At 37.5% G+C, this 127,146-nt stretch overlaps 6 protein-coding genes across 10 annotated transcripts; 1 reads left to right on the forward strand and 5 right to left on the reverse strand.

The window, feature by feature from the left end:
- Positions 1-20,542: 20,542 nt before the first annotated feature.
- Positions 20,543-24,031, forward strand: LOC137745599 (uncharacterized). Its single transcript, XM_068485575.1, has 4 exons — positions 20,543-20,901; positions 21,480-22,104; positions 22,423-22,699; positions 23,753-24,031. The coding sequence occupies exons 1-4, from the start codon at positions 20,790-20,792 to the stop codon at positions 23,798-23,800; spliced, it is 1,062 nt and encodes a 353-aa protein (XP_068341676.1). The 5' UTR covers positions 20,543-20,789; the 3' UTR covers positions 23,801-24,031.
- A 6,535-nt stretch (positions 24,032-30,566) lies between these two features.
- LOC137745449 (transcription factor MYBC1-like) lies at positions 30,567-32,800 on the reverse strand. Its single transcript, XM_068485412.1, has one exon. The coding sequence runs from the start codon at positions 32,373-32,375 to the stop codon at positions 31,425-31,427; it is 951 nt and encodes a 316-aa protein (XP_068341513.1). The 5' UTR covers positions 32,376-32,800; the 3' UTR covers positions 30,567-31,424.
- A 16,831-nt stretch (positions 32,801-49,631) lies between these two features.
- Positions 49,632-52,106, reverse strand: LOC137745200 (transcription factor MYBC1-like). The gene has a single exon (XM_068485112.1). The coding sequence runs from the start codon at positions 51,861-51,863 to the stop codon at positions 50,913-50,915; it is 951 nt and encodes a 316-aa protein (XP_068341213.1). The 5' UTR covers positions 51,864-52,106; the 3' UTR covers positions 49,632-50,912.
- A 2,979-nt stretch (positions 52,107-55,085) lies between these two features.
- Positions 55,086-56,825, reverse strand: LOC137744448 (uncharacterized). The gene is made up of 4 exons (XM_068484257.1): positions 56,264-56,825; positions 55,765-55,901; positions 55,593-55,652; positions 55,086-55,487 (listed from the first exon to the last, which is right to left on the reverse strand). The coding sequence occupies exons 1-4, from the start codon at positions 56,823-56,825 to the stop codon at positions 55,086-55,088; spliced, it is 1,161 nt and encodes a 386-aa protein (XP_068340358.1).
- Positions 56,826-66,345: 9,520 nt separating this feature from the next.
- On the reverse strand, positions 66,346-69,133 carry LOC137745224 (G2/mitotic-specific cyclin S13-6-like). The gene is made up of 7 exons (XM_068485141.1): positions 69,043-69,133; positions 68,528-68,669; positions 68,367-68,427; positions 67,953-68,276; positions 67,297-67,836; positions 67,020-67,198; positions 66,346-66,919 (listed from the first exon to the last, which is right to left on the reverse strand). Exons 1-7 carry the CDS (start codon positions 69,080-69,082, stop codon positions 66,712-66,714), a joined length of 1,494 nt encoding a protein of 497 aa, XP_068341242.1. The 5' UTR covers positions 69,083-69,133; the 3' UTR covers positions 66,346-66,711.
- Positions 69,134-72,624: 3,491 nt separating this feature from the next.
- LOC137745064 (stomatal closure-related actin-binding protein 3-like) lies at positions 72,625-86,178 on the reverse strand. 5 transcript variants are annotated; one of them, XM_068484938.1, is made up of 13 exons: positions 86,120-86,178; positions 82,223-82,545; positions 81,971-82,099; positions 80,469-80,561; positions 79,617-79,757; positions 78,547-78,615; positions 77,678-77,761; positions 76,267-76,447; positions 74,709-74,825; positions 74,451-74,509; positions 73,954-74,088; positions 73,195-73,344; positions 72,625-73,086 (listed from the first exon to the last, which is right to left on the reverse strand). In XM_068484938.1, exons 2-13 carry the CDS (start codon positions 82,505-82,507, stop codon positions 73,054-73,056), a joined length of 1,476 nt encoding a protein of 491 aa, XP_068341039.1. In that variant the 5' UTR covers positions 82,508-82,545; positions 86,120-86,178; the 3' UTR covers positions 72,625-73,053. The 5 variants fall into 5 exon arrangements, with proteins under 5 accessions (XP_068341039.1, XP_068341036.1, XP_068341035.1 ...); XM_068484935.1 differs by lacking the exon at positions 86,120-86,178 and adding an exon at positions 83,684-83,990 and having other exon boundaries at positions 82,223-82,525; XM_068484934.1 differs by lacking the exon at positions 86,120-86,178 and adding an exon at positions 83,684-83,990.
- Between the last annotated feature and the right edge of the window lie 40,968 nt (positions 86,179-127,146).

The raw sequence follows: 127,146 nt of genomic DNA on the forward strand, positions 1-127,146 counted from the left end.
GAAGTAATCAAATCATAATGCAAGCATAAACATATATTTCGAATCCCCCCCCTAGCTGATGCGTTGATTATACGCACACAAATTAAACCCTCTTTTTGTCAAATTGTAGTATATGTATAAGTAGGGATCGTTCTGGACCGGGGATTAGGAGGGATTGTTAATCTCTTGGAAACTGACTTAAAAACGTAAAAACAATATAAAACACTAAACTAGACTCAAAGAATTCAAAAATACTTTAAAACATAAACTAAATTGATTTCTAATTAAATTGAACAATAAAATAAAAGGGGGGATTGTGTTTGGACGAGATTAAATTAAATGGACAAATTGTAATTAAAGGCAAAACGTAAATATGAATGTGATGAAAATATGGATGATGAAATAGCCAAGGGGTTCTTCTCCACACATGTTACACTTGCATACAAGATTGATTCTCAGTTGGTCTTTCGATAAATTATGAAACTCAACGCCCCGGGTTAATTAGGTCCGCTTAAATTAACCGTCAAGTTTTCCTTAAGTTAATGAATTGGATGGGTTAGCGCAACGCAATTCACCACATTCTCCAAAAGTCCTTTACGTGAAAAGCACAATAAAGATACAATCAAAGATCATTAAGCATTATGAAAACTATAAGTGTTGACGAGGCATTCATTACTATGATGAGCATGAAACTCGTGCCAAGAATTCATTTAACGCGATTGTTTATAAGCAACCTCCACTACTTGTGAATATAAGTTCATAACGATTAGGTGAAATTCACTTATATTCTAGCGTCATATTCATGCATGAAAATTAAGCGCGCATTCTTAATAAACATTCATAAATAAGTTATCAATCAAACGGTTAAACAAATTGAATCCACAACTTATGAAATTCCAACGAAAGTTAATCAATTCATATTGCAAATATAAACATAGTTTCGAATCACCCCCTAGCTAAAGGGGGTTTAGTTCCTCATAACTTTGAAATCAAAGAAACACCTAAACATTCCAACAACTCAAACTTGAATTGTATGAACGTTTAGGCACTCTTCTCTTCCATTCCTCATACGTACAAAACAAAGAGAATTAAATTTAAACTTTGAAATCAAAGAAACACCTAAACATTCCAACAACTCAAACTTGAATTGTATGAACGTTTATGCACTCTTTTCTTCCTCGTTGTTGTAGCACAAGGTCTAAGGTGAGGTTTGGGGGATTATGGAAATGGATGAGGAGTGGTTTGGAGGGTTGGGAAGTGGTGGAAATAGAAGGGAATGATGATGGAAATGAAGAGAACCCACGGCAACAAGGTTGTTGTTTTTGTGTTTGTTGATGTGTTGTGAATGGAATATGAGATGTCTTGAATGAATGAATACAAGGGTATTTATAGGAGTAGTGGAGGGAACATATGGCTGTTTGTTTAAGCATGCATGTGCTGGAAATGGTGTGTGTATGCATGTGTTTGGGAAGCTTTCTTGCTCGTTTTCTGGATGCAATGATGAAGAGTTTAATAATTAATGCATGTAGGTGGCTGAAATGATGAAGAATGAGTGGTAGAAATGAAAGGGAAAGCTAGAAAGACATGTGAAGATGCTGGAATTGTGAGTAGGCCACGGCATTGATTTTCAGGATGGGTCTTTGTGTTGTGTAGTGTGTTGGTGGTTATGTGGCTGAAATGATGAAGTAGGAAGTGGAAATGCAAAGTGTGTAGGTGCTGAAAATGCATGTGAATGAAGAGTGAATAATGATGAAGAAAAGCTGGAAATGTTAGGGAATGTGCACGGCATAGGGATGAAATGAATGATTAAATGTGCATGGTTGGAATGATGAAGAATAAAGGATGCATGTGGGTGCAAAGGGAAGCCACGACATTGAGTGAATGGGAGTGCATGTGGTTGTAATGTTTGTTGGTTAAAGATGCATGTGGATGTATTATACAATGGGAAAGTATATGATTGAATTAAAGGATGCAAAGTGAATGAATCATGAATCATTGTGGATGAAAGGTGGAAGTGCATGTGGGTGAATGTGAAGGGAATGCATGTGTTGATGACTAGGTTAGTGGGTGGAAATCTGAAAATGGCATAAGGGAATGGGAACTCACGGTTTTGGCTAGTGTTTGAATGTGTAAAGTGTGTGTGAATGCATGTGAAGATGCTAATAAATAATGCATGTAGGGTTAGGAAATAAAATCATAACTTAAAGGGGGATGATTAAAGGGTGTTGAAAGGTTTTGCATGGCTTTGAAGTGATTGTGGATTGGGCTAGAGTTTAAGTACATGAAATGGACCCAAATTGCTCCTCCTTGCATGGCAAGGAATGGTGTTTGTGTTAAGCCCATGGCAAGGTGTTATGTGATTGGGTTAGGGCCATTGTTTTGTGTCTTCAAGTGCATACAAGGCCTTCAATTTCATCCAACACTTGGGCTCCAAGTATAAGCTATCCATCCTTAGCCCAATAGTGCTCCAAAACACTCCACAATGCATCCTTTCGTCAAACACGTCTTATTATCCTGAAAACACACAAAAGAAGCATAAAGGACTAAAATAACTAAAGTAACACAACGTAAATGCACGAGAATAAGCAAAGTAAGTCGCCTAAATATGCTCCTATCACTAGCCAAGGGGGGTTTAGTTCCTCATACGTACAAAACAAAGAGAATTGAAATTAAACATTGAATTCAAAGGAAAAGAAACACCTAAACATTCCAACAACTCAAACTTGAATTGTATGAACGTTTAGGCCCGCTTCTCTTCCTCTTTGTTGCTGCACAAGGTCTAAGGATAGTGTGAATGGCTGAATTTGTGGAATGGTGGAGTGGCACGGCACAAGGGGGATGTTTTTTATGGTGTTTGGATTAGTAGGGAATGGTGCCTCAAGGCACGGCACCAAGGGCAGTTTTTGGTGAATTTCTGAATATGGAAGAATGAATGAATGTTGTGTGAAGTGTGTATGGTTTTTATAGGGAGATGAATGGATGGGAGAGGGAATATGACAGCTAGGAGAGAATGTGGCTGCCATCATGAAGAGTGAATGGATGTGCTGGAATTGAGTGGATGTGTTGCTGCCAGGATGGGGGAAAATATGGAAAATGGAAGTGTGATGCACGGCAAAGCTGGAAGTGTTTGTGTTTGGGGAGAGAATGGGAATGCATGTGAGAGAATGTGAGAATGATTATGGGTGCATGTGGCTTAAAGGGGGAATGCTAGGTTGGAAATGCATATGGCTGCAATGAAGGAAAGCTGGAATGGTCAATGGTTATGCACGGCAAAGGGGGGGAGAAATGGCAGCTAGGTTATGATGATGAATGCATGTGGATTAGGTTGGAAAGGTGTGTGGAATGGCTGAATGTGGTGCAATGATAATGTCTTGTGGCTGAATTGGTGGTGCAATGATGAAAGGCACGGCATAGAATGTGTTTGATTGAATGTGCATGTGGCTGAATGGATTAAAGAATGGGAGTGCATGTGATTAAAGAGTGGGAGTGCATGTGGTTAAAGAGTGGGAGTGCATGTGGCTTGGCTGAAATGAAAGGGAATGCACGGCAAAGATGGATTTGATTGTTGGAATGAAGTGTGTATGCATGTGAATTAAAGCTAGGGTGAATGTGAAGGAATATTTGTGAAAAACAAGTTCATTTGAGCAACATCAACAACATGCAATTAACAATTAAAAGGCGGAATCATGTTTATATGCACTCAAAAACAAATTTTTAACGCATGAACTTCAAAGCCTAGTAGATAGGTGAACCAAGACTCAACTCAAAACAAAGTGAGTTGAGAAATCAATACCTTTGTAGATTCCTCTTTGCATAAGCAAAGGCTAATCACCCAAAGAGAGGGCCTTCATTCCTTGCATCTTAGATCCATGGATTTGGATGGATGAAAAGGTTTCTCCAAGTTCCCAAAATTGAGAACCTCTAAGTCTCCACACCAAGGTAAGATTGGAGAAGAAATGAGTGACCTTGAGGAAGTAATATTGCTAGATGTTTTCCTCAAGAGTGGCCGGCCATTTTAGAGAGAAAGGAGAGTTTGTTCTCATCTTTACTCCTTAGAAAAACCCTAAGGATGAAATGGCTATAAAGATGTCTTTATACCACCTCACAATGGAGTGGCAAACTTGCAATTAAGCCAAGTTCACTACCCTCCTCTAAATGGCCGAATTTAAGGGGATTTATTGGGCTATTTGGGCCTTTGTGAATCATTATTCATTAAGTTGTCATACAACTTAAGTCAATGGACTTGACGTTCGAAGCCCATTGGGCCTTAAGGTCCAAAACTATCCCGAGGTCTTTAACGAACTTATTCGTTTGATTAATTAACATATTAATTAATCCTTGCCATAAATAATTAAACCATTTAATTATTCTTACTCATCTCCGTTGAATCTTCAATCTCTACCTTACACGGTGTACGATCCATTAGGTTCCTTTTAACGAGGCAGTGGGCGATTCAAACTCTTTCAAATCGATTGTGAATTGAAACTTACTTTCAATTCTCCCGTTAGTGATAATACACTTTTAGGGCTTCCACAAACCATGGTTGACGCCTAGCAGCATGTCATGGTTACCCAAGCTAATCAGAAGAGGTGGAGAACCTATTCAGTTTTAGGATTACAAATGCAATACGGTCTTTCTCTGATACAATACTCTTGACCACATTGTTTGGTCTGATAGTTTATTCATGTCTACTATCCAATGTGAATCTTGTGCTTATATGATTACCTTGAATGTGATCTGGAACGCATTCCAACATCTCATTCATACTCTGGCCAGAGATTCTAAATCATATCATAGAGTATTCTCCCTCAAACAGTTTGAAGGTTAGAGATCCCTTGTTGCGCATTCACTTGCCTCCATGGCTAAGTGGCTTAACCCCAACGATGCCGTGGACACCCTCCTGATGGAGTGACTTTGACATAATCAAAGATTAAGGACCTAACCACAAGACAACTGTGATGCCTCAGGTCAAAAGACTAATTTGCATTATCCCAACCATGAGTTCTCATGTGACATGAATATGAGAACTCTTCGTTGATCGTGTTCAGTGAACTCATTCTCTATTGAGCACCTACATGCTTGTCTTGATGTCACACACACCAATGACTCGAGACTAGTCACTCTCCCTGAGAGAAGACATAGCACGTACTGATCTTAACGGACTGTCAATGCCCAATTGACAATCCTATGATCAGGAACGTTTAGGATGTGTCTACGAAAGAATGGTCTCATGAATCTAACTTCTTTAGATCGCATTCTCCCAATCACATATTCCTTGGACTTATCGTTTAAGCATATAACATTTATATGAGATGGCTCAAACAATAATGTTTGCCCTTAATATTAAACTAGATTAGTTTAACATTGTGAAATGTCCGTAAAGTATCATCATATGATTGGTTTTAGGGCACATTTCCAACAATCTCCCACTTGCACTAGAGCCAATCAGCTTAGTCATCAGTGATGATACCTCTTCTGTAATTCATTTCATAAATGGCTGAGTAGTAGGCCTAAACAATGGATATCTATATGTTATCCATAGAAGCAACCTTGAGAATAACGACGTCACCATTATACATGATTCTCAATCATGTGGTTCAGTCTCTCATTTAAGTTCGGACCTTGATGAGACCTTGATTCCCTGGCTTGAGCTATCACCCCATTAGTGTCATACACTTTCTGGTTGGAACCGAATAGAGAGTTCATAAATGAACTTTCCCATCCAAACAACAATGTTGTAAGCTTCTATATGGCAATATATTTTGCATACATGATGGAACACATTAAAGTCATTACTTTTAACGTTTCCACCCAAATATCTCTTTAGTCATAATAAAGAGATATCTCATTATCACTTCATTCATAATGAAGAGATATTCTATGATGGATTAGATTCATAATCTAATACATTTACGCTTCCATTACGTTACTCTAATTCTTCCTCATTCTTGAGGAATCCATCCTTAGTATTTCTTAAATACCTAATGATTCACTTGACAGTTGCCATGGTTCTGATCCTGGGCTTGCACTGATATCATCTTGTACCGTTCTAGGTACAACTTATATTAATGTTTTCATACAATATGAAATACATAAATCACCTTTCTGCGTATGCATAAAGGATTCTATTTACGCATTATTTCTTTGGGAGTCAAAGGGTACATTCCCTTTGAGAAGAACAACTTCCTAGTCTCACTAGAATTGTCATTCTAATTGAAGTTTATCATCATATGAGAAACTTCCTAGCATCTCTTGTCTATTTTAGGGATTGATATAATCCAATTATATCTTGAAATATATCATTATAGATTTCCATCCCATAGACTATATCTCCCATATACATTCTATCATTATAGAATGTTTAAAGTCATAACTTTAACGATGAAGAATTCCTTTCATTTTCAAAATTAATATATATCATGTATATATATATTCAAATTTAGGAATATGATTAACTCCCACTAATCTTTTGTAAACCTAGTAAACAAAAGATTCATTTACATCTTTATGAGAAATCAAACGATTTGATCCTTTTTCTCATAAGATGCTTATAGCTCTCACTAACTTGCTGAGATTCATGATGGATGGATCTCTACAACTTATATGTCTTGAGACGATTTATAAATCCTTCTCGACTACCTTGGAGCTTGTGGTGTAGGAACTAGGTTGTTATATTTGTTGATCATATCAAACAAATATTGCTTATTAGCACACAACCCCAAATCTTAACATGTTTAAGATTTGTCTTTCTTTCCAACTACATCTTATGGAGTTATGAAAATTTTGGAAGATCTTCTAATTGACAATCATATTGTTTTAGAAGTATATATATCCTATATATGGGTAATAGATAACATCCAACGAACTAAATTTTATTCAAGTTCGTTCTTCTCCTAATGGAGAAATTCATTATCTTATGATGCCATTTTCCTTGATATCTTTCAAGGAAACTCATCTAAAGTGTTATCTTTCCTTGGATCAAATCTAAGGAGGTAAATACTTTAGACGTCTTACTCATCTAATTACATTTCTTGAATTCTTTGAAACCTTTTGCAAAGTATTCGGACTTGTGTTTATTCAAAATAAACTATAGTCCAACCGAGAGTGATCTTCGTTGAATGTCATACAGCATGAGTAGTATTATGTTGTGGACAAGTGCCACTAATATGTAAGTGAATTAACCTCAACAACTTTGTGATTCTTTCTTCTTTCCAAAAGAATAAAGATTCGAACATTTCGCCTCTATACAATTTTAACAAGAAGGTATTGGATCCGGATCTAAAGATCCAAAGCATCCATCTATGACCAACTCGTAACTTATGTTTTAGAGGTATCACAACTCAGTTGGGATTAGTCACTACCTTGCAACCTTTTGGGTTTTAAGCATCATCGTATTTTAAACAGTTAAACTACCACATCATCTCTACTATAGAGACAACCAATTAAATTACAATAATCTAATTATTGATTAATAAAGAACAATGTTTTGTCAAACAAAACATTTATCCATCTCTACTATAGTGACGGATTTAAGTTCCTTAAAATTGGAATGTAAAGACAATCTTTAGTATTTTCCAATTTCTTTAGTAGTTCATATGAGGAAGTAAGTACAATCCGCTTTCGCAGGGATCTATATTTTATTCACTTTCCGAATGTGAAGTACTTTCTCTTCTCTCATTAATCTTCTACTTTTTATTAGCACACTTTTACAACAATTGTAAAACATAGTTGCTAATATAGAATCATGTATTCAAGTAGAAGAACCAACTGTTTTGAATTATTCAAGAACATTTTACAACACCTTAGAAAGGTGTGTTCTTGACACTTGCAAGACATTTCTTGCAAATACCCCTTCCAATGTCCATCCTTTCATAAAGAAAGTTTGTTCCCTTGGAGTTATTTTGCCTTCTTCATTTGACTTCCCTTTTGACTACAATAGTCATGGTCCCTAAACTCCCACTATCTCTCTTGAAACTTATTTCAAATGTGTTATACACATCAAACGATTTGGAGAGCATGTGGTTATTGTTCACTATATAGTTTACAATAAACTTAGTGAACCATTAGGATAGGGACACAAAGGTGAAGTCCTTGCCTAGTTTCCGTCTCGTTAAGTGTTTTGACACTTCAACATTCAATGATTCAAAATCATCATAAGTCCATGTTGATGGACTATTTTTGTCAACCAACCATTATGTTCTCAACATAATTACAAACTTTCAAGAGTTGTTCAAGGCAACTCTCATTTCTTCATACAACAATTTGTAAGTGAAGAATCATGGCACATAAAGTGTCCATGCCCTTGTGCTTACTTCTCAAGTTCCTTGTTCGTGTAACAAAGAGACAAGCACTAGAGTTTGCATTGTCCTCTTCATGGTAGACTTATCTAACATGTTCTTCCATTGATACATTATCAATAGGAAGATTGTGAGGATGAGACTACTTAGGCACTTTTACAATCCATTCAAGACAATCTATGGGATTGTGGTACCAAGTTCGGAAATTAAAGCGTTCGGTTTTTCTTTGTCAAGTTTTGGATAGCGTTTTGCAAATATATTGGTAAACAAATACATAACGAATATAAATTGATTGATTTTAAGCTATTTGATCCGGGTCTTTAAATCAAAATAGCACCACCCACTATTTTTAGCAAATTCCATATCCCTCATCGGAATTCGAGAGTTTTGTTGAACTCTTAGCGGGGTATGGGAGACTCACCATTACCAAGCCCACCTCACGATGATACGATATCGGTTAGCAAAAATAATGATGAGAGAATAACACTTTACTCATTTACAACTCTTGTAATTACCCATCTAGTTTGGCCTCTAGAGAATGTGGCCTCACGATGATACGATATCGGCACCATTGCACTTAGTTAAGTTATTCCCACCATGCTTAGTTCATGAAGGGGTTCAAGAATAGCCTCACAATGATATGATATCGGCCATCCTCGTTGCCTACACTTACCTCATCATATGTTTATGGACTCCTCCTGAGTGTAAGCATGCACTTTGTACTCCCCCATGATAGGGTGAAGCCGGTGTACAAGTCACAAACAATTGGAGCCCACCACGGTGGAAGGCCACGAAGAGATATTCAAAGCATCTCTCGCTTATCAACTTAATAATGGTTTGTTGAGGGTTTTAGGTCTCATCACATATAAACATACATTTTAATCCAATTAAAACATTTTGGTCCTATTACAACTATTGGTCCATATGATTGATTTAGTAGTATATAATACTCCCACTATGCTTTTAAAATGGTTTTTAAAGCAAGACTATATGGTACTACTAACATAAGATTTGCATTCATTGATGGACTATATAGTTGCCTTAGGGCCTTAGGATGACTATGAACCTTTGATTCGATTCAACACGAGCCTAGTGTTGAATCTCGGTCTAGGGATGGTGATTGATTTTAGTTATGCGTTTAATCACATTAAGGCGTGTTGTCTTACTGGGCGTTGGACCCAACTACTCCAATTTCATGCATATCGAATAAAACAAGAAATGAGTACTTCAAAGTAAATAAGAGCTTATGCTCTTTTACAACAATTGATCAAATCAAATTACTTTAAAGTAAAGAAGAGCTTATGCTCTTTTACAACAATTGATCATATCAAATTACAACCAAAATTTAATCTACACATTCCCATGGTTCAAACAAATTTGAAACGGCCTTTCACATAGCTCAATTATCGTAGGCTAAGGTTCATAATCACCCTTTCTTTAATTAATTAACGCTTTAACTAATTAAACTTGAATGCAACATTTTCATTTGGTTTTTGTATCCATAGAATTGATTTAAATGGAGCTAAATGAAATGAAAATCCAATTCTCATTTAAAGAGACAAAACAAATTTGTTCTCTACCTAATTTGGGCCAAAATGCTATGACCTCAACTTTTGGGCCATTTTGCAAAACTTAAACTTTTGGGGTCACTTTGTAAAAACACAAAAGTCCACTACTTCATGTAATTACAACTAGAACCCAAAATTTCCATTAAAGCTAAAACTTCATTAAAGGAGCAAAACAATTTGTCCTTTTAGTGATTTTGGACCTTTACGTAAAAAGGTAAACTTATGGGTCAAAGTACAAATACACAAAAGTATCAAAACTTTATGTAATTGCATAAAAGCCCCACAAGGACCCTAATTGAGTAGGGTGGCCGGCCATTGAAGCAAAGTATCTATAAAAATTTCAAAGTTTTTGTAAGTGGGGTGTGTGAAATGGAATAAATCATTACACACCTACCCACTAAAATTTCTTTATATTTTTCAAAATAAATATCTAATATATTTAAACATAAGAAATATTTCAAAACAAAAACTTTATGAAATAAATCAAAACTTTGAATCAAAACACCAAACCTTTTGTTCTTGGCAAGAACATATCAAGAACAATGAAGAACATCCATGAAAACCCATAAGAGCTCCATGAACATTCTTCACCCAAAAACATACCAAAACCACTCAAACTTAAGGGAAATAACATACAACCATACTAGGGTACATAGGGGTTCCAAAAGTCACTTTAAAACACTTTTAACAAGTCAAACAAGAACCCAAAAATCCACCCTTTGGATTTGGCCGAATTTCCCCAAAAACATGGCACCAAATTTTAGCTCCAAAATTCATGCTCATATGAACTACATCTACAACATTTGAGATGGCAAATTTTCTAACAAAATTTACATTCAAAAAAGCAAGAATAAAGCTTGTAACAATTACAACATTCAAATCACAAACTATGAACTACAAAACCCAAAAGGATTCACCAACTACTAGACCTAGGCTCTTGATACCACTTGAAGGAATATTTGTGAAAAACAAGTTCATTTGAGCAACATCAACAACATGCAATTAACAATTAAAAGGCGGAATCATGTTTATATGCACTCAAAAACAAAACTTAACCCATGAACTTCAAAGCCTAGTAGATAGGTGAACCAAGACTCAACTCAAAACAAAGTGAGTTGAGAAATCAATACCTTTGTAGATTCCTCTTTGCATAAGCAAAGGCTAATCACCCAAAGAGAGGGCCTTCATTCCTTGCATCTTAGATCCATGGATTTGGATGGATGAAAAGGTTTCTCCAAGTTCCCAAAATTGAGAACCTCTAAGTCTCCACACCAAGGTAAGATTGGAGAAGAAATGAGTGACCTTGAGGAAGTAAGATTGCTAGATGTTTTCCTCAAGAGTGGCCGGCCATTTTAGAGAGAAAGGAGAGTTTGTTCTCATCTTTACTCCTTAGAAAAACCCTAAGGATGAAATGGCTATAAAGATGTCTTTATACCACCTCACAATGGAGTGGCAAACTTGCAATTAAGCCAAGTTCACTACCCTCCTCTAAATGGCCGAATTTAAGGGGATTTATTGGGCTATTTGGGCCTTTGTGAATCATTATTCATTAAGTTGTCATACAACTTAAGTCAATGGACTTGACGTTCGAAGCCCATTGGGCCTTAAGGTCCAAAACTATCCCGAGGTCTTTAACGAACTTATTCGTTTGATTAATTAACATATTAATTAATCCTTGCCATAAATAATTAAACCATTTAATTATTCTTACTCATCTCCGTTGAATCTTCAATCTCTACCTTACACGGTGTACGATCCATTAGGTTCCTTTTAGCGAGGCAGTGGGCGATTCAAACTCTTTCAAATCGATTGTGAATTGAAACTTACTTTCAATTCTCCCGTTAGTGATAATACACTTTTAGGGCTTCCACAAACCATGGTTGACGCCTAGCAGCATGTCATGGTTACCCAAGCTAATCAGAAGAGGTGGAGAACCTATTCAGTTTTAGGATTACAAATGCAATACGGTCTTTCTTTAATACAATACTCTTGACCACATTGTTTGGTCTGATAGTTTATTCATGTCTACTATCCAATGTGAATCTTGTGCTTATATGATTACCTTGAATGTGATCTGGAACGCATTCCAACATCTCATTCATACTCTGGCCAGAGATTCTAAATCATATCATAGAGTATTCTCCCTCAAACAGTTTGAAGGTTAGAGATCCCTTGTTGCGCATTCACTTGCCTCCATGGCTAAGTGGCTTAACCCCAACGATGCCGTGGACACCCTCCTGATGGAGTGACTTTGACATAATCAAAGATTAAGGACCTAACCACAAGACAACTGTGATGCCTCAGGTCAAAAGACTAATTTGCATTATCCCAACCATGAGTTCTCATGTGACATGAATATGAGAACTCTTCGTTGATCGTGTTCAGTGAACTCATTCTCTATTGAGCACCTACATGCTTGTCTTGATGTCACACACACCAATGACTCGAGACTAGTCACTCTCCCTGAGAGAAGACATAGCACGTACTGATCTTAACGGACTGTCAATGCCCAATTGACAATCCTATGATCAGGAACGTTTAGGATGTGTCTACGAAAGAATGGTCTCATGAATCTAACTTCTTTAGATCGCATTCTCCCAATCACATATTCCTTGGACTTATCGTTTAAGCATATAACATTTATATGAGACGGCTCAAACAATAATGTTTGCCCTTAATATTAAACTAGATTAGTTTAACATTGTGAAATGTCCGTAAAGTATCATCATATGATTGGTTTTAGGGCACATTTCCAACAGAATGATGATAAATGCATGTGGATTAAAGAATGAATGCATGTGTTGAATGATTTCTTGGTGAGGGGATGCACGGCATGGGTAGTGTTGTTGGTGTGTGAATGGGAATGCAATCTGAAATGGGAGAGCATGTGGGTGGAAATGCATGTGGGTGAATGCATGCTAGGGTGAATGATGATGAATGCATGTGCAATGACAGCTAGGTTGGTTGTGGATTAAATTGGAAAGGTGTGTGAGGTGTGGCTAAGATTGGGGTGAAAAGAAATGTGGTTTTATGTAGTTAGAAATAGGAAACAAAGCCCTTCCTTGCACGGCAAGGAAGGGAAACAAAAAGGGGACACACGGCATGGCTTAAGGTTGCATGTTTTGTGACCTAGAATAGGTAGGATCCTTTGATATTAGGTCTTCAATTTCGTCCATTCCTTTTGCTCCAAACATAAGCTATCCATTCCAAGTCCAATTTTGCTCCAAAATGCTCCAAAATGCATCTTTTTGCTTCCTTAGCCATATGAACCTAAAAACACACGAAAATGGCTTAAACTACTAAAACAACTATGAATTAACAATATAAATGCACGAAAACAAGCTAAGTAAGTCGCCTAAATATGCTCCTATCAGTATGCCTAACTATTCATATGCAATACTTGTAGTTCTCATTTGGAAGTTTTGTCAAACTCAGAAGGAGTATCCAGAAGTATACTCACTTGATCTTAATGTATTTTTTCCCTACGATTAGGAGCATTTTTCCTACTGGATTTTTGCTACCTAACTAGGTTTTGACGAGGCACCCATGCTAGGCTGATGATTTCCTTATGAGGTTTTCTACTTGAGTCTTGAAGACGTTTAGTTTTGACCTAATACAACTTCTCACTTTTCTACTTAGTCTACGGGTTTTTCTCCCACCTTGGGTTTTACCATAGTGAGATTTTGCGAGTTTTACCTTTTATGCATTCTTTCGTTGATTTGAGACTCACATTCACTCATTATGCCGACGACTTCATCAACTGTACTTACTTCATTGCTGAAGACCTGATGTGCCATTTACTTGAGTATTTACACACTCAAGGGGGAATGTTGCAGTCTTATTAGATTAGGAAGTGATCATATAAATCCTATCATATCTAGAATATCTCTTAGACTAGATATTATCCTATTACAGTTGTAATCCTATTATGGTAAGGACTTTTCCTTCCCTACTACTACTATAAATAAAGGTACAATAGGGTGAGATAACACACACCTCACAATGGCACATCTCTCTCTTTCTCTCTATGCCAACGTACACCCTCTCTCTTTATCCTTTATATTGTTTAGTAAATGAGGCCTATAATAAAAGAATCATATTTCTACACGTTAAACATTTGCCCATATTTATTTTGTCATCTCCTCTCATCTTTTCGAAATTTTGACAAGTTTTTGAATCCTTTATATGGTAGGAAATATGAGAAATTCATAACATATGATATGCCCATAATGCAATTAACAACAACTAGCATTTGGCAAGACATAAGAAGGTTGCTTTTTTTGCTTGGATTGAATAATAATAATAATTCAACCATGTGGGCTGCCTATACTCAAACAAAATTAATATCACATTTTCACTAATGTTTTATTTTGTGGGTTATTCAAATGGCAATGTTTGGAGGCTGTTATTGTAGGAGAGATTTTTTTAGTGTGTCAGGCACCAGCACAATAAGTGTAATCATAATATAATTAGTTGAAAACTTGAAAAAAAATTCAATTAATTATATTATGACACCTGGTATACTAGGCCGTGTTCTTGCATATTGAAAAATTTCTCCTATTTTAAAACGAGTAATTTTTGGTGTAGTTAGAACACGGTCATGTAATTTTACTGTTTCACTTAAATTATAACACATGAATTTGTTTTTCTATTAATATACTCTAGAAGTAGGACATATCAACATTATCATCTATTCTTCTTATAACATACTAGCCTACACGCTCGTGCAGAAGACATTGTTTGAATCATGGCGTGCTACGCACAACTTACATGTTTTAAATGTATTTATTGCGTAAATAGACAAAAGAAAAGTCAAATATTTGAACTAAATGAATAATCTTAGATCATGCTAGAAGAAATCCCTCATAAACCAATTAAAGCAGCTGTATTCACATAATAAAATCGGTCTCTATTGAATTTATATTAAGAATAGAGAAAATAATATTTAATAAATAACTGATTGAATCACATTATTGCTAGCCCATTGTGAGGCTAAGCCCACACCCTCCCCCTTAGTGTAGATAATATCGTTTGTTAAAAAAAAAAAAAAAACATTTGACAACTAATTTAATCATATTATTATTATCCGCGTGCAAAAAACCTTTTTAATAATCGGCATTACACACATCTTAAGATGTTGAACATGTTTAAAAATAGAGAAAATATTATTTAATGAACAACTGATTGAATCATATTATTGCTAGCCCATTGTGAGGTTAAACCCACCCCTTCCCCCTTAGTGTAGATAATATCGTTTGTTCAAAAAAAAAAAAAAACATTTGACAACTAATTTAATCATATTATTATCCGCGTGCAAAATTCCTTTTTAATAATCGGCATTACACACATCTTAAGATGTTTTGAACATGTTTAAAAATAGAGAAAATATTATTTAATGAATTGATTGAATCACATTATTAACTAACCTCTTGAGAGGTACTAATTATTAAAAACAAAAAACAAAAAAAAAATTGTACAAATAAAATTAATTATTAAAAAAATACTATTAAAATGACGAAAATACCTTTACCACATTTGATGCATTCTTTTGGGTTGCTTTTGAAGTTTTTGTTTGAGGGGCATTTTTGTCCAATTGTTTTTGGTAAACTTGTGACACAAAAAAACATTATTCATTTGGCCCTTGGCTTTATATATAAAGATGTAATAATATACTATATGACTTGTATTCTTAATACCCATAAAATGTTTATCTCCCAAAAAGTTAATACAACATTTCTCACTAAGATTTGAGCTTGTTTGGAGCTCGTTCGGTCTGTCTTCCCTTGGAGTGTATGAATCTCATCTTTTGCGAAAAATCTTCTTTTCATTATGCGATTTTTTTTCACTTCTCCAAAAACATTTTGAATTAGAAGACTCATCGTCGAGGCGTCAGGACATGATCTCATGATCCTTCTCCTCTTGCCTTTCTTGCATCTTTTCTCTCGCATTTACTTCATCTCTAGTCTCGTCTTACTCATATGTTAACCTGTCTCATTCCATATCTAGTGCATGTTGGCAAACTAATTCATCAACTATTTTCGAATAATCATTATTCGGAGAACTCCCTCTTATCGCTCTTTTCTTAGCAGTCTTCTTACCAATAGGCCTCGGGTCACTTGGGTTTCTTAGGTCTCCAATGTCACCTCTAACGGCAACACTTTAGTAGTTGACTCGTGCAATGGAGTCTTGTTCAACTCAACTTGTGGACCAATAGGCAGCATGTTGTACTTCAACATATGCTTCACAATGCTCCAACATCCGTGCCTTGTGAATGATTGCTTGTTATCAAGATTGAACCACATTTGTGTAACAAAAAAAAAAAAAAAAAACATTAATTACATTTGAATTTATTAATAATAATATAATAGTATCACATCGCCTGGATTAGTACCACTAGCATAAATTCCTTCCGCTTTTGCAATGGCTTCTTACCAAACTTTCAAATCTTTATGTAGACGTTTGTGCTTACTCGACAGAGATTGCTTGGTCCAGGATGTGCCTTGAATTACCTCGACAAATTGTGCATGAATGTTCTTCCACATATGTTTTAGTCTCATCTCATTTCCAATGATCGGATCATGAGTAAGACACACCCAACCCTGAAGCAAAGCAAGGTCTTCTACGATCAACCATATTGCCTTCTCACCCCTTTTTTCAGACAAAAAAAAAAAAAAAAAAAAAAAAAAAAAAAAAAAAAACAAATTTGGAATGTAGAAAACAAATATTGTAGATTGTAGTAGGATTGAATATTGAGTTGTGATGAAGAAATGAAGAAGATGGTTGGGTATTTATAGAACAACAATATATAAATAAAGAAAATATCATTTTTAATAAAAATAAGTTCTATTTTTTTTTAACCTTTGGATTAATCGTGGCCATTGATTTTTAAATTGATCTAAAATGCATACACCAGATTGTCCCGTGTGTGGCAACAGTAACATTTTAAATTTGTTTACCATCGGAAATCCTACGATCCAGATCATTTGACCGTTAGAAACCCATAAAACTACTAAAATACCCTCGACGTTTCAAAATTCGTAAAAATTTCATCTTAGCTCCGAATTCAATTCCGCTCATGCCCATGCATTCATAGCGATGAGTACTACACGAATATGCTAAAAGAATAATTCATATTTGTTAGACATGATAGCAATGCAAGTCAACCGTTTCTCCATTAGGGGTATTTTCATAATGTTACACCATTAATAATATAAAAACCAATAATTTTGGGATGGCTTATACAATTTGGGCTGGCAGTGGTGGGCCCACCACTTGCCTTTGGTTTATTGGACAACTGAAGATCATTTTTTGGTTTGGAGGGTAACATTGTTGTCATTGCCCTTACCTTCCACCAAGTGGTAGAGATGCTCTAAAAAAGCAATGAATCCTAAAAAGCATATACAAAGTACTCTCTACTTGTCATGTTCCAAATAGCATAATAACACTCCAACAGTACGCAATTAATGTACTTCAAAATTTTCAATATTACCATAGCCCCCGAAAGAAAAACTTCAATAAGGTAGTCTGACTATCGAGATGGTCATATAATCTCATTTATTTAGGTATTGTTTCAGCACACATAAGTCCAATTTTCTGAAAGCTACCTTATTGCCACAGTCATTAGCTCACTGCCAGAACTTTTACGAAAAGAAAAAGACAGTTATCCCGAGAGATATATTCCTCCCTTTCGATATATTACTAATTAGTAAAGATTTTATCGACTTTTGGCTAAATAACTTTATTTTTTAAATTCTTTAAAATAAATAAAATTTTGAACACACATGATTTTCATGGACTTTTTAAAAGTCATAAAGAGACTTTATTCATAGAAGTTGACTTTTATTGTCCTTTTAAAGACTATCAAGAAATGATAAGCAGACTTTTTTAAAATGATATTTTCTATGGACTTTCTGTCACATTAAAGTTTAACGTTAATTTTTGTACCAACATTACAAATATCATAAAACTATATCTGAATATACTTAGATTTGAAAGTCAAACAAAGCCATTAAACTCCATATACAATACAACTCCTAAGATTTTTTATTTTTTATTTTTGGTAAAAGAGAGGATTTTGTGACAAAAAAAAAGTATTATTATTCACACACACTGACACACCCCGACTGAAATCAAGTCGTGTTGGCCGTCATGTGAGGGTGACGTAGCCATGTGCACAGTGCGGAAGCAAAAGATAATAATAAAAGTACGAATAAATAAAAACCAAACTACTAAATAAACTAGTTAAGGTAACACACTAATGTAAGACTACGTGTGATAAACAATATTCAGAGCACAGAAAGCCTATTGCAGTCCAGAGGAACAACACTAACTAAACACACCTAGAGGTGGTCCTACACTAGAGATAATCTGTCAGATATGCCGTGGATTCCTTGTAAGCCACCAAAAGAGCAAACCAAACTAGAACTTGGAGGGGCGCAAAACAGAAAGTGTGAGTAGGCAAAAACAAAGTTTTTCAAAATCATTTCATTATCAAAGTTCTAACCCCCTCACCGTAAAACCTGTATAGCTCCCAGAAAATAGAATATACACATATATCGAAAACATGCTCAGAAATATGCCATGTTGAATGCCTCCACATAAAATGTAAGTAACCCAGGTAATGTCAATCAATGCAAGTAACATGTCAGCCAGAGTTACCTAACGTGACCTGTACGGCTAAATCTAGAGCTCAAATCCCCAACTCACTAACTATACCTGCACACAAGTCGAAACCACCTAAAGTGGTCTGTACGACAGGACTGGGTGTAAATAAATATGCTCAAGTGCTATAATCACGTGAAAAATGGGCGAATAATCGCGGGTCACCTACGAGTCGGAACCACCTATAGTGGTCTGTACAACAGGATTGTGCACCTAACTTGGATCCAAGATGAGCGTGTGGTGCGGGAGGTGAACATCACGTGAAAGACTGTGCCCTACTCTGGGCGGGAGCACTAACATCGAGGGTGCATCTTATGAGCTCTCTATTCATCTCACATAACCACTAATTCACAATCATAAACCATAAACTTACCTGGCACTAACCTGTGTGTCCGCAGCACTAAACATACATATATGCAACTACTAATGTATAAATAAATAGGCAAACGCAATGCCTGACATTTAAAACATATAAACATTCCATTTCATTTTCTGTGAAAAACCACAAGTATATAGGTATATACGGAAAACCAAAAGCCCACTCACTGATATGTGCAAGGGTCGTAACCCCTTTGCCTCGAGTGACTGCGCTCGTCCTCAGGATGGGTCTCACCTATATGCGAAACAACTATAAAAACGTCAATTTAAAGCACATAACCAAAATTAGGTAATAACTTCTCAAACAATGCTCAAATAGGGTGTTTGGATATACCAACGTGATCTACTTAACCTCACGAACATCCTCATATTTTTAAAATAATTTTCCGACCACCCACGCGCCGGCCACGTGCGAGCACGTGCCTGGCACACGTGTGGTAACCCTAACGGTGTTAGGGAATATTCCGTCCAAAAATAGAATATACCGTTAAAACTAACCTAACGTCGTTAACTGCCGTTATGAATATTCCGTTAATCTTAACGGAATATTCCCCTTTCTTCTCCGGCTAGTCGCCAGACTCCGTCACCTTCGCTGTCGCCGGAAACTGGGAAAAACTTCAATTCGTCAAATCTCACTCGTTTCTTAACCAAAATTCACGATTTTTGTATGAAAATGAAGCTTACGAAGAGTAGAACAAAACCTTACCAATTTGGGGACCCAAAACCAACGGAATCTCGCCGGAAAAACCCATGATATTCTGGCTAAACCTGCAACTCACTGAAACTAGGCTTCCCGACGTCCAAAACACTTCAACTTTCTTCCCCGAGCTTCGTGAGAGTGTTCTAAAGCTTCCTATGACCTTAAAAACTCCTAAAAACTTCACGATCATGTGTGCATGAACAGTGCATGAAATATGGGGCTAGGGTTCTCGAGGTTTTTTAAGGTTTCAAGTCTCACAAATGGTATAAATGAACTCAGGAACTTGCAAGGAGTTCGAATCTTACCTTCTAGACGTCGATCCGTGTGTGAAATGTTGGTTTTGAAGTTCGTTCGTACACTTGAGAAGGAGAGAGAGATAGTGTTCGAGACAGATGATGGTACACGAGAGAAGATGATGGGGATGAGGGTGTGTGTTTGGTCCAGATGCAACCAGCCAAACAATAAAATAACCACCCAAAATAACAAATAACTACCAAGGGCAAAATCATCATTTCACACCTGCGGTACAAATAATTCAGGGCAGGCTGTCACACACACATTTTTATTTCTCTTACACTCTTCTCAAAATTTGACTGTCGAATCAAATGAATTGGAGAAAATCAATAACCAAAAATTAATAAGTCTTTGCGTAATAAAATTTGGCAGGCAGATAACACTATAAAAAATAGTGTGGATAAAAATATAAAGAGTTAGGATCGATAAACCAAATTTCTAAACCATATTTGCTACCAAATGATGTGTTTTCAATAAGAAAAAAGCATGTTAATTAATATTAAATAATAATTCAATCATCAACGACCACACTATTTTGTTTATAAAATTTATTCTCCTTAACATTATCGTAATATATAAAACCGCGTATGAAAAAAAAATTAAAATAAAAAAAAAATCTAAAAAGCGATACCTCCCCCCTTATGTTCCCTGTTTAGTTTGTGGGTTGGGGTGGGATTAGAAGGTAGAAACCGAAAGGGTTTCTCATCTCCTCTTTCTCCTCGGTTTCCTTTGTAAATGCCTTCTGACCAATAACACCCGCAGTCCCTCTTCTTCCTCTTTGACCCGCCCAACACTGGACAAGAGAGAAGAAGCGAGGGCAATCCAATTAATCATTACAACCTTCTTTTCTCTTCTATTCTCTTCTTTTCTAGAGAGAGAAGGGAGAGAGAGAAACCAGCTCTTATCCTATCCATGGAATCCTCATCTTCTTCAGCTTTCAGCGATGGCCTTAACCTCAAAGAAGGGTCAATCGTTGACCCTTTCTTGGTCGAGGCTCTCCAGAATCCTCGCCACCGTCTCACCAGTGAGTTTTTTTTGTTTGTTTAATTTTCTCTAATTTTTTATAATCTCTTGTTCTAAACCCTAGTTTAGTGTTGGATTTGATTTTACGTTTGTGCGCTCCTTTTTTTTTTTTTTTTTTTTTTCTGTTTCCGATTTCGTAGTTTTTGGGTCTAAGGGCTTTTTTCTATTTAATTGTATGTGGTTTTGGTTGAATTTGTTGGATTTGAAACCGGGGTTTATTGTTATCTTAGATCTGGGTTTCTTATTGGTACCGCATGATATGACGTTGAATGTTTTCTATTCATGCTGAATTCTTTATTTGTGTAATTTCGGACAGACGATTCCTTTATCCTCCCAAAACATGTTTATGAATAAATATGAATTTGGCCAATTATCTCTTAATTGTTTCTTATCTTGTCAAACCTTGATATGATTAAATCAAATCCCAGAGTAAGCAACATTTAATCTTTATGATTAACCTAGTCGTCGATTGTCCCACTACGCGTGCTCTTTTATGCATTTTTATCCTAGTTTTTGGTAACGGTTTCTTTGAATAGTTTGTTATTTTACTTTTCTAAGCCGGATGTCATTGCTTTTCAGTTTTGCGAATGGAACTTGATATCCAGAGGTTTCTGAAAAGTCCTGATGAGCAGCTGTTTGAGTTCCAACATTTCCCTACATCCTACCTTCGACTTGCTGCACATCGTGTTTCTCAACACTATGGCTTGCAGACTATGGTTCAGGATTGGGGCCCAGATGGTCAAGGGAATAGGATTTTGGTGAGGAAAACAGCGGAAACCAAATACCCAGCAATTCAGTTATCCGAAATACCGGCTAAGCAGTCCGAAAACAATAGACATGAGCAGATTAAAATTGTCATCAAGCCCAGGTCTGATAAAAATAATATGAACGGAACTAATGGAGCTGGGATCAAACGAAGTCCTGTGCGAAGTGTGGAAGAGAGGAAGGAGGAGTACGATCGGGCACGGGCTCGCATCTTTAGCAGCACTAGCAGTTCTGATTCTGATGATACGCCTTTTCAGTCCCTTACAGATGCGAAAAATGCATCTTTTAGCAGGGATGAGAATGAAGGTTTTAGGAACTCTGTGGTTGATACAGAAAAGAATTTAAACGTGAAGGATCTTGGTTCTTCATCTCGAGTTGCCATTTTTAGAGATAGGGAAAAAGACCGTACTGACCCAGATTATGATCGAAGTTATGAAAGGTAGGCGTCTTTCTATTATATCAAAGTTGATGTGAGAACTTTGCAGATGGTTTCTCTCAACCTAATAAGGACACTACAGTCTTTGCACTGCTATATCACGTGTCCTTTCTGTTACCTTTCTATTTCTTGAAATGCTTGTAAACTTTGATCTGGTTACCGCCGGCTATCACGTTTTCATATCTTGTCATTGTGGAACTCTTTGTTTTATGACATACAAACATAATAGATTTTACATTCTTGGCAAAGTAATATATACAATTTTGTTTTGGAAATAAATAAATTATTAACTGAAAATGTTTAATTACACTACTGATACAGGTACGTCAGGAGTCTTCCTACCAATCAAGGATTTAACTTGGCACCTTACAATATGCAAAAGGGTCAACCTCAGTTTTTGCAGTACGATGCTGTTTTCTCTCAGAGGCCAAGACCTCAAGCTTCAATTGGTTACGGGCCTCGTTCGACCCCATCTATGAGCCCTTTTTGTGCTGTGGGATTCAATCAGACATCTAGCGATGCTACATACTTGCAGTGGCCAAGTGCTTCAATGATGTATGCGCATTCATATGATCAATTTAGGCAAGCTGTTATTCAGGTAACCAAACTTAATACAGAAAATGGTTTGTTTGGAATAAATTACAGACAGCTTTAATGTTAAGTTTTTGAAGTTTTGTTGTACTTTAAACTTGCATGTTTCCAAATAGCTCCTCTTTTCCATGGGTTTTTAATTATTTCAATTTTTTTTCTCGTCTTTCAGTTCAGTTGATACTAGAACATGATATCCCTTTAAGTGGTGTTACGTCTCTTTCAAATGTATTGTTAATTAGTGCACAAAACTGAACTGTTTTGAAGTTTCAAGAATCGGTAGGAATTTTGAGGGTGCACCACAGGAAAATCTGTGACAGAAATGCACGCCGTATGTGTGTTTGGTGGAAGTGTAAAGTGGCTTACACCTTTTTCCGTGGCTGTACACGTTTGGTGCAGAAAGGCACACCCTCTTGCCTTTGTCCCTGGTGTACATTTCATGGGTGTTGTATCATTGAATATTAATCTTTAAGCTAAAACGGCTGCGTCTTGGTTTACTCTTAAAGAAAAATTGAGACATTACCCTAATTCTTTAGCCATTTTCCCTTCTCGATGTCTATTGCACTGCTGGCAGCTTCCTAATGTCATAGTGCGGCTGGGGCTTCATCATACCTTTTGAAAGCCTTTTTTACACTTTCGTTTTGATTGTTGTTAGTTGCCAGAAGCAAAGGTGATTCATCCCTTTGTAGTTTTTAATTTTCATTTTTTGGCCTTGGAGAAATACATGGGATATATGGATATAGGGAAGTGAAGGAAGCATAGTGGGAGAGATGTAGAAGAAATGTATAAGGAAACGCACACTAAAAAAAAAAAATTTAAGTAGTTTTCTCACCCAAGATTTTGTTTCGTTCATTCATTCTTTATTTCTTTCCCCCTCTCCTGTCACCCTTTGTCATCCTGCATTTCTCCCATATGCATTCTTCATATCTCCAGCACAAAAAAAAGTGATTAATCAGGCCCTTAATTTGGGCTATGAGGCATTTAACGGAATACTACCTGTGTTTGTTTGTTTGCTGTGCATATCCTTTTTCTGCGATTGAATGTGCGTATGGTTTCTTTGCAGGCTCCATTCTGTCACCATCCCCTGAGCTTTCATTCACAAAACCATTAATCTACGTTTAGGCGGGGACTTTACAACGGAGGTGCAAGCAGAATTCTTTATTCTTCCAGGATTAAACAGAGTTAGGTCATTGTACTAAGACTTGGTGCCACACAAGCTTGTTCCCTCCCGTTGTAGTTTGTGGTGGTGTCTACTATTTTTGATCTTTTATATTAGCCGAGGACTCTATTGTAATGTAATGACTCCTTATTTGACGATTGCCGAGCAACATTATGATTTTCATTTGGTGAGCCCACCTCCTTGTGATAACTCTAAATTATGTGTTCTCATTTTATTTGCATTGAGTTGTTCAATTTTTTTACGAGCTCGGGTTGGTTCTTGTGATGCTTCTCGTACAAGTTGAGCTCGAGATTCAGGACATGCCGATTCTAAGCGTTTTCAGCGTGTTTGGTTCTTCAATTAAATTTGCAATTTGATGCTGATTTAGATGTAAACTAGCTATTAGTATCCGCGTGATGCTGCGGATTTATAAACAGGATCAAATAGTGTGTATGCAGAGCAGCAATTCGGAGAACAGAGATAAACATCACAGTTATTCATTGGACTGCGGCAGTTCCATCCATCTTTGGATCAGAAGGATCACATCCAGATACAAAAATTCAGCGGATGCTGTCATATGGAGTTAATAGTCCTATGCGCTCTGAAAGCTAAACCAGCATTTGCATACAAAAAATTAGGAAATGCTGGTCTATGGAGGTGCAAAAAATGTTGTCTAATTCTGAGCAGAAAAATATATTTGCAGGCCGTAAATCATTTTAACGAGTGTTTTACAGATGCTTTGCACAAAAACATATCATCCTGCAAAACATCTCATCTATACCACCAATTATAACGTGTGTCAAAACGTTTCACAGATGCTTTGCACAAAAACATAAAGGACAGGAACCTAATACAGTAAAATCACATAATGATAAAACAGTGGAGTATTTTATACCAAGTAATGTAAAAAGATAGAAAAAATGGGTTTCAATTAAATGAGCTACCCCGGTAACTTGACTTTTAAACTTGTAAACACAACAACAATCGGCAAAGACAACGTCTCTACCGATAAAGAACAAAAAGTTTATGCAACATCTACCCATAACGTAACACGCAACTCTTCTTTTCTATGCACAAAACAAATGAGAAACAAAGGTTGAAATTTTTTGCCACCCTAACAAAAGAAAGGCTGTGAACAATTTAGAACTGCATTGATGAAAACAAAGGAACAACCTGATATTCTCAATGTGTAGGTCACACTTGTGTGCTATTCTCTGATTAATCTATTGTGGTTCCAAATGCTGGACCGCAGTTATATGGCCAATCACATCTTACAATTTAATACGTTAACACAAAAAGCTTGTCAACATTCATTTCACAGAAAAAGAACATAAATGTTTTTAATTCATGCACACATGCGCGCGCGCACACACACATATGCAAAGACAGATATACACATATTAACATTACTTGTAAGAATTTCAACTCTCTTGAGACGGGGATAGAGCGTGTTAAAATCATGGAGAAAGAACTGGTGTCGAGGGATGGGTGGAAACACACTAGAGAGTTTTTTGAACATTGTTTTAGCAATGAATATAACCTGGTTATCGTGCGGCACACTTTATGCTACCCTCTGATTCTAATAATGCGAAAATTCATGATCTCGTCGCAACCGTCAGCCTCAATCTTTGAAGCCACAACTTCATAATCAATGTCCAACGTAGAGGCTTCAACTGCATTGTTCTTCACAATCGACCACGCCCGAAAAAAAAAAAAAAAAAAAAAAAAAAAAAGGGGAAAAAAAGAAAAAGAGAGTTAAAAAGGTAATCAACAAACAGACGATAAGAAATATTATATTTTGATATAGGCAGATTCAATTGCCACAACAGGCAAATACACTGACTGAAAAAATAGCTGAACTATGTGAACCAAGATTTATAAAACACATGACACGTGAAAAAATCGAACGCAAAAAATATAACAATCTAAATACAAATTAACAAACTAATAATTGGGAAAAAAAACCATGACACAACTATTACTGTTATAATCCCTAATTAAAATGATAAGACGATGACCACTCACGGTTTCATCAACCAAGATATAGTGCAGTGTCGCGTATTTCTGAACAGTTCCGATAATGCTAGATTTCCATACCCTACACGCACGCATCTTTATTTTGTCCGCTTTTAGTGTACAGATGCAATTGAGCAATAGAGGCCACCTCTACGCCTTCCATTTAACCTGCCCAAAGCGAATACAAATTTTACAAACTCATGAATCACCGTAATACAAATTCGAAAACAAATATGAGAGTAAGGAGTGATTTGTTCCATTCCTAATTCAGCAAATTGTTAAATAATTTCCAACATCACTGTTACAAAATTGACAGCCACAGTATAAACTGCCAACTCCCAAAACACAAAGGACTCCAAAAAGAAATAACCCAGCTAAAAGCAATTTAAGAACTAAATTTCACAAAAAAAAATGCACTCGACATTACGACAGCAACACAAGCCAACACATGTTAACAGATGAGAGATACAACGACTATTATCGAACTGTCAACATTTTACGAAAGCAACAAGGCAGTCGTTGCAAAACCCAAACTCCAAAAGACGCTAGATATTACAAAGACTAAAACATTAGTTACAAAAAGCAGGGTCAAGGAGATAATCAACAACTTTCCCACACTGCAAATGCAAGGCTCCAAGGCAAATGAGGGACCTTTCAGCTACAGTACAAACTAAGGAGAGACTTTTTAGATACAATACAAACCCTGAAGACTCAAATTTTCTGCATTGATCATCGCTCTCGAGAAGAGCCACAAAAGACGTACCAAAGTGCCAACTCCTTCACCGCCAAAATCAAACCTCACACTTTGTTGTTTTCATACACCTTTGGAGATCAAATTAAAAGATCAATTTTGTAAATAATTTACTCAAAAGATTGTAATCCTAAACATTCATTTAATAAAAATTTATTATTTTGCAGACGTATTATTGTTTCAATCAAACAAGAACGTTTGAATTTTCAACCAAATTTAAATAATAGAATATATAAAACATAAACAATAGAATGCAATTCTTGAAGACGGTCAAACATAAACATAAACGTCTCTTCTATCTTTCTTTGATGTTGGAACCCAATGTCTCAATTTTTTTTTCTATTGGTTTAAACAAAAGATATTATCTATACCAGAGAAGTGGAGGAATAGATTAATCCTCACAATGAGCTAGCAATAATATGGTTCAAATTTATCTTTGACGATAATCGAATTTAAAACCTCTCATATACAAGCAAAGAGGAATATCACTACACCGTAGTACTAAGTGGTCCTTAATTCTTTCTTTTAGTTTTATTGTTTCTTACTTTCTTCGTAAAAAGGAATAAACCATGGCCGAACAACATTCGCGACCAGATCCTAATTTCTTGTCCAAACTCGATATGTTTCACTTTTCTCCAACCCCAACATTACATAGTTCATCCAATCAGTTAATTTAGACACAAAATGTTAGATCCCACATTGCCCGGGGAAGAGGATCCTCTATGCCTTATATGTACATGCCCACCTTCATATAGCATGAGGCCTTTTGGGAGCTCACTGGCTTCGGATTTCATCGGAACTCTAAAGTTAAGCGAGTTCAGGCGAGAACATTCCCAGGATGGGTGACACACTGGGAAGTTCTCGTGTGAGTTTCCAAAAACAAAACCGTGAAGGCGTGGCCAGGGCCCAAAGCAGACAATATTGTGCTACGGCAGAGCCGAGACTAGGATGTGACAATTTAGTATCAGAGCAAATTTTTGGCCGAGTGTGCCGACGAGGACGTCGGGGCCCTAAGGGGGTGGATTGTAAGATCCCACATCGCCTAGGGATGTGGATCTTGTAAGCCTTATATGTATATTTTCATCTTTACCTAGCACGAGGCCTTTTGGGAGCTCATTGGCTTCGGGTTCCGTAGGAATTTCGAAGTTAAGCGAGTTCACGCGAGAGCAATCCTAGGATGGGTGACCCTCTGGGAAGTTGTTCGTGAGTTCCCAGAAACAAAACCGTGATGGCATGGTCAGGGCCCAAAGCTGACAATATCATGCTACGGTGGAGTCGAGCCCGAGATGTGGTGTGGGCCCGGGTCGGGATGTGACACAACACAAAGTAAAAACTTATGAATATGAGTTTGAATTACAAATTTAATGCAGGGAGCACTGTTTTAAAAATCCCCGCCTAGCGCCGCCTAGGCGCTAGACGGTTGGCAACCGTCCTGATTAATTTCTCAGCATTTGAAAATTAAGAAATGGTGCCTAGACTTGCTGGGGCGCCAGCCTAGACCACTTAGGCACCCGCCCAGACCCGCCTAGATTGCGACTCACTTAGGCAGAAAATAGATAACTTTCATTTTGCATTTATTTTTTTCACTAAATTGTAAGAGACTTGTTGAATACTTAAATGAGCACACATTATATGCTTGTTCCCCATTTTTTCATTATGTTCCAATACTTCATAATATATGTGTCATTCTATTTTGTAGTTTATGATGAAATTATATATATTTTAAGTATAAATAGACACTTATTTACATGAAATATAATGGATTTAGTTAAATCCGCCTAGTCCGCTTACGCGCTCGTCTAGACCCCACCTAGCCACCTAGGCACTAGACCCCAACTCGCCGCCTGACTAGCGCCTAGCGTCTTTTAGAACCTTGGCAGGGAGCAACATAGCGGGAAATAAAATGTTGGAATTAATATAAATTAAACAAGAGTAAGACACTTAAAATAAGTTTACAACTCAAATTTCAATATTACAATTCAAACAACTTCTACATCTCTTTTTTGTGTTATAAATACATATATTTATAGGCTTATAAATACATGTATTATATCTCAAAAAATGCATGCATTTCACGCTCTGATACCAACTAATTCAGGGAGCAACGTGGTGGGAAATAAAATTCTAGAACTAATGTGAATTAGAATGAATAGATATGAGAGATAGATATGATCCACTATCTTCAAGTGTGAGGGGAGACCTCAAAACCACAAACCATGTCTCTAGTACTAGCCTACAGCGTAGACAACTATAAATAAAGTAACAACTCTTAAACAAGAGCAAGGCATTTGTAATGAGCTTACAACTCAAGCTTCAATATTATAATTCAAACAACTTATATCTCTCTTATGCCTTAAAAATACATGTATTTTTAGGCTTACAACTTAAAGTGAGGAACATGAAAACACAAATGAAATAAAAGGAAATTTAGATTAAATATCAATTTTAATATAGGTTTTAAAGGAAAATATAACTTTAAGGAAAACTACCACAAATGAGGATCCTCTCCGGATCTTCTTTGTGAGGATCCCGAGGATTTCCACATCGTGTCCATTTATCGTATATCATGCGGCCAATTTTCGTCAAGTACTATTCATGTTTAATTTTAAATAAAAATATTTAAAATGATTTCTGACCGCACAATGTACAATAAACGAACACAATTTGAGAATTCCTAAGAACCTCACAAAGAGCATCTGGATAGGATCCTCATTCAACCACCACTCCCTTCCCATTCTATTTGGATAAAGCACAAAGACATTTCTATTTTTGTCCAAATTGCACATGACCGACATTCTACCAAGGTGGTAGTGCCATAAATTGTCGTCAACCACCATCATTGTGGCCGAAATTCTTTTCCGGTCATCGAAAAATTTGAAGTCCCTAAACAACATGTACAACTTTTTCATCTTCAATTATGTTTTGTTGTGTGAGTTTATTGTTTTTTATTTTATTTAATGTATACACAATTAAATTAGGCCAAGCAGCCCAAAAGTCTTCCACAATTCTGATTCCACGTAGATCTAGTGAACTTCCATAACCATCCACATCACAAACCACTCAGCAAGCTCTATTAAGTGACTTCAGCTCATTTAAGCGTGGCGTATGCATGGCGTGACTTGTGATAAATATTTGTGATTTGTACGACCTTGGCGTTCAATAAGGTATTGTTTATTGGCAGGCATGTTTATAAATTTGCATACTCTTCATTTCGTACTTTATGCATAGATAAAAGCTTGGCTTGTGACGCTTTCACAACGATTGAGCTTTTGGTCATGCTTGGGTTTGTAGGTGATATTTTTAGGCTCCAACATTAGTCGAAAAATCGTGTTACGATTGTGCAACAATCATGTAATTATTGTGAATTATATTTAGTATTTATAGAATTATTTTGGTTGACTTTTCCATAGGTAGCTAAACTATAAACATGATGGTTTCAAGGCGGTTTCACTCAATGGCCAAGACCTTTCTTTCTTTCTTTAATTAAGCACTCTGAAATATATATAGCATCAAACTGTGTGAAAAAGAATCCACACATAAACGAGCAGCGGATCAACAAGCCCAGCCACGGAAGTTTTTCTGAAGGAATACATGCATTCAAGGAAGTTGCAGCATACCAAGGGGAGTAAAGAAGCACCAGTTAATAATTCAAGCTTCTCAGAGGTTCACCGTCACATTCGGTTTTAACAATCTAATAAATCATACGAGGAAGGCAAGATGGAACTCCGAAATATCATCGCATTGATGTACCTGTCTAAGTTAGAGTTATGGGGTGTAAAGGAGAGTTTCAGATGTGAATTTACCTCCATTCAACACCTGTAATTTCTTCCTTATCTCATGAAAGAAGCTTGCACTCATAAAACACCTTCCATCCACCACCCCGATTACAACAGAGACGGAAAGAAATTACAGACCCCTAATAAAGCACCAACGAAAGATGTAGAGCCAGAATTAAGATAACCTTGTAATAAAATCAGAATTGTTTCAACAGACCCCTAGCATCAGGGGGTTTAAGTTGTCCACAAACATACACATTAAGTAAAACTTACCTCTATATGATACTAAACTCAGAGATACAAGGCATAACTCCCAAAAGCCAAGAAAAGCGGTGCCAAATGTGTTCAAACACAGTTACCAACTGCATCTTTAGATATCTAGAGAACCTAAGGAGCACTTGCTAGCATTATTTATCCTCGTTTGCAAAGCTCAAAATTAATCAACTGTTGCTTCTCCCACTCCTACCAGGCTACCAGCCATACCAATAAGAAAGCCTTGCCAGCAAGAAAACTCTGAGTTGAAAGAAAACCCAGTTGATACCTTATATAACAAGGTAGAAACGAACGTCTAAGAAAGCTGGATTCATCGACCATCATCATACCACTACAATTTTTACCAAAGAAGAGCTTGAATTAATGTCGCTCGAATGATATCACAATCATTATCCCCCCAGATATAGATTAGAGACTGCAACCAGCAACATACTTACACAAGTAGCACTCCAGAGAAAACCTAACACTACTGAACTCGTAAGGATAGCGAAACAAACCCCCGAGGCAACAAATGAATAATAACCTGAAATTTTGGATCTGCAAAAAGGATTCCCAGATCTCATCTGAAGCCCAAACGACCCGCTAACACAACAAGGGAATCTAGTGTATCAAAGCTCTAACAAATACAACCAGACACCAATTTTCACATGACCCAGAAATTAAAATGAACTTAGCGGTAGAAAGATGGAATGACAAGGTAAAAAAAAAAGAAAAAAGAAAAAATGAAAAAAGGAACAAAGTGATGACATTTACCCAAAATTCAATCATCCCCAGTTGGAAATAGAGTAAGAACTTTCCTGCCACCAGTTGCATTTGCTGATTCCAAGTCCTCTACATAGCCTGGCACTGAATTGTGCAGCGGTGCCCCCATCCTATGAACCGGCTGTGACGACTGCCTCGCCAAGAATGGGTGCTCAAGTTGCCCGTTTGGTGGCGACCCAAAATGCCCTACCTGCCTGTGGTACTGCGGATGGGCTGCCACTGCCGCTGCAATCTGCTGCTGCTGCTGCTGGTGATGGTGGTGCTGCTGCAGAGCCACCGGCACAAACGGCAAGAAATGCTCGGAATTGGGCCGGCCCCCAGGGTGCGGGTGCAGGAAATGAGCCGGAACTGGGGAGCTGGCGAACAAATGATCGGTGGCGGGGTCGGCAGAGGCGGCCAAGCCAGCGGCACCCCCGCCGGCACCACCTGCAGAACCTCCAGACAAGCCCTGCATCCGCTTGAGATAAAGACGATACTTCTGCAGATGGCTGGCAACATTCTCGCGGGTGAGGCCGTCGACACTCATGAGCTGCATTATGGTCTTGGGGACGGCGTTCTTGATGCCGAGGTGGGCGACGGCGTCAACGAAGCGCTTGTGGAGCTGGGGGGTCCAGACGAGGCGAGGGCGCTTGAGGGTACGGGCGGGCTCATCGCCGGCGGCACCGGAGCCCAAGTCAGCGGAGTCGGCGAAGTCGGCGGAGGAGTTGGGGTGGGTGGGCGTAGCGGGAGGGAGGGAATTGGGAGGAGGAGGAGGGGGAGGGGGTGTGTGGGGGGGTTGAGGTTGGGGTTGCGATTGGGAATGGGGAGGAGGAGGGTGTTGGTGGGAGATGTCAAAGGCGAGGGCAAGATCAGGAGTGATAAGGGTTTGGGATAAGGGCATGAGTTCCTCAGCAGAAGGCAGCTCTTCTTCCCACCTTGAGAACCAATTCGACTCATCATCTTCCCTCATTATTAAATTCAATACAATTCAATGGGAAATCAGTCACGCAGTCAGTGAGTGGGTGAGGCCTCGGATGATTGATCCGATCGCCTCCTCCTTGGATCTCTAAGAGACAGACTCACAGCAGCTCACTTTCGCTACTTTGCTAGTGCCTACTGTATGGTAGAGGAGAGAGAGAAGTTGAGGGATTTGGATTTGGGATTGATTGATGATCGATGATTGATGATTGATGAGGTTAGGAGGAGGACGGAGGAGAGAGGAAAGAGGAGAGAGGTTCGAGGTGGATCCTGTTTTCTCTTTGTTTCTTGTTCCTGATTTTTATTTTTTTTTATTTTTTATTTTTATTTCTATTTTCCGGATTTGGAGGAGAGATAGTGAGTGTTACAAGAAGCCAAAGATCTAGACTTGACATTATTTCTTATTTATACTCTTGATACTACGGTCAAATAATATTATTTTTTATTTATAAATAAGAGTTTTTAAGTTTGATTCTTATTAAAAACGAATTTAAATCATATTATTGTTAGAGCTTAATATACATTGCTACCTTACCTTAGTTTATAGTGCGCAAGATTGTCGAGATGGACGCTCTCCTGTCATTCCACAGCCAGCCAGAGCAAGTGGTAGTAGTACTTAATTACCCGCTCTTTATGGTGAGTTACACAATTTACTCGCATCCTTAGGACAAGAGAAAATTGTAGAAATTGTCTTTCAACTTCAACCCAATTGAAGCAATGGTTCTTCACTAAAATTTCATGAACATTGCTCCCTTAACTCATCAAAACATGCAGTTATGATCCTTTTCACAACTCCGTCAAAATGAGTCATGTCGGATTGCTATAATTTGGTTAAAGTTAAGAGACCATTTCTCCAATTGTGTTAAAGTTGACTTACCTTTTTTTCTCTTTTGGTTTTCCATATTTGTCTCTTGATTCAGCTTTTCGTGCGCAGCATGTGACTTGTTTTTACAGAAGTTCTACCAAAGTTGACAAAAATGACCATAGTTGCATGTTGTGATGAGTTAAGGAACTAATGGTCATGAATTTTCATTTGAGAGACCATTACTCCAATTGGATTAAGATTGAAGAACCATTTCTACAAGTTCTCTTAGGACAAGGGCACATTGCATTTGCGATTTCGAGCATAGTTAGATCATCTCCTTTGTAGGCAAATAAAATAGGTAAAATTATATTATAATGGTTAACGCGACAAGTTACTTACTCAACTATCTCGTAAAAAAAAGTATCACTCTAATGATAGTCAAACAAACTAGGCAAAATTTTATTTTATTACACTTTCACTTTAGAAATTTAAATTTCACCACTTCACGCCCTAAAATTCAAATTTTACTCCCCCTTGAATTATATTTATTGCAACTAGCATTAGCCCACACACTTTGAATGTGAAGCATTTTTTTTTTTCAAAAATATATATGGGAGAGAAATGTGAAAAAAAAATTGTGGAAGTGGAGAGAATTTATATTTGTATTTTATAAAATCGGAGATTTGCTATGATACATTTGAGTGAAGGAAGAAAAACAACAATAAAACTTTATTTTTGTAAAATTTACATTACTGTCTATGATTTTATTTTGTTAAAAAAAAACCAAATTATATTTTCCTGATAATGTTTTTTATTAATCTGTAGCTTATGTGTTCTAAAAGAAAGAGTATTGTAGCTAAAATATTGAAATTAGTCATTAAATAAAAGAATCGCAAATTTCAATCCCCTCCCCTCTCCCCACTGTCCCTACCATCTCATATGCATGAGGGCGTTACTAAATTCATAACTGCAATCTATCCAACTTCATGAATGATGAATAATGGTACAAGAATTATTGAAAAATATGGTATGCAATAATTCTTCCCATCTTTGTGGAGATTACTTATAACTTCATTTTTTCATTTGATAGGAGCATATTTAGGCAACTTAGTTGGCTTGTTCTTGTGCATTTACGTTGTTATTTCTTAGTTCTTTAAGTCTTTTAAGTTATTTTCGTATGTTTTCAGGTTCTAAGGGCTAAAGGAGCAAAGAAGTGCATTTTGGGTCTTTTGGAGCACTATTGGGCTAAGGATGGATAGCTTATGCTTGGAGCCAAAGTGTTGGATGAAATTGAAGGCCTTGTATGCACTTGAGGACACAAAACAATGGCCCTAACCCAATTACACAACCTTGCCATGGGCTTAAACCATATTTCCCTTCCCTTGCCATGCAAACCGCCCTATTTTAGGCCTATTCTATGTACTTAAACCCTAGCGCTTTAACCTTGCAGCCCTATTCTAATTTATTCACTTCCATATTCTTCTTTAATCCACATGCATTCATCATCATTCACCCTACCTTGCAATTCCACAAAACACATCCCATTGTCGTGGCTTTCCATCTAATTTCAGCCATCCCACTTCATCATTGCAGCCACCATTCCCCCTAGTTGTCAATCACATGCTTTCCCATTCTATAATTCATCCACATGCATCTTAAATCATTCACTCACAAGCTTTCCCAACAAACAATTCAGCCACATGCATCACAAACACACCTTGTCGTGCATCCCTTGCATTTCTAGCATTCCCATTTGCATTTTCAGCTTTCCACCAACCAACCTAGTTGTCATTCCACATGCATTCCCTTCTTTAATCATTCCTAGCTGCCATTCACATGCTCTCCCATCCATTCTCTCCCTATAAAACCATGCAATGCATTCATACAAACCATTTTTCCATTCACCACAAAACAATCACACAACACACCAACACAAAATCCCCCATTCTTGCCGTGCATATCCCTTCCATTTTCTGCATATTTTCTCTTCATTGCAGCCACTCCAACCACTCCTCATCCCCCCAAAACCTATCCTTAGACCTTGTGCCGCAACGAAGAGGAAGAGAAGAGGGCCTAAACGTTCATACAATTCAAGTTTGAGTTGTTGGAATGTTTAGGTGTTTCTTTGATTTCAATGTTTAATTTCAATTCTCTTTGTCTTGTACGTATGAGGAACTAAACCCCCTTTAGGTAGGGAGTGATTCGAAACCATGTTTATGCTTACAATATGAATTGATTACCTTTGGTTGGAATTTCATAAGTTGTGGATTCAATTTGTTTAACCGTTTGATTGATAACTTATTTATGTATGTTTATTGAGAGTGCACGCTTAATTTTCATGCATGAATATGACGCTAGAATATAAGTGAGTTTCACCTAATAGTTATGAACTTATATTCACAAGTAGTGGAGGTTGCTTATAAACAATCGCGTTAAATGAATTCTTGGCACTAGTTTCATGCTCATCATAGTAACGAAGGCCTCGTCAACACTTATAGTTTTCATAATGCTTAATGATTTTTGATTGTATCTTTATTGTGCTTTTCACGTAAAGGACTTTTGGAGAATGTTGTGAATTGCGTTGCGCAAACCCATCCAATTCATTAACTTAAGGAGAACTTGACGGTTAATTTAAGCGGACCTAATTAACCCGGGGTGTTGAGTTTCATAATTTATCGAAAGACCAACTGAAAATCAATCTTGTATGCAAGTGTAACATGTGTGGAGAAGAACCCCTTGGCTATTCCATCATCCATTAATTCATCACAATTTGTTTTACAATATGTTTTAATTATAATCTGTCCATTTAATTTAATCTCGTCCAAACACATTCCCCCCATATTCTGTTGAGTCGTAATAATTCGTATTTGTTTTTATTTTTGTGTCTTTAAGCATTTGGAGTCATAAACACTTTTAATTTCGTCCAAATCAAGTTCTAGTTTCTCTTTGAGTCAATTTGATTGTTTTAGGCAGTTTGAGTGTTTCAAAGCTGTTCTGAGTCATAGTAGTCTTGTTAAGAGTCTTTACGTTTAGTTTTTATGTTTTTAAGTCAATTCAAAGTAGATTAGCACCCCTAGTTAATCCCCGGTTAGAACGATCCCTACTTACATCATTACTATAATTGTCACAAATAGGGTTTAATTTGTGTGCGTATAAATCTCGCATCAAATTTTGGCGCCGTTACCGGGGATTAGCAAATTTGCTAATCCCTTGGATTGTTCGTTTCTATTATGTATTTTAGTTTTAGTTTTTGATTTGTGTTTTGTTTGTTGATTTTAAGTACTAGAGAAGCACAACATGACACTTGATAATGCTTCTCTTTTGTCACAGCTCATGGAAAGGTCCCAAATGCAAAGCGTTGGTACATTTGATCTTCAATCAAGGAATAACGTGTTTTCCAATACTTACAATTCGGATTGGAGTGATCATTCAAACTCTATATGGTGGGAACCTCAAAATGTTCAACAAGAAGGATATTGGCATCCATATGAGGAGTTTTATTCAAGACCTATGCACCCACCACAACCTCATATTCAATATGCCCAACCAAACTCAAGTTCGTCAATAGATTATAATCAAAAGCTTAATGAATTAATTTGTTTGGTGCCGGGCTCACAAAATCAAGACAATGAGGCTCAACAAGGAGGATATTGGCCGCCATATGAGGAGTTCTATTCAACGCCTATGCAGCCACCACAACCTGCCCAAAGCAATGTAGGTAATTCAAGTGATAATGATAAGATTTTTCAATTACTTACTACTTTGACGCAGGGAGTCCAAACTCAAAACAAAGAGAGCCAAAATCAAGACAAAAGGTTGGACCACTTGGAAAAGCAAATTGGGCAGATCGCGGAGTTCGTAGGACAGTTTCGAGACCAAGGCGAACTCCCTAGTTCAACCATTGCAAATCCGAAGGGAGGATTTGAAACACCTTTGCCGGAAGCACCTATTGCTCCTACGCTATCTAATTCAAGTAAGGTTGTTCCAAATTTAATTAGTTCTAACCCCATTCCACCTAATGTCCCTATTTCTTGCAGGTTCATGAATTCCAAGGAAGAAGAAAGTGAAAAAGACATCTTGGAAGCCCTTCCAAAGGTGAAAAGTAGGGAATTTCATGAATTCATCAAAGAGGACGTTCTTGAGATAAACAACCCCAAAGAAGTTGAATTTTATGACACAAGACAAGGACCAATCCTCACATCAAATCTGACCAAGTGCAAAGTCCCTGAAACGTTCAAAGAAGGGGTGTTTATTCTTGAGTTCTTATTGGATCACATAAGTAAGCCACCTCCTCCAATTTCAATTTTCTTTTATACTAACATGTTGTTAATGATTCAGGCATCCAATCTTGAATTTAAACCATTACCGGATCATTTCAAGTATCACCTTCCATTCAAAGATCAATTCCATGCCGTTTGATTCAAAAAAAAAAAAAAAAAAAAAAAAAAAGAAAAATAAAAGAATGTAACTTTCACAAAGGTTGTTTGCTTGAAGCCCCACTACTTGGCAAAACTCTCGGAGCGGGAGGCATCGAAGCGGGAGGCATCGAAGCAGGAGACATCGGAGCTAGATCATTCGAGGCCACAATACTTGGTGGAACACTGGATGACCCAGGAAAAAGGTGCCTCTGGAGATAAGCCGCAAGCCTTTGACGGTCACTTTGAATCCGACCTTCAGATTCTTGCAGCTCATCAAGCTTCCTCTTCATGCCTGTCGAATAATTGTTGGCAAGCACGTGCAAACTTCTATTCTCGTGCTTAAGTTGTTTGATCTCCTGCTTAAGACTTTCCACCTCTGCCATCAACGATTCAACCTGACTAGAGCGAGCAAGGAGGCGGTGGCCCATGTTGGACACAGAGCCTGCACACTGAACACTGAGAGCGAGGGACTCTTGAACGGCCAACTCATCGGACCGTCCTGAAAGCAGCCTACTATCCTTAGGAGTGAGGAGGTTCCTAGCTACTATTGTAGCTGTTGTTGCATCCGTCATCATGGAGTCTTCACCTGAAAGAGGACCATTAGAAGATAAAAAAGAAGGGTGCCATACATTACCTTGACGGGGTGCAACCGGATCGCTGCTGAGACTCAAATCTAAGCAAAGGTTCGATGGGTTAGTCATTTTCCAAAGGTGTTCAAAGATAAGGGTTGGATGGAGTTAAATCTCAAAAGGCCAGAGTCGATTTTCAAGAATGGGCAATCTTCAGAGTGTGTATGTTGGTGGTGATCGATAGCTCTATAAAAAGCCAAGGCAACACGAACACTGATTCAAAAAGCCGGAATTTCCTGCGTAAAGTTCGGCGACGCTCTCTCGGCTTTTCAGAAGACGCGTTCAACTTTGTCAAAAGATCTCTGACAAAGTTGAAAACACGTGGAGGTCATCATCGCAACGACACACTTTTGCCGACAAGCGTAAAGTTCGGCGACGCTTTCTCTGTTTTTCAGAAAACGCGTGCAACTTTGTCAAAAGATCTCTGACAGAGCCGCATCCGCACTACTCCTTGCCGTTCAGAAATTGAAGAGGCGTTTGTTCAGAAATCGAAGAGGCGCTAGCTCAAAAATCAAAGAGGCGTTCGTTCAGAAATCGAAGAGTCAGCACTCTTTTTCAAAAAGCCGGATTTGCTGGATCAAAATTTTTGTCGACAATGGTAAAAGAACAGTACCACCACTTGCTATTGGGAAAGCCCTATATATGTCGACCTTCATCTTTTATGGCAAGGCAGACCTGAAGAAAATGCCTAACTCTTCCTCACCTCTGAGGGCGCACTCCCAGCAAAGCCTCTCGAAATACTCAATTTTTTCTTCTTCCCCAAAGAAGATACCAGATGCCTGGAGTACAGATGACCCAGGAGGAAATGGTAGATCAAAGCATGTGGAGACAAGCACAACAAATACATGTGCTGATTCATTCACCGCTTCTTCAAAAGCAAAGGTATCTCATATCATCAAGGTCAAAAGCAAAAGTATCTCATATCATGCTCTTTCCCTGTCTTTTTCTTTGTCCTTGTTCTTACTCGCATGGCAAAGTGAAAGAAGCAATCAGCCGGCACTTGGAGTCAGTCTTCCAATCTGGAACCGACTGCCTGGAATCTATTCCCTGGTTGCTTACCTAGCGTTGCTCTCGAGTAGTCATCTTCAACGGTTGATACACTTCCCGAGAAGGGACCACTTCTGCAAAGGGGAGCAAGTAAGGCAAGTGAAAATGATACATTGAAGCATGTGGAGACAAGCAACAACTGCATATGCTGAGCTATCCTCTAACCCTCTTCAATACGAATTGGAGAGATTGAACAAAGAAACAGAAAAAAGGAGTAAGCTCAGACCTTCGGGGGAGACCAAAAGATTCCTGCTACCCAGTTCAAGAGTAGCACAAAGGAAAATCAACGAGTGGAGGAGACCAAAAGAATCCTCCAGCCCAGTTCAAAAGTAGCCTGTGGAAAATCAACGATAGGAGAAAACCAGTTCAAGATTAAGCCTGTGGAATCACCAAGATCAACCCATGCATTCAACAAAGGAAGACCGAGAAAGCACTCCAATTCCAGATTTGCGTCTCTTAACTCTTCTCTTTGTTAGTTACATTCTGCCATGTTTAGTATGTTTAAGTGTTTTTTTTTGTGTATTTACTTATGCTTTGTGTGAATCTATGCTTAAAACATTGAGGACAATGTTTGATTTAAGTGTGGGGGGGGGGGGGGGGTAACTAAGTATATTTGATGCAAATTCGTGGGATTTTATCACCCATAACTTCAAATGTTGTTCCTTGCTGTTTTAAGGTGTTTTTAAGTTGTTTTAGAGTGTTTTAGTATGTTTTGTTTTTATAACTACGAAAATCACATAAAAATTTGAAAAACATGTTTTGAAAAGCCTAAAAAGAGTGTTTTGAGTCGTTTTTGTGTGTTTGTGTCTTAGGGTACCTTCCAACACAATGATAAGGATTTGGTTTGTAATTGCATGACTGTTAAAAAGAGTTATGAACATAGAGAAAAGTTTGATTTACTCTTGGTATACGCTTGGTTATGGTTATAATGTATGACTTCACATGCAATCATAAAAGAAAAATTCGTTTTTGTAACATGTTTGAAGGAAGGAACTCAAACAAACGCTACAACCCTGTGAGACTCGAGCCATTACCTTCTTTGGAGAGTTATAATCTGTGATTCTTTGTTTTCTAAAGTTGTTGCATGATCTCATTATTCCTTGCTTGGTTGCTACTTAGAATGCATTTCATTATAGTTCCAAATACTAGAACTCATGCCCAATTCATTCAAAGCATGATATTGATTGCATAACATACAATAAGATGAAGTTGTTAGTCAAGCCAAAGCCAAAAAGCCTATCCCTTTTCACATGTATTGTAGGATTACCCCTTTTGAGCCTTTTCAAGCTTATTTTCTTTGTTAAACCACATTATTCTCACCCAGCCTAGATTAGGACTTTCCATACCCTTGTTCTTAAAGGATAGTGAAACATGACTTAGAATGAACTCCTTTTGATCACTATATTGCAGAAAATAAGTGTGGGGGAAGATAATAGGGCACGGCCAAAGAATGAAATAAAGAAAAAAAAAATTCGTGGAAAAATAGAAAAGTGTTGAAAAGAAAGAAAAAGAGTTGAAAAATAAGTGAGAATGATCTCACAAGTATTGGTTATTGAAGGAAGGGTCCAAAAGAGTGAATTTGACCCTAGTTGTTGCATGAATCTTCCCTTGTGTTTAAATGTGGATTTCTGCCATTGAAAGTGAGTTTAAGTGTCAATTTCATTACTTCGCTTCCTATTACTTTAAGAACCTTTGTTTTACTTTACCTTTCTTTGTTAAACCATTACCCTTCGCCTCGTTACAACCTTCAACTTCTATCTTGAGTGTTATGTGTTTCAATTTGTGGAGTTTGAACTTGGTATGAGCTTATGGTGTCACTGGTTCTCGCATCTAAGTAGTAGCATTCCATTCATGAGATCATACCTAAACATGCTTATTAACTCCAGAAATTGCTTCCTTTGGGATACATATATGTGAGTGTTCGTTTTCATGCTTACATCAATCTTCTCACATATAACTAGATTAGGGTGTGTAGTCAGAAAATTTGAGTGAAAATTGAGTGCATATCTTGTAAGGAATTGAGCAAATTCTCTAAGGCATGTTACTACATTCAAAACATGGTTTTAAATGCTTAATTGTGAACTAATATGTGGTGACTATGATTAAGTATGTACTTAAGTGTAAGGATGATTAAAATCTATGTGAGTAATGTTCTTGAACATGCCATGTGCATATTGAATCCCTGAAACCATTGTTGGAAGGTTTAGGATTTGTTTTGTTTTTCTGTTTTGCTCGGGGACTAGCAAAAGCTAAGTGTGGGGGAGTTTGATAGGAGCATATTTAGGCAACTTAGTTGGCTTGTTCTTGTGCATTTACGTTGTTATTTCTTAGTTCTTTAAGTCTTTTAAGTTATTTTCGTATGTTTTCAGGTTCTAAGGGCTAAAGGAGCAAAGAAGTGCATTTTGGGTCTTTTGGAGCACTATTGGGCTAAGGATGGATATCTTATGCTTGGAGCCAAAGTGTTGGATGAAATTGAAGGCCTTGTATGCACTTGAGGACACAAAACAATGGCTCCAACCCAATTTCCCTTCCCTTGCCATGGGCTTAAACCATATTTCCCTTCCCTTGCCATGCAAACCACCCTATTTTAGGCCCATTCTATGTACTTAAACCCTAGCCCTTTAACCTTGCAGCCCTATTCTAATTTATTCACTTCCATATTCTTCTTTAATCCACATGCATTCATCATCATTCACCCTACCTTGCAATTCCACAAAACACATCCCATTGTCGTGGCTTTCCATCTAATTTCAGCCATCCCACTTCATCATTGCAGCCACCATTCCCCCTAGTTGTCAATCACATGTTTTCCCATTCTATAATTCATCCACATGCATCTTTAATCATTCACTCACAAGTTTTCCCAACAAACAATTGAGCCACATGCATCACAAACACACCTTGCCGTGCATCCCTTGCATTTCCAGCATTCCCATTTGTATTTTCAGCTTTCCACCAACCAACCTAGTTGTCATTCCACATGCATTCCCTTCTTTAATCATTCCTAGCTGCCATTTACATGCTCTCCCATCCATTCTCTCCCTATAAAACCATGCAATGCATTCATACAAACCATTTTTCCATTCACCACAAAACAATCACACAACACACCAACACAAAATCCCCCATTCTTGCCGTGCATATCCCTTCCATTTTCTGCATATTTTCTCTTCATTGCAGCCACTCCAACCACTCCTCATCCCCCCAAAACCTATCCTTAGACCTTGTGCCGCAACGAAGAGGAAGAGAAGAGGGCCTAAACGTTCATACAATTCAAGTTTGAGTTGTTGGAATGTTTAGGTGTTTCTTTGATTTCAATGTTTAATTTCAATTCTCTTTGTCTTGTACGTATGAGGAACTAAACCCCCTTTAGGTAGGGGGTGATTCGAAACCATGTTTATGCTTGCAATATGAATTGATTACCTTTGGTTGGAATTTCATAAGTTGTGGATTCAATTTGTTTAACCATTTGATTGATAACTTATTTATGTATGTTTATTGAGAGTGCACGCTTAATTTTCATGCATGAATATGACGCTAGAATATAAGTGAGTTTCACCTAATAGTTATGAACTTATATTCACAAGTAGTGGAGGTTGCTTATAAACAATCGCGTTAAATGAATTCTTGGCACTAGTTTCATGCTCATCATAGTAACGAAGGCCTCGTCAACACTTATAGTTTTCATAATGCTTAATGATTTTTTATTGTATCTTTATTGTGCTTTTCACGTAAAGGACTTTTGGAGAATGTTGTGAATTGCGTTGCGCAAACCCATCCAATTCATTAACTTAAGGAGAACTTGACGGTTAATTTAAGCGGACCTAATTAACCCGGGGTGTTGAGTTTCATAATTTATCGAAAGACCAACTGAAAATCAATCTTGTATGCAAGTGTAACATGTGTGGAGAAGAACCCCTTGGCTATTCCATCATCCATTAATTCATCACAATTTGTTTTACAATCTGTTTTAATTATAATATGTCCAATTAATTTAATCTCGTCCAAACACATTCCCCCCATATTCTGTTGAGTCGTAATAATTCGTATTTGTTTTTATTTTTGTGTCTTTAAGCATTTGGAGTCATAAACACTTTTAAATTCGTCCAAATCAAGTTCTAGTTTCTCTTTGAGTCAATTTGATTGTTTTAGGCAGTTTGAGTGTTTCAAAGCTGTTCTGAGTCATAGTAGTCTTGTTAAGAGTCTTTACGTTTAGTTTTTATGTTTTTGAGTCAATTCAAAATAGATTAGCACCCCTAGTTAATCCCCGGTTAGAACGATCCCTACTTACATCATTACTACAATTGTCACAAATAGGGTTTAATTTGTGTGCGTATAAATCTCGCATCATCATTACACAAAGATTTTTTTTCTTTCTTTTATATAAAGAAAATGGATATTGAATTATTGAGATAATTAGAGCAATAGTTTCGTAATGTAGGGAGCAGCGTGGTGGTAAATAAAAAAAGAAATGAATAGGATAAGTACAAAAAATAAATAAATAAATAAATAAATGATAAATAGGCAGGATCCACTATCTCCTAATGCAAAAAGAGACTTGAAAACCCTAAGAATTTCGTTTGTAGTGCCTACGACGTTGACAACTAGAAAAAAAAAGTAACAAACTCTTAAACAAGAGCAAGGCACTTAAAAACGGAAAAGGATCCTCGCCGGATCCATGTCCTAGGGATCCCGTGATCTCATTCGTTCATCATATATCGTGCGGTCAAAAATTATTTTAAAAATTAAAATTTAAAATTTGATATGAATAGTACCTAACAAAAAACTGACCGCACGATATACGATGAACGTGTGAGATCACGGGATCCCTAGGAAAAGGATCCGGCGAGGATCATTTTCCCTTAAAAACGAGTTTACAACTCAAGTTTCAATATTATATTTCAAATAACTCGTCCCTTTCTGCCTTACAAATATGAGTATATATAGGCTTACTGTGACAGCCCGTTCCTAAAACTTTAAAATGTACGCGTGAAAAGACGATTTTGCCCCTAGTGTGATTTTTACGTTGTGTGGTTGTTTTGAGTTGGTGTGGCTGGTTGTGGACCACACACACACTCTCCCATATTTTCCCTCACCCTTTCCCCTATCCCTGCACCTATCTCGTGCAATTTCCCTTCCCATTTTCATATCCATGTGTACAGACACACTCCAAAACCCTTGTAATCTTCACAGATCGAAGAAACAAAGTACATATCCATGCTCGTGAGGTCCGTAGGAGTTCAACCATACCCATTTCAGGTAAGGATACCTTCGTTTTCACGTCGAACTCGGGATACCCGATTTTTGGTACTGTTCATGCACACGTAAATTCTTATGTTTTTGGGAATTTCAAGCTTGTAGGAAGCTTGGTGAGGTCCTTAGGAGGCTCGGGGTGGTTCATTTGAAGGTTTTGCGCGTGGCTGGCGCGTGCGGCGGTGAAAATTTTTTCTAAAAATATGGGGATGTTCCTGAGGTTGAGTAGATCACGTTGGTGTATTCATACACCCCATTTGAGCATTGTATGAGAAGTTATTTCTTAAGGTTGGTTATGTGCTTTAAAATTAACGTTTTTATAGTTGTTTCGCATATAGGTAATACCTATCCCGAGGACGAGCGTGGTCACTCGAGGCAGGGGGGTTACGACCCTTCCACATACCAGTGAGTGGGCTTTTGGTTTTCCGTATATACCTATATACTTATACTTTTCCCAGAAATTGATTTAGAACATTTATTCGTTTATATGTCATACCTATAGTTGCCGTTTGTTTATGCATTGTTAATTGTGTGTATATATATATATATATATGTATGTATGTATGTATGTTGGGTGCTGCGGACGCACAGGTAAGTGCCAGGTGAGTTGTGATTTATGTTTATGTCTAGTAGTGTTTTGAGATGCATATAGAGAGCTCATAACCTGCACCCCCGGTGTTAGTGCTCCCGCCCAGAGTTGGGCACAGTCCTTCACGTGATGTTCACCTCCCGCATCACACGCTCAACTTGGATCCAAATTAGGTGCACAGTCCTGTCGTACAGACCACTTTAGGTGATTCCGACTCGTAGGTGACTCGCGATTATTCGCCCAGCCTTCACGTGATCGTAGCACTTGAGCGTATATATATATATATATATATATATTACACCCAGTCCTGTCGTACAGACCACTTTAGGTGGTTCCGACTCGTGTGCAGGTCTAGTTAGTGAGACGGAGATTTGAGCTCTAGATTCAGCCATACATGTCACATTAGGTGACTCCAGCCGACAGATTATGTGATATTGATGCGATATTACCTGAGCACTTGCATTTTTCTTTGAGGTTTTGGCATAGCATATTCCTAAGCATGAATTATATATATATACTATTTTCTGGGAAGTATACAGGTTTTACAGCGAGGGGTTAGAACTTATTTATTAAATGGTTTTCGAAAAGCTTTGTTTTTGCCCACTCACGCTTTTGTTTTGCGCCCCTCCAGGTTCTAGTTGGCTAGCACGTTTGGTGGCTTCCCTGAGGATTTCCCCGGCATATCTGACAGACCACCACCAGTGTAGGACCACCTGCGGGTGTGCTTTTGTTGTGTCGTTTTCTTCTGGACTGCATTAGGCTTTCATGCTCTGAACCCAGCGTTCACACTTACGCTTGCACTTGTTTATTTTTACCTTGTGTAAAGCTAGTTTTTATTTATTCGTACTATTTATATTATTATTTTATTAGATTCCGCAATGTGCACATGGTTACGTCACTTCCACGTAACGACCAGCATGCCCTGATCTCGATCGAGCTGTGTCACTTACAACTTAAAATGAGAAATATAAAAATACAAGAAAACCAAAAGATTTCAAATATCATAAACCACAAACTTAAAGAGGGATACATGCATTATAGCTCCAAAATGCATGTATTTTATTATAATACTTAAATCTCAACTGCCACTTATTAATATAATAATGTCTTTGGCCCATACCTAAGTCATTCTCCCCTTCTCACAAAAAACTTGTTCTCGAGTTTTGTTTGGTCTTACTCAATCTTTTGGATGTCCAACCATTTTCCACAATAGCCATGAAAAGTCTTGACATAAAATGCTAGAATTAATATAAATTAAACAAGATCAAGACACTTAAAATAAGTTTACAACTCAAATTTCATTATTACCATTCAAACAACTTCTACATCTCTTTTCTGTGTTACAAATACATATATTTATAGGCTTACAAATACATATATTAAATATCTAAAAAAATGCATGTATTTCATGCTCTGATACCAACTAATTCAAGGAGCAACGTGGTGAGAAATACAATTCTTGAATTAATATGAATTAGAATGAATACATATGATAGATAGGTATGGTCCACCATCTTCAAGTGTAAGGAGAGACTAAAAAAACCTCAAGCCACGTCTCTAGTACCAACCTACAGCGTAGACAACTAGAAACAAAGTAACAACTCTTAAATAAGAGCAAGGCACTTTAAATGAGCTTACAACTCAAGTTTCAATATTATAATTCAAACAACTTACATCTCTTTTATGCCTTACAAATACATGTATTTTTAGGCTTACAACTTAAAAATGAGAAACATGAAAAGACAAATGAAATAAAGGCGAATAAATATCAATTTTAATATAGGTTTTAAAGAAAAATACCAACTTCAAGGAAATCTACCATTCCCTTTCCCATTCTATTTGGATAAAGCACAAAAACAATTCTATTTTTGTCCAAATTGCACGTGACCGACACGCTACTGGTGTTAGTGCCATAAATTGTCGTCGACCACCGTCATTGTGGCCAAAATTTTTTTTCCGGTCGCCGGAGAATTTCAAGTCACTAAACAATATGTACAACATTTTCATCTTAAATAGTGTTTTGTTGTGTGAGTTTATTGTTTTTTATATGTATACACAAAAAAATTAGGGATTTTGTTACAATACTTACATGCATTTAATACAATTACATACCCATTGTCAAATTGTGATTGTATTAAATACATATATTCACATGAATATATATTAGATGATGAATGTATTGAGTAAATGTAAGCATTATAGTCAATTCTTGAAATTAGAGAACTTATGAGAAAATTCATTACTTAACATGCTTTTTTTTTATGGTCACTGTTGGACAGTGACACTAAGACCTGAAATCTGATTGGCTGATCGCCGAATAAATTGATCAACCTGTCGCAAAAAAAAAGTTAGATAGTCGAAAAAATGTGTTACAATTGTGCAACAATCATGTAATTATTGTGAATTATATTAGTATTTATAGAATTATTTTGGTTGACTTTTGCATAGGTACCTAAACTATAAACATAAACATGATAGTTTAGCTCAAGTCAATGCGGTTCACTCTGCATACAAGTTTCCAATGCAAAATTAAAACTTAAAACTCAATGGCCAAGACCTTTCTTCCCTTGTTTGGATTGGACCAGCCTCAAAGGGAATCTTTACTTGAGTAAATATTAACTATAATGTCGATCTAATAATGGAAGGGATCCTTTCGATAAAAAAATGGAAGGGATATCCATTTTTTTTCAAAAAATGAGCTTACTTGGAAGACCAACCCCACTTCGAACTTTAACAATTCGAATCATCTGTTTTGTAAGTCTCAATTCATAAATCATTCTAGCAAAATTCAATTCAATTTGAAACCATTTGCCTGTTTAATTTCTTTGAACTAAATTAGATGCCTCAAATATTTCCTATTTGGCTAATATTTTGTAAGAATGATCTATGAAGTGCATCTTGGTTAATGTAGGTTTCACAATTAAAGCTCATTTTTATAAAATAATGAAATCCCTTCTTTAAAGGCTCTCTCTCTCTCTCTCTCTCTCTCTCTCTCTCTCTCTCTAAAATTCGATGTAATGTAGGTCTCACAATTAATCCCATTTTTATAAAATAATGGAATCCCTTCTTTAAACACAATATATATATATATATATATATATATATATATATATATATATATATATATTGTGAGATCTGGCGTGCTTTCCACCCGCCTGTAGCTCAACATGTCTCTTGGTTGGCATCTGCTAAAATCTCAATGTAAGGCTGTCAAAGGTAATAAGATAGTATACTTGCTAGCTAGGAAAATCTTGAGAAACTTCATACGATTGCAAAGCAAAGAGAAAAGTTTAAAGCACCGCACCAATAATATCCGTCTACGGTCATTAAAATAACATCCACCAGTTAAAAGTCCATCATCATCATCAAACTGTGTAAAAAAAAAAAATCCACACATAAAGCAGCACCGGATCAACAAGCCAAGCCACCCAAGTTTTTCTAAAGGAACACATGCATTCAGCGAAATTGCAGCATACCAAGGGTAGTAAAGAAGCACCAATTAAGAAGAAGAAGGAAAAGAAAAGGAGGATGGGATATGTAATCGCTATTCCAACACTAATATAACATTGTAGGTGTTCGAATCCAGAGATTCCAGAAGCTTCAAGCAAGTTTCAAATCAGCTTCTTCTTTGTATGCAGTTGCCAGGTTAAAGAAAACAAAAGGCTCTAGTGACGTGGAGTACATGAGATAATTCAAACTGAATAGATCAAACTTAATAATTCAAGCTTCTGAGAGGTTCACCGTCACATTTGGTTTAACAATCTAATGAATCGTAAGAGGAAAACACGATGGAAGTCTGAAACATCATCGCATTACTGTACCTGTCCAAGAGATATGAGCTATAAAAGAGAGTTTCAGATGTGAATTTACCTCTACAATTAGAATCACATACAACTTCAACAGCAGTAATTTCTTCCTGATGGCCCTCTCATGAAAGAAGCGTGCACTCATAAAAAATAATAATAATAACCCTTCTATCCACCACCCAGATTAAGACACAGACGGAAAGAATGTAGCATACAATAATTACAAGATTATGTAGATTTCTCTTCATTCTAGGCTTAACTACAATATCAGGTTGCAAGCTGGACAGGTAAGCCAAAACGGGTGGTAAGTAAGACGGATGTAATAAGATGCACAGTTCAAACTTTTGCCTAACTAAAAGTAATCTCATGGAATTAGAAACTAAAAACGTAATCCAAACCTCAAATCTTACTAGGATAACTAGTGTCCATCTTCTTTCACTATGCCGTTACAAGAACTCGGACAGAATATCATCACTGAAATTTTATAACAACCCACTGAAATTCTATAGTTTGAACCTTGAAGTTTTTGAACTTTCATTTTTAAGCTGATAAATTATGCGATAAAGAAGTAACTCTACTAATAATTATCATCAAGCTTAATGTTTAAACGGGGATCTAATACTATAATATTTTAGTGTAAATGCCATTCCCAATCCATTTGCATAACATCTAAATTTGGTCACTTGCATTACAAATTTACAGGCAGTAACTCAATGGGACTCTCACATATTTGTCATTTCAAGGATGCCGCTCACTCAACTAATCCATTCATAAAAATAAAAATTCTATTCACTTTTGTCTAAACTGTTACGATGTTAACCAAAAAGAATTGAAACTCTATTCACTTTTGTCTAAACTGTTACGATGTTAACCAAAAAGAATTGAAACTGAGTGATCTCGGTTTGCCAATCCTTCTTATGTGTTTACGTTTCAATACTGAGCAAGAAAGAATAGAGGACCTCGTAGCAAAACCTATATCCCAGTCCATACGCAAGGGAACCCTCAAACAATAAAAAAGGTCTGAATGACTTATATGATGCAAACATGAAAGAAGATATGAGCAATAAAGCGATCAAAGCACCAACGAAAGATATAGAGCAAGATCAAAATATAAGATCAAGAAGCATTAAGATAACCTTCTAATAAAATCAGAAATGTTTCAACAGACCCCTAGCATCAGGGGGTTTAAGTTGTCCACAAATTTACACAATGTACAACAAGTAAAACTTACCCCTATATGATACTAAACTAAGAGATACACGGCACAACTCCCAAAAGCCAAGAAAAGCGGTGCCAAATGCGTCCAAACACAATTACCAACTGCATCTTTAGATATCTAGAGAACCTAAGGAGCACTTTTGCTAGCATTATTTATCCTCATTGCAAGCTCAAAATTAGTTAACTGTTGCTTCTTCCTACCAGGCTACCAGCCATACCAATGAGAAAAACTCGCCAGCACAAAAACTCTGTCTTGAAAGAAACCCCAGTTGATTCCTTACATAACAAGGTAGAAATGAACGTCTAAGAAAGCCGGATTGATCGACCATCATCATACCACTATGATTTTTACCAAAGAAGAGCTTCAATTAATGTCGCTTGAATGACATCACAATCATTATCCCCAGATATAGATTATAGACTGCAACCAGCAATATAATTACACAAGTAGCAGTCCAGAGAAAAGGACACATGGATACAGCCCTCCTAACACTACTGAACTCATAAGGACAGCGAAACAAACCCCGATGGCAACAAATGAATAATAACCAGAAATTTTGGATCGCAATAAGGATTCACAGATCCCATCTGAAGCCCAAACCACCCGCTAACACAACAAGGAAATCTAGTGTATTTTCTAACAAATACAACCAGACACCAATTTTCACATGACCCAGAAATTAAAATGAACTTAACAGTAGAAAGATGGAATGAGAAGAAAAAGAAAAAAGAAAAAGGAACAAAGTGATGACGTTTACCCAAATTCAATCATCCCCAGTTGGAAATAGAGTAAGAACTTTCCTGCCTTCAGTTGCATTCGCTGATTCCAAGTCCTCTACATAGCCTGGCACTGAATTGTGCAGCGGTGCCCCCATCCTATGAACCGGCTGTGACGACTGCCTCGCCAAGAATGGGTGCTCGAATTGCCCATTTGGTGGCGACCCAAAATGCCCCACCTGCCTGTGATAATGCGGATGGGCTGCCACTGCCGCTGCAATCTGCTGCTGCTGCTGCTGGTGATGGTGGTGCTGCTGCAGAGCCACCGGCACAAACGGCAAGAAATGCTCGGAATTGGGCCGGCCCCCAGGGTGCGGGTGCAGGAAATGAGCCGGAACTGGGGAGCTGGCGAACAAATGGTCAGTGGCGGGATCGGCAGAGGCGGCCAAGCCAGCAGCACCCGCGCCGGCAGCCCCGGCAGAACCTCCAGACAAGCCCTGCATCCGCTTGAGATAAAGACGGTACTTCTGCAGATGGCTGGCAACATTCTCGCGGGTGAGGCCGTCGACACTCATGAGCTGCATTATGGTCTTGGGGACGGCGTTCTTGATACCGAGGTGGGCGACAGCGTCGACGAAGCGCTTGTGGAGCTGGGGGGTCCAGACGAGGCGGGGGCGCTTGAGGGTGCGGGCGGGCTCATCGCCGGCGGCACCGGAGCCCAAGTCAGCGGAATCGGCGAAGTCGGCGGAGGAGTTGGGGTGGGTGGGGGTAGCGGGAGGGAGGGAATTGGGAGGAGGAGGAGGGGGAGGGGGTGTGTGGGGGGGTTGAGGTTGGGGTTGAGATTGGGAATGGGGAGGAGGGGGGTGCTGGTGGGAGATGTCAAAGGCGAGGGCAAGATCAGGAGTGATTAGGGTTTGGGATAAGGGCATGAGTTCGTCGGGAGTAGGCAGCTCTTCCTCCCATCTGGAGAACCAATTGGACTCATCATCTTCCCTCATTATTCAATTCAGATGATTGATCCGATCCCGACAAATCAAAACACAGAGACAGAGTCAGATGTCATGTAAGAGATTCATCCTCCTCCTTGGACCTAGAAGAGACGGACTCACAGCAGCTCGGTTTTGCTACTTTGCTAGTGTCTTCTGGAGGAGACTAAAGGTGATAGAATTGTTGTAAGCTGATTGAGAGAGTGAGGGATTGATTGATGATTCATGCGGTTTGGAGGAGGACGGAGGAGGAGTGAGGAGTGAGGAGTACAGAGAGGTTCGACGTGGATCTTCTTGTCTCTTTGTTTCTTGTTCCTCATTTTTATTATTATTTTTATTTTTATTTCTATTTTCCGGATTTGGAGGAGCACAATTGGGTGTTACAATTTGAACGTGCTTTTAAAATGATTTTAAATGTTTTTGGCTAAAAAAGAAAATGTTTTTTAAATCAATCCTTATTAAAAATTCAAGTAGATTTTGAAAAAGCACTTTAAATGTTTCCTGCAAAAAACACTTAAACTCCTACTTGCAAAAAACACATATCTTATGCTTCTTCCAAAGAGCTTTTGAAACTCAAAATCAATTCATCAAAAATACTTTATGTTATTTTAAAAGCATTTTCAAACTAAACATGTTACTCTCGCAATAATTTGTAGCCACAGAATGCACGCTCTCCTGTCATTCTACAGCCGGAGCCAGCCAAAATTAGTGGTAATAGTACCATCATCAAGCAATCACTCGCTTAATTACACGATCTCAAGAGCATAACTTTGGCAGCTACGAAGGTAGGTTACAAGTATCAGATGCGCGTTCGTTACACGATTTACTCGCATCCTTAGGACAAAGGCACATTGGGTTTGTTAGATCATCTCCGTTGTAGACAAATAAAATAAGTAAAATTATATTATAATAGTTAATGTGACAATTTATGTACTCAATTTTCTCGTAGAAAGGCAAACAAATTTGGCAAATTTTTATTTTGTTACACTTTCGCACTAGAAATTCAAATATAACCCCTTAAAATTCAAATTTTGTTCCCCTTTGAATTATATATTTGTTGCAACTAGCCCTAGCCCACACACTTTGTGACACACCCTGACCGAAATCAGGGCGTGTTGGCCATCACGCCCTGATTTCAGTCGGGGTGTGTCAGTTTGGTATCAGAGCATAGAAAGCCTAGTGCAGTCCAGAGGAACAACACTAACTAAACACACCCATAAGTGGTCCTACACTGGTGATAATCTGTCAGATATGCCATGGATTCCTCGTAAGCTACCAAAAGAGCAACTCAAACTAGAACCTGGAGAGGCGCAAAATAGAAAGTGTGAGTGGGCAAAAACAAAGCTTTTCAAAATCATTTCATTATCAAAAGTTCTAACCCCTAGCCGTAAAACCTGTATAGTTTCCTAGAAAATAGAATATACACATATATCGAAAACATGCTCAGAAATGTGCCATGTCGAATGCCTCCACATAAAATGTAAGTAACCCAGGTAATGTCAATCAATGCAAGTAACATGTCAGCCGGAGTCACCTAATGTGACCTGTACGGCTAAATCTAGAGCTCAAATCCCCAACACACTAACTATGCCTGCACACGAGTCAGAACCACCTAAAGTGGTCCGTATGACATAACTGGGTGTAAATAAATACGCTCAAGTGCTACGATCACGTGAAGACTGGGCGAATAATCGTGGGTCACCTAGTCGGAACCACCTATAGTGGTCTGTACGACAAGACTGTGCACCTAACTTGGATCCAGGATGAGCGTGTGGTGTGGGAGGTGAACATCACGTGAAGGATTGTGCCCTACTCTGGGCAGGAGCACTAACACCGGGGGTGCAGGTTATGAGCTCTCTATGCATATCACGTAACTACTACGTCACAACTATAAACTATAACTTACCTAGCAATTACCTGTACGTTTGCAGCACCAAACATACATATATGCAACTACTAATGCATAAATAAATAGGCAAACACTATGCATGACATTTAAAATGTATAAACACTCCATATCATTTTCTGGGAAAAACCACAAGTATATAGGTATATACGGAATACCAAAAGCCCACTCACTGGTATGTGGAAAGGTCGTAACCCCCTTGCCTCGAGTGACTGTGCTCGTCCTCGGGATATGTATCACCTATATACGAAACAACTATAAAAACGTCAATTTAAAGCACATAACCAAAACTAGGTAATAACTTCTCATACAATGCTCAAATGAGGTGTGTGAATACACCTATGTGATCTACTCAACCTCACGAACATCCCCATATTTTTAAAATAATTTTCCAAGATTTCACGTGCCGCCACGCGCCAGCCAAGGCACAGCCAGACTCGCCGGCCACACAGACAGAACCCCTGACGGTGTTAGGGAATATTTCGTCCAAAAGCAAGCATATTCCGTTAAAACTAGCCTGACGCCGTTAACTGCCATTAGGAATATTCGGTCAGAGTTGACAGAATATTCGCCGTCTTCTCCGGTGAGTCTCGCCGGCCGCCGCCGTTTGCAACTCGAATTCTCGTCGGAAACTGGAAAATTTTCAAAACTTCATATCTTCTTCATTTCTCAACCAAATTCCATGAAATTGGTACCAAATTAAAGCTTACAAAGAGTAGAACAAAACCTTACCACTTTGAAGCCCTAAAACCAACGGAATCTAGCTGGAAAATCCCACGATATTTTGGCCAAACCTACAACTCACTAAAACTGGGCTTCCCGACGTCCAAAACGCTTCAACTTTCTTCTCCGAGCTTCGTGAGGACCTCCTAAAGCTCCCTATGACCTTAAAAACTCCTAAAAACTTCACGATCACGTGTGCATGAACAGTGCATGAAAACTGGGGTTAGGGTTCTCGAGGTTTTCGAAGGCTTCAATTCTCACAAATAGTATGGATGAAATCAGGAGCTTACAAGGAGTTCGAATCTTACCTTCTAGACATTGTTCCGTGCGTGCGAGATTGGTTTTGAAGTTCGTCTGTACAATTGCAAAGGAAATGGGATGAAGTCTGAGAGAGAAGAGAGAGAGAGAGAGTCACGGGAATAGTATGGGTGTGTGTGTGTGTCATGTAAAGTCAACCACCAAAAACAACAAAACAACACCCCACAACACCCATTAACATTTTAGTCTTTTCGCACCTACGGTACAAATAATCCGGGACGGGCTGTCACAACCTACCCCTTTCAGAAAATTTCATCCTGAAATTCACAACAACTACAACCCAAACACTAGTAACCAAAGAATAACCGAGGATACAAATCTCTCATCCGGTCCTCCGTCTCCCAAGTAACCTCCTCCGCTGAGTGATTCCTCCACAAAACTTTCACTAAACTTACAATCTTGTTCCTCAAAACCTTTTCCTTCCAATCCAGGATCGTTAATGGTTCCTCGTCATATGTCAAATCCGGATTAATTTCCAATGGTTGAGGTGGTATCACATGCGACGGATCCGCAATGTAATGACGAAGCATGGACACATGAAAAACATTATGCACTTTAGCTAGCTCAGAAGGCAACTCAAGCCTGTAAGCCACTTCACCAACTCGCTCGGTGATCATATACGGTCCGATATACCTGGGACTTAACTTACCTTTCTTCCTGAACCGTACAACACCTATCCACGGTGAAAGCTTCAAAAACACCCAATCACCAACTTTATACACTCTGTCAGTGGCATGCCGGTCCGCTAAGCTCTTTTGTCAATCCTCGGCCACTTTCAGGTTAGACTTAATTACCTGAACATTTTGAGTAGTCTCCTCTACAATCTCGGGGCCCACCAAAACTCTTTCTCCGACCTCTGACCAACACAAGGGTGTACGACAAGATTTACCATACAGTGCCTCAAATGGTGACATGCCGATACTCGAATGAAAGTTGTTGTTGTAGGCAAATTCCATTAAATCCAACCGCTTGTGCCAAGCATCGCCAAACTGCAACACCAAAGATCTCAACATATCCTCCAACGTCTGAATGGTCCTCTCTGATTGTCCGTCTGTCTGAGGATGTTATGTCGTACTGTAAAGTAATCTTGTACCCAAAGCTTCCTGAAAAGCCACCCAAAATTTAGAAGTAAATCTTGGGTCGCGATCCTAGACAATACTCACTGGAACACCATGGTACTTCACGATCTTCGATATGAATAATTTAGCTAATCGGCCCAAATAATACATTTTCCTCACTAGAATAAAATGCGTTGACTTAGTAAGCCGATCAACTATCACCCAAATGCCGTCAGAACCATTATGTGTACGTGGAAGCTTGTACACAAAATCCATAGTAATATTTTCCCATTTCCACTCTGGAACGGGAAGCAGCTATAACAACCCAAACGGCTTCTTCCTTTTTGCTTTAACTTGTTGGCAAATGGCACACCTACTCAGATACTCAGCTATCTCTCTTTTCATACCCGGCCAATAATAAAATGGTCGAATGGTATGATACATTTTAGTAGCTCCTGGATGCATCGCATAAGCTGAAATATGCGCTTCATCAAGAATTGCTTTCTTTAATTCCAAATTATTCAGCACAAACATTCTACTCTCCTGCACAAGCATGCCATTCAATTCTCGAACTCTGAAGTCTTTCATTTTCCCCTGGTTCCTTGCTTGAATTATTTCCTGGGTCTCTTCATCACCCATCTGGGCTTCAAGTACACGATCAATTAAAATCGGCCTAACTTGAAAATTAGCAAGTAAAGCTACCTCCTGATCTTCTACCTCTAACCTCACTCCAGTTGATCTCAAGTTTGCCAGAAGAGGAACACGACTAGCGTACAATGCATTAATACGGCCCTGAGATTTTCTGCTAAGTGCATCAGCTACCACATTCGCACGACCAGGGTGATAATCAATCGTGCAATCATAATCACTAAGCAGTTCCAACCATCTCCGCTGACTAAGATTAAGATCCCTCTGCGTGAAAAGATATTGAAGACTTATGATCCGTAAAGATCTTGCATTTTTGTCCATATAGATAATGTCTCCACATCTTCAAAGCAAAGATAATGGCCACTAACTCCAAATCATGTGTAGGGTAATTCAACTCATGAGGATTTAATTGTCGTGAAGCGTAAGCAATCACCCTACCATGCTGCATCAGCACACATCCCAGACCATTTAAGGAAGAATCACTGTAGACTTTGAAACTACCACTGTCATCCGGGAGTGCCAAAACAGGTGCATGAGTGAGACAATAGTTCAATTGCTGGAAACTCTGCTCACAATTATCATCCCACTCAAATTTAACATCCTTCCTCGTTAACCTCGTCAGTGGTAAAGCAATCACGGAAAAATCCTTAACAAACCGCTGGTAATACCTTGCTAAGCCAAGAAAGCTCCTCACCTCAATGACGGTCCGTGGTTGCTCCCACTTCTCCACTACTGCTACCTTTTGAGGATCCACCAAAAACAACAAAACAACACCCCACAACACCTATTAACGTCCAAGGGCATTTTAGTCTTTTCGCACCTACGATACAAATAATCCGGGACGGGCTATCACACTTTGAATGTGAAGGCCTTTTTTTTTTTAAAAATTTTTTTTTTTTAATTTTTAATTTTATTTTAGTTTTCTTTTGGGAAAATATATCCGGGAGAGATGTTGGAGAAAAATGTGAAAGAGGGGAGGGGAGTGAAAGAGAAAAAAACGTGGAAATGGCGAGAGGTTATGTTTATATTTTTAAAATAGAGATATGCTATGATACATGTGAGTGTGGAAAGAAAAACAACATCAAAATTTCATTACTGTCTATAATTTTATTTTGTAATAGAAGACCAAATTATATTTTCTTGATAATTTTTTATTTATTAATCTGTAGTTTATGCGTTCTAAAAGAAAGAATATTGTAGTCAAAATTTCAATACTTATTCATTAAATAAAAAGAATCCCAAATTTCAATTTGCTCCCCTCTCCCCACTGTCTCCACCGTCTTATATGCATCAGAGCCTCATTAATTTCATAACTACAATCAATCCAACTTCGTGAATGATGAATAATGATTCAAGAATTATTGAGCAATATGGTCTACAACAATCCTTCCCATCTTTGCGGACAACACTTTATAATTTCATTTTTTTCATCATACAAATAAAATTTCTTTTTCTTTTTCTTTTTCCTTTGCTTTATTTAAAGAAAATGGATATTTAATTATTAAAATAATTAGAACAATAGTTCCTAAACTTAGCTCAATTGGAGCTTTGATCCCTAATGCAGGGAGCGTGGTGGTAAATAAAAAATGAAAATGAAATGAATAGGATACGATAGGTATAAAAAAAAATTGATAGATAGGTAGGGTCTACTATCTCTTAGTGTAATGAGAGACTTGAAAACTCTAAGAAGTTTATTTCTAGTACCAGCCTACGACGTTGACAACTAGAAGAACAAAGTAGCAAGAGAAATGCACTTAAAAACGAGTTTACAACTCAAACTTCAATATTATATTTCAAACAACTTTTCCCTTTCTGCCTTACAAATACAACTATATGCAAGCTTACAACTTAAAATGAGAAATATTATAATACTTAAATTTCAGCTGCCACTTATTAAATATAATAATGCCTTTGGTCTATGGCCTACATCATTGTCCCATTCTTGAAGAAAACTCATTCTCGAGTTTTGTTTAGTCTTTCTTGATCTTTTGGATGTCCGACCAATCATTTTCCACAATAGCCATGTAAAAGCACAAATTTTCCAAGGACTCCAGATTGTAGAGCAGTTGAAATATTTTTTTTTTTTTTTTTCCGTATGCCACCTTCTCATGTTCCATGTAGATTTTAATCTTTTCTTGATGAGAGCAGTTGTATTAGAAAGCACATAAAATTTCCAACAAATATCTTTATTTTATGACTTGAAAAACTGTAGAGATAATTTGAATAATATGAAAAAGTTCTTTGCTCCAAATAAAATCTTGTAACATGACAAGCAACGAATGATTCCCAAACATAATCATAAAAGTAAGGGAAATCAATAAGGGGTTTTACCACCAGGTTTAGCTTCTCAAAATTTGTTCAGCCATTGAACCTAAAACTTCATCACCATTTACTCCATCAAGTATAGGGCAAAATTATAATCCTTACAACGATTAACTTCATGATCACCCAAATATCGATTAGGGCTCTGGTAATCAACTGATGCAAGGAGCAGCGTGTTAGTAAATAAAAAAGAAAAAAAAAAGGATAGATAGGTAGGGTCCGTTATCTTTTAGTGCAAAGAGAGATTTGAAAATTCTAAGAACTTCGCTTCTAATGCCAACCTACGATGAACAAAGTAACAAACTGTTAAACAAGACAAAGACAATAAAATGATGGAGTGAAATACTCTGAATCTTCCATTAATCAAAACAAGGATAATTTCAGGTCTCCTATCGCACTAGGAGATAGTTGACCTTTCCTGTCTATCCAATCCTATCTTTTTATTTTATTTTTATTTTTATTTACCACCACGATGCGCCCTACATCAGCTAGTAATCAGAGTTAGGAAACATCCAAAAGAACGTTACCAAGCTCTGATAACCAACTAATGCAGGGCACAACGTAGTGGTAAATAAAAATGAAAATAAAACAAAGAAATAGGATAGATAGGTAGGGTCTACTATGTCCTAATGCAAGGAGACCTGGAACCATATACACTTTGGTTCTAATACCAACCTACAACGTAGACAACTAGAAGAACAAAGCTTCAAACTCTTTAACAAGAGAAAGGCACAAAAACCAGGTTCCAACTCAAATTTTAATATGATAATTCAAACAACTTATCTTCCTTCAACCTTACAAATACTTGTATTTATATGCTTACAACTTAAATGAGAAATATGAAAAGACAAATGAAATGAATACTTACAGGATAACTCCCAAAAAGCTAAAAGATTCAGATAAACATAAGCCACAAACTTAAAGCAGGGATACATGCATTATAGCTCCCAAAAAAATGCATGTATTTTATTACAACATTAAGGTCATCTCCAACCTAGTAGGCTAAAGGGTCATAAGCCAAAGGTTAGCCCGTTTTGACACAAAATCCATTTCCTATGGAGATCTGGGCCAAAAATCTTGGGACCCACAGGGCCAAAATCCAACCAAATGGACAACGGGATAGCCATGCAGCTAGCCCGTTCAATTGGGTCTAACTGTACTGCTAGCTGACGTCAGCTAACGTTTCTTTTAAGACAAAATTTAAAAAATAAAATAAAAAATTATATTTTTTCCTATAAATACCTGAGTCATTTCTACACAATTTCTCACATCATTTTCACCATTCTATACTATCTTAACTCATTTTAATGTCTAAGTTGTTAACATGCAAGTAAAATTAAAATATTTAATAACATGAATCTTAAACAACATGAAACTTAAAACAACATTTAACAAATAACAACACAATCTCCACTTTAGTGACACGTGTCACTCGAAATCCTATCTGAAAAATTATTAAGATTATATCAAGATAAGAAATGCAGAGCCTTATTCATTTAGCGACAAGTGAAAATGAAACCCTAGCCAAATGAAAATGAAACCCTAGATGAAGCTTTTATAGTAGGCTTTGTTTCAGACAAGAAAGGAGACAAGAAGAGACACATGTCATGTGCATGCACAATCTGAAAAGATCTACAGTTGAAAAACACTCTCGTAGAAAAGGCCGTCAAAAAGCTCATGTGGGTTACCTTAAAGTGTATGCCCAGCTTGCGTGAAAGCAGCGAGAAGTTTTGACAAGATAGAATGAACTGGAAATAATGGCATGAAATGCATATGTATGAACAAACCTTTGATGAGAGAAATTAAGCTCTTAAGATGAATATTTCCAACAGCATGATCCCAATCAAGTATTTTAACCCTAAAACTAATTAGAGCATGTGTGGTACAGTTTACAACATTTGACAAGAGAAGCCAAACAATAAAGCTATACCTCACATGGTAATTTAATTCAATTAACCAATAAAATTAAAGATCAAACTTAAAATAACAAATTACTGAAGGGGCTAAAAAATAACTCCCTTTGGTTGGAGATCGTATATAAATATGGTCTGACACTGTTTATTAAAAAAATAATTTCCTGTGGGTCTATAATCTGGGCGGGGGCTAAACATAGCCTCTTCAATTAGAGATGGCCTAAGTCATTCACTCATTTGGGACAATGACTCTCAAGTGCTATAGTAATGGTTTAAACTTATTAATAGGGATGTACTAGTTGGATTGATGTTTTGACTAGTACAAAAGTAACGTTGAACTACACTATAGTTGGAATCAAGGTAGGGGGTTTTGGGGACATCTATAATGATTGAATGTTTGGACTTATTAAGGTTTGTCAAACTTGTTCTTGTTAATATGTGAGAATTGATATGTTTATGTTTGTTTGGTTGGTAATTAGAATGACTGGTTTGACCACTTACTCTTCTTGGAAATAATATGATTGAGATGATATGGAATTATTGTTGATATTATTCAAATAATTATGCCATGCATATAAATGACGACATTCATATCATGCATTTCAATGATGAGAGACATGAGTCATGGGAGTTACATGGGCTTGTGCCGTGAGAATTGGAATGGTATTATGTATTGGAAAAATGGATCTGACTCTCCTAGAGACCAAGGTTTCCGATGAGAATAATTGAGCGATGATAAAGACGATCTTTAATTAAAGGATAACTTGGCGACCGAGAGATGGACAATGTGGTTGGAAAGATCAATGGAAAGTGAACGGTTGTGTTTGCACCTAAAATATGCACAATGTTACTTATTTGGGCCTAAAGCCAAATTTTGGCAATTTGTGGGGTTTTTGTGCAATTAGGCTAACTTGCAAGATATTTGGCTACATCAAGTGGAATGGTTTTGCATTAAAATAATGTTTCTCCACATGGTTTGAAGCGATGGCTTTATTGCGGTAAGGATGTTGGCAAACTTAGGAGATGGACATGTCGTGGAAAACCAACTTGTTTCTTTTAAATATTAATTAATTGCAAGTGAGATTAATGGACATGTGGTGGAAATCTAGATGGCTTCTTTTAATATTAATTCATTGCAAGTGGGCGGTGAAGTTCTCTGCACAGGTTCAAAGTCTCTCTTAGTTCTCCATATAAAGAAGCAAAGGTAGAAGGTTTAGAGACACTCAAGCAATCAATCAAACAACTCGAGTCAATTCAACTCCTCAATTTACAATGCCTTGAATCAACTTCAATTTCCTTATAAATATTTACTTTTAGCCAAGCACCCTTTACTTTCTTTGTGTTTAGCTCTGCTACTCTTTCGACAATATCAATTTCCTTTATATTTTCATTTCAACCCTTCCCTAAACCACCAGAAATTGCCCACAAGACTAGAGCAACTTGCTCGATTCCTTGGGAACAAGCTCCAACCTTGTATTTGACATCCCTTTGTACTTCTTATGCTTTGTAATATAAATAATTACATTTATGTACATCTACATTTCCAATCATTTAAATTACAAGCAATTTACATTACTAGTCATTCACTTTCCCTTGTCATTTATACTTCCAACAAACTTGCCATTTTCATATCGTTACAATTCTCCACATAAGTAAAGTCCTTATCATCAAGGCAAAGTAAGACCCTTGATTTGAGCTACTCCCACTCAATGGTGCAATCTCTTGGTTAGAAGTCAAACTCAGGCCCAATCTCAATCATTTAAATCCCGTCTACTAGCAGCAAGTAGTAGTGGAACGCTCACAACCACCAATTTCTTGTTCGAGTAAATTTCTAGCATGCTCTTGAGGCCCATGGTGAATTTAGAGGGCAAACAAGTTTTGTTTAATGGGTGTCAATTTATATAACAAGACACTCGAGTCCAAACCACGATATGGAACGTGTGAGGCCTTATGTGCTTTGGAGTATGGATTAATGAGAATAGAGGTGAAATTATTGTTTATAATCTCTCAAGATTGAAATCTATGGTTGTGTGTCATGTTGTTTCGTCTGATCAATTATTCAAGATGAGCTTTATTTTCCTATTGAGTTGTGGTTTCGCTCACCCCTTCATAGATCTTATAGGTATTGAACCGGAAACCTAAAGTGTAAAGAGTTGGAAACTAGCTAGAAGTTATCATCAGAGTTTTCATATGTAATAATCAAGTTTTAAACAAGAGAATAAGGAACCTTTATTGTATAGCTTGTGAGTTGTAACTTCTTATGTAAATTATTAGTATCATTAGGCTCTCGTTCAAAATTTTAGGCCATCTCTAACAAACCCGGCCAAAGGGCCATAGGGCTAAAAATAGCCCGAACTGACATAAAAATCATCTCCAACTGAAGGTTAGGACAAAGGGATTGTGGGCCCCATCGAGCCATAATTGTACAATCGGGCTAACCGGTTGGCCCGAACCAACCAACCAACTAACCCCGGGCTAGTCCAGAAATTCAAGCCCAATGGCTACCTAGCGACATGATGCTTGGTAACCATTGGATTTGTTTTTTTTTTTTTTTTACAAAATTAAAAATTCTAATTTTTTTCCCTATAACTCCCTAAGCCGTTAAAGAACTTTAAATAACATTAAACAATATTAAACAATATTAAACAACATTAAATAATATTTAACTTAAACAACATTAAAGAACACAATCTCAACCCTAGTACTAGTTGGGGAAGTTATTCAAACTTAAACAACATTAAAAAAAAAAAAAAAAACATTTAACAACATAAAACTTAAATGCATACTCCATGCTTCTTTTAGCCCAAAGATGTGCAACAAGATCCTGTTGTAGGTACTTATTTGTGGCACGCGAACGTATCATCTTATGACACCTCATGTACTCATTTAAAGAGATTAAGTTCTTGGATCCAAAGGCAAATTAGGCCCATCATATATTTTTGCACGAGCCCTCCTTGACCTATTTGGATCATCTTAGTCGGCATCAGACTCTCCATCAATATAGCCATCTCGCTTATCCTCCAGAATCATGTTGTGTAATATGATGCATGACATCATGATGGAGTTCAATTTACCTTGACTCCACCCTCTTGCCGGTTCCTTGATGATCTTCCATCTTGCTTGTAGAATACCGAAAGCTTTCTCAACATCTTTCCGGTATGCCTCTTGGTGTAAGGTAAACCACCTTTGGGTGTCATCCATAGGGTTTGCAATTGCTTGGATAAGTGTCGCCCACTTTGGGTAAATGTCATATGCCAAGTAATACCCCATATTGTACTGATGCCCGTTGATGTAGTACTCAAGTTAAGGTGATTTACCCTCCGTTAGGTTATTGAAGAGGGGTGAACACCCAAGAACTGTAATGGCATTTTGGCATCTTGGGATTCCAAAGAAAGCATGCTAGATCCATGTGTCAAACGAGGCAACCGCCTCTAACACAATAGTTGGCTTTCTCAATCTTCCGCTATAATATTTGCCATCATCCGGTGGGACAATTCTTCCATTGCCAATGCATGCAATCTAATGACCCTATCATGCCTGGAAAGCCACAGTCTTTAACTTTGCGAAGGAACTGATCCAAATCTGCTTAATTTGGTTCACAGAGGTGCTTCTCTTTGTAAAACTGAACAATTGTGTGACAGAATTCAGTAAATTATCAAGGCATGCAGACTCAAACATACCATATGTCCATCACATCAGCTGGGGAGGCATAGGCCAGCATTCTGAGTGCAATAGTAACCTTTTGATGAAGTGAGAAACCAGGGCAACCTGCTCTGTCCAGTTTCTATCAAAAGTATGGATTGATATGTTGGACATCATGAAGTAAATGCTCGAAAACATGGAGCCTCATCCGGAAGCGACGTCTGAAATCCTCTTCTATGTACAATTAGTTAGGGTTGAAGTAGTTGTTCATTAGAGTTTCATGCGCCATCTCTCTATTTCGTGGTTTGTAAGAGCGACCAGCAGCAGAGCCACCTCATTAAGGTTGTTCTTTAGTTGGCTCACACGCCATGACCCCAGCCATGGTTGCCATATATGATGTGTTGCGTCATGCTTCATCTTCTTCATTGAACTCCTCATCTTCTCGTCTTATCTACGCCCATTTATCTTCCAATTCGGAATTGGATGAGGACCCCTAGTTGGAATCTGAAGAAGATCCAAAGTTGGAATTCATTACAAACTTGAGTTGAAAGAGATATTGGAGAGGGCAAAGCTAAAGGTGTGTGAATTATAGCCCAATATCCACCCTATTTATATGGACTTTGGAAGTTGAAGATAAAAAAAAGTGCCACGCAAATGAAAATCCTATCTAAAATTTTCACAACTAATTACATCTCGACACGTGGCACTTGAAATCCTATTCGAAAAATTGTTGAGATTACATATCGACAAGAAATATGGAGAGTTACTCATATATCGACACGTGACACTTGAAATCCGAGACGTAAAATTATTGAGATTGCATATTGACAAGAAGTCTGCAAAGTTACTCACTTTAGCGACACATGTCAGTCGAAATTCTATCTGAAAAATTATTGAGATTCCATCTCGAAAAATTATTGAGGTAGTTTAATTTAAGTAACCATATTAATTCAATTAAAATAATAAATTACATTTGGCCTATGGCCTTTTGGCCCCCTCGGTTGGAGATGATTTTTGTCACAGGGCTATGTTTAGCCTATGACTCTTTGGCCCCTTTGTTGGAGATGGTAAGAAATATGGTCTGGCACTATTTATTAAAATATTAATTTCTTGGAGGGCTATAGGGCTAAAGGGAGCCTCTGACCCTCTTTCGGTTGGAGATGGCCTTAGTGTTCAAGGAATGCTCTGGTTTTATTTATATTTTATTCACTTATTTTTATTTCATCTTGATTATAGAAGTTCATAATTCTATAATTGGAATGTGATTCGCGCCTTAAGAAGAAGAAGAAAAATTTATTATCCTGGAAGCACTATGTCGACTACTTTGTTTCTCAATCTAGAGAGATGTCCTCCAATGTAATGTGCCCCAATTGGTCCTTGGTCTTGTCCAAGCCATTTCGTGCAAGATTGTAAAAATTCAGCACGAATGTAAATATTTCGTCATCTTTTCCCATGTTTCACTCTTTCCCTTCGCCATTCGAATCCGAGAGGCCTTAACTTGTTGTCACCAATCTTTTTGTCTTCGGGAACTTCCTTAAAATCAAGGATGTGTCATCTACCGCTGTCAGCCAATCTAAGAGATCCTCCGGTTGCATCCACCATGAAACTTAGGGATTTTGGTTTTGAATCCGGAAACTGTCTTGGTTTGTTGATTCCCAGGGTGATGAGATGATCTCATCACCCCTGGGAATGAACATTTTGCCTTGCACTAAAAATTCTGAACTTATTTTATGTGGAGTAATAGTCATTTTGACTAATTCCGATAGAATTTTCATCATTTTTCCCCATTTAACACTTTATTTTAGATGGAATTTTCAAGGACTCAAAATGATCATATTAGACTCAAAGATCATTTCCTTGCAACAAAATGAAATTGAAGGATGTCTCCTAAAATACATATATCCAATCCGTTCATGAAGGGTTACTGCTGGGATCGGATTTCTGTCCCTAGCCTCAACAATTTTGTTGTTGTTGAATTTAACCACCAAGTTACGATGAACGGACTTGATATGTTACTGGCAGTCTACACATTTGCTTGCTTGCTGGCTCTGCTTTCCTTGCATTGCGCATAGCGTTTTGCATTTCAAGCAGTCAGCCCGAGCATGGTATTATTCGTCACATAAGATTTTCTGTGTTTCAACTTGATTTTGTTGCAGGGAAAAAGGTCAAGTGTGTGAGTTAGAATTAATGAATGAATGAAGCGAATAGTACATCACTTGTTCTGATTGACCATACTAGCTTGACAAGATATAAAAAACACATAAAATTGCACCCGGCCATGCGGCACCATGACCTCACGTTCACATAAAGCAGTGTCAATGTGATGATGATTAAACTACTCTGGCCTTGGCAGCAGCAGCACCAATACTAGTGATGGACGTGGATGTGGACGGAGTTCCGGCTCGAGCCAAGAGAGCTTTGGCCGGTGGAAGCAGTGCAACAGCTCCGTGCTCTGAATTTGAGTACTTGCTGTACACACCTTGAAGTTTACTTTTTGTTGCCATTGCGTGCAAGCTCGCCAATAGTTTGGAACAATCTCTGTTGGTGAGCCCAGAACACTTACGTTAGTTCCAGATATACTAGTAACATTACATTGCACAAAAAGAAAGGAAACAGAAAGAGGAGAGAATTGAGTTACCTGAGCTGAGGTTCTGAGAAACCAGTGTGAAGCTTGAGTGTCTCGGACCAAACGGGAATCTTGTTTAAAGTGCATTTGGCAACATAGACTGCTGAGGCTGCAATCATGGAGGGGCAGTACATAGTCGTGGTGTAGTGCATCGTAGCTAACTCCGCCAGAAAATAAACCATGTTTTCCATCTGCATATTCAATTTCAAATTATTAATTTATTCAAATTCAGACGAACAAGCCAGAACACAGAGAGAAGACACGAATTAGAGAAGAAAAGACTACTGACTTGGTGATCTGGAATTGACGCTTTGATGAAACGAACGAGGAACACATAAAGTGTAGGCACAGTCAAGGTCCATTCGAGTTTTCCAAGTATCTTCTTCTCCATGATGAGTATCTGAGAATGAGTGTAAGCCCTGTCTGAAAGGCAAACAAAGTCATTGACTTCAGGGGCCCAGATTTCTTCATACTTGGAGGCAATCAGCATAGCACTGATGCCGACTAACTGTAACTCCTTCCTGGGCACAATCTTAACCGCAAGGAAGCGATCAATTATATTGATGGCCAGGTAGAATGTCTCAGGAGAGAGTTCAAACTTGGTATGCACATCAACCAGCCAATCCACCAGAATTGCTCTCATGTTTTCATTAATCTCGGGTTGTGAGTCCATGTAGTCATGGGGGCGGTTCTCATTCTCAACAAGCTTATAAAACTTGTACATGTCCTCAATGTATTCAACAGCAGCCAATTCATTGCCGGCGTCATTTGCATCAATATCAACAATATTATTATGGCTCTTTGGTTTATCAGTCACACCACAAGCAGCCTGCCAATTGAAACAACAACATTAATAATCATATATAATTTATACACACACACACACACTTTACAACTTACAACAGAAAAAACGTCAAAATTAACTTTCAAACAACAATTTCTTACCTTGCTTCGAGCAGTAAGGACTGAAGTATAAGTTGGTGCTTTCTTCCTTGAGGTTCCCTCTGCCTCCTTTTTCTTGTTAACCGGCTTAGTGGTCATGCTCTCTTCCTCTGTTGCCTTGACTTCCCTGGCCTTGGCCTGGTTAACATTCACCTTCTTCTGAGCCGCCGCTGCCACCTCCTTTGGTACCTCAGCTCTTTTAACACCATCAACAACAGCATTCACCTTCTGCTGAGCCACTGCTGCCACCTCCTTTGGTACCTCAGCTCTTTTAACCCCATCAACAACAACAGGAGCATCTCTTTTCACATTTAGACCAATTTGTTTCTGTACATCGATTACTAATTTTTAGAGAACAAGAGATAACAATAACGATAATAAATAATAAGTAATAAAGTAGAATGGGGAAGGACGAACCTTATTGTTTTGGGCAGCTGCTGCAGCCTGCGCATTAGCGAGTAATTGAGCGCAAAAGCTCCTAAAACAAGAAGAGAGTAATAAGTAAGCAAGAAAAACAAAGAAAGGACAAATGAGAGGAATCACGAAAGAAACAAAGTAAAAAGCAGCATCAAGCAAACCTTGTTACTGGCCGATTAGGCTTGGCGTCTATTACCACATTTCCAATATCGCCTAGCGCTGTTCGCCTTCTGCCATCGCCAGCGGCAACAACATTCTTTTTCAGCGGCCTACCTCCTCCTCTCTCCGCAACTGCTGCCTCACCTGTAAGTTACAACAAATAGACTCTAGAATCAATGTACGAAACAAGTCAAAGAAAACTATTTTCGCTTTGGTTGCGGGGACAAAATCAAGACAGCGAAATGAACCCGAAAACCCATCATGTACTGGGAAGCCCAATCCAAGAAAAACAACAAGTCTTGAATCGGTTTAGTAGGTGAAGTTTTCTGAAATATAAACCCTAAATCCTAAATCCAATCAAGATTAATCCAATCCTTAACAAATAATAAACTCTAAATTCTTAAACCCAAGAGACAAACCAGAAAATCTTTGATCCAATTCTTTAATTAATCAAATCAAACAAACAATAATTTTGGAGCAAAAGAAACCCATCATCGAATCAGCGTAAAAGGAATACCTCTCGCTTGTTGTGGAACAACTACTGCTCTGGAAGCCATTCCGAATCGTTTCGTTCTCTGTCTCTCTCTCTCTCTCTCTTTTGCAGGGAAGGGAAGCGAAGAGAAGCCTAGGATTATCAGAGGCCGTGTTCCGTATTTGAAGAAGGTAGCCGACGCGTCGCTCCAACGGTCGAATTTTACTTTTAGTTTCGATCCGTTGGATGACTACTTCATCCTACGGCGTAGGTTCGTCTTGGAGCCGTTGGAGGCCGAACTAAAAAGTTACCGTTGGTGTTGGGTTATTATTACAAATTAATTATTATATTAGGGAATATAGTCGGCTGAAGGTGTCAGGGAAGGCGCGGTCACCCACTAACATAGCTGTAGTGGAACACGTGGATGAAGCCAAACTAGCGGCCTTTGATTTTGTTTACTGCTCGATTAATGTATGAATATTTGCTTTCTTTCGAGATTTGTGTATATTCATTATATAAATTTTAAAATTTAATTTTATTTAATGATAATAAATAGGATATAAAGTATCATTAACACTTAAGAGTGATCAGCAGAAATATTTTCTCCCCGTATAATCAGGCTAACTTTTGTAAATCGTTAATTCTAATTTTAATTTTATTTAAATATCATTTAGAAATTACATACGAAAAAAAAATTCCTTAAATTTTATCACAGGAGGTCCAATATACTTAGAATACGAGTTGAAGCACGTTTCATAATACAAGTAGAGAAATACAAAAATATTTTCTCTCTACATATATTATAATACATAATATACCGGCTTTTGTTCTAAATACATGAACCTCTCCTACTTAGGGGTGGTTCGGTATGGGATACCATACCGAAACTAGTATCCCGAATCCCAAACCAAAATTTTTCGGGGCGGGAATTTGAAGACCAATCCCAAACCAAATTTTCGGGAATCCCAAATTTCGGGAATTCCGAAATATTTTCTGGATTTTGGGACAAATCGGGAATCCCAAATTGAAATATGAAATTATGAATTGTTCTTCAAATATATAATTCAAGAACACATTCATGAACTAGGAATTTCATTTCATTCACACTACCATTTAATTGAACACTGGCATGCCTGATTGTTTTTATCATAGTCAAAATTCAAATTAATTAAACCCTTTTTGCAATATGTTGAGAGACAAAAGAATCAAGTCTTCTAAAATCATCAGCCATGGCAGCAACAATAATAAAATCCACATGAATATCAAACAAAACATGAAAAATATGCAAGGTGTAGGGCATTCCAGGTTGCAGAGCATGAATTAGAAAGTACTAGCATCAATTATAAAAGAATAATATATATATAATAATTAATATTATATATTTTCGGTTCGGTATGGGATTCCCGAAATATCGAGAAGCCAATCCCGAATCCCATACCGAAATTTTGGGATCGATTCGGGATAGTATCCCGAAAACTTCGGGAATTTCGGTTTGGGAAATTTTTGGTTTGGGATCGGGATTTTTTCGGTTCGGTTCGGAATTTTTGGGAATTTTTTCCACCCCTACTCCTACTCCCACTATTTCCCTCAAACAGGCAAATTTGCGTTGTAAACAAGTTGACATTCTTCCCATAAACCTAAGCTCTCACTGCCACTGCCGTTGCCACAACACCCCAGGCATAAGCCCAAGAGGAAAGAAATCTAAAACAAACTAAACTCACTGTTATGCCATGACATATCATGTTTTAGTTTTTATTTTTTACTTTTTGTGTGTGGCAAATAATGATGTTTACCATGCCAAATTGCAATTAAAAATTTTTAGAAAACTTTTAGAAGTTCATATTTTTTCTATTTTATTTTTTATTTTGGGGTAAGAATATTTAAGCATTGTATTAACCTGAACTGAAACCATCTTATTTATGGGATTAACTACAATACTTACATGTATTTAATATAATCATCTGAACGTCAGTTATATTCATGTAAATATATGTATTTAACACAATCACAATTTAACTATTGAGATGATGGTTGTACTAAATACATAAGTATTGTAGCCAAATCTCTCATCCATTTATCAAATTAAAATTTAAAGGGGATCATTATATGGAGTTTGGTAGACTTTCATATGGTTTTGATGGATTCTCATATTTAGGTGTATTCAATATATACTTTTAAGGAGTTAATGTCATCCTGTATGAATAGATACTTTTTATGACTTCTAAAAAGTCTATGAAAATCTTGTAAAATGTCACATCCCGGCTCCGGGGGGGGGGGGGGGGGGGGACCACTTCCCGAGCCTGCTCCACCACCGTAGCACGATATTGCGCTACTCGCTTAACTTCGAAGTTCCCACGGAACTCGAAGCCAATGAGTTCCCAAAAGGCCTCGTGCTAGGTAGGGATGGGAATATACATATAAGGATCACTCCCCTGGGCGATGTGGGATGTTACAATCCACCCCCCTTAGGGGCCCGACGTCCTCGTTGACACACACGCGATCAGGGTTAGGCTCTGATACCAATTTGTCACATCCCGGCCCGGGGCGGATCACTTCCCAAGCCCGCTCCACCACCGTAACACGATATTGTCTGCTTTGGGCACCCAGCACACCTTCACGGTTTTGTTTCTGGGAACTCACATGAGAACTTCCCAATGGGTCACCCATCCTGGGAGTGCTCTCGCGCTCTACTCGCTTAACTTTGGAGTTCTTACGGAATCCGAAGCCAGTGAACTCCCAAAAGGCCTCGCACTAGGTGGGGATGAGAATATACATATAAGGATCACTCCCCTGGGTGATGTGGGATGTCACATAAAAAGTCATAGATGTTGATGGATTGTAAGTGCTTTTATAGTAAGATTTTTTGTTATTGCAAATTCTACTTCTCCCTGTAAATTTGATGTATTTCATTGTCCCACTTTTAATGATGTTACTCCACCACCCACTTCCACCACCATGAGTATCCCTACTACCCACCGCCATCACTGTCTCCATCACTGCCACCACCGTCATTTCCATAAGCATCTTCACCACTCCATACCCGCCACTCCCACCACCACTACCACCATATTACCTCGACTACTACCATCTTGTTGTGACCATCACCACGAGCCCATCATCACCACCAATACCTTGTCATGGCCATCACCATTGTACCACAACCTCTTGAGATCACTTTTCTATCGTCGTCACCATCACCACTACCGCTACCTCTATTACTAACATCTTATATACCTTGCTCATCACCACTATCCTCGTGGCCAGCACCACCACCAAAGGGGGCGTTGGGGGTGTGCAAAAGGTACAATGGCATAGGGTCCCGAGACATTAGATTTTGTTTTTGGTCAGACTACATAATTACATTAAAATTACTGACAGAAGTCTCACAAACGCTTCAGATTTTATGTACAATTCAATCAAAGCCTACGTGAATTTATAGAGGTAGACGAAAATCCCCAAATCCATGTATTTATAACTCTGAAAATCCATCAAACGCTATATACAAATACTACGCCCCAACTCTCACGTTTTTTGGTTCCTTCCCGGCCCAGAAGTTCGCTTTTGGCGACTAGCTTCTATTCCACCAGGTTTTCGAGCTCAGGGGAAGGGAAGGGAAAGTTTTCGTCTAGTTAAGCTAATCCACTTTTTGAATCACATAAAGAGGTTCCTATCGGTCAACGAATTGGTTGTAAAATACACATCAAATTTAAAATTTAAAAGACTTTATTTTGGAAACGTCATTATGGTTATGATTTTCTTCCATCAGACATCCACAATTCTACATGTTTACAGAAGTAACAAAATCTTACAGTAAGTAAATCGAAATCAGTGACAAATGAACCAATTAATAATAAAACAAAAACTCGTTACAACAAATGATTAGGCAAACAAAAACACTGCCTAAAATGATGCAACCAAATTAGTGGAAGAACACCCCAATTACCATAACATACATTTTACTCTATCATCACACATACACACACACAATACATATTAATCACACTACACAACGCCATCGTACTCACATTTGCAAATCCTCACGTCAGCAGTCGTTTTCTACACTCTATCATCTGGTCCGGCAAGCATGATCTGCGTCCAAAAAACATCGTAACTGGAAAGAAAACGAAAAGCAGCATGCCGGGATATATCTAAAGGCACGGTATGACAGAATATGCAAACAAGTACAATGCTACGTACATTGCAATCAAGAGCATATTTCCTGGCAAGTATAATGGCTGCATTTCTTTCCCTCTCTGTTTCAAATGTCAGTACAAATGAGAGGCCCTTCCTTGCTTGCCAGAACAATGCCTTCGCCGCATTAGTAATATCACCTCTAACGCCACATAGCTATATAACAGGAAATATTAAAGTGTAAGAATGACTTATTTTGGGGCACCATAATAATTAACTCTGTTTTCCAAGAAATAATAGTATCGGGATTCAAAAGAATAGCTCAAGGACTCAGGTTGAAAGGGCAATAACTATTTCTTATAATTTGGAAGGGTGGTAAATGCTTCATAGGTTAGAGGGACATAAAAGCACAAGGGAATCAGAATTTTGTTTTGGGTATACAAGATGTTATACGAGGGACAATTCTGCAGAACTAGTATGCCGCTTCTTCGCTAATAGGAGGGATTTATCCAAGAAAGATAATGCTGGAATGGCTAACAATCCAGAAAGGAATCTATAACAGAATAATTACAGCCTAAAAACAAATTTTGTTTTGGGAAAGAAAAAATAAATAAATGCCCTTATTCCAACACCGACACCAAATTATTGATTACTCGAAGAAAAAAAAATGCTAGGTCCGCTTCTTTAAATAAGACGATGTTTTTATCTTTCATTAGGCTAATCTTCCCTTTTTTGGTTGCTTCGTGATAAATGAAAAGAAGGTTAAGGTTCCCTGTATCAGATTATGTTTAATTAGAACATAGATTCAAGTAGCTGCAAATGAACCTGCATTGAAGAGGAATAGTTTTCTCTCGACTTTGTAATCCATCCTCTACTGAGCTTCATCCTCATCTTCCCAACATGGAATGCATGAACAGAATGCGATGTATGGTCTTGTCCATTCATTTTTGAAATAACTACCTACAAACATCCAACATTAAACTAACTAAGAACTAAAGGTATTTCTGCAGACCGGTGTCCAGTTAAAATACCGCATGTTTCATTTCTTTCTGTTGTTTAAAATCAGTTGCAGTGAGAATTAAAGGTCAGCCACAACTATATAGTTGAAAGTCTATTCACAATTATTATAGTATGATCTTGTTTTTTCTTGAGGAGGCATACTGATTCGAGTATTATAATCACTGCCTAACACCTCTCCGAAGCAACAAGAATCATCAAGCAGATAAATTTGGTAGAAGGTGATAATCAAGCAATTTATCGCAACACGTAAAAATCATCAAGCACGTAAAATTGGGAGTTACAACAAAGAAGTAGGATCTTACATTAAATTCAGTGTTAGATTTTCGCAAAAGTGTGTCTACATAGCTTCCGATTCCTGCAGCTGTTAAAACTTAACTTAATCAAAATTTTATTCTCTCCTCTAAGATCAATCTAAGATAAACCATGGATAAGACACTATAAAGAGGAACATAACTCTGGAAATTTACTTTGATTACATGAAAGAAAAAATAAATAACACATCTAAAAGTTATATCAGCGGTAAGAAAGAAAATCATGGAGCATTTTATGGAAATACGAACCAGGATCAATAGGACCAGCAGTCATCAATATGACTCTTTGGTCATTGGAAATAATGTCTGCTTGTAGGATTCGTCCAACATCAAAGGGTTCTGGAGCATAAATAGACTTGTTGGCACCTGATGAGGTAGAAATTTGACCCGTATAAACATACGTAAAGGATTTTGGAGGACAAATTGATGATATAAAAGCCAATGTAGTAAGAAATGATAAAATAGGATTCATAGCACTTGATCAAATCCTTAAATTACACCACGTGTCTTGTTGTCACAAGCCATACCTGTGATATTTGGAATTGTCAGACTAAAATATCAGTTCATGTACTTATCTTAGTATGTATGCGTGCATGCACATACTTAGGCAGATGATCGTACATATTGAGCGTCAGGACAATGACATCAAAAGATATGTATAACAATATTTGGTGGAAGGAAATAAATCAATTATGATCTATATAATGAAAAAAATAATGGTAAAACACAACTAATAAACCAAATGCATGCTATAGCTGAAGAAAGTTGAGGTTCCACCGTAAAACCAATTGACAATAAGGGAGTAGCCCAATTTACTTATAAGCCCATGAAAGGTCTCATTCTCAACAATAGCTATGACTTTGCACGTCGGATCAGACAACTCCAGAAAACAATGATCACTGCACATGCAGGTCACCCAAAAATAAATATATCAAAGGGTAATGATTCAACAGGCCGCCACATTTGCTCATTCCTCTTCAGTTAGGTTTTATATGTGGTTTCATTCTATGGCTTTGACTTTGTCCGGCCCTTGTTCTTTTATCTTTTGTTTGTTTTTTTTTTGTTTGGTGAATCTTTTGTTTGTTTTTTGCTTCTTGATAATATGTTTTTATTTATTTTTAATAAATTTTACATGCGGCTAACTTGTATATATGACTCAAATACCTATAATAGTTTAAAAGAGAAACCATGTTTTTGGTGAACCAACCAACACCAAAACATCTAGCAAGGAAGTTACAATCTTTATCAACAAGTGTACTTACAACAGCATAAGCGTGTACAAATGAAAGCTGTTTAAGTTTCAATAATAGAGTGTGTGATACATCATACTAGTGGGAGTTGCGCAACCCCTTTCAATTTACAATTCCAAGAGAGCCTAAAGCAAAGGTTAAAGTGAAAAGTGAACAACAAAAACACATTGTGGAAGGTAAATATGTGAACTGGACATGGTGCATGTGTGCCGAATCAGTGACAATAATTACCCATTTTCTTGTTAGACTATCACTATACCCCCAAAGTGCTGTTAGGAAATGGACCAACAGTGTATATCAAGCTGATACCCTCCCTTCCCATGCAGTGTCATCGGAAGAAGGGCAGAGATGTGTGCAACATTGTCCTGCTCTGTTGACCCAGGACCTCCCACAATTAAAGCTCTAATAGACATATACCATGTTAGATCACCATTGTACCCCAAAGGTTTTTACTACAAGGGAATGGGCAAACGATGTATATTTAAGGCAAACAGGTATATCATTTCACTGAATCAAACAATATAGATGGAATTTGATGACATTGATTGAATGAATACCTGAAATAGCTTCATTCCTGCTACCATCCGATGAAACGCGGTACCATTGAATTGCACAGTTTGAAAGTTGTGGAGCATTTTCTGAGACAGGTTGGATTCGCAGATATGCACCTAGAGTTTCTGAACCATCTATAAGATATAAGCTAGATTTGTTTTCCTCCGCCCTCTTGTTCATTGCCAGCTGGTAAGAATAAGGAAATCAGGAGGGCAAGGAGTTATAAATTCTCACTTTCTGGAAGTTATATTAACAAAAGAAAGACTGTCCCAATGAAAATGAATCTCAAGTACAAAAAACAAATGAAAAGTTTAGCAATAAAACCCTTGATCTCAAAAGTAATGACAAAAAGAAAATAACCACTTGGAGATTTTTTTTTTTCCCCGCCATTCTTTCAAAGATCCAAGGCTCAAGACCAATCCTAGATTTAGAGAATTCTCCTACAAGGCTCATGAAGAGCAAAAGTTTACAGAAGCAGCTTGACTTCCATTGAATTTCTTGAAGGGTTCTTGCGATTTATACATCAAGCTCAAACAGCAATTAGGGTCACCCATTATGTGCAGGCAGCATAACGTTGGAATCTCCTCTAAGAGTCAGGATTCAATACCTATTTACGGAGTTCAATTTGGAGTTTTTTAATGATCAATTTAGTGAAGGTAGTTCAGGCTGTCTACTGTTATGCCAAACATCGCTCTTCCAACTTGAATTGCATGTGTTTTCTAAGAGCCCTTTGTCTTTTACCAAAGTGTCTTAGTAATTGTTCTTAGTTAATATTGTCTTGGGATGTCAAAGGTCATCTTTGCTTCGAAAAAACACTTATGAATGGATTTCAGTGTGGTGAGTTCCTTTAACTCTGTATCCCTCGATAATTTTGAGTGCTAAATATCTTTATCCCTAGTGAGCTTCTAGGGTGTTGAGTTTTGTGTTTGTTGTTTCCTCTACAAATTTTGCTATCAGTATGTGATGTAGTACAGAGTTGGGCAGCGGAATATAGATAGCTTAGTCGAAGCGAAAACACATAAAACTGACAATAAGATAAATCACTCCAAAGTTTGGTTTCGCATGAAAGAACTCCTTTCTCAAGAAAGGGGAAACATGAAATAAAACTAGGAAACTAATAATAAAACCCTGCTCCAAAATTTTAACCGAGTCCTAAAGGGATTTGGATTGTCTTCTTTCTCTTTTTAACTCTTCCAGCAATAAAACCAAAAAACTTGATATCCTCATCAGTGTGTTATTTGCAGCACATAATAGTGTGTCATTCAAGTTTCTTAAGATATAACTTTTAGAAATTTATTAAAACAAGGAACAAATGAACATGTCGTGCACACAAGAGCATTCGATTTATGGAGAAATAAAACTTAATTTAATTTAACTTCAAGAGAGGAAAGGTATATTTGAATACAATTTACTTACCTCTTTCTGAAGCTTCACTGAAACTATGCATTTCTCTCGTATCTGAGTTCGTAGTGCACGAAGCTCATGCTCCATGTCCATTACCTAAATGTGAAAGCTACCAAGAGTCAATGGCTACAAATTAATCTAATAATCCAACTGCTGGCATGACAAGAATAATATCACCTATCTTCATTAAAACTAGAATCGAAAGTTGAAAAAGTGAACCCTTACTATAGATGTTATAGAATGAATTAAAACTCCATCAATGGCACATAATATTAGAAACACAATTCACTTGAAATAATCAAATGTGCCAATTGAAAATTAAATGCTATTGATGTTGCGATGCGCACTGTTTAGTGAAGAGACATGTCCACCAGTTTAAATGGAGGAGAAAGACAGTTCAAATAATTAGTACAATATAGAAAAGTTGTAACACAATTTGATGATGAATGGAATTTTGAGCAGAACCTGAAAGAAATTTTAGTGGATGAGTTTGTCTTGCCTAATACTCCAAACATAAAGACATTTAGAAATTCAAAAGATATGACTGAATAGAGAAACGCATCATAGACTTCAAACATGACATAATTATCCAGACTCTCATTCTCTGACAAATCAAAGGTGCACTCCAAGTTCCATGATACCGAAAATTATTTAAAAAAAGAAGATTCTGTATGAAAGTTTCAACTTCAAAACGGTTGAATGAACTTCTTTTTGGTTTTTATTTTGTATTATATATTCCGTATCACAAAGATAGATTTTGGGCAATTAAATAAATAATCATTTGATACAGACCCCAAGTAAGGGTTTTCACACTCTACAAAGTCATTAGAAAACCATAAAACATGTATTAATAGATATCCAAGTTGAGAAAAACACAAAACCTTGCTTGGCTGATGCATTAACTTAATTCTCCTAGCTTCCTGAACCACCTCAACTAGTTCCTCCACATCCTAACATTAAAGAACCAAGAACATAAGTTACTTCCATGAACAATTTAAAAGGAAAAGAAATTGATTATTACGGTTCCATGATGAAACTCGCCATATGTATTCCAATCACTATGAGAAATCTAATGATAATATAATTATACAACAATAGAATACTGAAAAGATACATCACATGGTGAACTAGATAACAGATGCAGCGATTGAAGATGACCGTTTTGACTTGCTGATCAGAGATGAAACTAATTTAATTTCATCTAGCTCTATAAGTTTTATGAATAGTTAAATTCTGGGTCCCCAACACTTCAAATTCTGGCTCCATCCCTGAAAGCAGGAGTGCCTCAACGGTAGGTTGGGTTTGTTCTCTTACCTGGCATGGAAGGGGAGAAATGAGCAACCCCAAGCCTCAGGTTGAGGGTGAGTGCTAGCAATGTCTCACATAGCATGGGTACCTTGGGATGTGAGGTCTGTAAACATAATACTTACTTGTAAACCGATTCTCCATGAAGGTTTCTATGCATGGGAAGCTTAAGATGCATCTCACTGATTCTCGCCCCAATCTTAGTCATTCATATGATATAACAGCTAAACTGCTAGTCCTCGAGTGAAGTCCTCATTAGAGTGTGTTATATGTGTGTGCTTGCCTGTGCTTGTTCCTGTGTGCTTGTCCACCTAATTATAACCCCACTAAGCACCTTATTTGATCAAACAGCTAAGATGCAAGTATTCAAGTGAAGTTGAGCACATACACATCCTACAACATATGTTACAGATCTACAAAAGAATGATGATTCAAGATAAGAGAATCTAAGAATCCTGTGCTGCAAAAGCGAGAAAGTTCTTCGTTACTGTCCTCTCAGTCTCAAAAATGAAGTGGGACTGATCAAGTTAACATTTCACTCATAATTCTTCTGAAGCCAACTATCCTTGCAAAGCTTGACCATCATGTAAGAGGCAACAATTCTTTCCGGAACATAAAAGACTATGGTAAGAGAATTCACAGGAACCTGTTTTTTAGAAGCTTCGAAAGTTATGTCTTGTTCTTCAAGAGCCTCTCCAATTCTCTGTACTACTGCCCTCGCACTTTCAATTTCAGCACAAGCAAAAGATTTCTCTTGGTTAACCAACTTTTTAGCATCTTCAGATGCCTGCACATAATGCAAATAAAATAAGAATCAATTTTGTTCGTGCAAGATAACAAACTATACATAAGCTGCATCAGCAAGAAATATACCCCCAACCAAAAATCAGAAACATGCAGAAGGTGAATGGTTAATGAATCTGGCTAATTAGATACCATTTTATGGAGGCCATAAAATAACAATCCGTGAAAAGGAGTACCATCGGTGGTTATTTTTTAAATAAAGGAAAAATATCCAAGCATGCAGCCTCAGTATGGACCTCATTTGGTATAATCAGTTCTTCAGAAATCAGATATCATCTTATGTTAAAGTTTAGTGGCTATGATTCTTTAATATTTAGGCATTTTTTTCCAGAATTTTCTCAAGGCTCCGGCATTGTTTCAACTCTTATTAATTCGGGTTTTACTAATTTCCATTTTACATCAATTGGTACCAAAGTCATATGTTACTTGTGGATGATTTGTTCTTGATTGATAGTGGAGGTCAACCGAGATTTCCTGGTCCATCTCAACCTGCATCGGTATTATCTTTATTCATTTGAGCTTATCCAATACTAAGTACATAGTTGCATCTGAATGTCTGATTGTTGAATTTTAAGATGTAAAATTCAAACGCAAATTCGTGATGATGCTTCTGTTATCTGGAGTTGTTAAAAAGAATTCTTATATAAAGTATTTCCGCTAAAAGCCACATTCAAATCTAAAAAGGAATAACAACCTGTTTAAGAAAACTAGCCAGCTTTTTCACTTCAAACTTCTCCTGAATCAGTTCTCCTTCCTTTTGAGTCAACTTAACAGCTAAAGCTTCCACCTGCATGAAAGGATAGAGTTGGAGATATATTGGACATATTTGCATACACAATAAGAGGGCTTCTGAATTGCATACATTTAAATAATAAATAATATGAAAAGGTACCATGATAACAAAGAGGGCGGAATCACGAATAATTGCAGTGTTGCAAAATGTAAGATATCCATGAAAAAATAATGTAAAATGCCCTGGAAAGGCAGTGTCGCTAAATGTAATAATAAATAATATGAAAAGGTAACATGATAACAAAGAGGGCGGAATCACGAATAATTGCAGTATCACAAAATGTAAGATATCCATGAAAAATTAATGTAAAATGCCCTGGAAAGTCAGTGTCTCCATCAGGAATTATTGATAAATATAAACAGTCCACATAAGCAATTTTAATTTTGATAGTCAGTATGTACCATTACTCAATTAGGCATAATTTCATTAGTCCAATTTCTTTTTCGTTTAGGGGTTGGCATGGTTTTTAAGTTTTAGTACCCCTGCCATTCTGGTAAACAATAACATACACTTTAAAATCGAGAGAACGTCAGGATCTTTTAATATCTAACCCACAAACACGGTACGAATGAAAATCATGTGATTTTGAAGGATTACACAATGTATTTTAAGATGCCTTAATAACAAAGCCCTGAACAAGGATCTTGTCATACATTTTTTACGATTTCTGTGGGATACTTCTGCACTCGGTTAAATAATATTTACTACCAAGCAGGTTAAGTATTCGCATGGATCCTTACTGCCTATATTGTCATCCATGTGTTCTGAGATTTGAACAACGAAGTACTGTATAACCTGGGCATTAAAAAACAAGTTGACAATGCACACATCCAGGTCCACCCATAAGTATTTTAGGCATAAAATCATAATACCATTCATCACTTAATCCCCGTACGGAATTCTATGTGTTCCGCATACATTAAGAACCCAATTACTTGATATAAAGTAATTGTCAAGGACGATAGCCAAGAAATAATTTTTGTTGCAGTTGAACAACATGGTTTATGTAATTATCAGAAGGATATGTCAGATCAAAAAGGACATAAGAATGGCAATTGCAAATGAGAAGTGGCCTGGGCTCAGGGAAATATTATATTGAACGCTAGATTGAGCTGTTCAGACTCCAGAGGACAGAAAAACTACATGATCTATGGATCATTTTTCACGAATGTGTTTTTCTGATAGTGCTTTTAGAGAAAAACATTAACATTTCTAAGGATCATTTTTCATATTTTAGGAATGAAAAACCTGTGACTAGACTATACTATTTTAGGATCTTCATTCCATATATAAACTACTTTTCCTAGTTAAATTGATGCTACATGCGAGCCCAACTATTTATTTAAGCTGAGAAATTCAATCAAAAACTGAAACTAATGAGGAGATAGCCGTAGAAAACTAACCATAGAAATAGCTTTCTCCACATCCTCCTTATTTCGCCCTGCCAAGCGCCCTCTCAAATGTTCCAATGCATCTCTAAGCTTCTTCAAAAGAACATGTCCCTCCAAAGAAGCCACTTCTCTAAGCTTTGCCTGAATTCCCAAAAGAGTGCCATTCATTCGTTATGTACTCTCCTAAATGTTAAGGCTCTTCCTAGAAAAGAAGTAATAAGATAACAAAGTCTTGTAAATAACATAAATGAAGGAGTTGGAAACCTCTTCAGATAATTTAGCGGCAGCAACCAAGTTCTTGTCAAATTTACTGGCAAGGTCACGAACTGAAAGACGTTTATGCTGTTCTAACAAATGGGTAGTTTCCTGTTCAACTACCTCTTTCACAGTCGGACCGTCACTATTCTCCTTGGGCTCTTCCAGTATCTGATTATCAGGTCCTAATTTATACTTAGGAAAACCATCAGAGATGAAGCTCACATCAGCTGAAACTGACAGAACTCCCTCAGTTGGGATCTCCTCTTCAAATGCAGGACTTATCTTTGTCATTGGTTCAGATTTGAATCTCTGCGGAAGCAAAAACAAGACTGATCAAGCATTAGACCATTATCCCATTGTTTTCAAGAATCCAGGTCACAAAAAGGTCAATACAACAACAACAACAACAACAACAACGCCTTATCCCACTAAGTGGGGTCAACTATATGAATCCTAGAACGTCACTGCACTTAGATTTGTGCCATGTCTTTCCCAATAAGGTTAACACTAAAAAAACAACAGTAAATTAAAAGTTTTCTCGCAATTTAATGAAACCCGAATTTTTCTTTAATAAAATCAACATTACTCCAGGCGCATACAGAAGAGTTGACCATGTGTTAAGAAGAACAAAAAGGAAACATAAGTACATAATTCATGTCACTAAAGGGTTGATTTACAGATTTTGAACTGAGTTCTGAAGAAGCAACTACTTTTTCCTTTTTCTTAATCTGTTTACTGTAAATCAAACCACACAGATCACTCCGAATGTTATGAGAAGGAAACAAACCGAAAACTCTGAGACGACATGGAATTTTTACCCAGCATTTATCTCAGATACACCTGTTCTTCTTAGTTATTCACTAACTAGAAGTAAAAATAAAAAAATATAAATTAAATCCTCAAATGAGTAGGACATGGATTAGCATCTGAAATGACAAAACCCAGAATCATTTGATCCTTCCCAGTACCACCAACTTGTAATTTCCACTAGATAAATCCCAAACAAGGAAATTAAAGAGAAATAATTAAAATAAAAAATAATGTTAATTAAATTTTGCAACAATCCCTCCCATATATAATAAAGCTCAGTCCAGAAATGGGATCAGAAACTCCAGAACAACATGGGATCAGAAGCTCCAGAACAAGCAAGTATTCCTTTACCAAGGTGGTGAAAATGAGTTGAGCCTTGCAAGACGGTGGGTTTGATTAATCTAACATCCAATCTTATAAAATCTACGACAAAAGAAAAAAACAAAACTCCAGAACAAGTAAAAAACAAAGCCACAATATATAACTGATGATAATGATACATTTACATTCCCTCCCACCTAATTAAATTAATTAGCAGAAACTTCTTCAAACTTTGAATGAATCAGCCCAGAAAAACAACAGAAAACAAGGAAAATAAAGTAAATAAATGCAGAGACTAATTAATTAATAAAAAAAGAGTAAATTAAACGTACTTACAGATGATTTTAAGACCAAAAAACAAAGAAATATGCAAATGCTGTGCCTGTGATGCTCGACTTTTTAACTTCCCTACGATTTGTGTAATGTAGTATTGTGTGGGAGGAGCGGAGGGGACACGAACAGAAGCGAGCGACCGATTGAGAAACAACAACAGCAGCAGCAGCAGCTAAAGGAAGATGAAGAAGAAGAATCTAACAAGTGATCATCATCATGTGCTTTACTTTTGAAAAAGCAAAAACTGGAAAAGAAAAGAAAAGAAAAGCAAAGCTTTGCTATGTTTACTGACAGCGTGTCTGTCCTTTAACTCTCTCTCCTCACTCCAACATGCCAAACATGACACAGGTTTGCCGAATACTAAGTAGATTGAATTTTGTGTAGTGTTATTGACACTTCAAAAATCTCATTTTATTCTTCTTATAAGTGTATTTTTCTTTCCCAATATAGAAAGTTTAGAGTGTAGAATGAGATTTTTAAAGTGCTAATAACAATTCCATAATTTTTTTAAAATTAAATGATATGTTATCAATAAGAAATCAGCATATTAATCAATATTTAATTAATAATTCAATCATCTACAGCTAAATCATTTAATTTGTAAATTTAATTTAAAAATTTTAATTTCTTTAGCATTACTCTTATATATGACTTATCGTGTTAATAATAAAAAAAAAATGAAATCCTACCATAAAAGTTGTTGTCTAACAAGGCAACAACTACCTGATGAATGATAATCATTTGTTTTGTTATATTTCTTTTTCTTTTACCCCCTCTTCATCATTCTAATTTCTCACTCTGTCAAAAAGCGACCCCTTTTTGCATGCCCCATCTTCACGCGCTGCCCCCACCCACTGACTCAGGTCCCACCCCATCGCAGGCCTATCTACTTACACTCCTGTCTCTCAACTGTAGGGAGCGCGTCATACTTTGCGCGTGGGAGTCGTCGAATTCCTCCGTATGGAAAGTATTTGGCAGGGTGGGGTGGTGTGGTGTGGGGCGGCACGTGCTCACTGGTTGGTTAGCTGATGGGATGGTCTCTCTTTAGATGGAACCCACCAACTTAAACGTCCACGATGATCCATCCATCCATGTCTATTTATACACTAAGATCACGGCATACATACTGCTTAGTTGAGGGGATTGGTTGGTCTCATCGATCAAACCGTTAGGTTCCAATAAAATAAAATAATGAATCATCACGAAGTGACTCAGTGATTAAAAGCAGCAGACAATCATCACTCAATTAAGATCAAAATAATCAAAATAGGTATTTATTCAAAACTCATTTAATTCATCCTCATCAAATCTTTCCCACAAGGTAACCTCTAAATATTCATTCATTAATTACTTAAATTAACTAATTGATTTTCTAATTAATTTCCTATTTGATTGCAATATTATCTTGCACTTACTCCCTAAAACCACCAAATCTAGCCTGTTCCCACCTCTTCAAAGGGGGCGGCCACACCCCTATAAATATCATTCCATTTCTCTAAAAATCTAAGTTCAACACTTGCAAAATTCTTCAAATTCTCTAAATATTTTTCCCTCAAATTCTAACTTTGGTATCGGAGGTTCTTCTGCCAAAGCCCCCCCTAATTCATCGTGGGCGCGAGAAACTCTTGGTCTTGACCAAAGGTGTTAATTGTTTTGTAGGTGCAATTTTGTACAAGAAGAAGGTGGAAATTTGCATCCACAAATTGGTGTTTTCATTAAGAGTCTTGATCAAACGCTTATAGAAGACTCTCGCATTCAAGATTTTTCGTTTTCTTGTTAATTTGTTAGATTTTTCATACGTTTTTATTCTTGAAATTTTTTGTAAAAAATTCTTTGATAAAACATAAAAAAAAAAGTACAATGACAAGAGATTTGGAAACCTCAACGAATGGAAATTCCAATGTTCAAGGATTAGGACCCAGAATCATTTGATCCTTCCCAGTACCACCAACTTGTAATTTCTACTAGATAAATCCCAAACAAGGAAATTAAAAGAAATAATTAAAATAAAAAATAATGCTAATTAAATTTTATAACAATCCCTCCCATATATAATAAAGCTCAGTCCAGAAATGGGATCAGAAACTCCAGAACAACATGGGATCAGAAACTCCAGAACAAGCAAGTATTCCTTTACCAAGGTGATGAAAATGAGTTGAGCTTTGCAAGACGGTGGGTTTGATTAATCTAACATCCAATCTTATAAAATCTATGACGAGAAAAAAAAAACTCCAGAACAAGTAAAAAACAAAGCCATAATATATAACTGATGATAATGATACATTTACATTCCCTCCCACCTAATTAAATTAATTAGCAGAAACTTCTTCAAACTTTGAATGAATCAGCCCAGAAAAACAATAGAAAACAAGGAAAATAAAGTAAATAAATGCAGAGACTAATTAATTAATAAAAAAAGAGTAAATTAAACGTACTTACAGATGATTTTAAGACCAAAAAACAAAGAAATATGCAAATGATGTGCCTGTGATGCTCGACTTTTTAACTTCCCTATGATTTGTGTAATGTAGTAATGTGTGGAAGGAGAGGAGGGGACACGAACAGAAGCGAGCGACCGATTGAGAAACAACAACAGCAGCAGCAGCAGCTAAAAGAAGATGAAGAAGAAGAATCTAGCAAGTGATCATCATCAACTAAAACAAAACACACGAAAAAGAAACAAAAAGAAACAACGGGGGATTAGCAAAGTTGCTAATCCCCGGCAACGGCGCTAAAAATTTGATGTGATAAATAATAGCACTCAAATTAAACCTTCTTATTGACAATTGTAGTAAAGATGTAAGTAGGGATCGTTCTAGGCCGGAGATTAGAAGGGATTGCTAATCTACTAAAAACTGACTCAAAGATACAAAACTAGGCTTGAAAATACTTAAATAAACTCAGACTCTTAACTAGACTTATATGACTCAAAACAAACTAAAAAGACTCAAAACAGCACAAAACAATCAAATAGACTCAAAACAGACTATAGGACTTACTTTGGACGAAAATTGAATTGATTTTGACTTAAAACACTTAAAAACACACAATATGACAGATTCTCGCTAATTTGTCAGTTACAAACTTCTTCTAGAAAAATGATATTAGCAATTCGTGAAATGCTCCAGAAAATAGACATCCGTAGATTTCCAAGCATATAAGGCTCATTCTCTAATTCATTGTGAGTTGTTCGCAACTTGCTTCCAAAGTCAGCTAATCTGCACAGGTAATTTTGACGAATTTGTTACTTAAAATCCCACTTGTGCTATTTTTCTTTTCTTTGCTTGACAAATCCCACAAAACACAAAAACATAGTAAATAGCTCAAAAATATAAGAAACTAACTAAGAAAAGACAAGTGAATTTGATGTCAAATATATATAAATATGAGCTTATCATTTTTGCAGGTACTAAAAATTCTTTCAAATACCATGAATGATGTCTAGAGGTTCCTCATACCAAACTAGTTTTAGAACCAATACTCAAAGCACAGTTGGCTAATCTATGCCCAACGCCAATGTAATTAAAACTATGAAACGACTAGTCCTCACCCTTGATCGTACATTGTGGGTAGTTTCTCGTTTTATGAACTAAGAGCATCTCTAAAGGAGATGTCAAAACTACTACATAGACATACAACAACAAACTCTCTCCAACCGAACATTCAATTTCTTACATAGCGTTAAGTCAATTGAAGGCAAAATCTTATGCTGTCAAATTCATTTAATAAATTTTTAATAGATGTGATGCAATATATAATAAATGTTGTTGTGTGTTCCAAGTATTTAATTAGTTGTTCTAGTAATTGATGCCACAACGAGATGAAAAACTATAAATTGACATTATTATTTAACATATCGGGTGGAGCAAAAAATTGTACAAAATGTAAAATTGCCATATAAGCCATCAAATATCATTTTGATGTTTTAAATTTTACATCTCCTTGGAGATGCTTTAACAATTCTATGTATTTGTTCGACCAAGTAAAATTTATGAGTCTATTCATTTTTTTTTTTAAAAATAGATTATACATTGTTCAATTAATATTTTGACTTGTAAGTAAGAAGTTTTAGATTCAAATCTTGTATAAATATATCATTGTGTAAAAAATATTAAACATTAAAACTTGAGTAAAGTACAAAAAACTATTTCAACTATTGGTGTCACGACACTTTTATACCTCATCTTATAAAATTGACAAAGTCATATCTCATCTTTAGAATTTGATTCAATGTTATACTTTCTGTTACTTGGCCGTTTACTTTTCAGTTAAATGCTGACGTGGCTTGATTCGGGGCCCATTTTCTATTAAAAAATCATTAAAAAATTATTAAAAACTAAAAAAAAATTATTTAATATTATTTAAATATTAAAATAATAATAAAAAGTAAAAAAAAAATGAAAATGAAAATAACCCTCAATTCGTCCCTCCCCTCCCCCCCCTCTCTTCTCCCCATCTTCATCTTCTTCCCCCACCTGCAAACACCCCCCACCCCCCAAAAAAAAAAAAAAAAAATTTGAAAACCCATCAACCCCCCCTGCGGAAGAAGAAGGAGAAGGAGGAAGAAGAAGGAGAAGAGGAAAAAAAGGAGAAGGAAGAAGAAAAAAACAATTTTTTTTTTTTTTGAAAACCCACCAACACCCCCCTCCCCCCCTGGCGAGCCCCATGGAAGAAGAAGAAGGAGAAGGAGAAGGAGGAAGAAAAAAAAAATTCTGAAAACCCATCAACCCCCTTGCGGAAGAAGAAGAAGGAAGGAGAAGGAGGAAGAAGAAGAAAAAGAAGAAGAAGAGGAAAAAAAGGAGAATGAAGGAAAAAAAAATTGTTTTTTTTTAAACCATCAATCCCCCCCTGAGGAAGAAGAAGAAGGAGAAGGAGAAGGAGAAGGAGGAAGAAGAAGAAGAGGAAGAAAAATTAAAAAATTAAAAATTAAAAAAAATTAAAAAACCAACCCAACCCAGTTCCCCTCCTCCTCCCAACCATCTACAACCCAAAAAGAAGAAGAAGAGGAAGAAAAAGAGGAAGAAGAAGAAGAAAAAAAAAAAAAAAAAAAAAAAAAACTCAACCCAACCTAATTCGTGTACCCCCTGCAACCCAGAAAGAAGAAGAAGGAGGAGAAAAAAAAAAAAAAAAATCCAAAGTGAACCCATTTCATCCCCCTGCCAACCCCAAATCCACCACTCTCATCCATTCTCCACATCCTCTTCTGCACCCATTATCCACCTTCTCCGACGGGATCTGGATTCTTTTTTTTTCTTCTGGGTTGCAGGAGGGAGAAGAGGGGGTGGGGGAGGGGGAAAATTGAGTGTGGGTGCAGGGGAAGACAAATTGGAATTTTTTTTTTTGGGGGGGTGGGGGGGGGGGGGGGTGGGGTTTGTTTGCAGGTGGAGGGAAGAAGATGAAGATGAGAAGAGAGAGTATGGGGGGAGGGGGAGGGGAGGAACGAATTGAGGGTTTTTTTTTTATTTTTAAATTTTTATTATTATTTTAATATTTAAAAAATATTTTTTTTAGTTTTTAATAATATTTTTATGATTTTTTAATAGAAAGTGGGCCCTGTATCAAGCTACGTCAGTATTTAACTGAAAAGTAAACGGTCAAGTAACGGAAAGTATAACATTGAACCAAATTCTAAAGATGAGGTATGACATTGTTAATTTTAAAAGATAAGGTATGAAAGTGTCGTGACATTAATAATTGAGGTAGTTTTTTGTACTTTACCTTTAAAACTTTGGCAGCAAAGTGAACCCCAACAAATGCTAACCCAAGCCCACGTTTAAGAGGAATTTCGTGCCCAAAAGAAACCTGTTTTGAAATTCTTGCACAATTCCATCCCAGGACCAAGCCCAAATTTGATTGGAAATCCATGCCAACTAAGTTAGAGACCAGTTAAAGCTAGGAATTGCTAATCCAAATCCATGTTTAGTAGGAAATATCTGTTAACTGTTAAGCCATGTAGAATCTTCCAATTTTGACTTAATTTGTCGTACAATCAGTGGATTGTCCTGATAGTTAGTGTTTTACTCTTCAACCCACTATGTTTTGGCTTCAAACCCTTCCTCTCTCCTTAATGTAGATTTGTGTAGAATATCATTTGAACTAAAAAAATACATATCCAAATGGTTCTCCTAAAGGGCAACCTTTAGTGTCTAGTATCCAGATCATGTTGCTATTTAAAATGCAGCGGTGGCCTATATAGCATTGAGAGTAGCTTCCACCAAAACGTCTGTGATGCCCTTGTATAGACGATCGTCTCCTTTTTCAAAAGAGTGACGTTTGAGTAAACCAAATTGCGATACATTATTTTCAAAACCTCAAATCTTTAAAAATGCATAAACCATAAGAGGTGATTGGAGGACACTCATTTTTTGACACTTATTTTATAGGGCTTGTTGACACACCCCGACCCATAAAGTCCACTTGGACCCTGAATCGAGCTGTGCTGGCCGACACCTGGAAGGTGACGAAGCCATTAAAATGTGATACTGCATAAAAAGTGAATAAATTTGAATCTAAAAGTGTCTAAGTACCAGAGTGCGCTACGAGTGGGAGCGAACCCATTTCACACGCGATGTCAGAGCATAAGTAAGGTACAGTAGTGTGGGTAAGAATCATACCCTTAAAAGTAGCCACCAATACTAAGATTAGCTATATATCCTCGTCGATACGAACCCAGCAGTTAAAACCTGAAGGGGTACAAAACAGAAAGTGTGAGTAAGCAGTAAAACCAAGCTTCCCAAAACTATTACCTTTCTAACAGTAATAACCCCTCACTGTAATTCCCTTATCGTTTTCTATAGGACAGTACAACATATATACATATATCCAAACCATACTCAGAAATGACCAAAACCACGGTTTGCCATCAACTCTATCATACATTAATAAGTAGGCCAAATGAATTTAATCAATACAAAGTGATATATTAGTCAGAGTCATCTAAAATGACATGTACAACTTATCCATATCTCATCAATCATGGCTAGCATATAAGTCGGAGTCACCTATAGTGACCTGTACGACTTATCCATATCTCATCAATCCTAGCTAGCATATAAGTCGGAGTCACCTATAGTGACCTGTACGACTTATCCATATCTCATCAATCCTGGCTAGCATATAGCTCGATAAGTATACCTGCACACGAGTCGGAACCACCTAAAGTGGTTTGTACGACAGGACTGGGTGTAAATAAATACGCTCAAGTGCTACGATCACATGAAGATTGTACGAATAATCGCGGGTCACCTACGAGTCGGAACCACCTAAAGTGGTCTGTACGACAGGACTGTGCACCTACCTTGGACCCAAGGTGAGCGTAAGGTGCGGGAGGTGAATATCACGTGAAAGACTGTGCCCTGGCCACGGGCGGGAGCACTAACACCAGGGTGCAGGTTTATGAGCTCTCAATGCATCTCAATATAACATGTGGAACTCATGGCAACCAGTACGACAGTATCGAAGTTGCCTAACACATAACTGTAGTCATGCTATAACTCAATCGATTCAACTAATACCATAAACTCACCTGAACTTACCTGGGTGTCCTGAGTTCACCTTTGCACTTGAAAACATTCCCAATAATTATATACAAGTAATATACATATGGATATACCATCATGCAATCTAATACTCAATCATGTCGTAGCATTTTCAATTATAAACAATACGGTGAGAAGTGTACAATCAATAACGCCCTACTCCCAAACTACTTATTTTCAGGGATAATTATCCATGACAACCCAATTAACACTAATTTAACTAACTAATTCATAAAACTAAAACTTGCCTTTACCAATTTCCTTCGCATTACTCAATTTCCCAAGCAAGGCTTTTGTCTCAAATATTTTATGGTTGCATCTAACGTCTCGTTAGACTGCCTACGTACCCTAAACAGGGATCAAGCCATTTGTAGTTCATATAGTACTTCAAGCATTCACAATAATTATATATGAAAGTAATATGCCTAATCAATTTAAAAGTGTCGATAGAACTCTCAATAATATGTACTATAAAAAGGAAAAGATGCACTCACCTGGAGTCCACGCTATGATTCTCTAGCGCACGCATCGAGGCGTCCTGAATGATTGGTCCCTATGACCAATTATCAAATCACATCTCAGAACTCTTATCCGTAGAATATGTAATTCACGTAAAACACAACCTCAATGACATTCTAAAATAGTCTGAGACCCATTGACCACAAATCAACAGTCGATCAAAGATCGATGGTGGGGTTTACAACCCTGTATAACTTGACCTGGAAGATCCGCATATCAGATTTCCAATCTGCAACTCCCAACAATACACAATATGCTTCTAGAATAACATATTAAAATTTCATTACGATCCAACGGTTGGATCTCCGCCATTTGCCCAAAACCAAGTGGACGTGAACATTTATTTTACTAACTTACAAATTCAATTCGGGAAGATCCGTACATTGGATTCCCGATCCATAAATTCCTATGATCTTTAAATATTACGTATTATAATGTACCCAAGTTTGGTGACGATCCAACGGTCAGATCATCGATTCACATTTTTATCAAGTAACGTATCGTAACGATTTAGGTTCCAACTATCAACCTACGTCATTCAAATGACAAAACTCAATTCAAGACATTTAACATAGCCTAAAAATAGCATTGGCGGCCCATTGGCCACGCGCCGCCGCACGCGCCGCCACGGGTGGCGGTCGGCCGCCCCGACTCACCGGAAAATCCAACTATTTCCAAAAATTCTCAAACTTCACAGAAATGAAGATCTCAGTGAGTGGAGCAACTTTCATACCTGCCACGAAGTCCAAAAGTGGACAGAAGATGGTCAATTTTGCCCACAAAGCAGGCGGGTGCCTAAAACTTCCCGACGTCGATTCGTCGTCTACGGTGGTCCAACGGGGTCAAGGTTGGTTGGGTTTTGCTCTTGGGATGATGGGCTACAAAGCCCAAGTGGTGGCATCGGCCATCGCTTTGCCGATTTGCCCAAAAATCGAAAAGGGTGGCCGGAGCACCATTGATTTTCGTCAACTTTCGTGGCCTCAAACCGCCACATACCATGGTTAATCAAGGTGGTTCTTGGGTGAGTTTTGTAGAGGGGAATAAGAGCTTCAAGATGGTGGTGGTGGCATCGAAAAACTCCACCGGAGTTGGCCGGAATCGGCCTTGGGAAATGGACCCGCGGTGGGTGCGGGTGGATGGGAACCACTTCCTTTTCTTCTTCTTTTTTTTTTTTTTTTCTTTCCTCCCTCCATTTCTGATTGGGCTTCCCCCACAAAGTGGGGATTTAATTTAAATAAACACTAAACCTTGAATAACCAATTTCGAACGTCCGTAACTATACAGTTATAATTCGGACTCGCAAACGGCTTTCGCCTATGCGTTCACATCCACGAGTATTACGAGAATATGTTAAAAGAATAAGTCATACGTCTCTCTAGACGATGGTCAACAGAAGTCAAAGTCCTTGCCTCTAGGGCAATTTCATAAATTCACGCTTTTAAAATAAAATAAAAACGTAAAATTTGGAACGGGTTGTCACATTGTGGAGCAAAAAATAATCAAGAAAATTATGTAGATGACATGTGGACTTTTGGATAAAAAAGATAAAATTACCCTTGAGGCACACCGGGATCCCCATGTGCATACAACGGAGAATAACGGCTCAATCGGGGTCAAAGGTGATCAAAATGATATTCTTTTAAACCATCTCATCAATCCTCATCAAATCCACACCCACAAGGTAACTCCCAATTATTCTTTTCAAATTAGGATTAATTACCAAAATTAATTGATTAATTTCCTAATTAATTGATTAATTTTCTAATTGATTGCAAGATATTATTTGGCATAATAACTTGCAATTAGAGCCAAAAAACCACCATAAGTGGTGGGTCCCCATTTCTCCAAATAAGGCCAGCCACATCCATATATATAGCCTATCATTTCTCCAAAAACCTAAGTCTAATTCTCTCCCAAAAATTCTCTAAACACTATCTCTCAAATTCTTACTTTGACGTTGGAGATTCTTTGGCCAAAGCCCCCCTCCCAAATTCAACGTGGGCGCGTGAGGCTCTTGGGCTTGATCTTAGGTGTTGATTGTTTTGCAGGTGCATTTTCGTCCAAGAAAAAGAAGGCGGAAATTTGCATCCACAAATTGATGCTTTCATTAAGAGTTTAATTCACATCCTCGAAGAAGACTCTTGCATTCAACATTTCTAATTTTCTGCATTCATTCGTAGATTTTTCCACACGTTCCTGCTCCTAGAATTTTTATATAAATTTTTTGAATAGCCCTGGAAAAGAAATACGATGACGAAAAAATTATGAAACAACAACAAAAAGCGCTCCTTACAATTTGGGTTTTCACCCCCTGCCATTCTCGTAACTGCAAGTCCACGGAGCAGCAGTTGCAACAGCTCCAGCAATGAGGGAGGCCCATACACCATTGCAGCAGGCATGGCGTCAGGAGAAGGCCCTGCCCTTCCAAAATCCAACCCAGCCTGCACCAGTGTCACATGTAGCCCAAAATCAGCGCAGGACCAGATGGCCCACACGCTGATAGATGCGGCCTAGCACGCATAGGCATGCATAGCGCCTCCAGCGCAGATTGCAGCAGCAACGGGCCCGTGCCCTAATCCGCTCAGGCCCAGATTAGGACTTAGGACCAGACGGCTCATCCATGCAAAAGGTCAGTGCATGTAGCCCACACTAGCGGCCCGACCCACTTTAGTAATCCGACCCCCTGCGTGGTCCAATTCGAGATCCAGCCCACTCATGTGGCCCTCCAAGCAATCTAAGGCCGGTTCAACCATCTTGACTTCAGATTTCTGGACAGACGATTGAACCAGGGGTATTTTCATCCTATTTCTCCACAGATTTGACGTATCCCAACTCAAATCTCGCACCCGGAGCCTGTTACACTTCCGTTACTCAAGGAAACGCATATGGTCCAAGCTCTTCCAACTCAAATAGAGAACAACACTTGTCTCGATAGGTCATAGAGTTAACAAGCACCCTCGCACAACAGACAACCTTGGTGAATCAGCTCTTGCAACACACCAAGTTGCAGTGCCCCAAACGAGGTGTCCTGAAGTAGGACAAGGTCAAACAACAAACCTCTCTAACAGCATCCCGACAAGCAGCCCCTCAACCAACCACGAACCGAGCGTTCGGGCAGTGTGCACTCCCGACTGGGCCCCCAAGATAGCGTATACTCTCGTCTTAGCGTGTGGAGGAGCTTGCACTGATAGGAGCATATTTATGCGACTTAGTTGCTTGTTTTCGTGCATTTAGGTTATTAGTTCTTAGTTATTTTAGTTAAGTAGTACCTCCTGCTGTGCCTCACACGGCCCCAACTCACCCTTACTCCATAATTCAGCTCTAGAGTGGCCCAATACCGGTAGTTGAGCATCTCATGTTGCGTGTAACATAGCCCCAGCTCCACGGCTCCCTGCCGCACCTTCATCCCTAGCCTAGGTGACGCAACAGAGCAACCTAATAATACCTCGGAGGTAACCGAGCAAGCCCTAGCCACGCCTGCCTCACCCGATGAAGACTTCTGGCATTTGCACGTTGATGGCGTATCCAACTACAAGGGCTCGGAAGCAGGCGTGGTCCTTGTTACCCCAGATAGTTTGATGCTCGAGCAGGCAATCACTCTAGGCTTCAAAGTATCTAACAACAAAGTAGAGTACGAAGCCTTACTAGCAGGCCTCCTAATGGCAAAAGACTTGGCGGTGAAAAAAACTTGCAATTCATTCTGATTCTCAGCTAATCACCAGCTAGACTACTGGGAAGTACACGGTAAAACATTCGAAGATGGTGTATTACCTAGAGGATGTACGAAAGCAACTAGAAGAGTTTCAGACTTACACCCTCACTTAAGTTCCATGGGTAGACAATGCCCACACAGATGTGCTAGCCGGCTTAGGCTCCACCCTTGACCACCAACTTAAATGCTCTATTTCGATGAAGTATCTAGATAAGCTACGCATATAGGTAGATCCAGCAGCCGAGGTGTCACAGATTGTAGTCTAGAAAGCTCCAAACAAAGGCAACACGCTACTACATATGGAACGACATTCTCGTCCGATGATCCTACACTATACCACATGTCCGCTGCCTAACGCTTCTTAATGACCTAAAGGTTCTAAGCTCAATTCATGAAGGCGTTTGTGGAAATCAATCCGGAGGTCGATCTTTAGCACAGAAGGCTCTTAATCCAGGTTACTGCTAGCCTATTATGCATCAAGACGTTAAAGAGATTAGTACAAAAGTACAACCGCTGCCAACCCTACAAGCCGACACCAGTATTGCCTGTCAGTGAACTACACCCGCAAACCTTGGTCGTTCATGTAGTGGGCAATCGACTTGGCAGGGTCAATGTCGCTCGTAATTGGAAGTAGACGCATGATGATCGTGGCAACTGACTACTTCACCAAATAGGTAAAAGCATAACCCATAATAACCACAACTTAGACAGATATACAACGCTTCATATAGAGGAACATCATTTGTCGATTTGGCATTCCTCAATCCATCGTCACAGACAACGGCCCGTAATTCGTAGGCAAAGATTTGGCAAAGTTCTTCTAGAAATATGGCATTAAGCAGTACATGTCCACACCGAGGTATCTCCAAGGCAATGGACAAGACGAAGCATCCAACAAGATGATTCTCAACCACCTAAAAAAATCCCTCTCCGAAAAGAAGGGAAAATGGCCAGATGAACTTCCCGGATGTTTATGGGCATATCGTATAACTAAACGACGAGCAACCAGTGAGACTCATTTCTCTTTGGCATTTGGTTCAAAAGCAATCATTCATCCTAATGTCATCGTGCCAAGTATCAGCACTTTACTGCCAAACATCAAGTGAAACAGAAAGGAGATGGCCACAAACTTAGATCTGGCAGAGGAGAAACGCGAGAAAGTTATCACCCGCATCGCATCCTACCAGTAGTAGCTCATCTTCAACTATAACAAAAAAGCCAAGATCCGGCAGTTCCAGCTTAGAGATCTGGTCCTAAGAAAAGCCTTCATCACTGCCCGTAAAGAAGGCTTCAAAAAGATAGATTCCATTTGGGAAGGTTTATACAATATCAGCAGAGTAGGCGGCAATGGTAGTTACACCCTCGCCACTATGAATGAAAAAGAGATAAAAAAATAGTGGAACGTCTACAATCTGAGGAAGTACCATGCGTGACCTTCCACTACATCAAAATCCGAAAACTCAAGTAGCTCGACAGGCACCACCTCACAAATCGAGGACTATCCAGTTGTTATGCAGTTTTTACTTCACAACTAAGTTTTCGTTCGTTTCACTCGTTTTTCAATGAGGAATTCAGAAGTAATCTATAACTTGGCTCGGTTGATCACTCCTGCACTTCAAAAGAAGACTGCGCTTTCTTAGAAACTTGTCGTTGGAATTACACCCCCGTGGGGACCAACCATGCTCTCTAGTGAAGAAAGGTAAACCAATTCCCCAACACCTATCTGGGTCTGCTCTCCAGTGCGAAAGGATAAACTAATTGCTCTCCAGTGCGAGAGGGTAAATCAATTCCCCAACATCCACATGGTTTGCTTTCCAATGCGGGAAGATAAACTTTACGCTCTAAATATCCAGACGTGGATGAGTCGGGCTACCCTGGTATAACTAGGTGCACGATGGCATACGCCAGGATTCCTAGAAGTAGCCACAATGGTCTTTTTCAAAGCTTAGCTAACTGAAGGATTTTGGGTCTCTTGGTCTAATCCGTGAGGAACTGGGCCTTAGAGACGGATGAGGCACATTATGCAGTACACCTTATGAACAACTGCCCTGGAACCCTAAACCTGCTACCAATTGCACTAAGGTAGCCTATGGTTTCCAGAAGATTGCATACGGCTTGCCCTTCGAGCAATAAGTTGCCCTAAACTTATATAACCGCACATTTTTGTGAAAGGTTAAACAAGTTAGCGTGCATATACGAAGCTCTATCCATTGCCGACATGTTACGCAGTCGATAAGCTTCACTTTTACCAAGCGCGGAATGATTGTTTAGATCTAAACTAATTCCTAAAATGTTGTGATACTTGCTATGCAACCCACATAATTGGTTATATAAAAAGTAAGGAGTTCTCTCGGGCCTTTGCTTACAAAATTCCATACAACCGCGTACTTATGATACGAAAGGTTAGCGAATTTTATGACCCAAAAATCTTTACTATGTTGTGATGCAGGCCACAAACAACTCAAATGATTGAAGAAAGCCAAGGTTAACAGTCAAGTGGTCACGCGAACTCATCTGCTTCTGTAAGTAAGGCATCTGGCTGCCGACCCTATGGCTAACAACTTTGCAAAAGTTCTACACCAACACACATGGCTACATAGGCTACGCGGGCTTGTTTGCTTATAGAAAAGTAGCACGTTTGTCGCTGGTCTAAAGGTTAAAAGTTGGGCGTGAACAAAAGAAGAGCGAATGAAGCAAGTTTATTAGATTTTCTAGTAAAATTGATAAACAACTAGCAAAGGCCGAAGAAGTTCAAGCAAAGCAAAAAACAACAAGAAAAACAAAAAAAAATCCTAAAGGCTACTTAGAAGACTACTCTTTAGCAGCTTGGACATCTCACGACTACTCGGTCACCATACCTTCAGCAACCGCGACGCTCTTAGCAGCGGCATCATCCGACGCTTTACCCTCAGCTGCCCCAGCTTGGGCACCAAATTCTCTGACTACTTCACCAATGGAAGCCTCAAAAGTAAAGGCAATCAAGTCTTACAGAGAAATAGAAAAGGTATCGAAGTCTTTCCCAGTAAACTCAAGGTCAGATAGCCTACCAAAGAGATGATCTACATAACCCAGCTTGTAGAAATTGACCTGACTCTGAACAAGCGAAACCTGGAGCCCAGCCTTCTCACCCTTCAACTGCTTGTTTTTTTCGAGCAGACCAACACAGACACGTTACAGCTCATCCACTTCTTCAAACTTTCGTTGATCTTCAGTGCACCTTGAAATACCAACACTTGGGGTTCAAGCTCATCGGCAATCTATTTAAAGTGAATCAGTTTATTATAAGCAGTAATCAGTTATTTATCCTTTGCGTAAGCAGCATAACGAAGCTCAAAAACGGCACGGTCAAGATCTTGATAAGGTATGTAACATCCAATCTCCTTCTCTGCACTTTCATACTTAACTTGGATTGTGTCAAGCCTATTCTTCAAGTCAATGGTCTTTTAGCGAGCGACTCAAACTACAAAGAAGTGGGGGTAGAGATATTAGACCCCTTCAAAGCAACGAGGTCAAAATCCGACCTCTTGATCTCCTTAGTAGAGGAATAAGCTTCAACTGCCATAATCTTCGCCACCTCCTTGATAGCCTTGCTAGATCTGCATTATAGCAAGCAGAGCAGTCATTCGATATTAGGTCGTATGCTTCGCAAATGGACTTGGGCAAATAATCCTTCTAACACCATCAATAAGCTTAGCACGCATGTCCATGTCTTTAAGTAGATCCGTCTTCAAAAGTGCACAAATCTCAGCAGCCTCTCTAGAAACAGGCTTGGTGGATTTATCACAACTGCCCATGCGAACAGCCTCCTCTTTCTCAACAGGCAAACCAGTTTCAGCAGCAAGAGAAATATGCCTCGGCGCCACTTTAGCAGCAAAGTCCACCTTATCGCTCTTCATAGTAGCAAGCCTCTCTAAAGGTGGACTGGACTGGACTTAGCTCCAACAGATGTCTTGGTACATACTTCAGCACTAGGGGCATGACATCACCTTTACGCTAAGCAATCTTATCAGCAATCGTACTAGCCATTTTCGACAAGGTAGGAATCACAGGCTCAGATTTAGCAGCTTCATTTTTCTTCGCATTGGAAGAAGTCAAGTCAATCACAGGCCTCTCAACAGCAGGCAGACTTTCACGTGCAGCGGAGGAAGTCTTCAATTTTTTCTCAATCGGTATCTCTTGAACAGGCATGGAAGATCTTTTCTTTCCACTTTCATTTATAGTAAGCTCCACGACAGCGATCAGATGAGGCCAATGTATCCACCTTGATACTCAGTAGGGGAGCTCAACCCATGACAGCGATCAGATGAGGCTAATGCATCCACCTTGATACTCATTTCTCGGAAGCAGCCCACATTTTTCTTGGCAAAGAAGACTAAGCAACCAACGCCATTTCACGATACTTAGTAGGGGAGCTCAACCCATGCTAGCTTTTCCTCATTTTTTCTCTCGGACCAACAAGCAGGAGGCCTGCATGCCCAGCATTCCAGTAGCCCATGAAGCCCACAACCTCCTCATTGCTGTTGGCCCGAGTCAAGTCCAAGAGCCCAAAGCATATGAGCCATGCGGTTTGCCTAGCACTGCGCCTAGCGCCTCCATCCGCGGCCCCAGTTGCACATCTGCCCTTGGCTCTAGCCAAGCTGAACAGCCCAAGCAGTGGTCTCTGCCACAACACACCTTGGCCCATGCCGAGCTGACTCCTGGCCCCTGCCAGCCGACATGCCGCACCATCCCAACGGCTACCTCACGACAACACTATCCAAGAAGAAGACAAGGAAAATTAAATTTTTCTTACCTCGGTGTGGTGCGGAAAAGACGAAGAAAGCAACAAAAGACCGTCCTTTTCATGGGCAAGTGTAGAAGATTGCTAGGGGAGGGGGAACAAATATCCTCTAGGTTTCTCTCTCTTGTAGGGTAGAATAAATTGCTCTCTGGAGTTGATTTAATCATCTACTTAAGGTAGACTTAAATAGACTTTAGAAGTGATTTATTTTCCTTTCCTAGAAGGATCTAATTTCCAATTAATGAGGGAATCTACATCAAAATAGGAAACAATATTAAATTTCCTAAAGCAAAGGAAAATCTTTACACCTGCTACCCTTTCCTGCGAGCAGCCCAACAGGTGTGGGGACATTTGTGGAGCCAAAAATAATCAAGAAAATTATAGAGGTGACACATGGACTTTTGGGTTACAAAGACAAAATTACCCTTAAGGCACACCGAGATCCCCACGTGCATGCAATGGACATTAACGGCTCAATCGACGTCAAAGGTGATCAAAATGTTATTCTTTTAAACTCTCTCATCAATCCTCATCAAATCCACACTCATAAGGTAATTTCCAATTATCCTTTTCAAATTGGGATTAATTACCAAAATTAATTGATTAATTTCCTAATTGATTGCAAGATATTATTTGGCATAATATCTTGCAATTAGAGAAAAAAAACCACCATAAGTGGCCGGTCCGCATTTCTCCAAATAGGGCCGACCACACCCCTATATATAGCCCCTCATTTCTCAAAAAACCTAAGTCTAATTCTCTCCCAAAAATTCTCTAAACACTTTCTCTCAAATTCTTACTTTGGCATCGGAGATTCTTCGGCCAAAGCCTTCCCCATTCATCGTGGGCGCATGAGGCTCTTGGCTTTGATCTTAGGTGTTGATTGTTTTGTAGGTGCATTTTCGTCCAAGAAGAAGATGGCAGAAATTTGCATCCACAGAGCTCACTCCGTAACTTTTTTCAACAATTTGAACTATCTATCTTTTAGATATTTTGTCATAGAAAATGTCTACCAAAAGTAATCAAAATCAAATATCATACGATCGTTAAATTAAATGATAGTCACCTTAGTAATTTTTTAATATTTCTTTGCAAAATTGTATTCGTCTATTTTCTTCACTACAAATGAATGGCTTAATGGTTTGGATTGTCTAATTGTTTTTCAAAGAATGATCTATGTATGATGAATTGACATATAGAGTCTTCGGATCGTTGAAAAAAAATTATGAAGTGAGCCTTGCAAAGTGGATATCAAAATGAATGTTTAAAAAATGGATGTCCCCCAATCCTAACCCTATATATATAGGAATTAGGATTGGGAGCCACCTATTTTTTGACACACCATTTGGAAGGCCCACTCCGTAACTTTTCCAAGGATCCAATTTGTCTATATTCAGTTCATCACTTATAAATATTTTTGCAAAAACAAATAAAACAAATAGAAAAATTTAAACTCGTTAAGACATTCATTTGTAATGAAGAAAATGAACGAATATGGTTTTGTAAAGAAACATTAAAATGACTATGATTTGGGTCATATGAATTCAGATTTTGATTATTTTTGATAGAAAAGATAGATTACTGGATTGTTAAAATTCATTACGAATTGAACCTCACAAAATGTGAGTAAAAAAATGTGTGACCCTCAATCCTAACCCTACAAGATTTTATTATTATTATTATTATTATTTGTCTAAGCATGCAAAACTAGTTGAAAGGTTAAATTTTGTTACAATATCATACTCGTACATGCATTTGGAAATTGGAGAATGGATAGGTCACTTTCAATTAGTAAAATGGGAAATGGGAAATGGTAAAAGAGACTTTTGGATGGAGGGCAACCACAACCCATTTCTTCTAGCATTGACTGCCACAATTGGATTCTTCTTTATAAAAAGCAGGCCTGAGTCTGACTGACCCACTATACCCGGCAAGAATCATTGAACTCGAAAACTTGCAATATGCCAAGGATCCTTTGTCTTCAATACCAAGTCATGCTTTTTTTAGGATGGATGGTACTATATTCATGCATGTGAATGGACAATGAGTCTGTTACGTATAACTTATGACTTGCATTTCTTAAAAAATATTTGACCTCTTGCAAATCATATATTCCATGTGTTGGTGAATATATTCAAGGATCCAGTATAATGTTGTAATTGATATTTTACATAGTGAGGTAGTGTAAATCTTAAGAATTTGGTTTAGGATTACTCTTTATTGTACTCATTTTTTCCTATTATAATTTGTATTACTTAGAGAGAAAATTTGTTTCTCTTTATGGTTTACTATAAATAAAGGCACTTGTATAGGAGAATATCATCCTACAATTTCTCTAAGCCATATTCTCTCCACTCTCTCTCCCTTCAGTAAATAGGCCACAACACGTTATCAAGCACGCTCCTAACGGTGCGCTAAGGAATCTGAAAGATATTTTCTGCTACAAACCAGTTCACAATCCTCATCACCCATCCAAGTTTTTCTAAAACACAATCATAAATGTCAAAAATAAATAAATTTCAGCCTTGATTGCATGATGCATGAACCCAACTTTTACGCTTTTCGAATGATAGATTCTACTTAAATTGTGCTCATATTATTTTTCATATATATTCTATTGTGAATTGAATATTGTGAAAAAAAGAAAGAAAAAAAGAAGCTAAAAATTAGGGTTTTTTACCCTAAATTCGCGCGAGCCACTGCTTTGAGCCGTTTGTGTTGCAAGCCACTTGTAGTTCGCTTAATACTTCAGTAATATCGTCAAAGCTTCGTGATATTCCAGCTTTTGGCAATCGGAGGTTGTACATCCCTTTTTCCTCCTACTCCAACGACTTTGTACGGTTTTTCCCAGTTTGCTCCAAACTTGCCTTCTCTGGGTATTTTGGTGTCCTCGAAGATTTCTCTTAGGACAAAAGCTCACCTCACATCACTACATCACATGTGAGAGAAATGGTTGAGAGCTATTGTTGAGTGAGTATATTCAAAGTACCCGTGCTTTTTCATCCATTGTTGAGTCCCAACAGCGATCTATGAAGACAACGTTGGATATATTAACCAAACCAAGTAAGGATGCATCAATAAAGTCAATGTCAAGCTTGTTACATCTACATCACATCAGCAAAGTATCAAAAGTTGACGTCAACCAGATCTGATCCCAAGATAACTCTTCATGAAGTCACTACCAAAGTCAACCTTCTAGAACCTTGTCCAAGGAATTGGTATGCGTTACTATCTCATTTGCAACACTTATAGTTCTCAGGGAGAGTTTTGTCGAGTTCAAAGAGAGTAACCTGAAGTATACTTTTGACCTATTGTACTTTTTTTCCCTTAGATCAAGAGCATTTTTTTTTCCATTGGGTCTTTTGCTAACCTAATAAGGTTTTGACGAGGCGCCCACATTGGGATGGTCATACCCTTGCATGCATTTTCTACTACTTACATTCTAAAAATGTTAAGTATCGACATGTTGCATTAACTTATCTTTTTCTCCGTAGACTATGTGTATTGCCCCGTTGAGTATTACCATAGCTAGGTTTTGGTGAGACTTACACTTATATGCAAAGTCTACATGAGACTTGTGTTTGCCACTTGCATTGACTAGACAAGATGACTTCATTAAGTGCTTCTACATTTGTCTGAAGATCTGATGTGCCATCTACTTGAATATTTACACACTCAAGGGGAGTACTATGGTTATAATTATATCTCATGTGTGATTGTATAAATCCTGGTAGATTATGTATAGGAATCCTATGAGATCTAGAATATCTTTCCTATTATATTACTTAGAGAGCAAGTTTCTCTCTCCTTTACTAGTATAAATAAAGGCATATGGCGTGAGAAATATCACACACATAATTTCTCAAGCCCCTTCTCTCCTTCTCTCTTTGCCGATTTCTTCCTCTTCCCTCTTTCTAATTTTATGTCACAACAACTAGCTGCAAGAAAATAGAGGTAAATTAATTCAAACACAAACATATATAAACAGCAAGATCATGTTAAAAAGAGCATCAACATGTAGTATTGTGTTATTTATCTTCTGATCAAATTAAAATCAAAGAACAGCAGCATTGAAAATTTGAAACTTTGATAAAAACAAAAAAAGTTAGTCTAAATGGGAAAACTCAAAATTTTCAGTTTTTATTATTATTTTTTATTTTTTAACAAACAATATTATCTACACTAAGGAGTGAGAGAGTAAGTTAAGTCTCACAATGGATTAGCAATAATGCGGTTCAAATTCACCATTGACAATAATCGAACCTAAGATTTTTCACTAACAATAATGTGGTCCAAATTAATTTTTGTTAATAACATACAAACCCCTTATAGCAATCACAAAGTAAACATCGAAACCATGTGTTATAATAGAAGGCAGTGTACAACCAATTTTGATTACAGAAGACTTTGAAAATCCATCATAGTCCTAGTCCTATACAAAATGCAATGGCCTTCTTTGATGAGCCTCTTTTTGGCACTAATTTTCCAACTTTGGCATATCGTTAGGCTTTTGTGATTGTTTCTTTACGTCACTTTTGGGCGTGCATAATTAACTTTTTCTTGATAATTGGTATCCCCCTCAACCTAATATCATGCCCACTTCAATGAGAGAATTTTTTGTGTGCTGGAAACACAGTTTAATACATCAAATGTTATAATACTAGTGGTTGGATACTGGAAAAAAAAAAATTCAATCACTTGTATTATGATACTTAGTGTACTAAGAGCATCTCCAATGGGAGTCCCTACTTAGGGACTCATTTTAGAGTTTTAGAGGAATATTCGAGTCTCTAAAAGAATAATGTCTACAATGAAAATTCCTTATAGTATATCCCTAAATATAGGGACTAAAATATTAAAAAAATATTATGTGGACACCCACCTCTTTTCACCGGTTAGAGAGGCCCTCTTTAATACATTAATAAAAGATGTTCACAGGGACCAGAAAGACTCGATCATAGGGACTTAGACCACCTATGCGCTGGTAAATGAAAACCACCTCGACTGGATCAGAGTAAACAAGAATGCCGAATCAAGCCGTCCCTTGCCTTGAAAGAATTCACACATATATGTTGATTGCTTGGTTTAGATTGTCTCTGACTTTCGTATTCACCGAAGTTCAGTTGAGGAGGCAACCGATCGAGAAATCGGTTTTCAAGTACACGCATACAATTCGGCCTTCTTTCAGTAAAATTGATGAGAGCCCGTGGTTGTGGCTTTTCGACTTTCTCGGCACGATCTTGCTACTTTAGGAGCCTACCTTTGAGCGCCTGAATCAATTCAACAAAAAGAGGTAAAATCTGGCTGTCTTCGAGCAAGCTCTTAGCTTTCCTCGTGAGTGAGAGAGGAATTGAGGCTGCATCTGCTCTTCATTCCATTGAAATATTGTGATCGTTGATAAAATTAAAAAACTATCTCTACTGTTGATTTTTCAAGAAATAAAAAGAAAAGGCAAATGAGAAGTTGCCCCACTTTTATTTTTTTGAATCAAGAAAAATATATTAAAGGGAAAACCCTCGTGTACAACCGTTCTCTACAGAATCAAACTGAAGAGCATGAAGAGCAAAAGGAATACAATGATCTCAAATATGACAATCAATAATAAGAAGGCTATGGCGAGCGAAGGCATTCGCCACAAAGTTAGCCTCTCTATAAATATGTTTCTAGTCAATGCAATCAAAATTGGTCGCCGTCCACTTGATATCTTATAATAGGAACCAGATTCCATGGCGTCGCATCCCGATCCAACACTAACTGAATGACCAACTTAGAGTCAAAAGTTGCCCCACTTGGGCGGGTTCAAAAGACAAGAAAAAAAATCCATAAATAGCAGCACTATTGCCACTCAAAATTAATATGAAGTCCACTATTTGAGTCCCTATATGTAGTCCTCATATTTGAGAATTCTTTTGAGGTATCCGGCGAGTCCTTATGTATTAAGATACTTTGAGGACTTCAATTCCGGCCTATTGGAAGTCATTTGTCCTTGTATTTAGAGATTATACTGTTGTAGGGACTCTATTTAGGGTCTCAATTGGAGATGCTCTAAGTTGTCTTCCCGACACACACAAAAATTTCGTCACTTAAACAACTTGATCCGACCTTTTAAATTATTTGTTTATGTTTTCAAAGATCTTAAAATGACAACTGTATCTCTTAATTTAACAGCCTTGGTTTTGGTTGTGGGTTCACTGTATTTGTCGACAAGTCTTTCTTAATTATACTTCTAAATCATGATTGGGTGAACCTCCTCAATTACTAAATATATATTAGGACCTATAAGCATATCTTGTTTATTATTTTTAAGGGTTGTTTTAGGCTTTTTAGCTAAAATGATTTGAGATTAGCATAACTACTCACTTTTGTCTGTGACATTGAAATATGATAAAAATAGTTTTTAAATTTATCCACCATATATCAATTTTTATCATTTCGTAAAAAATTTATCAATCATGTTATGGAGCACTTATATTTCCTAAACCGTAACCCTTGAAGCAGTTATATTCTCATGTTCTGACGCACTAAATTGCATGCACTAAGACAAGTCCAAGAAAAAAAAAATGAAGTCATACCAGAAAACTAACAACCAACCGAGGAAAAAAGGACTGACAACATTTGCAAGCCTACTCCCTGATAATAAAACCAAAAAGTTGTGTTACCAAGTCTAATAATTCATTAGTTTCTCTCTAAAACAATGAAAAAGATATGAAATTTTACTTCATGTGAAGCTTACAATGTTCATTGTTAGGGTTTTGTTCTACAATGGAGGAGGGGTGTGAGTGGCTTTGAGATCTTTTTAATTTTTTTTTGAACAATTGATATTATCTATATTAAGGGGAGGGGGGCGCTAAGGCTCACAATGTGCTAGTATAATGTGGTTCAAATTCGGCTTTGGTGAGAATCGAACCTAAGACCTCTCACTTACAAATGAAGAGAAATACAACTAGACTGTAGTATTAAATAGTTAGAGTTGAAGAAAATAATAATCTTCGCATATGTATGTTAAAAGTAATTTGGAGTGTATTTAGATTTTTTTTTTTTTTTTAAACTATGTAAGATCAAAATTGTCGTTGCATATTATTGTATATAAGTCATTAATAATTAATAGTTTTAATGTAGAGTGTGTTCAACAATATGATAAACTCTTTTTTAATTTTACTTATTTTTTAGTTCTTGTTTTTTTTTATCCCCGTGCTTTGATGTTCATGTGGCTCCATATACTAATTTACTAATTTAATAAATTCATATCCATAAATATATTCTTTAGAATGAATCCAAATCTTTTAGGTACAATAGATTAAGGATTGATAACGTTCGTCTGATGTATTATAAAGAAATTGGAGGCACGAGTTACCTGCAATATTCTAAGAAAGGTTGAAGGAAATAAATTAATGTTGTACATTTTGATCTGCGTTCGATTCATAATGTTAATGAATCACACAAGGATGGTAAGGGAAATGTTAAAATATTTTCGTAAATCTTTCTGATCCTCAAAAGAGTTGACTATTGTAGCTTCGCCACAAGCTCGTTTTAAAAAAAAAAGGAAAATGTGGCTTTGTTTGTTTAAATAGTGATAGCTATTCATATTTAGCAGTTCGGTAATAAGTTAGGTTCAACTTTTTCAAGTGGCACGTCTATGTCACATTTCCATATCCATGAATAGACTAACCTCCACCATATCTTGCACATGAACAATTTCATGTGGCGCGTCAATATTGTCAATTTGTTGACATTGACCCGCAAACTTAATTATTTGATATTTCATTACAAGTCAAATACTAATTGTAATGGTTTATATATAATCATCCTTCTTTTCCTTTGTTATTTATGGATGATAAACTATGTTGTCGACCAATAATTAATCAAAATATGGTGCTTGTTTTGGAACAAACGATATTATCTACATTAAAGGGTTAGAGAGTGGGTTAAACCTCACAATGAGCTAGCAATAATGTGATTCAAATTTGTCTTTGCTGAAAACCGAATCTATATAAGGTGTCTCACTTACAAGTGAAGAAGAATATCACTAGATAGCAGTACTTAGTGGCAACATGGTGTTTGTTATTAGGACTTACTTATAAAAAGAAACATGAAAATGGTAGGTACACCTCTCCTTTGATAATTAAGTTCCACATGTGGCTAATGTATAAATGGTTTTTTTTTTAGGTCAACCATAATGCATATGTTGTAACAACCCGTCCGTAATATTACAATTTTATTAATTTTAAAGGAGTGAATTAACGAAAATAACCTTGAGGCAAGATTGTTGACTTTCGTTGACCGTATTTTTGTGATGCGTACGAGCTACCATTTTATTGTATTATTGAAGTACTCGACAGTACAAACACGTAGGTGTAAGCAGAATCGAAATCGAAGTTACGATGAAGATTTTACGGAACTACGAATCCGAAAAATACTTTTGTAAAAATTACTATTTATTATTTTATATATTTCTCATAATTAATATATTATTATTTTAATAATCTTTTATTATTGTTAGGCCCGTGGGACCCACACCTCACCCAAGCTCTCCCCTCATTTTCTACCGTGTGTCTCCATCTTCTCCAACAAATTTGGATCTATCTCTCTTCACTCACGCTCTCATCTATCAGCTCTCTCTTGTCTCTCTCTCCGTGCAAGTGCAGAGAATCCTATAAACCCGAGCACCATCACTTGCCGACTCCAACGAGCTAAACCGTCAAATCACCACACCTTATCATTCCCTACACCTTTGTTAAACTCAGATCTTCATATCGAACCTAGACTAGACCCTACGTGTTACTGTATCACCGTTTTTGTTCGAGGAGTTTTCCGGCGAGTTTTCCACGATCCCGACCAAGGTAAGCCTGGGGACTTCCTCGATCTTTCCTTTCTTGTTCTCTGAGTTTACTTCTGAAGTTACGCATTTGTTTTGGTGTTGTTCAAGCGTAGAAAAACCTCGGGGAGCCTAGAAAACTGGTAGGGAAAATCCGTGGCCATCCGACCACTTTCAAACCAACTTCCCAGCTAACACCGACCACGACTGGGTTACCAATAAGTATAGATCAACTCCCTACATTTCTAGCTTCAAGTTGGTTTTTGTATCATCTATTTTGGTGGTGAATCAAGCTAGATATTAGCCCTGGAAGTTGGCCCAGAAATCAGGTCGAACCTATGCTTCGCGAAGATTGCGAGTATTGTTGTACTTGCGAGCCTGTGGGCTGCGCGTGGAGTACACGCACCTCCTTAGAGGTATTGTGCTTCGCTACCATGGACGGCGGTGTCGACAACTTTTCTGGTCAACTTTCTGGCGATTCAATTCGCCGTGTGGCCTCTCGGGCCGCCATCCCGTTGCGGTGCTTGGGCGTGCGTGCGACGTCGTTTAGGGGAACCTGAGGTCCCTTCTTAAGTTTCTCGACGTGCCGAATTCGAATTTGCTATCCATTTTTTGAAATTCGGCAGTTTTAAAATAGTTTCTTTATTTGTCATACTTTGTACGAAAATGCATTTATACGTTAGTACATTATATATTTACGTAAATGGTTACGTTTCTAGGTGAAGTGCATTGCAAGGATCTTCGATGCCCGCGTGGTGGGTTCAACTTGACGACATGATTTGTGAATGGGTCTTCGCTTTTAAATACTATATATATATATATATATATATTGATCTAGTTTCCATATATATGTTTAATAAAGAATTTACTACTATATTAGATTAACGTTTATAAGAATTAGCGAAATGACGGAATTTACGAAAGTATGCTAAATCCTACAAGATGCACAGGTATATATGGCCATGATCAATATTTTATTTGAATAGTATGCTGTTGACTAGATTTATCAAATCAATGTGGTATGACTATATTTTCGTTGTCTGCTCATCGTGTGCTACACTAGTGTTTGTACTTGCCCGGGCCAGGGCCAGGCTTCACGTGTATATTCACATCTCACCATACGCTCACTTTGGTTTCATTGTAGGTGCCAATCCTGTCCTAGATTGCTATAGGCAATTAGGACTCATATGTGATGCGCATAGCACCAGTCTTCACGTGATTGTAGTACTAAAGCGTAAATCATTATTACACCCAGTCCTGTTCATGTCAAAATACCTCTACATGAACTTGTGTGTCAGATGAACCCTCAATATGATATGTTTGTCTATATGAGATTATGTGATTTCCAGATGTTAGATGTTTATTTACGAAATATATTGTGACGTATTGAATTCTTGAGAAATTACAGGCTACGGTAAGTATTTTCATACTATACATAGTATGTATATTTGGAAACTATACTTGTTTTACGGCGAGGGGTTATTATGTTTTGAAAAGTTTTTACAAAGCTTTATTTTTTAGGCCCACTCACCTTGTTTTTCACCCTTCCAAATTTTAGTAGCTGAGATTTCGTATCGACGGGGATTCTTGGCAATCTTGGTATTGGAGATTACCTTCGATGGTATAATTCTTATTCTACTTTACTGTACTTTAGTTGTACTCACATGTGAATTGGGTTCAATCCTGCTCATAAGCGCACTCTTATATTTAGGCACTTTTGGGTTTAAATTTATCCACATTTTCCACATCACTACACTTTATGGCTTCATCACCTCCCGACGTTGGTCAGCACAGCTTGATTCAGAGTCCAGGTGGACCTTCCAGGTCGAGGTGTGTTGGTTTGGTATCAAAGCATAAGTTTGGGTAGTATTGTGTTCATCACACACGTGATGTAAGCATTTTTGGTTTTTGAACCTAATGTCGAACCATGCCACCTCGTGTAATACGAAAAGAAAAAATGGTAGCTTTTCCTAAGTTTTGGGTTACTTAGACGACTTATCGACCTTCTAAAAGAACATTTTGGTGACCGCCTTTAGACTTAAATAAAGAACCTTTCTGCCAAGGAAAAATTCCAACTTGGGATAGATTGTTAGCTCTGAACCAAGGCTAATGTATTGGTAATTGTGTGCCACCAGAGGTTTACTAATCAATCCTACTACTATTGTCTCGTCATCATTACCAACCATTTCGAGATAGGAAACCAGAAATAGTTTTGATTCCTTGGCAGCACCCATTAGTATGCCACCTATTGGAATTTCTATGAAGTTTTTCCTTCCATCGAAATTTCCAGAAATGTCTTGAGTGACAATGTGGTGCTAAAGTGGTAGCACTCGATGGAAGAACATCTAGGGGACAATCACTTTTGGTCCTCGATAGCACTAATCTTCTCAAACGTACTAGTTATAATTTCGGATCTTCAGGAGGAAGATCAAATCTCATTATACCTGTTCTGAAGTAGGTTATTAGAAAATTCCTTTTTCTGGCTTTAGGACATTTCAACTAACATTAGTTTCCAGAATTTCTTTCGATGCTGTACTTGCCATTTTGATTAGTATATGCATGAGAGTGCGAGTTTCAGAAGCAGTAATCAATTTCCCCTAGAACCAACGAAACCAACTCTTAGGATCAATTCCTTACCAATCATCTAAAACCATCCACATGAGCGAGCTTTAACCTGTAATCAACCTACAGTGAGGCTACTAATTGATGACACCATCAGATATCCAGAAGCTATCAACTAGTATTCAGGCGGTATGATTTCTAATACCGAACTCATGCTAGTATCTGGGAGTGATACCTTTGTACCAGAATGCCGGTTCACAGTTTCTGAGTAACGAACAATATCAAAATAGCATTATTGCATTAATTAGCAGCACGACTGATAGACTAATTAACAATGACAACCTGAGCCGAATAAATTAAAATCGTGGAAACTTAGGAGCAAGCCTTGTTGGAAAACAGTAAACTTGTAGTTGTTTTAACTATACTTTCCACTTAGGTAACTATACCTCTTCAACCAGCCATATTTTCGATCACTTCCACAAGCAAACATTAGAATTGTAGCATTAGTTAAACTCCCGTTGTAAGAACGAGATGAGTATTGAGGAAGTTGTGAAGGCCTTTAGTACATGGCCTTGTGAAAAGAAGTAGTATGGTACGTTTCGAGGGCACATATATCCGCCGTCACTTCTCAGAATTTATCTAAGATACCACTGAAGTGAGAAGTAGAATACACTATCAATTAACTTTCTAGTATTACACCTATTTTCCTTGCATCTCATTGAACAACTTCGACATCATTGAGAAAACTTAGTTCCAAGAACTTACCAATTAGAAATGTACCCAACCAAACACTTTATCTTAGAGAATCTCAAACCTATTCGCAAAGGCGAAAGACTCAACCTTAGGATCGTACCTAGATTTTAACAACTCAATCGGGTGACAATTAAAACCGTTGATACCCATATTTCGAATTGATGGTCTACCCGACCAACTTTTAGAGTCCGAGTTTTCTTCCATAGCCTGATGAATTCGTAGTAGTCTTACTAATGACTTTCTTATCTACCCAAGCAATGAAATCAAAATTTCTAAACACAGACAGTCAGCTTTATACCAAATTCCTCTAATGTAGCTTTATTTAGATCAAGTACTTTCTTGGGAGACATGATCTCTTCAAACAATATTCATTTCTTTTCCCAAAAGGTTGTAACTGTAGAAATTGAAATCCTCACCAAGTGTTGTTGTAAATTATGAGATATCCTTGACCTTGTCAATTTTTATCGACAATTTATTAGCGACTTTTTAGCTGTAGCGTTTCTCCTCACAAGTTGACTGAGGAAAATTGGTTTAATTTTAGACGTTAAATGCGAATAAAGTTTCTAACAACTGAGGTGTTATCTATCTCTTACCCTTGTTCGTACACTTTTCGATAACATCGATAATTTCAAAATCCACGATGACATTTTCTTTGGATGTTTTGTCTATGTAGATGCATCACGACGAAGTATAGCTTGTGCTTCCCAATGGTTGGACCTGTACAAAATGAACAATCTTATTTATGACTTAGAGTTAGCAATTAACACCTTCATTTGAAAATTGGATGACACTTCTCTGTGGAGAAACATGCCCATAATCTTTACCAACCTTAGACTTCTCAAATACATTCTCATTTAAAATAAGCTAAATTTCTGACAGTGATGATGGAAGAACCAAATCAACGTCTACAATTGCACTGTCGTGTATTACCCTAGTTGTGCAAATGTAATTATTGATGATCACAGTAAGTGACACATGTATGCTTGAACACTTTCTGCCTGCCCTACCTTATTTCAATTAGAATTCATGAGTATTGACGTGACGTTGCCTACAAATCAACAAGAAATCATTTGAGAGGTTATAATCACTTCCTGTATTCAACTAGAGATGGGAAAATATCATGATGAACCTCTGGTATGAGGTATCTTGTATATGTGGAGATTATGATGATGTTTCGGTGATTATCAACCGACTTGACAAGTCAGCTTACTTTCCATTGGTCCAAATGGACTACATTTTAGACCACTTGGTAAAATTTCTCATTCTTGAATTTATCAGATTTTCTAGCGTTTCGATCAACATCTATTCTGACTATGATTCCATATTCACCTCTTTGTGCTAGAAAACATTCCAGTCGACCTTGGGTATGTGTTTATCCAACTGCACTTCATATAATGCAAACAGATCATTTAGGAAAATCGCTCGAACATCTAAACTTTCGTTGTGACCATTAATTCCTCAATCATCCAACAAAAACTTTGCTAAATAAATCTTTATCATTGGTGATTGAATATTCCAAAAGCTACAATTGTAGTGAGATATATGCATTGAATCCAGTTACCTTATATTTTAGATTTGATGGACTAGTTTTGACCTTCAAATTCTTGAGTGTTCTTTTAGCCTTCTCGACATAATTTTTTGCTAAATTTGAGAGAAATTCACTATGAATCTGCTTGCTAAGGCGTTATGAACCATATTGTTCGGTTACATGGTGTGCATGTCACTACTGTATTTCACCTTGATGCACGTTTCACTTCCAAGTCTTGGGAAGTCTTCTTGAAGACCATGTGTACTAAGTTTTTTGCTAGTACCACATTTCACCCTTAGACTAACGGTTAGTTTGAACAAACTACCCAAACCTTGCTGTACATATTGCGTTCTGTTCGTTATACATACTTGGTATGGTTGTAACAGACATTTATCTTTGTTAGAGTTGCGTGTAACTACGGTTATTATTTTGTTTATGTGTATGGTACCATTTGAGTTGTTGTATAGAGATTTTACGCACAGTACATGTTTGACAGACGAGTATTACGAACAGGAATACGAATAATTGGGATTACGATGTAGCAATATTGTGTTCTATTGACTTTGTCGCCAAAAGGGTAGTGTGTGAGCGCAATTGAGGCTTAAATCAGACGATATACGCGTGTATTTCCCCAATGAGGGGGCATGATGGTAATAATGCACCCTCAGGAATTTCTTACTTGCTTATCGAGATAATAATGAGTTGTTGGTATTACGGGGCTGCAAACTGTAATATCGATAACTTATTCGTTGGGTTCGTTAATCAAGTGGGCAAGTACTCTCATCTACTTTAGTATTTTTATTTATTGTTTGGGCTTGACCCAAAGATACTACACGCATATCTTCGGAGTACGTGACGGAATGACAATCTCTTTTGGGGACGAAATTTTTTTTAAGGTGGGTAGATTGTAACAACCATTCCCTAATTTTACGATTTTATTAATTTTAAAGGAGTGACTTGACGAAAATGCCCTTGATGCGAGATTGTTGACTTTTGTTGACCGTATTTTCGTAGCACGTATGACCTATCATTTTATTGTATTCTCGAAGTACTTAAAGTTACGAACACGTAGGCGTAAGAGGAATCGATATTAGAGTTACGATTGAGATTTTACGGAACTACGAATCCGAAAAATACTTTTGTAAAAATTACTATTTATTATTTTATATATTTCTCATAATTATTATATTATTATTTTAATAATATTTTATTATTATATTATTATTTTAATATTATTTGGGGGATATTTTAATAATTTAATAATATTTTTAGGCCCGTGGGACCTACACCTCCCCCAAGCATTCCCTTCATTTTCTATCGTGTGTCTCCTTCTTCTCCAACAAATCTGGATCTATCTCTCTTCACTCAAGCTCTCATCTCAGCTTCATCTTGTGTCTTTCTTTGTTAGTGCAGAGAATCATGCAAACCCGAACACCATCACTCGTCGGCTCTGGTGAGCCAAATCGTCAAACCAACATACCTTGTCATTCCCCATACCTGTGTTAAACTCAAATCTTCCATCAAACCTAGACCAGACCTTACGCATCACTGTAGCATCGTTTCTATTCGACGAGTTCTCCACGATCTCGACCAAGGTAAGCCTCAGGACTTCCTCGATCTTTCCCTTGTTGTCTGAGTTTACTTTTGAAGTTACGCGCATGTTTTGGTGGTGTTCAAGGTAGAAAAACCTTGGGGACAATTTTCCAAAAAACTGGTAGGAAAAACCGTGGCTATCCGACCACTTCAAACCAACTTCTTGGCCAACACCGACCATGACTGAGCTACCAATAGGTATGGATTGACTCCCTACATTTCTAGCTTCAAGTTGGTTTTTATATCGTCGATTTTGGTGGTGAATCGAGCTAGATATTAGCCCTGGAAGTTGCCCCAGAAATCAGGCCGAACATATGCTTCACGAAGACGGTGAGTACTATTGTACTCACGAGTGCTTAGGCTACACGTGGTGCTTCAGTGCTCGGGGCGTGGAGCACATGCGCCTTCCAGGAGTTACTATGCTCCACTGCCGTCCACGGCAGACGCTGACAACTTTTCCAACTAACTTTTCGGTGACTCAATTCGGCGCGTGGCCTTTTGGGCCACCATCCAGTGGCAATGTGTAGGGGAACCTGAGGTCCCTCTTTAAGTTTCTCAACGTGCCAAATTTGAATCAGCCGTTCGTTTTCCAAAATTCAACCATTTTAAAATAGTTTCTTTATTTGTCATACTTTGTACAAAAACGCGTTTATACGTTAGTAGGTCATATATTTACGTAAATGGTTTCGTTTCTAGGTGAAACACATTGCAATGATCTTCAATGCCCATGAAGTTGGTTCGACTTGACGACATGATTTGTGAATGGATCTTTTCTTTTAAATACTATATATATTTATCTAGTTTCTATATATATGTTTAATAAAGAATTTACTACGTATACCTAGATTAGATTAACATTTATAAGAATTAGCGAAATGACGAAATTTATGAAAGTATGCTAAATCCTACTGGATGCACAGGTATGTGTACTATTATGAACTTTTATATACGGCCATGATCAATATTTTATTTGAATAGTATGTTGTTGACTAGATTTATCGAATCACTGTGGTATGACTATATTTACGTTGTATGCTCATCGTGTGCTACACTGGTGTTTGTACTCGCCTAGGCCAGGGCTAGACTTCACGTGTATGTTCACATCACACCGTACGCTCACTTTGGATCCATTGTAGGTGCCAGTCCTGTCCTAGATTGCTATAGGCAATTAGGATTCGTATGCAATTCGCATAGTGCCAATCTTCACGTGATTGTAATACTAGAGCGTAATTCATTATTACATCCAGTCATGTTCATGTCAGAATAACTCTACATGAACTCGTGTGTCAGTATATGTCGATGAGCACTCGATATGATATGTTTGTCTATGTGAGATTATGTGATTTCCAGACGTTAGATGTTTCTTTATGAAATATATTATGACACAATGAATTCTTGAGAAGTTGCGGGTCATGGTAAGTATTTCCATACTATGTGTAGTATGTATATTTGGAAATTATACTTGTTTTACGGTGAGGGGTTATTACGTTTTGAAAAGGTTTTACAAAGTTTTATTTTTTCGGCCCACTCACCTTTGTTTTTGGCCCTCCAGGTTTTAGTAGCTGAGCTTTCATATCGACGGGGATTATTGGCAATCTTGGTATTGGAGATTACCTTCAATGGTATAATTCTCAATGTACTCTACTGTACTTTACTTGTGCTCTACATAACGTGTGAATTGGGTTTGCTCACAAGCGCACTCTTCTATTTAGGCACTTTTAGGTTTAAATTTATCCACATTTTTCACATCACTACACTTTATGGCTTCATCACCTCCTCATGTCTGCCAATACAGCTTGATTTAAAGTCCAGATGGACCTCCTAGGTCAGGGTGTGTCATATGTGGTTAATGATGTAATTTTATTGAAGACAAAAAAAAAAAAAAAATTGAATCTCCCAGCTAAATGTCATTGCTGAGTTTTTTATAATTCATTATTTATTTTTTATGGAATTATAATTAATTATCTAGAACTCTAGCATGAAGCGGTTTTAATTATAAGTAATGCTAAAGAGGTAGTACAATGTCGTCTCCTTAACATTTTTCTTTGATTATATATTTATCACCATTACCTCATGTTATTTATGTTGTGGATATGCCTATGTTAAGATTGTCAAATGTTTATTTAGGAAAATAGCAATAATAACATGAATTCTTTATCTCTCTCTCTCTCTCTCTCTCTCTCTCTCTCTCTCACACACACACACACACATATATATTACTACTATGGAGAGAGAGTCGGATGCATAAGAAAGAGTACATACATGTCTAATCAATGCAGCTACAAGCACATATAACATGGAAGTTCAAATAAAAAAGATGCTTCAAATAAATTAATATTACGTGACAACGTAAGATGTGCACTACATTAATTAGGACTATTAGGAAGATTGAGTAAAGTAATATTTCCTTAAACATTTCGGGTGGATGAATACAGTTGGTATATTATATTATATAATGTCCTATAAAATCAAAATGATGTACCTAATTAGAATGACCAAAAAACATTTGTTGGAGGCATGTTTTTAGAGGGGTAAATTTCCTGGCAAATGCCATCACTAGTGTTGGTTTTTTCGTTGATTATTTTAATGTTTGAGATAAAACTTTTTCTTTGACGGCTTTCTTTTTTTAGTGTACTCAAACGGATTGCCCTAGGGGTTTTGCTCTTTAATGAAGTTTTTTTCTATCAAAAAAAAAAAAAAACATTTTGGTTTAAATTAAAACGATTGAAATGAGTTTAGTAAGAAAATAAATGGGACATGCACACTAAAAAGAGATTGATTAAATTGGCTTTAATTCATTTAATCCAAATTAATAGAGTTCATGGTGAAACAATATGTATGTAATAGTCTAAGCTATGATCATAATAGATCATGATGAGTGCCCACTACACATAATATGTGGTACCCGAGATCAACTTCAGGTAACTTCTTTTAGACATGGAGAAAAAACAAATTGATGAAGGTAAAGTGGGAAGGGGGACCATGAAGGCATGAACCAGGAAAAGCCCTGAGACATGGAAGAAGAGAGACCATACACACGCGCACACACACACACACGCCATATATATGTATTGCCTTTTAATGGAAGGCATCCCCCTTTTTTAAAGAAATTGAGGACTAGTTATGAGATTCATTTTATATCAAACTTTAATGACTCGAATCGTTTATTTTGTAGTTTTGATTCGGAGATAATCCTTGCAAATTAAAATTCAATTGAATCTGAAACCATTTACCGATTTAATTGCTATGATGAAATTTCAATGTTTCTTAGAACATAGTGTTCGTCATTTTCTTGAACTCAAATATTTCTAAGTAAGTAATGCTAGGGAGACTAAATTTATAAACAAAATTTGCAAACCAAATGATGTGTCACCAATATAAAATGAGCACATTTATCAAGCTTAAGTGATCATTCAACTATCAACTTAGACCATCTCCAAAATAGATGTTAAATTTTAAACATAAAATTTAAATTTGAAGACTTATGTGGCACATTAATCTTTATTTATTTATGATTATTTTGTTCCCCAACCAATATGTTAAATTTAAACAATTATTTATTACATCATTTACTTTTTGTAGTTGTAATTAGTATTTTAAAACAAAAGATAAGTATAAAAATTATGAAAAGCATTTATTAATTACAAAAAATGGATTTGAAGCTGCTGTCAAATTTGACGGCAACTTCCTCTGTCTTTTCATGTCATGCCATATAGGAATTGGCATTTCGGTTGGAAAACACTATTGATGTCTTTTTTAACTATTATTGCTGATGTGGACTATTTGATATCTCATTTAGAAATGTTCTTACATATCTTTTTTTACAATATAAGATGAACGAACACGATTTGAGAATTCTCAGGATCCTCGTAAAGAGGATCCGGATAGGATCCTGGGGAAATCAGTATTCGTTTTGCCTGTCAATAAGTTGTACGTGACAAGCCATGTGGTGAGGTAATCGAAGATGCCTGCTCTGTCAAACTCTGCTAGCAATAAGCCAATTCGCATTTCATGATAGCATGCCCACTAACTATGCACACGTTTTCCTTTTGCTTTATCGCAGTGAAAAGGAATGTGATTTGACCGATTTCTCGATTCATGAATATATGACGTATCGATAAATGGTTATTTGTAAGAGTGAATGTTTAAGTTCTGCTACCCTTTCTCCCCCTTGTCTTTAATGATTTACTGAAAGCGTATGAGCTGCTAATAATCTGTTGATCGTGATTATACGGTGACAAAATCATCAGTAATAATCTTTTGATCGTGATTATATTTTGTGACAATTATTAATTAATAAAATGAGCTGCTAATTAATAAGAAGTAAGAACTACTAATCAACAAGTCAACAACAATGCATGTGACAGGATCTCAGAATCGATATGTATTGGTCCATGAGTTTGAACGTAAACAATTATATGTCATGCAGGCGTTGGTAGGGTTACGATGTCATATGATGAAATACATGAAATGAGAACATGCAAGGTTCCTGGGGGGCCTGCTGTGGTGGACAACCAGTAATGTCACAAATGATCGACCACGGCCAAACTGCGAATATATGGCCTACTTCTGTCCATACATCTCTTACTCTTACCACCTAGTGTTGAATATATTAGCTTGACGAAAAACTTTTCGGTTCTTCGAAATCTTTTAACAGATTAAAAACTCCAGATAAAATATTTCCGAGTATACTAGAAAATCTATCTGTATCTGCGGTCGTCTTCTATATAATAATTGTGAGGGGGAGGGGGTTTTCAATGGGGTCTGGCCAATTTTCGTGCCAAGTGATTGGTTGGTGGCTTAAGCTTGCATGCATGTTCAGTTGTATATTTCAGATCCATAGTAATGTTTATTAGGATTACTGAGAAAGTTCAGCTAAGAACTTAGAATGTTCTCCTTATTTATAGCACTTTAGTTTGAACTTAGAAACGTATATCTTATCCTTTTTAAGATTTCTAAGTGCTAATTGTAAAACGCACTTCAGCATATATTTCGCATTGGTGTGACATCTCGTCCCGGGATTATTAAAACGTACTAGTGAAATGACATTTTAGCCCCTAGTTCGTTTCGTTATTTTGTTGGTGGGTGGTGTGGTGTTGGCATGTGTTGGGCCACACACACACACACACACACACATACACTGTCCCTATCTCTCTCCCTCTGTCTTCTCCCTGTCTCTCTCTCCCCCGAGCTCCCATTTCCACTGTAAACGTACGGACACACACCAAGAACCATTATACCGTAGCAGATTGAGGAAACCAAGGGTGCAGTTGTGATCGTGAGGTCGAGGGGAGCACGAATATACCCTTTTCAGGTAAGAACATCGACGTTTTCACGTCGATTTCTTAAACTCCGATTTGAGTACTGTTCATGCAACATTAATTTACTTAGTTTTTGGACATTTGAAGCTTGTAGATGTGTTGGTGAGGTCCCAAGGAGCTTGGGAGTGCATCGTTGGACGGATTTGGACGTCGAAATCACGAACTGTAAGTTTGGCCGAATTTTCATATTTTGGAAAGTTTGATTCCGTTGTTTTTAGGCTCTAAAACTAGTCCAACGTGGTAGTTGAGGTTTAGGGCTTCATTTTGGTATAAAATACGTGAAAAATGGATGAAAAACGACGGAGAATAGTGAGTTTTAAACTTTCCCAGTTTTCCGGTGGCCGGAGTCCGGCGAGGTTAGATCGGAGAAGAAAGGAGAATATTCCGTTAAGTTTAACGGAATATTCCTAACGGCAGTGACGGCGTCAGTTAGGTTTAACGGAATATTCCTGACGGCGTCTGTTGACACCGTCAGTGTGCATGGCACGTGGCCGCGCGTGGGGGCGCGTAGGTCCGTGCCTTGGCCGGCGCGTGGGGGCACGTGCGGCGGAGGAAAATTATTCTAAAAATATGGTTGTGATCCTGAGGTTGTGTAGAGCACGTTGGTATATTCATTTGTCCATTTTGAGCAATGTATGAGAAGTTATTACGAGAAGTTGGTTATGTGCTTTAAAGTTAACGTTTTTATAGTTGTTTCGCATCTAGGTGACACGTACCCCGAGGACGAGCGTGCACACGTGAGGCAGGGGGGCTACGACCCTTCTACATACCAGTGAGTGGGCTTTTGTTTTCCGTATATACCTATATACATTTATATTCCCAGAAATTGATTTAAAAAGGGTTATTTGCCTTATGCCATGCATGTTATTATTATCGTTTATGCATCATTGCACGCATTAGTAGTGGCATACATATATATGCATATTGGGTGCTGTGGACGCACAGGTAAGTGCCAGGTAAGTGGTATTCATATTTACTTTCAGCAGTAGTTTGAGAGACTTAGAGAGCTCATAACATGCACCCCCGGTGTTAGTGCTCCCGCCCAGAGTAGGGCACAGTCCTTCACGTGATGTTCACCTCCCGCACCACACGCTCAGCTTGGATCCAAGTTAGCTGCATAGGCCTGTCGTACAGACCACATTAGGTGGTTCCGACTCGTAGGTGACTCGCGATTATTCGCACAGCCTTCACGTGATCGTAGCACTAGAGCGTATATATATGTTACACCCAGGCCTGTCGTACAGACCACCTTGAGTGGTTCCGACTCGTGGGCAGGTTCAGTTATAGAGTTGAGATTTGAGCTCTAGATGCAGCCGTACAGGTCACGTTAGGTGACTCCGGCTGCCAGATGTTATGATGTTGATATGATTTATACCTGGGCACTTACATTCATTATGAGGCTTTGGCATGGCATATCTTGAGCATGATTGGCATACCCTTGAGCATGTTTGGCATGTTTATACATACGTTTATATGTATATTTTCTAGGAAGTATACAGGTTTTACGGCGAGGGGTTAGAAAGTATTTTATAAATGGTTTTCGAAAGCTTTGTTTTTCCCCACTCATGCTTTTGTTTTGCGCCCCTCCAGGTTTTAGTTGCTTAGCAGTTGCGGTGGTTTCCCCAAAGGACTTTTCGGCGTTTCTGACAGACACTCACCATTGTAGGGTCGCCTTCGGGCGTACTACTGTTGTCGTTTTTCGTTTGGGCTGCTATAGATCTGCTCTGAAATTGTATCTCACTTACTAGCACTTGTTTTAGTACTTCGTATGCTAGTTTTAATTTATTCGTACTTTTATATTACTACTTTATTAGCTTCCGCACGTGCACATGGCTACGTCACCTTGGTGTGACGGCCAGCACGCTCCGATCTCGGTCGGGGTGTGTCAATTGGACTGGGCGTTGTGGTGCTACCTTATCCGAACTTGACCCATTAATTCGGATAATAGGACCTGTTCCGATAGTGTCAAAGAAAATATATTTTAAATCAATAAATAATAAAAGAAAAACGTAATACTAAAAACCTAAGTGAGATCAAAGAATTCAACAGTAAAGACTTAATATCACATAAGTGAGATCAAATCATTTGGCTATTGTTGTAGTAGGGCTTTTAATAATTTTTTAATTTATGTAGAATTGTGAAAAATATATAATAAAAAAATACTTGAAGACCCTTTTAGTTTCGGAGAAACCCTCGAGTCGGATTCTTGTGTGTGCGAGGCTTTCCTTCTTATTCTCTTTCGATTTCATCATCTTTCAATTTGAACTTGAGGGGTTAGGGTTTGCGAATTTATCCAAATCAAGGCCAACTAGATTTATGATAAATTTCAGGAATTGGAAAGGTTTCACGTTGAATTTGGATTCTTTTGGGTCGGGCTGTGAATTTGTTGATGGATACGGAAGATTGTGAGGCTGGGGCTGATGGCCAAGATTCGGGTGCAATTTTGTTGGAGTAGTCGAGGACGGAAGAGGGAGATAAATTTTTTTACTTTTTATTTTTATTAATTTATTAATTTTAAATTTTTTAATATACATATAGGCCCATATTAACACGTGACATCCAGTTATTCTTCATATAGACGCCACGTCATAGGTTCACGGTTATTTTAATAGATAACTTAACAGATATATGAAAATGTCTCTGAATTATAATTTTAGTTACCAGATTGGGACCAAAAAAAAAAAAAAAAAACTTAATGTATGAAATGTTGAAAATAAAAAAAAACTTTAAGGTAGTAAAATGAGATTAGTTTTAGTTTTTGATATTCTAATAATTTAAAGGGAACTTTAACTAAAAAGTCACGATACTGTTCATTTCAATGAAAAGTCATATTTTTACACTAAAAATTCAATCATAGTATTATTTATTTTACTTTTTATTTTATTTTTATTGTTAAAATTCAAATATTTCAAACATTTTTTTATTAATTTTTCTTAATTTAACTGATTTTCTCGTATGATGCTGGTATAATTCGACATGACAAGACTGGGAAGAGGGAAAATTCGTTAAATTTGAGTCCATCGTAGTTGGTGGAGCCGAGCAACATGGGATCAATGGATCAACAATCATGTCTGGCAACGGCAGGTTATGTCTCCAATGTGGTACTGGCCCTACAAGTTTAACAAGTGTGGATTGTGAGTGACAGGTTGTACAACAAAAAATAAAAGTGTGTCTGGGAATCTTTTCTACAAATAACAGAAACAAAATGGCTGTTCTAAGATAATGTTACGAAAATCAAACTTTATAAATAAAATTTTTAAAATAAAATGATGCGTTTGTTGACAATTAGATTATTAATTAAGTATTAATTAACATGATTATTTTTTTATTGGTAATACATTATTTGATTTATAAATTTAGTTTAAAATTTTAGTCTTCCTAGCATTATCTGACAAATTATTTGTTGCATCGTGTTCCAACTTCCATTTTAAAGACAGAACATAAGCTTTTTTTTTTTTTTTTCCTCCAATTTGTGGTTTTTTTTTCCTTTCTAAATTTCGTTGGATGAACATGTTTTCTTTGTGTTGGAAGGATGAACAAATTTTTAAAAATTTAAATTTTGTGGATCAAATTGTATATACTTTAGGTGTCGTTTAATACATATTTCATTAATGGATCCAGACCTCTCTGGATCTAAGGATCTTGAACATAGTGATCAATTGATCTGGTTTGTTGAAATTTGATCCAACGGTTATAATTATTATAATTTTTAGTGGAACCCCCTGATTGTAGCCTTTGGATCAAATTTCAATGGGCCGGATCAACTGATCCCTAGGATCAGAATCCTTAGATCCGGAGAGGATATGGATCCTTCATTAATTTGTTTAGTAATTGTTTTTAGTTTTTATAAAAATAAAAACTGAAAGCTAAGTTTGCAAGCATTCAATTGTATTTATTTTAAACATTTTAAAATAGTTACTAAATAAGTTATCAATTTTAAAATTGAAAATTGAAAAACATAAAATAAAAAATTGAAATGATTATCAAACGGGTCTATAATTCTAGAAATTGAAACACATTTGTACCAAATATTTTTTGAGGAAATATGATGATAATGAAAAACTTCAGTTCCTCAGTAGATTCATAAATTGTGATTTTTTTTTTTAATACATAGAATATTATCTATACTAACGAATGAGAGAATGGGTTAAGCCTCATATGGGCTAGCCATGATAGTTTTATTCAAAATCGCCTTTGAATATAATAGGAATACCACTAAACCGTAGTACTAACTGGTCCAACCTTTATTTTTTACGAATGCTAATTTAGACATGATAGGATAAGACGACTCAAAAAGGGCACAAATAATTGTATTTTACTTCTTTTTTTCCTCTGCCAAATTGTATTTTTGTCACATCCCCGCCTGGGGTCCACCACATCCCGAGCCTGCTCCACCACTGTAGCACGATAATATTGTCCACTTTAGGCCCCAACCACGCTCACATGGTTTTGTTTATGGGAACTCACACGAGAACCCATCATGGGAGTGCTCTCGCACGCTGATCGCTTAACTTCGGAGTTCCCATGGAACCCGAAGCCAGTGAACTCCCAAAATGCCTCATGCTAGGTAGGGATGAGAATATATATATAAGGATCACTCCCTAGGCGATGTGGGATCTTACAATTTTACTTGAATTAATATAGAGTATTTATCAAATATAGCCAAAAATTAACTCTTAATTTCAAAAATATCACTTTTATAAAAACTTTCAAATATATCCAAAATTTCACTTAAATAGGCACAAATACCCTCAAATTTAACAATTAAATAAATTAAAGGTTTTTTAGCTATTGTCGCCTCAGGTTTCGGTCCAACTTCACCTTCACTTCTACACTCCACCACCACAACCTTATCCCCTTAGACCCAACTCATCACCGACATTGAGCACCGTCGCAGTTACCGAAAGTGGGAGCAGCAAAATTTTAATCATGCCTTCAACACCTTTTTTCTTTCTAATATCATTTTTAGTTTTAAATATAGAAATAGTTTTTAAAGTTAATACACATATCATTATATGATTGTATTTGTGAGACCCACATGGTGCCACATCATTACACTAACAGAACAATTGACAGATTTTTCACGAAAAAACTAAAATGATCACGATGGACAAATTCAAGGAAAGATTAAAATAATTCATGATAAACAAATTCAAGAACACTACTATTGATTATCATTAATTATTGAGGACCAGATTAAGGAGTTATGTCAAAGTCACGAATCATTTTGGCTAAAAAGCCTTTAATTTATTTTATTGTTAAATTTGAGAGCATTGGTATCTATTTAGGTGGAATTTTGACTATATTTGATAGATACAGTGTTTTGGATCAAGAAAAATAATACCATAACATGTTGAGTAATTTTAGGAGCAATTATTTTCTCCACACTATAATAAAGGTGATCAGTCTCTTTCCAAATGTTGGATTTCTTCTAACTGGTTTATAACTCCACCTTTTACCTAGAATCGTGATAATTTTTTAAAGTATCACGTTAAATTGAAAATATTACATTGCATTTGGATGATAAAATTTTAAAAAGTTAAGGAATTTTAAAATAAAAAAATTGAATGACCGGATTTTACTTTTCAGAATTAGTGAATTCTTCTGTTTGGTTAACCTAAAAGGAGAACAGTATTTAAATACGGATTATATTGTGCGTATAGGATCATTAATATATAAATGTGATATAGTAGTTAAGAAATATGCTAGTAGTGGTGGTGGTGGCAATGGTGATGATGGTGGGTGGTGGTGGCGGCAGTGATGATGGTGAGTGGTGGTGGTGGCGGTGGCGGTGGCGGTGCTGGTGCTGGTGATGACAGTGGGTGGTGGCGGCGACATTGGCGGGGGAGACACCAGTATGGGTGGTGACGGCAGCCATGATGGTGACAATGATGGTGGTAGCCACTCATAGTTGAGTTTTTTTGTATTTTTTTTATATTTAAACTCTTATTCATGGAAATTTGAAAATGACAATTAATTATATGAAATTTAAACTTGGAATTTGAGGTACCAAATTTCAAATTTTTTTTTTTTTCAACGCAAAAATTCTTAATTTCTATGTTTATGAATCTAACCAAGAAATTGATGCATATCAATTTAAAAACTTTGACACATCAACTAAGTGATTCATAGATATATAAGCCATATTGGAATTTCTATTGCAAAGCCCTATCAAATTTCTATTGCAAAGTTAAACACTCTTAACCACTTAACCATAAATTCCTTCTATAATTCTTTCAACTTTTTACATAAAAAGTGAGATCACTAGTGAGTGATTTGTAAATATTCAAATTGACGCATGGTAAAATTCAATGTAACTAGAAAAAATCAAACAACTTAATCACC

This window comes from Pyrus communis, chromosome 9 (genome assembly GCF_963583255.1).
Source record: "Pyrus communis chromosome 9, drPyrComm1.1, whole genome shotgun sequence".
In the NCBI taxonomy this organism is placed as follows: domain Eukaryota; kingdom Viridiplantae; phylum Streptophyta; class Magnoliopsida; order Rosales; family Rosaceae; genus Pyrus; species Pyrus communis.

Bases quoted from the DNA above. Each gene is read 5' to 3' on its own strand.
- LOC137745599 (XM_068485575.1), top strand. From the start codon at position 20,790: ATGGAATCCTCATCTTCTTCAGCTTTCAGCGATGGCCTTAACCTCAAA. The intron at 20,902-21,479 runs GTGAGTTTTTTT...ATTGCTTTTCAG, and splicing joins TCCTCGCCACCGTCTCACCA to TTTTGCGAATGGAACTTGAT. The intron at 22,700-23,752 runs GTAACCAAACTT...GTTTCTTTGCAG, and splicing joins TTAGGCAAGCTGTTATTCAG to GCTCCATTCTGTCACCATCC.
- LOC137745224 (XM_068485141.1), bottom strand. From the start codon at position 69,082: ATGGCTTCCAGAGCAGTAGTTGTTCCACAACAAGCGAGAG. The intron at 68,428-68,527 runs GTTTGCTTGATG...TTCTTGTTTTAG, and splicing joins CCTAATCGGCCAGTAACAAG to GAGCTTTTGCGCTCAATTAC. The intron at 67,199-67,296 runs GTCAGTAGTCTT...TTGAATATGCAG, and splicing joins CGTCAATTCCAGATCACCAA to ATGGAAAACATGGTTTATTT.
- LOC137745200 (XM_068485112.1), bottom strand. From the start codon at position 51,863: ATGAGGGAAGATGATGAGTCCAATTGGTTCTCCAGATGGGAGGAAGAG.
- LOC137745449 (XM_068485412.1), bottom strand. From the start codon at position 32,375: ATGAGGGAAGATGATGAGTCGAATTGGTTCTCAAGGTGGGAAGAAGAG.
- LOC137744448 (XM_068484257.1), bottom strand. From the start codon at position 56,825: ATGGACAAAAATGCAAGATCTTTACGGATCATAAGTCTTCAATATCTT. The intron at 55,902-56,263 runs GTATGAAAAGAG...GTGGCTTTTCAG, and splicing joins ACCATTTTATTATTGGCCGG to GAAGCTTTGGGTACAAGATT. The intron at 55,488-55,592 runs GTAATTAAGTCT...GTGTTTTTGAAG, and splicing joins AGACTACTCAAAATGTTCAG to CTTTCACCGTGGATAGGTGT.
- LOC137745064 (XM_068484938.1), bottom strand. From the start codon at position 82,507: ATGACAAAGATAAGTCCTGCATTTGAAGAGGAGATCCCAACTGAGGGA. The intron at 74,826-76,266 runs GTATTCATTCAA...CTACCTCATCAG, and splicing joins CAGGAATGAAGCTATTTCAG to GTGCCAACAAGTCTATTTAT. The intron at 73,345-73,953 runs GTTCATTTGCAG...CCTGTTATATAG, and splicing joins ACTATTCCTCTTCAATGCAG to CTATGTGGCGTTAGAGGTGA.